General features: G+C 47.6%; 1 protein-coding gene across 2 annotated transcripts; it reads right to left on the reverse strand.

Moving 5' to 3' along the window:
* Positions 1–25,500: 25,500 nt before the first annotated feature.
* On the reverse strand, positions 25,501–113,071 carry LOC138580160 (early activation antigen CD69-like). Of its 2 annotated transcripts, XR_011304188.1 has the most exons (6): positions 112,708–113,071; positions 104,997–105,104; positions 80,338–80,567; positions 51,407–51,510; positions 27,559–27,657; positions 26,010–26,139 (listed from the first exon to the last, which is right to left on the reverse strand). XR_011304188.1 is itself a non-coding variant. In XM_069650490.1 (5 exons), exons 1-5 carry the CDS (start codon positions 112,946–112,948, stop codon positions 26,019–26,021), a joined length of 804 nt encoding a protein of 267 aa, XP_069506591.1. In that variant the 5' UTR covers positions 112,949–113,071; the 3' UTR covers positions 25,501–26,018. The 2 variants fall into 2 exon arrangements, 1 of the variants encoding a protein (XP_069506591.1); XM_069650490.1 differs by lacking the exon at positions 27,559–27,657 and having other exon boundaries at positions 25,501–26,139.
* Between the last annotated feature and the right edge of the window lie 31,108 nt (positions 113,072–144,179).

The following is a 144,179-nucleotide window of genomic DNA, read 5'->3' on the forward strand; positions in this document are numbered from 1 at the left end:
CTTCTCTTGGCCCCACTCTGGCTGTCTCTCCCTCTCCTTCTCCTTCCTCCTCTTTCTCTCTAACACCACCAGACAATGTTTCTAGACAAGTCCAATCTATGAAAGTGTCATCCAAATAGGTGCTCCCTGCTCCTCCAGAACCATCAAGAACTATATTGACACCCTCGCTTCAGCCTTGGCTGATTTCTGTAATCACCCTTTCGCCACTGGATCTTTCCCCTCTCTCCTCAAGCACTCCCTTGTGCACTCTCTACTTAAAAAGCTGTCTGCCGATCCTACCTGTCCGTCAAACTATCACCCAATCTCTATCACTCCTTTCCTGGGCAAACTCTTGGAAAAGCTGACCATCTCCCAGCTTACTTTCCTCACTGAACCTGTTGGTTATCTCCATGACCATCAGTCTGGCTTCTGAGCAGCTGGAGGCATGGAAACTGCTCTCCTGAACACCCGTGAAGATCTGCTCTCTAATCTCGACTCCAGCCTTCCTTCTGTCCTCATCTTCCTAGACCTTTCCTCTGCTTTCGACACGGTCAATCAAACCGTCCTGATCAATCGACTCTGTGAGAACCTGGGCATCCCGGATCTGTCCCTGGAGTGGTTGAAATCCTTCCTCATGGACCGACCCTCCCAGGTCCAACTTGTGTCCTTTCTCTCTGCCACCTCTCTCTCCACTTGTGGTATTCCCCAGGGCTCTATCCTCTCACCCTGTCTCTTCAATGTCTACTTGGCCCCTCTGGCCAAACTGATCTCTACCTTCTCCTCTAACTTTGTGTTATGCGGATGACACTCAGCTCCCCTTCAGGCTCCCCTCAGCCTTCTCTGCTCTCTCGCTCATTCCTGACTGCCTATCCGCGATTCAGGATTGGTGCACCTCCAACGATCTCATCCTTAATGCCATTAAGACAGAGATCCGTCTCATTGGGACCCCTGCTCCCGCTTTCCCTCTCTCACTCTGGCCACCCTCCTTGGGTCCTCTTCTTTTGCCTTCCTGCGAGGCAAAAAACCTTGGTGTTATCTTCGACTCCACCCTCTCCTTCTCGCCTCACCTCACAGACCTTGCCAAGAAGGCCCACTACCAGCTGCACCTCCTCAGAGGTATTCTACCTTTTCTCACCTTCAGCCAGATGCTCACTGTGTCCAGAGCCCTGGTTCTCTCTAGGCTGGACTACTGCAACAGCCTCATTCTCAATCTGCCTTCCTCTACTGTCCACCCTCTGCAACTAATCCAGAACAGGACTGCAAGACTTATCCTTGGCCTCAGGCCCAGGGACTGTATCTCTACAGCCCTGAAATCTCTTCACTGGCTCCCGGTGTCTGCAAGGATCAAGTTCAAGACCCTCTGCATCATCCACAATGCTTTATGGGGCCGGGGCCCTCACTACATCCAACTCACGTTTCCAAAATACCTTCCTTCTCGAGCCCTTCAGTCAGCTACCTCCAACTCTCTAGGGGTTAGATGCTTCTCCAGACACAGTGGGGGATAGATCTCTCTCCTCTGCAGGTCCCTGCCCTGAATGGCCTCCCTGACCCTCTCAAAATTCAGCCGGACCACCTGACGTTATGGAAGCAGATCAAGACCTTTCTCTTCTCCTTTGCTTTCTCTCTCCCTCCCCTGCTGACCTACCTGTCTGCTGCGTCGACTGGTTGCTTGGCTACCCTCAGAGTGTCACAGGGTAGCAGGCTCCTCCATGATCAGTCATCCCTGCACTGCGTCCGGGACTACCGCGCACTTAGGGGCTATAACTGTAACTTATACAGTCTCCTGCCTCCTTGCACTTACCCTGAGCCACGCTGCCCTGGCTGTCTCCATGGATCTTCTCCCTCTCCCTTCCCCTTGCACTTTGCACTGTCACACTTGCACGATCTGAATGACACAAGGCCTAGTAAGATTGTTAGTCTTGTCCTCCCTCGGTCTTCCCTCCCTTGTCACGCCTTGAAACACTTGTGTACAGGCACGTTAAAAATGACATATATCATTTGCACAAATTTGTAAAACTAAACTTCGAGCCTTTTAACGCAGGAAAATCGAAATTGCTCAGCATTGCATACGTAATGGTTTTCTTTTTGTTTATTGATCAGTTTAATTATTTCTTGAAGTGAAATTTGTGGAAAGAAAGGTCTTGCAATTTGTGTTCTTCCTAACCCATTGGTGTGATTCACTTGTGTAACAAGAAGTTAATTGTGAGGCACAAAGAAGGTGATGTGTTAGTTTAGTGGGATTTCTATTAACTTTAAATCCAATAAATACAAATATATACCCTATACCCGGACTGGTTCTCGGCTCACTGTGGGCACAGGGGTGGGTGGTTTGGGTTATTCTATATGCGTCTTCAGTAAGGCCAGCGCTAAAAAGAAACTTAAGCGAGTATTGCAGGGCTCCTTGATTGGGGATGGGAAGAGAAGAACTCCCCAGGTTAAGGGTGGTTTAAATATAACGCAACAGTGGCATGGTGGGGGTAGCCAGGTGTTGCTTCCCATTATGGCTCCGGGCCCAGCATCACCTGGCTTGTGACGGTACCCTGTCCCATTGGCAATCCCACCATCTACTAGTAATATCAGACATGGTACTTGGGTCACAGAGGTTTCTGGGATTTTTGGTGAGCTGATGTCGACTAGTCCTGTCTGGCCCCCTTTGGAAGAAGTGTGCCCCTCCAGCCTCCAAGAATATCCAGACGCTGGGGACACATACACAATAACGGAGCATCGGCTCCGTGGTAAAATGGCCGCTGCCACATTAAAGATGAAAGAAAGGCCTTGCCGGCCCATTGTCCCACCCTGCCTTCAAGCCGATTGGCCACATCCATCATTGTTCCGGTGAACCAGCAGGTGATACTTGCCCCCCTCCAAGGACCCGCACTAAGGACCTCTTGCAGTGCTATATGGCCCTGTCAGGCCACTTGAAACAAGCTTCCAGCCCACTCTATACGGTATGTACCACATCATGACTTTAGTACCAAACGTTCGACCACTTTAAAAATGTTGCATGCCTTGCCTACATCTAATGTACTGCCAACATACTTCCTCCCTGATGCCTGGCCCCACCACACAAAGTTTGGAGCCACAATGCCCAATGGTGATACCCGGGCTACCAATCCATGCTCCAGTAAAGATAGGAACTTGCATCGTGCTTGTCCATGCACTACTCACACCCACCGGCTACTTCCCCACCGCCCTACATTAGGCATATGCGCTTGGCTCCAGAGCCACCGCCCCCTGTGTCGCACAAGCCCTGCGATGCTCCCGCTCAACATGGTATGTGGGTACCCGCGTCCCCTGCATTGCCTCCAAAGCAAATACAAACCATCGTATGCATGCACTGGCTGCCTGGTACCGGACCCCCAAGCTTCCTGCATACCGCTGAAAACCTCTGCCCCATATATTTGCCTATTCATCCCTATTGCCGCGAAGGGAGGCATGGGCACAGCTGAATTTGCCGTCCATGACGAGCACACCAATTTCACTATCACAGCCATGAAAAGTGTTGCCATCCATACTGCACCCACCCAAACAATGCTTAAAAATTAACTAGCTGCCTCCGCACTAACCATGGCCCCCAATGCCCAGACTAAGGCTAATATTGCCAAGGATGACACAGGCATTACTGTTGCCATACACAATTATGGACTGGCTGCCCCTGCAATTGTCAAGGCCTTGTGCAATTTGTAGCCTGCTGCCCATGTAATTACCAAGTCCACATGTATCTCGAAGCCTGTTGCCCCTGTAATGACCAATGCTGCGTGTACTCTGGAGCCTACTGCACCTGCAATTGCCAATGCCTCTTGTATATTAGAGCCTGCTGCCCTTGTGATTGCCAATGTCTCATGTATTTCAGAGGCTGATAACCCTGTGATTACTGATTCCTCATGTAATCTGAAGCCTGCTGCCCCTAGCATAATTGATGCTACATGTATCTTGGGGCCTGTTGTCCCAGTGACTATTGATGCCACATGTATTTGGAGCCTGCTACTGCTGTAATTGCCAATGCCTCATGTATCTTGGAGCTTGCTGCCCCTGTAATTATTGATGCCTCATGCATTCTGAAGCCTGCTGCCCCTAGGATTATTGATGCCACATGTATTCGGAGCCTGCTGCCCCTGTAATTTCTGATGCAGTTGCCAAATATGCCTCAGTCACCCCTGCTAATGACACCAGTATGTTTAAATCTCATGCATCTGGTAAGCCTACTCTTGCCGGAGGTAAGATCCCTGATGGCAATACAGACACGACGACGACGCATTTTAATAGAGTGCTTATCAATGCTAGATCCCTCTTGGCCCATGCCCTCAATATATCTGATCTCATCACCCCTAATTTTCTCGACCCAATAGCCATCACTGAAACATGGCTGCATGCAGCCACTGGACCACCTCTCCCTGGCCATCCCGGATAGCCACATTATCTTTAGAAAAGATAGATTGGTCAACAAAGGGGGAGGAGTGGCCATCATAGCCAAAAATCATCTATCCATCAGAGAAATCTCCAACCAAACATTCCAGTCGGGAACTGCTCTCTATAAAAATGTCCCTCTCTGACATTGCCACACTAACTATCTACCTAATCTACAGATCACCAGGCCCCCTGCTATCGTTTGAGTACAACAGTGTACATCTCCTCTCAAGCGATACCAAGCCAGCCTCCAGAATCATCCTTACGGGTGATGTCAATTTGGGCTTTAACAACTCTACCGATGACAATGCACTTGCCCTACCCAACTATATCAAAGCCTTGGGCTTCACCCAACGTATCACATGCCCCACTCATGAGAAAGGCCACACGCTAGACTGGGTGGCAGATGTTAACTCTAACACCAACATCATATCTAACGTTCCGTGTCCTTAGTCCAACCACAATGTTATCTTTTACTATCCCCAAGAATAATCAAACCTGTGCTCAACCTGCACCAACTTCCTACTCAAGAAATGCCTGTGATATCACTCCAGCTAACATGTTCCCGCTGCTGCAACCTATAAAAGGCTACTCACACTCAACCAGTGATCCTAACTCCATGGTAGAACTATATAACCAAACTCTCCTACTTTCTATTCACAAGGTGGCTCACATGAGCAAACGTAAACTCAAACCAATAGCTCACCTGAACCCCTGGTACACCCCAAAGAACCTCAAAGATTTACGCTCCACAAAGCGAGCAGCCAAGACTACATGGAGAAAGTCTTCACCTGCTACCAATAGACTCCAAAACCTACAAACAGGCCATTCCTCAAGCAAAAAGCTTGACTTACGACGAGCGTATAGAAAAGGCTAATTCAGGAGTGAGAGAGCTCTTGCCATCTTGCAGGAACTCGAATCACCAGTTTCGCCCCAAGATTGCTACCTTAAAGACATCACTTGGTGTTCCAACATCCAAAAGGCACTATTGGACAAAATCTCCCTACTCCAAATGAAAATTGAGGCTACAAAAACAAACTAATACCAACTGAGGCACCACCAGACCACCAGACCCCCAGCCCCCACCGCTCACTCTACTCACCTGTTTGAATTTACTCCGGTCTCTGTCTCGTAAGTTACAAAAATCATCAAAGGCCTGAAGCCAAACACCTGCCCAGCTGAAAAGAGCGTGCAGCAGAGTTTGCCCACTTCATCATATCGCTCATCAACACCTTCTCCTCTTGTATTATACCAGCTAATCTAAAAGATTAGGCCATTCTACACTGTCTACATCAACTCAAGCGAGCCTGGGCTGCGAGGGGAGAGATCTGGATGGATTACTGGACTATACCACTGCGCCCTCGATACTCTGGGACGCCCGGTTAAACACTGTTCCCAAGGCCCTAACCGGTAACATGGAACTGGCTGTGGAAAATCTGCTCAAGGACATTTTGGGGAACCCAAACCTCTCCCCCTTCTTCGCTATAGAGCACGCCCACTGAGCCCTGTCCCCCAAGCCAAATCCAGGTGACTTCCCCAAACCCATCCTCACAAAAGTACTGAGCTATCGTGACAGAGACCATCTTCTCTGTCTCGCCCGAGAAAAGAAAGAACTAAGACTGGGATCCCAAGCCATACGAACATTCCCCGACTTCTCAATCCCAGTGCAACAGGAGCGCCGCCAGTTTACTGGGGTGGAGAAAATGCACAGAGAGCGTGATATTCAATACGCTATGCTATTCCCGGCACATCTAAAGCTCCAGTTCTGGGACAAACTCTACTTTTTTACGGTCCCGAGTGAAGCTGTGAAATTCATAGAAGCACAGATCCCCTTTAACAATCCCCTTACAGAACCTGTGGAATAATACTTTACCTGTTTGACTGCTTCTTCAGTCCAGCCCTATGATAAATGATCGCTGAAAGATCATGTGCCGATATATTGTATGAATAGTACTTACCACCGTGTCATTCTTTATACATTGTACGCGATATTTCAAACACGTGGCGAAAGACCGTGCAGCAATGGGGCACCCCATTGCAGCTGCTTTTTGTGAAATCTAGGAACATGCCCCCTGGGCCAGTTTGGAATTGGGGGCCAGGCAGAGGGTGGAACGGGAGGGACAGTTACACTGCTGGGTTGAGGGAGGCAGTGGGGGACGGAGGAAGGGGACATATCCTGGGTCCTATAATGAGACCCGTAAGAGGTTTGAGTGCCAGTTGCGCTATACATGGGAACTTGAGGGCGAAAAATATTAAAAGATTGGCGATTGGGTGCTCAGAGGTTTTCCGTCTACATTACATAGTGAAAAATATTAGTTGCAGACATAAGCTACGTTATGTGATACTACAAGAGGTATGGCACAACAGCTGAAAATACTAAGCTGGAATATCAGAGGCCTTGGGAACTCTACTAAAACACGTAAAATAATATCCTATGTGCAAAGACATAGAACTAATGTTTTGTTCCCGCAGGAAATCCATGCTAAAGAAAGCATATGCTGCAACGTTGCCTCTGTGTGGTGCAAGAATATGTATTTTACCTGCTACTCCTCCCAATCTAGAGGAGTGATGATACCGATACATAAGTCCATCAAATTTGGGTTAGGCCAAAAAGACCGATAAAAAATGTCTGAATGCGTGATTTGGCCGATTTTCGGCAATTCCAAACGGCTGAAAAATGTGACCAAATCACGCATTCAGTGCTGGAGGCTGCAGGGTGGTTCACCAGACCGTTGCTCACTAGATTGTGAGCGGGGGCTGCGGGAGTGACTCCTGCAGCCGTCCTGAAGAAAAAGAAAAGGACCCTGCAGCGCCGGTGAATGGAAGGGAACAGGTGTCACAGGGACAGAAGGTAACTAGGTGGGTGCGGGGGCAAGTTTTACATGTTCGGGGAGAAAAGACTGAAGATTATTTTTTGGAAATAATCTTCAGTCTTTTCTCCCTCAACATTTGGATCGCAAGCTTTCAACCCTGATCTGAAATTTGTGGGCAAAAGCTGCACCGGTACGTGGCGGTTCATTGCACTCTGGAGGGGACTGAAGTGGTAAATACATATTGCCCCAATACTGACTCTTCAGAGTTTTTTGACCATTTTGGGGATATCATGTCCGGGTATTATGGAATGCCACGTATATGGGGTGGGGATTTGAACCTGATCCTACACCGCTCTCTGGGTAGAACAAATACTGCAGCTCGCCCCAAATCCAGAGCCGTCCGCTGCATGCTGTCCCTCATCCAGTCACTTGATCTCTGTGACGCATGGCATATAGCTCATCCCCAGGCAAGGGAGTACACTCTTTACTCCTCGGTTCACGACATGTCCTCTCAGATTGATTGGTTTCTCATTTATGGCTTATTAATGGGTAAAGTACTCGACGTGGACATTAAGCCCAGTACATTATCGGACCATTCCCTGGAGACAATACCACTTAGTTTAGGAGACAGGCATACTCAGGGCACCTGGAAGTTCAAGTCAGCTGCTTTGGAGGACATAGTAGAGAACCTAGAGAACTCTGAAACTATGCTTAAAAAGCTCAAAATAGAGTACTCCTGCTATCCTGACCCCCAGGTACTAGCACAAATACGCATGGAACTGGAAAAATGTGAAACCCATGACACTAGGGAAGTCTGTTACTTCTCCCGCCCACAGGCAGCCAGGAGATACAGTGGAGGGGACAGACCAGGCAAAACACTGGCGAAGGTGGTGCAGGCTGAGAGGGGACAGTCCCAGGTAGACTGCATAGTGGATGTGCAGGGGAACACTAAATCATCGGACTCAGAGGTGGTTGGGACATTCCAAGACTTTTACCCTACTTTATATACCACTGATCATCCATGGGGAGAACAGGCCATACATTCTCTGTTACAGAACACCCAGATATATCGCCTTGGTGCCCAAGACAGGGAGAAACTAGAGAGCCCCATCACGCTGGGGGAAATTACGTCGCTTATTACTCATTTACCTAAAGGGGAGACTCATGGCCCTGATGGCCTCACTCCAGTTTTACCAGGAATACGTAATAGTGGTAGCTCCCATTCTTCTGTCAGTATGGGAGGAGTCCCTTCAGGAGTCCTTGCTGCCCGAACCACTCTGGGAAGCCGTGATCACGGTACTACTCAAACCAGACAAACCTAGTAACGACTGCAGCTCTTACAGACCCTTATTCCTCATGAACTGCAACACCAAAATATATGCTAAGATCTTAGCCAACCGCCTCCTTTCCCTAATGCCTCATGTGGTCCATCCAGACCAAGCCGGATGTATCCCCGGAAGATATCATGGCCAGAATTGACCTTGGTGCTAAAGCGGTGGCTGTAACAATCGACGCCCAAAAGGCCTTTGATATGATGTCATGGGAATTTCTGCTAGTTGTATTGGAAAAGATGCAGGTCGGCCCAAACATGATTCGTTATATTAAATTATTGTACACACAGCCACTTACCAGTGTCCTCGTTAACTCATATACATCCGAACAATTCCAGCTGGGAAGAGGCACCCGCTTGAACTGTCCTCTCCCTCCAATCCTATTTGCCTTAGCCATTGAGCCCATGGCAGATTACATTAGGGAGCACCACGGTTATGTGACCATATCTCTATATGCGGGCGACGTAATGTTATACGTCAGAGACCCCCATACTAACCTGAACCCCATTCTACAGGATATTAAACGAATTGGCGAATTCTCTGGCTTTACAATTAACTTCTCCAAGTCTGAAATATTCCCACTCCTGACCACATAAAATATTTAGGGGTGGTGGTGTCCAGGACTCATCCCTCCTTACTTCGTGACAATTATGAGGCAATCAGGGCCTGGTGGAAAATAAGCTAAACAGATGGAAACTGCTACCCCTCTCCCCTGCTGCAAAAATGTCCTCGATTAAAATGACACTTTTACCCAGGATGCTTTATATGTTTGCCAACGTCCCGATTTGGCCAAGCAAATCCTATTTCGTTGGGGTGCATGGGCTCTACGCACAGTTCTTGTGGCATTCTGGAGGAGTCCGAATGAAATGGGTGGATATGACCTTTCGATATTAGAGGGAGGGGTTCACTGCATCACACCATACTGGATAGCTGCCCAAGCACAATTCACTACATTCTGGTACCCTATGGAGCCACCCCGACCCCATGTCAAGCTTGAAACACTAGCTGCAGGTTACTGGGACCTAAAGACATTACTACTATACCCACAATATAAAGACGACTGCTGTTATGACCTGGTCGCCTCCACACAGAGCATGGTGGTCAATATTTGCCCTTACCGGGACTGATCACCCATATTATCGATGGCTCAGTATGTGGAAGTTCCCCGAGTTACGGCCAACGTGGGATAGAGCAGTTCAGCGGACGTGGGAAGGACTGGGTTACAGAGCACTGGCAGATCCATTTCCTGAGGGGAAACTTATTACACCTTCTACATGGAAATCCGGGCATGGGCATTAGGAGGGGAACAACTCCGATATTACAGGATTCGGGCTGCTGTGACAGCTAAGTGGCCCGATTACCCTTGCCAACCCCCTGAGACTCCTATTGTGGCATACATCGCCCATTCAGGGGATTGCAGACACAGCCTCTCTATATATAAAATGGTGCTAGGCAATATGGCTCCTCACACGTCACGGGCACGTGACGGCTGGTCCAAAGAAAGGAGTACTGACCTCAATGATGACCAATAGAGATACATGTGCATACACACATGGAAAGTAACACTTACTTTAGATTTAAGTTCATGCAATTTAAACTATTAAACAGGCTATATTATACACCTGCAAGATTAACCAAGATGCCACAATCGAGCGAACATGGCTGCCACAGGTGCCAACACACCCCAGCGGATCACCTATGCATGTTCTGGGCCTGTGCAAAGCTGAGTGATTTATGGGATAAAATTCTTGGTACGTTGTCCACAGTGGTGGGCTCCCCGTTGGATGCCAACCCGCTCGGGGCATTATTTGGTATGTGGCCGGATACCCGGAGTAAGAACCACCAGTCTTTTGTAAATATGGGCTGCATGATCGCCAAAAGGGCCATCCTGTTGAAATTGAAAGGCAAGAATCCCCCAAGGGAGAAAGAATGGTTACTGGCATTGACATGGGCCCAGGAAAATGAAAATCTATATGTTCATACCCTACATCCCTCAGCCAGACCCCACGATATTTGGATGAATTCCGCTCTTACTTGACTATAATTGCAACCACAGATTAATACAAAACTAACAATACCGTATGACAGAACCCACATTAATGATGTTTGTCAACATAAGATTTTGTACATTTTACTGTTGGATACTGCGATATACCTTTGTATGAGCTTACTCTGTTTGACCTTATTGGACCGCTGTTGTACTCTAAATTGCCAATAAAAAATAAAAGTTAAAAGAAAAAGATTAGTGAATGATACCAAGAAGATTGTGGTGAAAGCCACAGTGAACCCGAAGGAGGGAGGCAACCCATCGAGTCAGATCTGTGCCCGAAAGAGAGGGATTCAAGTGCGAAAAGCCGACACCCACCTACCCTTGAATGCAACAAAGCCAAAGATAAAGAGAGAAAACCTGTGAATATATGTTAGGCTATGGTGAACCTGACAAAGAGAAGTTGATAGTCGAGAGGGGTCTGAGCCCAGACGAAGGGAACCCTGGGGTAAAAAAACTATCACCCGACAGAAGAGAAGATCTTTTTGTTGAACTTTTGTTTATATACTTTAAACCTCAGAGGCCCTTGAAAGCACGAGAACATAACTATTTGAGGTCCTGGTATCAATAAAAAACGTACAAAGGGTCTGCGCCCGGAAGAGGGGGATCCCGGGGTGAAAAGCATCACCCAATGTTTATGTGAAAAGGAATTTGAATTCTTTGTTCGATTATTTGAATACATCAGGACCACGGCGGCAAGAGACTTTTTGTAGAAAAGAGACTTCACCACTGAAGGCCCTGATTGCTGAAAGCGGAACTGTTAGCTCGTGCTGGGAAAGTTCAAGTGTGTGCTGTGCTCCAAAGTTCACCCTTGTCCCGTGCTGAAAACGAGGGGGAGGGGACCCAGACTACCGAATCCTGACTTATGATTTGTGAACACTACACACTAGGACTGCCTCATTATTATTTGATGGTCAAAGCTTGCTCCCATCTTTAGATTTAGATTTTTTGCAAACCTGTCTTTGCAGTTTAATAAACACCCTTGAACTGTGATCACTTGTGTCTGTCTTTTCTGTTGCCGCCCACTCGCTCCTTTGTTCCATCCCCAGATTCAAGTTGCAAAAGCAAGGGGTTGAGGCTTCCTAGTTGTGGCTGCGTAACACTGGGACACCCTCCCATTATCAATAAGATCAGGATCATCTTCTGGTCCTTCTGCAAAGGCCTCAAAACATGGCTATTCATGCAAGAATCTTAACCCTCTTAAGCTACCACGTTCTGCTATGTATGTAAAACCTTCAAGTAATAGTACTCCCCGTCTGTATCTTTGCTTTACTGTAACCAGTGCCCAGATGCCCTTGGGTTCGGTGTGCTTTACATATGTTAAAATAAATACATAAATAAATTAAGGCATTATGATTCCCAACCTTAGCGTCCAGCTTTGGTTTTGTGCTTTTACGCCATGTATGTTTAAAGAGTTCTCAAATGTTTCAGGGTTAATCATTTGAGTAATCTCTAGATGAAATGTTACTTTTCTTTGAAGATATTTCCATGCTTTGGGAATGGAGGCTGCAAGACTTTTTTCTGTTTCTTGGCTGTTTAGGGTGTTCCATTTCAATACTGTCTTCCCCTCTCCCTCACGTTAGCTACTCAGTCTTTCCTTTTCTTTGATACCACCGGTATTGTGCATTTGAATGTTCCCTAAATGTACTCCATCAGGGTAAATCTAACTTGTTTGAACAACTGATGGAAATGTTCACACATGGTTTGAACTTAGTTTTTTTTTTAGATAAAATACCAGTCTTCTTCTGTGGAGACTTTTATGACTGTTTTTGGATCCATTGCAGTCTTGCCCCCTGGTAACAGGGATGATAGTGTGAGTGCTGTCCCTGGTAGCCAGTGCAATTGGTGTCTCGCTTATTATTCTAGTTCCAGTTCAATATCCTATTTCAGGCTAGCTTCCTTTGTCTCGGGGACTGGCGTAGGTATTCATTTTATGGGGGTCTGTGTACTTTGGTATGATATATGATATGGTGTGACGTTTATAACACACCTGTACACAAGTGTTTCTAGGTGGGACAAGACAAGGAGGGGGAAACAAAGGGAGGACAAAATAACGAACTTACTAAGCCTTGTGTCATTCAGATCACACAAGTGCAGGGAAGAGGGAAGGGGTGAAGTGCAGTTAACTCCAAGTGCTGCCAGCGGGTGGCTCATAAGTGCAGAGAGAAGGGACTGTATGGTTGCAGATACAAACCCGCAAGTGCTGGGGAGCCCAGAGGCAATGCAAGGTCAACTGGACATGTAGGAGCCTGGGCCTGAGTTCAGAGGGTGACCAGAGCGCAGAGCAGTCCGGTGCATCAGCAGGGGAGAGGAAGAGAGACTGCAGAAGCGAAAAGGAAGGTCTCTAGTTGCTTCCAGAACTGGAGGTGGATCTGCTCAAGTTTGAGACAGGCATGGAGGCTGTTCCAGAGGGAGGCCCCAGCCGAGGAGATATATCTGCTGCCAGCTCTCTGCTTGGAGAAGCGTCTGACCCTCAGAAAGTTAGAGGTGATGAGCAGAGAGCTGGAGAAGGAAGATGTTTTGGAAGATAAAGTTGGAGGTAGAGCAGTCCCATGGCCCCAGAAATCCTTGTGTACGATGCATAGGGTCTTGAATGTGATCAGCCACTGGGAGCCAGTGAAGAGATTTCAGAGCTGGAGAGATACAATCCCTGGGCTTGAGGCCAAAGACAAGTCTTGCCGTCCTGTTCTGGATAAGTTGTAAAAGTTGAAGAGTAGAGGCAGGAAGATTTAGAAAGAGGCTGTTGCAATAGTCCAGCCTTGAGAGGATCAGAGCCCTGGAGAAAGTAAGCTTCTGGGGGGAAAGTGAGAAAAGGAAGAATACCTCTGAGGATGTTCAGCAGATAGTTTGATTTTAGAGACATCAGAGATGTGAGGAGAGAAGGAGAGGGTGGAGACGAAGATGACACCAAGGTTCTTAGCCTCATAGTAAGGAGCAGGAAGAGGTTGCAGTGTGGGCGGCCAGAGAGAGAGAGGAAAGGAGGGAGCGGGTGTCCCAATGAGGAGGATCTCAGTCTTACTGGCATTAAGGCAGAGATCATTGGTGGCACACCATTCCTGAATTGCGGCCAGACAGTCTGGTATGAGAGAAGAAGCAGAGATGGCTGAGGGGAGCCTGAAAGAGAGCCGAGTGTCATCCGCATAAAACTGAAAATTGGAGCAGAAAGTAGTGATGCGGTGGGGAAGAGGTGCCAGGTAGTGGTTAAAGAGCCAGGGAGAGAGGTTAGACCCCGCGGGAGCACTACAATTCAAGCGAGAGAGAAATAGAAGAGAGGAACGACCCCAGTTGGACCTAAGAGAAAAGAGGTCAACCAGGCCAGGGCCTGATCAGTAATACCAAGGTTGTCACAGAGGCTATTGAGCAGGATGGCATGGATGACTGTACCAAAAGCAGAGGATAGATTGAGGAGAATGAGGACAGAAGGGAGATTAGAGTCAAGATTGGAGAGCAAGTCTTCATGGGTTTTCAGGAGAGCAGTTTCCCTGCTTCTGGCAGTTCTGAAGCCAGACTGGTGGGAGATTAAGCTGGGAGACGGTCAGCTTTTCCAAGAGTTTGCCCAGGAAAGGGGTGATAGAGATCGGGCGATAGCTAGCCGGAGAGGAAGGATCAGCCGAGGACTTCTTTAGAGCTTAAGGGGGAGGGGAAAGTTCCAGTGGCAAAGGAGTGATTGCAGAAATCGACCAAGGCTGGAGCAAGGGTGTCGATGTAGTCCTTTATGGTTCTGGACGAGCAGGGGAGAACCTGCTTTGATGAGACTTTAACAGATCGGACCTGTCTAGAAACAATGTCAGGGGTGAACAGGGGAAATGAGGAGAAAGAAGGAGGAGAGACAGCCTCAGGCAGGCCAGGAGTGGTAAAGGAGAAGGAAGAGGAGGTAGAGGAAGAGAGGGTGGACAGGCTGTCCTGAGTTTTAATAGTGAAATGAGAGGCCAAGGCTATACAGAGGGCCTAGGAGGGAACAGGAGAGGTAGAGACTGCAGTAGGATTGGCCAGCTCCTTTCAGATTTTCAAATGTTCGGCTGAGTTGTTAAGATGCCACAGAGATGTGGGCTTGGATGTAGGCTCTGTTCTTAGAGAGGACAGATAGTCTGTACTGCGTTAGGAGCAGGCAGCAGGCCAGATTGTCAGGAGGTGCGCCCGATGCCTTCCACTTACTCTCCACCGCCCTGCACTTGTGTTGAAGGGCAGCGAGGTCGGAATCGTACCAACAGTTGCATTGGATTTGTGCTTCAAGCAGATCCTCAAGATATGGGCAAGGATATCCAGAGTGTTAGAGATAGAGAGATGAAGGTGAGAGAGGGCTGTGTCAGGGTGTGAGTCTGCCAAAGGTGCAGGAGGACGAGAGATAGTAGTGGCGAAAGACACAACTGACACACGCTTCATGGGTCGGATGACCAAGAAGGTAGGTGGCAGTGCTGGAGTCGGCATGACCTGCAGGCAAGAGAGAGGTGGGAAGAAAGGAGAATGTGATCACTCCAAAAGAGGAGTGGTGAGAAGGTTAGAGAAGGGGTGGTCTGAGGAGACCAGAACATCAAGGATGTGCCCTGCAGAGTAAGTCAGGCCAGAGGGAAGAATAGCGAGAGAGAAAGAGAAAGAGAGAGAGAGAGAATCTCAGAGGTTGCAAAAGAGTCCTGAAGAAGGGCTGGTAGCATCTAGCTGGATGTTCAAATCTCTGAGGAGGAGAAGTTGAGAGGTAGAGGCAAGGAGCGAGGAGGAGAGGTCCGCCCACTCAGAGAGGAAGAGGGTGCCTGTAGATAGTGGCCACAGTGAGAGAGAGAGACCAGGTGCGATGGAGAGCCTGCAGACCAGGCATTCAAAGGAATGTGCTGCATTGGAATGATAGAAGCACGGACCCACTCTCGGAAAATCAAGGCTACACCCCCATCAGGAAGGTTGGTTCTGGGTTCAGAGAGGATCTTGTAGCCATCGGGAAGGAGAATGTCGAAACTCATGACAGAGCTGGCTGTTAACTAGGTCTCGGTGAGACCGAGTACATCCAAATCAAGCTCTTCCAGGAGACGGCAGGTGCCGAAGGAGTGTTTGACAGCTGAACGAGAGTTGAGAGTAACAATGTGGAGCAGGTTGCCACATTTGAGGGACTCATTGAGAGGGGTACAGGCCAGAGGTACACCCTGCCTAAGTGTTGGAGGTGCCCGAGGATGGGCAGAGGCGGAAGGAAGAGACAGCAGGGTAGTCAGAGAGGGAGACGAGAGTGCCAGAGGGGTGGCAGAGAGGGAGGCAACAGGGTGGCCAGAGAAGCAGTAGGGTGTGCCAAAGATGTGGCAGAGGAAGGAGGCAGCAGAGGAGCCAAAGAGGGGTAATAAGGGATAGCAGGAGAGGAAAGGAAGTTGATAAGGCACGGGAAGCATCTATCAAAGAGGAGGAGATTGGCCTAAGGGCTCTGGACCAAGACAGTGCCATTTAAGTAGACAATAATGATGGTCTTAGAGGAGTGGAAGGGGGCCAGGAGGACCTCCCATTGGGTGCCACCATTAATGGGAGAAGAGGAAAATGGAGAGAGAACAAAGACCATATGGGGGTCCATAGGCCTGCAGAGGGAACGACAAAGAATATGTTGGTAAGGGCATGTCTGGTACAGGCATCAGCAATAGGGAGGCCTGAATTGGAGACCAGGATGTCCCTTTTGAGCTTCTTCTTGCCAGACTTAGTGAGAGGGTTAGGATAGTCGATAAAAAAAAGCAGTTAAAGGGGGTGCCTTGGTTGGCTGATTTAAAAGGCCCGTCAACCAATGGGAGGGATGGGGAGGGCCAACAAACAAGGAAGCATCCAGGACAAAGGGAGGGCGGAGCGGCACACGCACTGTGGCACGAGAATACAACCTTTACAAATGCACAAATTACTGTGCCAGAGCACTGGAGAAGTTGAGGTTGGCATTGCCTGATGATGGTGGGGATGGGCTATGGGGACAGAGGTAGAAAACACATGTTGGTTCATGCTTACTTGCTGCCTGTGCAGGGGTTTGGGCCCTGGGTCCTCCTGGTCCGAACGGGAATAGCCCTTTTCTTCATCTGCCCTTTGCTTCGAATGCCGGCAGGGCTTAGAAGATGGGTGGTGCTTAGGCCAGGTGACCTAGATCCACTTGCACCTGCTCCCCAACTGCAAAGGAAAAGAGGCTGGAGGGCTGCTTAAGTAGGGAAAAAGAGCCTCAAACCAGGAAGGCGCCAACAGTTTAAACTGATTGACAGGTGGGCGGGCCTTAGGCCAGGTCACCTAAATCCACTTGCACCTGCTCACCAACTATGTAACCAGAGGTGCCGAAAATGTACTTGTAAGGGGAAGAGTCTGTTTGGGTGGGTCTGGTTATGAAACAGATAGGTTTGGCAAGTCTTTCCTGCTTCCGTATTGAACTGCAATAGGTTTTTGATTTTTCACACCTTCGCAAAAGAAGATCCAGCCTTAATATGTTGCTGTGTACTATAGGTTCACATGGTGTGCGTGATAATCTAACTAAAAGGCATGTTTTCAGTAAAATGTTTGGCTATCTGTGAGACGAAAAATGCAGGAAAGTTAGGTAGAAATGTACATTTATGTTCAGTATGTACATGCAGGGTGATGGTCAAAGTCTTGGGGTGAATTCTAGGTTGGACGCTGTAATGCCAAGGCCACCCGCATATTTTATTTATTTTTTCGATTTTTTTTTGCTTGTCTGAGTTACTGTAAGGAGGAAAAATATGCACATATGGCTGACTTAAAACTTCAGTGAAAGAGTATTTTGACCCTTTAAGTGGTCTTGTGTTCATTATCAAAAGTCCGAGCCACAAACTGTGCTGGTGAGAGTTGCTAATGCCGACGGTCAATGTTGTTCGGAATTCTCCAAATACGCCTTACTACCCCCATCTAATAGCGAAAAAATAAAAAAGGGGTACACTCCCGAAGGCCTCGGTCCAAGATCAGCTCCATCCAAAAGCATACAACTCCTACATGAACGTGTAGGCTACACATCCCGCCCCCCCCTCCCCCCAAAGAAAAACAGGAGAGACGTTTACTAGAGTTCAATGTTTGGCCGCTAAGCCTTCGAAAGACAGGACCCCCATATATTGCCAAGGTTCTCATTGGAGATCTTACTTCAAACATCTTACATATCATCACCATTTTCCACGACAGGTGCTTATCAAAGAGTACATCATGTAGGAATATTCAGTTACAGTCTCTATTTGCTTTCCATCTACACTACAGTACAAATGCATTTGATTCTTTTTCCTTTAGCAAAAAATAAAAATTCAAAACATGAAGAAAGTCAATGAATTGCAAAGTGCTCGACTGAAATGTGTTCTTCTGAAATTGCTAACATTTTTCATTCGAGACACGAACATGGAGAACATGGAGAAAATGTTTCATAAAAAAAGAAAAAGGGCATAACGGCTGTTGTTTGAGAGTTTCTGTCATGAGCAGTCCGAGGTAACGGATTCTTTTCTCTAACAACATTACATCTCTGCTTGACTGGATAAGTGTTATCAGCAACAGCACAGCTCAGCAGCATCAGGGGGGCAGTGCGTGTAAACTACACGGTCATCAGTTGGCATCACGCACACCCTGAATGCAGGTGACACAATGCAGAGATGTAAGCAGGCCTTTAAATTGGCAGGCACTTGCCGGTCCTGCATTTATTTGTAAACCGTAGGGCCAGTATTATGAAGTGGATGGACCACCAGAATGACTCCCAGGACACGTTCAAGAAACGGTTGAAAGGTTTATTGAGACGTACAGGCAAGGCTGGACTCACCCCCTTTAGGGTGTGCTCTCAACTGTCTGGACATCTCAAGCCAGAGCAATTCCAACTCTGAGATCCAGATGCCAAAGGTTCTAAGAACGCTGTCAACTATGTACAAGAATAGAAAGTAATCTATTCCGCCGTCTTGGAAATCTGCCATCGTGGTGCCTATCTACAAAAAAGGAGAATCAGAATAACTACAGGCCGATTGCATCGGCAAAGAGTTTGGGTCTTTGCTGCTTCAGGAATTTAACATCTGGGCAAAAACAGCGCCGTGTAATGAGCATTTACAAACTGGCTTTAAGAAAAACATTGGCACAGCTGCAAATATTCTAATATTCAGTGCATTAAAGAGCAGAGTGCTGGAGGGAGGCCGAAGACTATTTATTACCTTCATTGACCTAACCCAGGCTTTCGATAGAGTTGACCGGTCACTGCTGTGGGTGAAACTTGAGGCATGGAAATGCCCGCCACCACTATTGGAACCAATTAAGGCTCTCTATACAGGAACCAGCATGAGAGTAAGACTAAACCTGCAAGGTCTACTTTCACAGGATATACCAACGGCTAGAGGAGTTAAGCAGGGGTGCCCTTTGGCCCCGGCGCTCTTTCTGGCATTCATTGGAGACCTGCAAGAAACGAGCACAATGGTGCGATGCTTTCCTCCTAAAATGGGTTCCACTCATGTGAATAGACTGCTGTATGCGGAGGACCTAATATTACTGGACCACACTCCTATAGGTTTGCAGCGCCAACTAAGCAACCTCCAGGAGTACATGGTAAACAACAACCTAGAGATAAATGAAAGAAAAACAAAATTCATGGTGATTTCTGCATCTATCAAAAGAAAAGGTCGTCCTGCATTTTTCTTCCCACCAACTAGAAAAAGTCAAGGAATTTAGATATCTTGGAGTGATCCTAGACAGCTCTAAAAATGAATTGGCCATGCAAGCCCACTTGAAATGAACAACTACAAAGTTGGCCGTGCAAGGCAGGGCAATCAACAGGAAATTCAGGCACTTTTCCTTGGTCCCCATTTTGGACTTTTACAAAACAAAAAAAAGTGATTCCCACGTACGGCGCAGATGCTATGCCAAATTTACCTGCCAAACTTTAGCCAAAGCTGGAAGCGGGGTTCTGGAGATCCATACTAGGCCTTCCCAACTCCACATCAGTGGTGGTTATAAGACAAGAACTCAGTTTGCTCTCACTGGAAGGAACAGTGAAAATCAACACTCTCATGCTATTTCGGAAATGTCGAATGTCCAATGAGCTGTCGATATATAACCTGATGCTTAGAGAGAGCCACAGCAATAACAACAAGATGTTAAACAACTGGACCACACACAAACTTAGAAATGCTAGCCTCGGTGGAATGTGACGAGGAGACCTTGTTCACAAATCCCAATAAAATCCAGAAAAAATTAAAAGAACTAGACATTGGAAAAAGACCAAAGAAGCTGCGTTAAGGAATAAATTGGTACAGCATCTTCCTCCCAACACCAGGAAACTAAATGATCTTCAGCCATACATTAAGAAGTTTCCATCAAGGCCAGCACGAGACCTTCTAATGAGAGCGTGACTTAATCTCTTGACAACTAATGAAATATTGGCAATTTGAGGCATATCAACATCAAAGGAGTGCCGCTTTTGTACCCAACCGACGGTGACAGAGTCAATTCGGCACTTGCTTCTCTCCTGCTCGAGCACTCGAGGAATAAGACTTACGTACTTGAAAGATACTTTTTCAGACTTCGCCTTAAGTGACCAAGATAATTCCTGGGCCAGGCTGATAGGGGGTGACAGAACTCAATGGCAGTTGGCCACTTTTAACATTTTAAAATACGTGAACACTTTTACTTCAACCATATTCAGCCACATCAATATAAATAACAGCAATGTAGGGTTAATGACTGGATGGCTTCCTCTTCTTTTTGTAAAAATCTAATGATTAAATACAAATAAAAAGAAAGTAACTATGTACAATGAATGTGAAATAAAACACATATGATAAACCTGGAAAAGATACTAAATGAACAGTGATTAACATCACAACAGTCAGCACTTCTCAGCAGGAAGCCAATACATTAAATGGACGAGTACTGGCCCTTAATAGTAAGTAGGCACTCTAGCATAGTAAGTACCTGCACTTCATTTCAAGCACTGGATGATGTAAGAGTTTGAGTGAAACAGAACAGTTTATTCAGCCCAGTTTGTTAACGCTGCTGCCATCTGTGGATGTTATACCAACCTGCGGTATTTTTGGCAGTGGAAGCTTTCTAGAATGCTACTTCTTCCCAGGGCAGTCTCCTAAATGAATGCGTTGTGTGCACTGTGCGTAGTTTGGCGAGTTGCAATGTGGCGAGGGTAGGAGGAATGCTGGCTCTTTGTAGCCAGATGCAGTTTTGTGGGAGAGGTGTGGTGGTGAGGAAATAACCCACTGGCTGGGCCATATGGTAGCCTGTTCTTATAGAAAAACAAATAGATTGCAAATCCGCACACACTGCTTGGAAAGAAAAGGAAGTGTCTGGACTTTTTGGGAACATTTGCGGGACCTGATGTACTTACTTGTTTGTTTGTTTATTCATTTGTTATGCACACCTGACCCGTAAGTAAAAAGGCGCAGCAGTATGAAGATGCAAAGCTTACATAGTTACAAAATATACAAAAGGTAAAGAACTTACATAAATACAGAATGTGCTAATGTATACAGAAATAAGATGGCCTATATAGTTACAGAAATGAGCCATGAACAGTGTGCAGAAATACAAATTGCAGAGTAATACCCTCCGTATATCACCAGGGTTCGCAAGTAAGCTAGATTAACGGACATATCCCAAAGGGTAGGAGGCTGATGTAAGAGTTAAAGAACTGTGGGACAGCATGGTAGGCGAGTCCAAGCCTGTGCCACCCCAAGACAGGACCAACTAAGGCCAACAATCGCACAGTGTCTGCTCGCAAAAGCCAACAACTTGCCGACTTTAAATTCAAAGCACGGGGGTCTTGCAATGAGGGGGAGATGCCAAACCGCCCTTGCACGGATGCATGAAATCTTAGTACACGCTGCGATCGGTAGTGGCTTGAATTAGGCCCAAGACCCGTAATGGGTACTGAGGCGCAAAGGTAGGCTTATTCAGCTCGTGCAGCCCCTCACCATCCCAGGGCCTGCTCTGTGTCCTCCACCATTGCCGGTTGGCCAGTGTTTAATGGTTCCTGGGAGGGCATCTAGCACACAGATAGCCCGAGCACCACCAAGGGTTTGAGCCCAGTTTCAATGTCAACTGCATTTTTGGTAACGTTGGCAAACTCACGAAACACCCAAGACATACATAAAGCAGAACACTAAGTAAATGCCAACACCAACACCTATATCAAAGATACTAGCCACTTTTTACAGAACATCAAAGATATTGATATGACTGAAACTGATCTCATCCTATTCACAATGGATGTGACTAGTTTATATACCTCAATTCCACACAACCAAGGCATTGATGCACTAGAATGGTTCCTCCTGAAACATCATGAAATCCAAATACAGAAAACCTTTGCCATTGAATTAATCAATATCATCTTGTTCAATAATTACTTCAGGTTCAACGGACAATACTTTTTACAAACTTCGGGTACATCGATGGGTTCCACAGTGGCACCCTCCTATGCTAACATCTTTATGTACTTCTTTGAACACACCTATGTCTTGGAAAATCCAACGTGGAAAGGAAAAATCAAAAAGTGGTACAGATACATTGATGACATCTTTGGCATTTTCAAGGGAACGGAATCTGAACTACTGCACTTCTGGGAGTTCTTGAACCAATGCAATGACAGAATTCAACTAACAATTGAAATTGGAAAGCCTTCCATCAACTTTTTGGATGTTACTATAGAAATCTCAAACTCAGCACTTAAGACACAAATTTACAGAAAACCTACAGATGTCAATAGCACTCTTCATTTTCACAGTTTTCATCCAAAACATCTAAAAGAAAATCTACCGTATAGTCAACTCCTTCGCCTGAAAAGAATTACCTCAGAGGCGGATAAACTCCAAGAAGAATACTTGATTATGAAATCCCGTTTTGAAGATCGACATTTTCCAACTGTCCTCCTAAACAAAGCTATACTCAGAACAGAAGCACAGACTAGAACGGAATTGCTGACCATTAAACCCAAGGAAACCAAATCTAACTTGATACACTCACTGAAATACTCTAGCCAGAGCTTTCAGATAAAAAGGATAATTTACAAAAACTGGGATATCATTAAATCAGACCCACAGCTTAATCAACTGTTCCCAGAACCACCGATGCTTGCCTACAAAAGAGGCAGAAACTTTCGAGACAAATTAATTAAAGCCGAAAGAAGGAAAAAGTCCAATCAGTCATTTTTTAACAAACCAAAAAACGGCACTTTCCCGTGTCTGAATTGTCAGCATTGTTCGAATGTAATAAAGGGAGATCACATTAGACATGCCAACACAGGTAAAAAAATACTATTAAAACAATATGCCACCTGTGACTCAAAAAATGTCATTTATGCTCTACGCTGTCCTTGTGGACTGTACTATGTGGGTAAAACAGCCAGAAAAGCGAAAGAACGTTGGACGGAGCACAAATCTAACATCCGTACCAAAAACACAAAATCCCCAGTATACAGACATTTTAGAGACCACAAACATACTGTGGCCCAAATGAGAGTTGTGATTCTCGAAATTGTGCAGCCGCTTCCAAGAGGTGGTGATCTACAAAAAATCTTGTCACAAAGAGAATTATATTGGATACACTGCCTTGATTCACTTACCCCGTTAGGGATGAACGAAGAATACTACCTAGGCCCTTACCTATAATGTAGCATTTGTTGATACATCGTTGTTAGATTCCCGTTCTATTTCTATATAAAAAATGTTATGCCAATATTTTTCTAAAAAAGACTCGGATACCATGCTACAGTTTCCAGAAATAGAATGTGCATCCATGAGGAGCAGATATAAATGAAATTTGATAACAAACTGTCTGCAGAGGTTGCTCAGACTAATTAACTTGTATAGTAATTTGGAATCGTTTAATGGTTGAATTTATGTTTATGTTTTTGTTGATACATATCCTTACGTATCCAATACATATGTTTCCTTATGTTTACATGTACCTGAACCATCTTGTTTCGACATTCCACCTCCCATGCGGCCGTTGTATAGAATACCATACCTTCTTTAGTAAATACTTCAATTCCCGAGATTACACCTTTTTAAGATTAGGTATACTAAATTTCACATTTAGTCTTTGCTGAGCATTCTTTGACTCGCCTCCCTAAGGTTCATCATTTTGGTTTCTTTTACTTGAAAGACGCGGATGATACGTCACACGGTTGACGTACACCACGCAACCACTTGATCTTGGATACGTCAGTAAACATGATGAGATCTGTCCTACACATGCGCAACTCTTTCTTTTCCTAAATACGTCAGTGGACATGACAAGCTTTATCTACACATGCGCACTTAGGCTACTCACCGCGCATGTCACTTTGCTAACAAAGAGCATCACAGTCAGTATATAAAGAGACGCTGCACAGGGTGGACGCATCTCCAATCCGGCAGATGCGACCATCCTTGTAGCGCCTCCCTCCAAAATATTTCATGTAAGTACTTGTAGCCATCAGGTTTTCTCTAGATTAGATGCAGTCTATTTATCTTCGTCTCTCTCTTTTCAGTTAAAAAATAGTAGTCGACAGACTTTGAACCTTTTTGCCGCAAACCTTCCGTGTTGGATGACAACCACTAGATGCACTTTGCAATCACCTTACTTTTACCGATCATTTTTTCTTAAGATACGTAAGTCTTCAATCCACCTACTTTCATTTAGAAAGTGCCAATTAGATAACCTTGTTTTCATTCATTTTTTAAAAAAACGCTTTTGTTGTTTAAAAAAAGTTCCATGTACAAATATAACTACGTAAACTCTTGTTCAAGAATGGAGGATGGGATCATAAGCAGATTTACCGAGCTGAATATAAACAGCATTTGGTCTTCTTTATCTTTGTGTAAAACAAGCACACTACTATATGGTTTCCAAGTGTGTTTTTTTGTAGTAATGAATATTTTTCTTAAATTACGATCACCTGTTTAAATGTGTTACTTTATGTTCAACGGATGACTTGTTGACGCTATTTTTGAGTTAAACTGAGATAAAAACAGAGATAAACTATATGTATGGGCTAATATAATTTGACTTATATTATCTCTTCACTTTGTAGAAAAATGAAACAATTGTGCCATTGCCCCTGAAGAAGAGTTGTACTCGAAACGCGTTGGGCACCACCATATGCTTTGTACAATAAAGAAAAAGATAATCTTACGAAAATCTCTGGTCTCCAGAAAATATTTGCATATTTGCTTACTTGTTTAAGGAAAATTATTTATGTATCATGAAACGTGTTTCTGTCATAATTCTCGTTTTTCCAAAAATTCTACCTAAAAGATTATATGTGAACGAAATCCAGAAACTCTCTTGAGTTATTGTTCTGATTTTTTCAGATATTCGATAGTGTGCAGGGGACGGGAGTTCCCAAAGTGTTTTGGGAACAACCACACTTTTGTCTATTTTTGTCCAACCTAGATGCCAAGGTTGAGCTTTTCTCCCCCTGCACCTCAAATTTATCTTTAACCCCATTTATCTAACTTAGTTTGATGAGATAAAAATTTCATAAACAGGTGTGCCTCCTGGTTCTCTATATATTTTTCCACCCCAAGACAGGACCAACTAAGGCCAACAATCGCACAGTGTCTGCTCGCAAAAGCCAACAACTTGCCGACTTTAAATTCAAAGCACGGGGGTCTTGCAATGAGGGGGAGATGCCAAACCGCCCTTGCACGGATGCATGAAATCTTAGTACACGCTGCGATCGGTAGTGGCTTGAATTAGGCCCAAGACCCGTAATGGGTACTGAGGCGCAAAGGTAGGCTTATTCAGCTCGTGCAGCCCCTCACCATCCCAGGGCCTGCTCTGTGTCCTCCACCATTGCCGGTTGGCCAGTGTTTAATGGTTCCTGGGAGGGCATCTAGCACACAGATAGCCCGAGCACCACCAAGGGTTTGAGCCCAGTTTCAATGTCAACTGCATTTTTGGTAACGTTGGCAAACTCACGAAACACCCAAGACATACATAAAGCAGAACACTAAGTAAATGAAGGCAGGGTTCACATATTCATTATGCTTGTTTTTCAATAAGTGAAAGCTTTTCTGTATGTCAAACACTAATAAAATAATACAAAAATATAAATATTTAAACCTTCTTGGGTTTCGTCCGTACAGTGTAACGTGTCGGCCCACCAATTTGGCTGTCGCCCCCACCCAGCGGGAAGTGTTGTGCAGGATGGATATCCCTGCCTTTTACTGAGGTGCTTGGGAAAGGGCAGGATAAGTGGGCGCATTTGCAAGTAACTGAGCTAAAAGAAAAGCGTGCACAAATGTCGACCTTTGAGTCTCTGCAGTACAGGGTAATTACCCGTCCACCCACCAGTCTGGCCGTCCCATTCTATGAGAGCAGGAAGCGTTGTGCCCATGGAGAAACCTGCGTTCTACGTAGGTGCTCTACAACGGGCGGGCCCAAATGGATGCTTGTGGCAAGTAGCTGTAGATGTGTGTCCCTCGCACTGTCCAAATGCCCTCAGCGCAAATGTGGCGGTCTCAGTTCTCGTTGTTTTCGCTTTCATGCATCAGATTGTGCTTTGGTCGTGGTGGTGCAGATCCAGTGGTGCTTGCTGTCGCAGTCGCTGCTTCTGACATTACTGTTCAGGAAGGCGCACTCTGAGTAATCGCGTATCGTGAACCTGCACAAACAAAACAAGGAAATAAATGCACAAGTTCTGGGCATTGCTTCAAGTTCACAGTGGGTACTGATAAGGCGGGCATGGCTTTTAATACGGGGGGACACGGGAGACGCGCGCGCACACGGGCGGAGAGCAACTGGATTGGTAGATGCAGCGCCTCGTGATATGTGATACTAATGAGACGCCTACACAAGATCTGCAAATCCACAGATGACGTAAGAGTACTCTACGGATGGATCATACAGCACTCTTCCCCTCCTCCCCCTTCGTGGTCTTGATGCGCCTTGAAATACCTAGTGCTCTATAGGCGCATTATACAAAACCAACACAATGCATAAACTCCGATATGCCAAATTAGAAAAGCTGCGGTTATCACAACCAACGACTAGTAAAGGGGGCTTCAAATGTAAAACTGCTCAAACGCACACCCCTCCCTCCCTCACTCGCTCACTCACTCTCCTTTTCTCGCTCTCCGTTCAGAGGGAGAGAGGTATAACTAAAATAACAAGGATTGTGAGAGACAATCATTTCATCTTCAGTTTGGAGAACTTTTTCTGCATTTCCAGATATTGCCACTATAAATCACTGTACTCATGCCCGTTTCCATTCAAATGCTCAGCAAATAACATGTTGAAACAAAAGGGGTGGCATCCTACCACATTCAGTCAATTCTTTACTAATATTTATGTAAAAATGCGTATTTCTTCATGTTTTTAGTTTCACAGGGACTGTTTCCTTTTATCAGTTTGAAAGGTAGAAGAACAAGGAAACTGATCGAGTTCACGCAGCTTTTATTTAGCTAGTGAGTCAATATTTTCTAAAAACATTTTTTTTGTTTTTTCTCTGTTGTGTGGAGTATTTTTACATTATACCTTTTATGTAAAAAAAAATAAAAGTTTGCCAGTGTATAAACAAATGGAAAAACATGAATGTACACAGTCACAAATAAGGTGAAACAGCTTAAAGAAACACTGTTTTTAAACAGAAAACAAATACATTATTTCATTCAGTACATAAAAGCTCACACCTTTTTTGGTTAATTTCAAAAAGTGCTATAATTTTATGCTTTTTCTTGTTGGCCAGTATATGGTCCAGATTGCCAGGCAAAAGGGTGACCTAGTCGTCGGTCTACGGCTAGAGTTGAATCAACTACAATTGGTATTAACAAGGGACTACTGAAACACTCGGGTGTAGCGTCCCATGACGTTTTGGCGAGTTGGTCAATTAGCCTTCATCTTGGGCCAAGACCGGGTCTCCCTGAAAGGGGAACATACAAATGAGCTCACTTAGTCCAGTACTCCTCTACAGTGCAACTATGTGTCAATATAAAAACATGAATACACACACAAGTTAAAACCGTAAACTGAAAAATAAAGAAGGGGGTTCTATTTCTCAGAAGCATGCCAACCCAACACTGACCTGTGCTGAATCGCTCTATGAAAGTCTTTCTGAAAGAGGCTGAAGATCTCTAGTGTTGTCTTCCTCTTGGCTCCCGGCTAAAAGTGCTAGCATTAGATGCTGTAAAAGAGGGAGAATGATTGTACACCACTTCATACTGAGTTGCCACTATGGCTACTAGTGAGGTCATAACTGTAAGAGTCAGAAGCTGTTACCTGATCTTCATATGTATTTGATTTCTTGTAGGTGCAAATTGAGGACCTCTACCATACAGAATAATTATGAAAGGCGGCTTTCTGCAGAAGCAAAATATGAGGGTAGTTGTCATTTATCCAACATTCTGTTGCTTGGGCATGTTCTTATACCATGCAAAGTGCTGCTCGTGTTGGACAAGTCTGGGAATATCTTTACCTGGTGGTCTTATGGGTTCCGGTCTACATATGTTGGAGGAACTGGGGCGAGAACGTCTAGAATCCAAGTTCGTTATCTATGGCGTCTCCCTACTGGAGGGAAAAGACATCTGTCCACTGGCGTAACAGGGGCCCACGCAGCGCGGGGGCCCCGCGACCACATGTCCTCAGAGGGGGGGCCCCACTTGGAGTAAAAAAATAAAAAATAAAAAGAAAAGTAAAACAATTTCGATTTTTCTTTTTTTTAACATTTGTTTTTGAATTCACTCTATAATAATCTCTTTATGAAGGCAGAGTGAATAAAAAAAGAAACTTTCTTTTTGAAGTCCGGGGGCTACTCCCACCCCATGACATGACGACCCTAGGCTGGAGGCCTCCATGTCATGGGGTGGGGGAAGCCCTATGACTTCAAAAATAAATACTCTGTCTTCATAAAGAAATTATTTCTGTTATGGTTCAGTCCTTAACGGAAATAATTTCTTTATGAAGTCAGAGTGACTTCAAAAAGAAACAATTTTGGAAGTATTATACCCCCCCTCAACCCCATGACGTGTGGCTGTGTGAGTGTATGGTGAAAGAGTGCACAAAAATGTATGGGTGGCTGGGTATGCGTGTGTGCGTGTACAGTGAAAGGATGCACACTTAAATGTATGGGTGGTTGCTTGGGTGTGCCTGTATGGTGAAAGGGTGAACACTTAAATGTATGGATGGCTGGGTGTGCATGTGTATATATGGTGAATGGTGTGTGTGCTTGTGTTCAGGGGTGCAACAAAACGTACATTTCAGGGGGGCTAACCCTTCAAATGTTGGGAGAGGTGCTAACTTACGTGTGGTGGGGAGGAGCAAACCTATTTGTGTGGGGGCATCTAACCTCTTTATGCATTTTAATGAGACTATTCTAGTGCAGCTTCAATGTTACAAGCAGTTAACTCTCTCATTTAAGTCTGAAAGCACCCACTTATGGACTGCTGTGAGAACGACTGGTCTCCTGTTCCCTCTCTACCCTTCTCCTGGCATGCAAGTACTAAACCCACATCACAATTTCAATTGCTTAAAAAATGTGGCATTTGAATGCAGGTACTTACAGTGAAATGCTGTACATTAATAATTGCTGGGCCGGGCCCTTGTTAACAGTGAAACCCAGGTGCTGTTTAACATTTGTGTCCTTTTCTGTCCGGCAACTGCTCTTTAGGACGGTCAGCCGGGCCAAGTCAACGTAGCCCACAATTTCATGGGGGTGGGGGGGAGTGCTGAAGCCTGAAGCCCAGTCAGCTCAATGGTGCTGCACCACTACTTGTGTTTAATGCCTTGATTACTTATTGGTAATCTTTATTACTCCTAGCCCTATTCTTCATCATCCCAGTACTTGTGCATGAGGCAGTACTTTTGTATGAGGCACTATGCCTCATACACAAGTACTGAGATGAGGTAGAGGTACATGAAGGTAATGCCTGACTTAGCTATCTGTAATCTTCATTAGTCCTAGTCCCACTCATCCTCATCCCAGTACTTACCTATGAGGCATGTGCCCTCATACATAAGCACTGGGACAAGGAAGAGGGATGTGGAGGTAATTCTGGGCCAATGAGCTGATTTTGGAGGTTGGGGTAGTGAATGGGAGGGAGAGGGGATGTGTGGGGGGGCTGGGGTGGGGATTGTGCAATAAATCATAATGGTCGTCTAAGTCCATGCTAAGCAGGCATATGTGATATAAGTGGCTAGAGAGGCATTTTGGTGCAGCCAGTCTTGTTATTCCTCAGTTTGGTATGAATTTTTTTAACTGGGCATTTCTGATAAAGCAGTCCTGCTAAGTGTAATTACCTGGCTAGATTGGCATTTGGGTTCTGCCAGTCTAGCTGCTTCTTACTGCAGCACTGTATATTTTTCTGGGCATCTGTGATAAAATGATATGATAAATCATATATAACGCACCTGTACACAAGTGTTTTTAGGCACGACCAGACAAGGGAAGGAAAATAGAGGGAGGGCAAGACAAACTATCTTACTAAGCCTTGTGTCATTCAGATCGTGCAAGTGCGAGAACAAGAAGTGCAAGGGGAAAGGGGGGTGGGGGGGGGAGTGCAAGAGAAAGAGGAGGGGAAAACAGTGCAGCAATGCTCAGAGTAAGTGCAGCCAGGGCAGCACGGCTCAGGGTAGTGCAAGGAGAACAAGGGACTCTAGGGTAACAGTTACAGCCCCTCACTGCGTGGTAGGCCCGGAGGCAGTGCAAGGGGTGACTGATCAAGAAAGAGCCTGGACTCAGTGAGACTGAGGGTAACCAAGCATCCAGTTGGTACAGCAGACAGGTAGGTCAGCAGGGGCGGGAGAGAAAGAAAGCAGAGGAACGTTTTGAGCTGCTTCCCGAACTTCAGGTGGTCTGGCTCAAGTTTGAGAGAGGCAGGGAGGCCATTCCAGAGGGAGACACCTGCAGGGGAGAGGTATCAACCACCCCGCCGCCCCCAACACTCTCTGCCTGGAGAAGCATCTAACCCTTAGTGCTTGAGAAGGAAAGTATTTTTGAAGAGAGCACTGGATGTAGTGTGGATCCCAGCCCCAGAAATAATGCAAAGGGTCTTGAACTTGATCCTTGCAGCCACCAGGAGCCAGTGGAGAGATTTAATGGCTGGAGAGATACGGTCCTTGGGCTTGAGGCCAAGGATAAGTCTCACAGTCCTGTTCTGGATTAGTTGCAGAGAGTAGAGGACGGCAGATTGAGAAAGTGGCTGTTGCAGTAGTCCAGCCTAGAGAGAACTAGAGCTCTGGAGACAGTGAGCTTCTGGGGGAACGTGGGAAAGGGAAGAGCTGGTAGTGGGACTTCTTGGTGACATCCGAGATGTGAAGAGAGAAAGAGAGTGGCGTTGAAGATGACACCAGGAATGAGCGAGAGAGGGGAGTAGGCTGAGGGGAGCCTGAATGAAAGCTGAGTGTCATCCGCATAACACTGAAAGTTAGAGCAGAAGGTAGAGATCAGGTGGGCCAAAGCGGCCAAGTAGAGGTTGAAAAACAAGGGTGAGAGGTTAGTGCCCTGGGGAACGGCACAGGTAGAGAGAGTTGGCAGAGTGAAAAGGGACCAAGTTGGAACTCGGAGGGGCAGTCCAAGAGGAAGGTCAGCCACTCCAGGGCCTGATCCATGATGCCCAGGTTCTCACAGAGTCGATTGATCAGAATGGTGTGGTTGACCGTGTCGAAAGCAGAGGAAAGTTCAAGGAGGATGAGGACAGTAGGAATGCTGGAATCATGGTTAGAGAACAGATCTTCACAGGTGTTCAGGAGAGCAGTTTCCGTGCCTCCGGAAGCTCTTAAGCCAGATTGATGGGCATGGAGAGACAACCAACAGATTCAGTGTGGAGAGTAAGCTGGCAGTTGGCCATCTTTTCCAAGAGTTTGGGCGAGGGGAAAGTTCCAGTGGCAAAAGAATGGTTACAGAAATCGCCCAAGGCTAGATCAAGGGTGTCAATGTGGTCCTTGATGGTTCTGCGTTACCCTACAAAACAATAGCAAACACTGTGGCTTTTTAACAAATTGTTCTCAGAAAGTGTGCTGCTTTTTGCATTAAAACACATTTATATCTTTCTCCTAGTGCAGTGTGTGGCATACCCCTTCGGCAGCACGTTAGTGCGAATTACGCAAGCGTGGTAATCTACGCTGGCCCAGAGTGTGGCACGTCCCATGATTTGTTGCCGAGCTGGGGGCAGGGGGGGCCCTCAGCATAGCTCGCAGGGGGGCCCCCATATCTTATGTTACGCCACTCCATCCGTCCTGATTGAAATGACAATGCATTACTTACCGTAAAAGCATTTCTGATGGTTGTATCTGCTTAGATTCACATGCTGTGCATAGGTCCGACATCCAGTGGTCACTGCGGAGTATTGCATTTTGTTTTTCGTAGTCGAAAAAGGGGACGTCGACAAGGCGTGTCTGTAACACTATCCCTATAGTGACGTGCCTTGTACCCACAATCCCTCAGGCGTCGAGGTCCCTCTGTTTGTATTTTTCTGCCCTGAGGGAGCCTTTCAGCCGTGAGTGAGTACAGAAAAGAGAGAAATATATAGAAAAGGATGTCTATGTTCCTTCCATCCGAGCGGGGAGGAAGGGTGGGCGCATGTGAATCTAAGCAGATACAACCATCAGAAATGCTTTTACGGTAAGTAATGCATTGTCTTCTGATGTTTGTTAATCTGCTTAGAATCACATGCTGTGCCTAGACTAGCGAGCAGTACCCGGAGTTGGCGGTGGGTTATGAGAAGGAACAGTAGAGAAAAGATGTCTTAATACTGCCTGTCCCACCTGGGAGTCAGATCTAGAGTGTGCATCTAGACAGTAGTGTTTTCTAAAGGTGTGCACAGAACTCCAGGTTGCCGCTTTGCAGATGGACTCAAGGGGAACATTTGCAATGAATGCTATGGAAGCCCCCGTGCCTCGAGTGGAATGTGCTCTTGGCTTGAAGGGTAGTTCTCTCTTAGCAAGAGTGTAACAGAGAGTGATGCATTGAACAATCCACCTAGATATAGTGGATTTTGAGACCGCATCTCCTTCTCTTCCTGCTGCCACCGATACGAAGAACTGATTAGTCTTCCTCAGTGGTCTGGTTCTTTCCATGTAGAACATGACAGCTCTGCGTACATCTAGTGTATGCAGACTTTTTTCTCCCAAGCTGGAAGGGTTTTGAAAGAACGTTGGTAGTTCTATTGATTGGTTTACATGAAATTTCGAGATGAATTTTGGTGCAAACCTTGGGTGTGTGCGTAGAACCACCTTATCCTTGTGAACTGTTACGAAGGGGTCTAGTACAGAAAGAGCCTGTAGTTCACTTACTCTCCTAATGGAGGTGATAGCTATTAGGAAAGCCGTCTTAAGAGTGAGATCTTTAAGAGTTGCCTTGTGCATGGGTTCGAAAGGAGGGCCCATGAGTCTGGAAAGTACCACATTTAAGTCCCATCCGGGAGCTGGGTTAGCTATCGGAGGGTGTATCCTCTTTACCCCCTCCATGAATGCTTTGATAACTGGTATCTTCCACCACGACACTTTAAGTTGGGAAGTGGTGTATGCAGAAAGTGCCGCTAGGTGGACTTTAATGGAATTGAACACTAAACCTGAATCCAGTAAATGGGTCAAGTATAGAATAATGTCAGTAGGAGAGCAGTCAACTGGGTTGATGCTTTTTCCTCTACACCAGATAACAAATCTTTTCCATTTGCTAGAATAGCAGTGTCGAGTATTAGGTTTTCTGGCTTCCCTGAGGATGTCCATACATCTCTGTGGGAGTTGTAAATGACCAAATTCTACGACCTCAGGAGCCAGGCTGCTAAGTTCATGTTCTGAGGGCATGGATGCAGTGTTCTGCCCTTGTCCTGTGACAGCATGTTGTAAGGGCAGGGAAGTTTCACTGGGGGAGATAGGGACATCTCCATCAAGTGAGCGAACCATGGTTGCCGGGCCCACATTGGGGCCACTAGTATCATGGTAACCTGCTCCTGATGCATCTTGTGCACCACTTTGTTGAGAAGGGGAGTCGGGGGAAAGGCGTAAACAAATTTCCCTGACCATTGAATCGACAGACCGTTCCCCTTGGACTGGTTCGGGGGGTACCTGGAGGCGTAACTTTGGCATTGTGAGTTCTCCAGAGTTGCGAACAGGTCTATTTCCGGGAATCCCCATTGCGTGAAGACGTCTAAGACGATGTCTCCGTGCAATTGCCATTCGTACTCTACGGGCAGGGGGAAGTCTCTGCTGAGTTTGTCTGCTAGCAGATTGAGTTCCCCTGGTACATGTTGTGATAGTAGGAACATGTTGTGTTTGAGAGCCCACTTCCATATATTCTGGGACAGCTTGGACAGTCCTGGAGAGTGAGTGCCCCCTTGTTTGTTGAGGTAGTACATGGCTGTGGTGCTGTCTGTGAGGACCATCACTGTCTTTCCTTGTAGGTGTTCCTGAAAGGCTTTCAGAGCTTTGAACACCGCTAGTAGTTCCAGCAGGTTTATATGCTTGGATGCTAAGCTCGGAGTCCACACTCCGTGAGCAGTCTGATGGGATAGGTGAGCCCCCCAACCTGTAAGGGATGCGTCTGTGGTTAGAGTGGCTTCCACTGCGGGTGTGGCAAAAGACTTCCCTAATAGCAGGTTTTCTTTTGTCCACCACCGTAGCGAGAGAACCAAGGCCTGCGAGACCACCACTAGATCGTCCCATTGTCCGCTGGCCTGACACCACTGGCTGTAGAGCCACTCTTGCATTGGGCGCATGCGCAGGCGCGCGTGAGGTACCAAATAAATACATGACGCCATCATTCCTAGCAAGCGCATTGCTTTGCGTACCGTCACCTCTCGACCTGCCACATAGTGGGGAATTTGAAACAGCATGTTTTGGACCCTCTCGTTGGAGGGGAATACGAGGCCGTCCTTTGTTCGAATTAGAGCCCCTAGGAATTGTTTGATTTGGCTGGGGTCTAAGCTGGACTTCTTTTCGTTGATGGAGAAGCCCAGTTGGGACAAAAGGTCTACGGTCTTTTGGGTATTGGAGAAGCATGTTTCGTAAGAATCCCCTGTTATGAGCCAGTCGTCGAGGTAAGGCTATACCGGGATGGATAATCTGCGCAGGTGGGCCGCTGCCACTGCCAGTACTTTCGTGAATACCCTTGGAGCAGATGCTATCCCGAAGGGTAGTACTCTGAACTGGTAGTGTCTGTCCTCTATCTTGAACCTGAGGTATTTTCTGTGCGCTGGCAACATTAAAATATGAAAGTATGCATCTTTCATGTCTAGTGTTGTCATGTAATCCCCTTGTGATAACAGTGGGATTACCTCCTGTAATGTCACCATACGAAACGTTTGGGGTTTGACAAATTTGTTCGCTGGGCGCAGATCTAATACAGGGCGCATGGTTAAGTCCTTTTTGGGTACAAGGAAGTACACTGAATAAATACCTTCTGTTACCTGTGATAGGGGAACGGGCTCTATAGCTTCTTTCTTCAGTAGTTCTTCCACCTCTTGAAGAAGAATGGAGAGGTGTTGCGGTGTCATGCGTCGGTTCCGTGCGGGTTTGTACTTCGGGGAACCGTTGAACTCGATGCAGTATCCGTGGGCTATGGTGGATAATACCCAACAGTCTGACGTTATTCCCTCCCATGCTGAAAGGAACGAGGTTAGCCGGCCCCCGACCGGTGATGCATGGGAGGGGACCCGAATCTTCGGGTCATTTGCTGGTATTGGGCGTGGAACCTCTGGGGCTGGAGCCACGACCTTTACCTCTGCCCCGCCGTTGGCCTCTTTGACTGAACTGGGTGTTACCCTGGTTAGTGGGCCAGTTGGAGGCAGAGTAAGATTGTTGTTGTTGGTTCTGCTGCTGTCTTTGGCCACGAAAGGAGCGTTTATTACCATAGCCTCGCCTGTTAGGGGGCCTAGAAATTTGATCAAGAGTCTTGATGGTATCAAACTCTTTTTTAGCATGTTCTAGGGCCTCATCCACTGCTTTCCCAAACAGATGCGTCTGTTCTATGGGTTTATTTATGAGGGAGGCTTGGGTTTCGGGCTTAAAACCTGAATTGCGTAGCCAAACGTGGCGTTTGAGAAGTATTCCCTGCACTAGGGAGCGGCCAGCCGTCTCAGCGGCATCTAGGGAGTTCTTAACGATGCCCTGGTTTACAAGTGTGCCCTCTGATATTATAGCTAGCAGGCGTGAACGCAGGGGTTCAGGAGCTTCCTCTGCTTCGCTGCGCAGCTTGCTCCACTGTGCATCTGCGTAGCTAGCTAATAGAGAGTTGTTATTAGCAATTCTAGTAGAGAAGGCGGCGGAGGTCGTGATTCTCTTCCCCAGTGCGTAGAGTTTCTTGCCTTCTTTGTCTGGAGGTGCTTCACTAGTGGATAGTGGTACCCCTGCTCTTTTCCTTGTGTTGGTAACCACAAGGGAGTCCGGAATAGAGTGTCCTCTGATGTATAAAGGGTCAGAGGATGAAGGGCTGAAGAGCTTTTCTATTCTAGGGTTGACCCCTCTTACTAAGGCTGGGTTAGAAAGGGAAGGAGAAATTCTTCTCTTAATAGAAGCCAGGAGAGGAATAGACTGGTTAACAGGGGCTTTTTCTTTGATGACTTTTTCTACAAAGTCAATGTCTGGAAGAGTTTCCCCTGTATCAATCTCGAAATGCGCTGCCGCCTTGCGCAATAGTGCATTGAGGGAAGGTTGGTCATCTATGGGAGAGGAGTTCCCATGTGAATCCTTGAGAGGAGAAGGGTGAAAGGCATCAGGGTCTGAATGTACTGATGGGGATTGCCAAGGCTGCACTGACGGGGAATGCCATGGCTGCGAGGTAGCTGTATCCTCTTCAAAACCTGTTGCAGTAGTGTAAGGATCTTCTTCGAACCCCTCTTCCTCAAGTTCTACCTCTTCTTCTCCACCCAAACACTCCTCATCTTCCTGGAGGTATTGCTCCTCCTCAGTGAGGTCATATACATCTGTGGCAGGGGGAACCAGCCTAGGAATCTTGACTCTAGGGTCATCCTGTGGCCATTCTCTTTGTCTTTTGTGAGTGGGTGGGTCTTGGTTTCCTAGAAACCTTTCCATTTTCTCCATGCAAGAATGGAGTCTTTCAAGGGTCTCATGGGGTACCCCTGAATAGTCTAGAGGGGGGAAATTTGTGTTTTCACCTTCGAACCGTTTCGAACGCTCCCACAACGTCGACGAGAGGTTGCCGTCTCCTTCTGAAAAGCCCTCAGGTAGTTCGGAAGCGTCCTTCGGTGAAAGGGGCAGTTCCTGGCTACTTTTGTGCTTCTTCGACACGGTATTCGACGTTTGTTTCGTCGTCCGCGCACGTTTGTCTTCGGCGACAATTCTCGCTAGGCTCTCGACAACGAGTTTATCCGTCGAGGGCTCTGGTGTCGACGTTGTGTGTGTTGCGCGTTGTACCTCGATGGTCGCTCTATGGAGCGTTGCGTCGGATGTTTTTGGGGTAGCGCCCGTGTTAGATGGACGCCCAATCGCTGGTCGCGGCTGCGTTTGCGGGTGGGGCTTGGGACCTTTACGGTCTGCGGTAGACGCCGGAGTGCCCTGCGTCCCCTTCGGCGCTGATGGATCCTTCGTTCTCGACGAAGAAGAGCCGTGGGTTGTGTGTTTAGCCTTATGGGGTTTATGTGCGTCCTTGTCGCCGGGGTGTTCATCCCCATAAGCAGGGCGTGAGCCGAGCCCGTCGGGGCCGGGGACGGACGTCGAGGAGCGGGAGCGCTCCTTCTGGGGGTTCATGACTTCCGTAACGGACGTTGAGTTATCGCACTCCTCGTCACTTTCAGTAACGGCGGCAGCGGGTGAGGAAGCTGACTTCGACATCGCGTAGTCCGCCCACCTCTTAACCCTACGTTCTTTAAGAGTTCTGGGTTTTAAGAGCTTGCAGGCTGCGCAGCTGTCCTCTATGTGATCGAGGGGCAAGCAACGATTACAGAGCTTGTGCTTATCCTTCCAAGTATATTTGCCCCTGCAGCGTGGGCAAAACTTAAAGGGTGTCCTCTCCATAGCTGAGGCAATAATAGCTGGCGATAACAACCCCAAGGGAAAGAAAGGGGAGAAAGAAAGACATTCTCAAAGAGAAGATACAAAGTTCGAACCCCCACTCTCCCTACTGTAAGTTGGCCGTCGAGGCCAGGCCACGTGTTCGGCAGCGCCGAAGGATCTCCTCCGCTCTTCCTCTCCGTCGAAAATCTGTTCGGCGGAGAAACAGCTTAACAGCTAACGTCGAGGGGAGGGATCGTTAACAGTATATTAAGTATAACAAAAGGACCGAGGTCCGTGGCAAGTATAGCAATGTCTCTCTAGGAGCTCCGCGAAAGGCGACCAGAAACTGGGCGGAAAAAAACAATCTGAGGGACCTCGACGCATGAGGGATTGTGGGTACAACGCACGTCACTATAGGGATAGTGTTACAGACACGCCTTGTCGACGTCCCCTTTTTCGACTACGAAAAATAAAATGCAATACTCCGCAGTGACCACTGGATGTCGGACCTATGCACAGCATGTGATTCTAAGCAGATTAACAAACATCAGAAGTCCTATTTCTGAATACGTGTTTTTGAATATAACAGGGAGCGGTTTCAAAGAAAACCGTAGGGTTATACTGGAAAAGTGCGGGGAAAGTGGAGCCTACCTGCTCAGGATACCAATCCTGCTGCCTCTATGCTGCGTGTCCGGGCAGCGTTTTGTGGTTAGAGCAAGCCGCAGCGTTGTCTAAGGCTCAAGGAGCCCAAGCTGTGTATTTGGGCTTTGTGCGCAAGCGTAGGGGACCAGAGTCTGCTTGTCATGCGCGTGCATCAAGATCAAGGCGCTTCGTTGCCAGTGGCAACCTGCGTTCTGCCTGGTCTCATCTAAAGGCATTCAGGATATGGTGTTCCAGCGTTACGTACCCACAAGATGGTTTATGAGTGGAAGGCAAGAACATGTGGCAGCCTTTGCCATCATATGTCCAAGCACTGCCATCCTTTCACTACCATCATTTGACAGGGATTGCTGATATGCCTGCACACTGCCATCAAATGTTGAGGCACTCCTGTCATTTGGCAGGCAACATCTTGCCCTATTTATTCCCAGGTGCTCCAATAAAATGCCACACAATGCCATCATACGCTCTGATGTGCGCATCATGTGGCATGTATTGCTGTCATATACCAGGTATAATGGCCAGCAAATGCCCAGGTACTCTCACAATCAACAGGTACTGCCTTCATAAGTCCAGTTACTCAAACCACTGCCAATACCATCATCAAATGCAGCTGCTCGCACCATATGCTTACGGAATGGCTGGAGCGAGAAGAACCAGGTAAGCGCCACAGCTCCCTGTTCTGCACAGCCAGAACCAAGCACCACTGCCCCCTGTTCTGCACAGCCAGAGCCACCAGCGTCCATAGCTCCTCTGCTTTTGCACAGGGGCACAGGCACCACCTGTGGCTGCGTGGGAGAGGGAACAGGGGAATGACAGGCAGGTGGTGCAAGTGGACAGCTGGAGTGCATGGTCCTTACGCTCTTCCAGATTTGCGCATCTCCCCTGACCCCAGTGTTCAAGGCAGGAATAATAGGAAATAAGAAGGGTGAGTGGGGCCGCATAGACTCCACACCTCCCTCCCACTTCTCTCTTGCGGAAGCTGCAAGATGGCATGGCATCCATGCTTTCGCCTTACCCTGATGCATGTTGACAGATTCCATATGAATTTTTTAAAAATCAAAGCTGCATCAATAGATTGAGCTAGCAAACAGTATTACTTTGTCTAGTTGGTGGGAAAAACACTGCCAGACAAAACTAAAAAGGGATTTTCTTTTCTAATGTACAAGTCAGAGTCACTAGTGGCTAGTGAACTTTTAAACGTGGCCATAAAAAATGCCAGAGGTCGCACAAAGTGGGCGGCAAAGCTGGTGAGTCACCTCTCAATCCCTCTACCCAGGGCCATTTTAAGGAATGTTGGGGCCCGGGGCACAGATGCCTTTGGGGCCTCAATACAAAGACATGAAGAGATCTAGAATCTCTGGTCATGCCCCCTCACCCCCATGTGATCAGAACCCATAGCTATGCTTCCCACCACAATCAAAATATATATTTATATAATGTTTTTTTTATAACACGCTTAACACCCGAATTCGGTTTCTAAGCGCAGATATGGGATTCAAACCACTGTTGCTCTGTGTGGTCTTGCTTCCAAGACCAGCACCTTGCCCCTGTGCTATCCTCTCCCTTCCAGTCCCCCTTCCTCTCTTATGCCGTGCTGGAATCAAAATAATCAACAAGTGGCAATTCAAGGGCAACAATAGCAGTCTATGACGAGGGTACAGGACACATTAACTTTAACACGCATCAGCAAATGCACGCATTGTGCATCACCATCCAGCACAGCGACCATCGTGCCCATGAAGGCTTGGAGCAGGTAAGCCCTTGCTAGGCTCAGACCTGCATTACTGTTCCTGATTTGACTGTACATCATGGCTGCGGCGTCAAGCAGAAGGCTCCCTATTCCTTGTTAGCAGAAAGCACACCTCTGCCGTCGGTGGATTGGCTGTGGCTTTTGCTAAATGGAAGCAGCCCCATGGGAGCCGGCAGGCGATGCCGGCCCCTCAAAGGGCCTCCTAGTGTTGCATGTCACCCCACCTGGTGCCCGCATGATGGAGCAGCCCTGAAGAAATCACATGCCCCGCCGGGGGAGTGGGGCGGTGAGCCGTGCTGCCCGACCGGGATAACGAGCGACATCTGCCGCGAGAGGAGAGCCCTGCCTGCGACCCTATCTGGCCGCGGCCCTCTGCAAGGAGGGTGCTCGTGCGGCCAGGGAGGAAGTCAGCTGGCAATTCCCTGTGGCTTTGTCTGCAGTGGGGGAAGAAAATGCTGCGGCCGTGAGCCAGCATGCGGCCATGAGGAGGAAGAGGAGACATTGCAGACCGCCGTGGGAGGCAGACAGCCTGCGGCACCCCCTACAGCATCTGCCGCCGTGGGGGGGGGGGGAGATGGAATGGAGCGGCCCCGGCCTCGCAGACGACAGCACACACTGGTCGGGAGCAAATCACAGGTGGGCCCCGGCGGGCGGCGGCATGACTTGCTGTTGTGCCGCCGTCAGAGCCCCCACAGTGGCCGGGCCCGTGGCAGTGAAAAACAAGAAAAAAAGGGCTCTGATGACTATCAAAACAAGAAAAAAAAATAAATAAAAAAAATAAATAAATAAACATTTTGGAATTGTGAAGGAGGGCCCGTGGCGGCCGCCAAAAGAACAAAAGGAGGGGGTGTGGCCTCCTAACGTCAGGGCTCACAGTGGCAAGAAAGGAAAGCAGTTCGCCTGCAACGAATAATGAAAAGGGCTGCGGTGGTGCACCAGGAAGTCTGATGCATCCCAACCACAGGGAGTTGGCCGTGGCCCAAGAATAACCCAGGCCTGCCAGGGTGAAGAAAAAAGAAAACAGGGGAAAAGACGAAATATGCTTCGGACCGGAGCACTCACAAAAGAGAATGAAAGGAGCCGAGATGAAACAAGGGGCGCGCGGGAAACGGGTACACATGCTGGGTCCCGTCCCCTGCCTCTGGGCCCACTCTACAGGCAGCCATGCCCGTGTTTGTTTTTTTTTTTTTAATTAAATGCATTTATTTATAAGATTTACACAAAGATAAACAAATAAATCAATTAATACAATTAAAACAAAGCAATTAAATACACGCAGAATATAATATACAAATAGCCATCAAAGAACTAGTACAAACTCATCCCAAATCTTTTCATGTAATCTCAACTTCCCTTGTCGCTTATAAATCACCTTCTCCATGGTTGCAAGCCTAGACGTTCCCTCAATCCAGTCTTCCACAATAGGTGCAATCCGTGTTTTCCAACCCCTCAGAACCAGTTTCTTGCCCAAACTAGCACCACGGAGCAGAAACTTTTTCCGTGAAACAGAGATCTAGCAACTCACCTCCCCCCAAAATCATTGTCATTAAATCCAACTCAACATCCAAATTCAAAACATGCAAACAAATACAACAAACATCATGCCAAAATCCCGGCACACGCACACATTCCCAAAGCAGTGTTTGGACTGCATGCATCCCATCCCCTGGAAGCCCATCATACCCCTTGGAAGCATATCATACAAGGGCAGCTGAGCTCGGCCCAGTCAGTGAAGATCTGATCCGGTGCCCCGAGCAGGCCACACAGCACAAGCTACAGGTACCCACCCCCATCACAACAAGAATAGAGGGGGCCAGGGGACTGGCGCGGTCCATCAGCCCATGTGCCCATCAGCTCACTACTTGCAGAGGTTCTCGTTGTGAGGGTTGCACCTCTTACAAGTGCTTGTGCGCCCTTCTAGGACACAGACTCCTGGTTTAGAAGTGAAAGAGGTGCACTGGCCCAGACACCCAGTCAGCAGTGCCTCCCTGCCAGCAGCACCGGAAAAGGAGGGGAAATTAAAGGAGAAATTTGGCATTCAGCTACTAGCATCCTGCAGCAGTGAGTTTACTCCATCGTTGGATGTGGCCCCTGGTGCTTCCAGACACACAGTTGCCCACCCTGAACTGTGTGCTCGCCTGTCATCCGGCTGCCGCTTTGCCAAGGACTGGGTCGATGTGGCCCCTGGTGACCCCAAGGGTGGCTTTACCGGCCCCTAAACTTGTGACGGCCCTGGAGACACCTCAGCGGAGGTCGGACTGGTACCCTGTGATCGCGCACACAATGGTTGGGAGTCTGCAGACCGAAATTGGCCCAGCCCAAGAATGGAGTGGAATTGTGTTCATGCGTTTGTGGGTTGTGGTAGAATGGGGTACCAGAGGCGAAACGTCGTGTTGAGTTAGTGGAGCAACGCCCACTCACCCAGGTTAATAAAGGGTGTGAAATTAGTAGGGTTTTTGATACTAGTATTAGATTGTGTATTGTGCTGTGGTTTTGGGAGTTTGTTTTATTGTTATGAAAAAGGAGGAGTGTTGCACGTCACCCCTTCTGGGGGAACATGGTATCTCCCAGTGTCAGTGTCACATGGGGTAACCATGTGACTGAGAAAATAACCATGAGACAGAGAAAATAAAAGGGACAAGCCGCTTCCAGCTCATCAGTCGATCCTGCGCTGACTCTGGTGTCGTTCTTGCCAAGCACCATGCTGGTGCTACACCGCACGCAGGAGGCCCAAGGACGAGTCCCTACACGAGGTCGGGTCCCCCGTTGTGCAACGCCGTCCTTCTTCAATGTTCTGTGACCATGGCTGAAGGTGCAACCCCGGCCTTGGTGCCCCACTACGGTGATCGGGGCTAGCAGGGTGATCCCTGCTCATTGTTTGCTGTGTGATCGCAGCCCAACTGGTCATTGTCGGGTGATCCCGACAACAGCTGTGGCCTGCTCCGGTGGTCCGGGAGCAGGCCACAACACCTATAAGGGCTTTCATGTACCCTGTCGGGCGCTATAGACCATACCTGCACCACTAATATCTACTCTGTCCATCCCATCTATTTCTGGACTTTTACTGAACTCACTGTAGCCAAACTTAGCACAAGTTTCCCCCATCGCCGATTCGATCGCCGTGGTGATAGGTTCCTGAAAAGTTTTTCGTAACTATTCTGTAACCATATTCCCTGCCTGCTTTGTTTGCACTACCGTCACAGCCTCAGCCACGCCGACACGACTGTTTATGCATGCTGCATGTGCTGGCTGTTCACTTCTTTCTCCTGTTGCAACCGTACCCTTTGTCTAGCCCTTCGGCCCCCTCCACCCACTGTCGCTCATCTCTCTTCGCGAACAACTCTGGAGCAGCCCCAGATCCATCCATCTGCGGCCCACTGGCTCTCTTCCCTTTACTCACCACCCAGCCAATAAAGGCCTGCCCTAAATCCCACTCGAAACCCTTACACACAATCTGTTCCTGATCCCTTATGCTCCCCCTAGCCCGCTTCAAACTCACTATTCTCTCAGAGTATCCCACAACGCCCGACTACATCCGGCTATACTATGTACAGAGTCTACCCAGCACTTTTCTTGCCCACAAGCATTACAGCAATAGTCACCAACCAAGCCTCTGCTTATTGTACACCCTTTCTACTCTGTCATAACACCACGTGAACCATGAGGGGAGAGATTACACCCACCGCTTCCTGCCCCTGGTTGCCTGCATTTCTGCTGCAACCCCTGTTCCATGAGATGGGGCCTTACTTATGTTCACCACTGACCTTTTCCTTTTGTCTGCTTGCACCTCCAATGCCAGCTCCTTACTAAGAGGAGTGATCCCATCCAGACTGTGCACATGCTTAAGTGTGAAACCAGGTATGTAGTTGTCCTGGTGGCCTTCCAAATGTCTTGGGTTGATTAAGATTATAAAGTAGCACTGCACTATTAGACAAAGACAATTACCTGGAGAAAAAGGTTTGCATTTGAGCCAATTTGCATACCCACAATGCCTTGCTGTTGTGGCTGAAAGCTGGAGGTGAACTTCCAGCAATGGCTTCTAGAAGGCGTTGTGGAAGTTTTGACTTGGTTTAAATGGCCTTTGCTAATTATATTATATATATATATTAATTCAATGTTGCAGGGAATTCATTGCCTCCTTTAATTGTTTAGATACCAGTGCTGCTTTACAAGCACAGGCTACTGATGGAATGATGGCAGGATTGCAATGGGTTTTTTTATGAGGTTTTATTTTGACTTGATAAACAGCATGCAGAGAGTGTGCTGCCCATTACCAGTGGGCAGCACACTCCTGCCTTCCTTTTGAGCCTGAAAAGGTCTTTCAAATGGGGCAATATGGACCCCAGGATGCTTTTTTGTAATTTTTTTTTTAAACTTTGTTTATTTTAAATCAAGGCATGATGACAATTATATAACAACTTACGCCATCATTTAAGCATGTTAACCCCCAGACACTTTCTTACTCTCTTCCCCTCCTCCCCACAGCTCCCAGGCCCGGATTCCTTCTTCTAGAGCCGTCTGCCTCGCGCCCCGCCATCTATGTGTCTCTTTCGGAGTTTTCTTGGTCCCTCAGCGCCCAGCGTGCGTTAATGGGTTTATAGGTCAGGGCCGGGAATCGCTGGTCGTATTCCAAAACTGGGGCCCAAATGTTCTGTAATCTGTGGAGCGCACCTGCCTTTGCCGCCGTTACCTTTTCTGCAATCAGTATGTCCCAGAGTTTCGTCCACCACTGAGCCATGAGGGGGACTTCTGGGGATTTCCAGGCGCGGGCCAGCACCGTTTTCCCGGCTAATAGGCATTGGGTCAGCAGTTTTGCTCCATTTCCGGCATGTGGGTAGATCGTGGGGATTGGTGCTCCCAACAGGACAGGCTCTGGTTCTAGCGGGATCGCTGACCCGGTGATTTGTGTGATGGTCCCCAGGCATGCCTTCCAGAATTGCTGGATCTTTGGACAAGTCCACCACATGTGGAAAAAGGAGCCTGGGTGGCCGCACCCTCTCCAGCAGAAGTAGTCCACTTGGGGGGTTCATGTTGAAGTCTCAGAGGCGGGTAATACCACCGTAGCATGATTTTGTATGCACTTTCCCTGTTGGTGGTGCAGGTGGATGAGATGTGCGTCCGGGTCCAGATGTCTACCCAGGTCTGGTCTTCTATCGGGTGACCCAGATCCGCTTCCCATTGGGCCATGCAGCGCGTTCTCGTGCTCAGGAAGTCGCCCAAGAATCGCCTGTAGAGGGTGGATACCCTCCCACGGGCTAGGAGGTCTGAGTGTTAATTCCAGGGCGGTGGGAGGACGTGTTGCTGCCTGCCGAGTTTGGGGGTGAGCACACCAGTGACGCAGTTGGATATAGGTGTACCTGTCCCTTTCCTAGAGTTGGAACTTTTCTTTACATTGCTCAAATGTGAGGGGTGCCTCTCCTCCGTACAGCTTGTCTATGGTTTCAAGGCCGCCGTTTATCCAATTTTGGAACTTGCAGGGGTTCGCTCCGGGTCAAAAAGCCGGGTTATGAAAGATCGGGGATTGTGGGCTCAGTCCTCTCGGAACCCCCTTTCGTTTCAGTGCCCAATCCCAGGAATTTAGAGTGTGTCTGGTTGCCAGGAGAAGGTCTCCCCAGTGCATTCTAAGGGGTGGGGGGGGTGGGATGTGTGGCAAGAATCGTAGGGGTAGGGGCATTCGTGACTGCTCCAGCTCCACCCATCTGGGGCGGTTTGTAATTGTTTGCCACGGGTGGACCTGTGCTAATTGGGCTGCCACCCTGTAGGCCTGCAGGTCCGGGACTCCCAGTTTGGAGCCCCCCAGTAGCGTCTTCAGGGGGATTCTCACCTTCTTACCTCTCCAGATAAATTTCAGCATCTTCCTCTGTAGGTCTCGAAGGGCTGCAGTGGGGATCGCCACCGGGAGGGAAGCGCAGGCATAAAGAAACCTCGGGAGGAGGTTCATCTTGCACGCTGTTATGCGTCGCAGCAGCAAAATCTCTTGGGTCGCCCAGCGTTTCAGGTCTCCTTCCAGTTCTCTGAATAACCGGGGAAAGTTTGCTTTGTATGGGTCTTTCGGGTCTGCTGGGATATAGACCCAAGTTGGGGATCGCCCTTTTTTCCCACGTGATTGGGCACATCTTAGCCAGTGGTTCCCGATCTCCTGGGGTGAGGCCGATGCTTAGGGCCACTGATTTGGCGAAGTTTACTGAAAAGCCGGATACCTCTCCATAGCTGGTCATTTCGTCTAGCGTGTGTCACAGGGAGGAGCTAGCTTCTGAGAGCATGAGTAGGACGTCATCGGCATATAGAGCGATTTTATGTTGCGAAGGGTCGATCTGCGGGCCTTTGATCTGCTTGTTTTGCCTAATTATTTGGGCGAAGGGCTCCATGGTCAGAGCGAAGAGCAGTGGCGACAGCGGACAGCCCCGTCTAGTCCCGCAAGTTAGGGGGATTAGGGCCGAGTTGTGTCAGTTGATCCTCAGGAGTGTCGTTGGGCCTGTATAGTTAGCCAGGAGCATTGTTTGGAATGCTGTCCCAAAGCTGAAGGCCCCCAAGGTAAGTTTCATAAATGTCCAATCCACCCTGTCGAATGCCTTGGCCGCATCTAGGGCCATTAGGATCAGTTTCTGGGAGTTCCGGGTAGCAAGGTCCACTAGGTTTAGGGTTCTCTGGATGTTATCTCCTGCTGCCCGGTGGAGAATGAAACCTGCCTGTCTGGTTGAATGATCTCTGGTAAGACGCGACCAAGGGAGTTCGCCAGAATTTTAGAGTATAGATTTGCGTCAATGTTCAATAGTGCAATCGGCCAGTATGAGGCCAGGTCCCTCGGGTCTTTCCCAGGTTTGGGCAGGAGGATGGTGATCGATTCCTGCATCGAGGGGATTACCGACCCTGTTTCCCTGAAGGAGTTGAAAAGTGTCACCATGGGGGGGCATCAGCTGTGGTCTAAATAATTGATAGAACCTGGCCGAGAATCCGTCTGGGCCCGGGGCTCGTGTTTCGAGTGATTTAACGGCATCCCCAATCTCTTCCTCTGTGCTGGGCGCCTCCAGTTCCTCTTTCGTTGTGTCGGGAAGTCGAGGCAATGCAGCTTTGCGCAAGTATTCCATTTGTTGCGGTTGGTTCCGTGGGGTGGCGACCTTGGTGAGGTGGTCCACCGCTAGTTGTTTTTTGGGATCAGAGTATTGGACCACTCCTTTGGGGTCGCGCAGACCTGCTATCATATTGGTTCGCCTTAGTTTGGCCAATTTGGCCACCAGGATTTTATTGGCCTTATTGTTCTTCGCGTAGTATGATTGTTTGGCCTTGGCCATGAGTAGGGCGGTTTGTTCCGTATAGTGGGCTTCCAATTTCTTCCTGGCTGTACGCATAGCTCTCCGTGTCCTAGGGGACCAGCCTTTTTTCTTATGGGCTTCCTCTGCGGTCCCTAGTTCTTCCTCCAAGGCTATCCGGGTCTGTCGCCTGCTCCTATGGTAGGCCGCTCCTTGGGCGATCAAGGTGCCTCTGATTACTGCTTTCATAGCATCCCAGTTGTTCGCCACAGAGGTGTCGGAAGCTGGGTTTTCTTCAAAGAAGTTTTTGATAGATTTCGCGATCTTGTCCCTTGTTGCCATATCATTGAGGATAGGGTCGTATAAAGTCCATCTGCCTAGGCTGTCGGATTTAGGGTTCTGTGCCCGGATCTCCAGGATCACTGGGGCATGGTCAGATAGGGCTCTCGTGCTGATGGATACCTCCTTGACGAAAGCCAGAGTTTGGGGGGGGGGGAGGTTAGAAGGAGGTCGATTCTCGAGAAGGTCCGGTGGACGTATGAATAAAAGGAGAAGTTCGGTGGGGTGGAGCACCCGCCATGCCTCCATCACCTCTAAAGATCGGAACAACTGGAGAAGGCTCAGCGCCTGGGTGAAGTCACTCGGAGTCGCGGGGTGCGATTTGTGTCTTGTGGGGGTCCGGAACGCCGTTGAAGTCACCTCCGATTATCGTTTGGCATTCTATAAAGCGTGAGAGGGAGGAACCCAATGAGTCGTAAAAATGTGATTGTCCGACGTTGGGGGCGTACATCGAGATGAAAGTGTATAGATCTCCCAGCAGAAGGCGTTTCACCGCTACAAGTCGGCCTTCCGAACTCGTTTTTGTTTCCAATATCTGTGGGTTTAGGTCCTTCCTGAAGAGGATCGCGGTGCCCCCTTTTTTAGTTCCTCCTGAGGCGAAGAATTGGAGGGCATACCATTGGGAGCGGAGCCGGCCAACATCTGTCTGTAGCAGGTGCGTCTCTTGGAGCATGGCTACTGCCGCCTCATCCCGAAGTTTTAGTAGGATTACTTTTCGCTTAGCAGGAGAGTTCAGCCCATTCACTTTTAGGGAGAGGAGCCTCAGGGTTTGGTGGTCTGCCATCAGGTCACTCTCTTTGAGTTGGGTTGGGCGAGCGGGGGTGGATCAACCGCCATTACTGTTGAGGGTTAAGAGTGCCTCATCCTGCACTTGGGGTTTTAACACGCCCCCAACGGGGGGGAGGGGGTGTGGGGGAGGGGGCATAACCTTAACCAGCGGGTGGACAGACATTGTGTTTGCGGACGCACACTTGGCCAACTGGGCCAATGAATGAATCAAGGTGTAGAGTACCGTGGGTTTCCAAGGATTCAACGTTGGAACTTTCCTTGGAATGGGTATGAACCATGGGTGTGGCCCGCCACCACCGTCGAAGAGATCTATTTATTTGGAAGTGAGCTGGTGGTTCCATAGTAGGCGAGGGCTGTCGAGCTGAGGTCGGTGTCGCCCAGATCCATGAGGCGTGCTCCGCCCCAGATTACCTCCTCCTGTGGTTTCGCTGTATCTTCGACCACGATGACCGCCTGGGCTTTGGGGAGGGGGGTGGTTCAGGTTCCCCAGCCCCCTCCAGATTCGGTGAGGGGGTCTCCTCGGGTGAGGTTGGATGCATGATTTTGTTTGCGTCTTCCAAGTGGTTGGTTCGTCGGACAGTGCCTTTATATGAGAACTGTAGCGCCGTTGGGAATAACCATCTGTACCGCACCCGTTGGTCTTGGAGAAAGAGTGCCAAGGGGCGGAGTGCTCTTCTTTTCTGTAGAGTGAGTAATGAGAGATCCTGATAAATCTGCAGTGATGTGCCCTGGAACGAGAGGTTGTCTCCCGTTCGGCTAATCGCTGAGATGGCCTCTTTAGTCGTAAAGAAGTGAACCCTGGTGATCACATCTGGTGGAGGGTCTGAGTCCACTCCCCGGCGTGGGTGCAGTCTGTGGGTTCGGTCTAGCAGCAGTTGGGATTTGTCCAGATCTGGGAGCAGGGCCTGGAAGAAGTCCCCTATGTATTCTGCTAGCTTGTTGTCGGGGACGGAGGATGGAACACCTCGGATCCGGAGGTTATTGCGACACGCCCTGTTTTCAAGGTCCTCTTGTTTAAACTCCAGGATCTCATATTTATCTTGTAGGGCATTGATGGATAGCTGGATTTCCCCCAGGGAGGTAGTGTGGACTTGTGAGCGGTCCTCGATTTCTCCCAGCCTCTGCTCAACCTCTGTTACCCCTCTGGTCAGTCTGCTCTACTTTGGAAGTGAGTTCTGATAGGCAGGAGCGGAATTAGGACTCGATGTCTGCCATGAAGGCCACTAGGTCCCTCTAGTAGCGAGAGCATCATTTTCCTCTGGATGTTTCTGTGGGGTCAGTTTGGGAGGGTCATGCTTTTTGCCTTTGTCCACTACTGCAAACATAGTGGTTATGTCTGCGGCTTTAGCGGCCTTCGTTTGTTTAGTCATGGTAGCTAGGTGGGGGGGGCACTAAGAATGTGAAGGAGGCCTTGTAGGGGAACTCTCCAAGTGGGCACCCCAATGGATCAGGTCCTGCGGAATCTTGCGTGTTGTGAACTGGTTGGTTGCGTGTGTCCAGTAATAGCTGTCGTGGGGCTTTTGCGTAGCGGGAAGCCGGAGGTTTGTTGCGTTGTTCTGGGCTGGGTCAGCGCGCTGGGTGAGTGTGTGGGCCGGGGCGCCCCAGGAAGGATGTGGGGGGTGAGAGTCCGTATTAAACTGGGCCTTAGCTGTAAGAACTTCCGTGTGCCGCGTGTTGTGTTGGGCTGGGCTGGGCTGGCGTGGGCTTGCTCCTGGCGTGCTTCGTTTCTCTGGAGGGGGCGGGGGGAGACCTTTGGTCCTTAGCGTTCGGCCCAGGGTCGGTTTAGGCCCGCAGCTGGCAGACTTCAATGCTGGGAAGGGTCTTATGGGGATATTGGTGGTCTGCGGCGGTAGGGCCGCGTCCTCAGTTGTTGATGACCAATTCCGGGGGGGGGTGGTGGGAAGGCCAGCAGGCGTCCCGAGGGGTCTGTGGTGGAGAAGATCGACTTTGGGCCCCTGGTCAGGGAGCCCGCTGGTGTAGCGAGGCCCTGGGCTGATGTCGGTGGCCTCTGTTAACGAGGCAGGTTGGATCTGCTGTGGGGCCTCTGGTTATTACGCTGGGGTTGGCGTTGCCTCTGAAGCTTCTTGGGGCTCAGGTCTGCTTGCACGTGGGGGGGGGGGGAGCTCCCATACGACGCCTCACCTCCCCGATCCTGCTGTACCTGGCGTGGCAGCTGATGTGTCCGTTGGACGAAGGCGCCTGGGTCTCTCCTGGGAGCAGGATATCACTGCAGCTCCCCGTAGCGCAGGCTCCCCACCAATGCCCCGACCAAGTCCGGCTCACGGCGCCCCCATCCTCGGGGCCCGGATCAGTGCGGAGGAATGAGGGCAGGGAGCAGTCCCTCTCTCGCCCCTGCCGGAACTCCGGGAATGAGAAGGCCCTCGGTAGATGCTCCGCCACGGTTACAGCCGCAGCTGCCGTGGGACCCGAGAGAATCGCGGCAGGCTCTTGCCCTGGGCAGGCTTCTACAGCTGGGTCTGCGGCTGCTTGTGCTGTCGGGTGTCAGTGCGCCCTTCCTCTCCGCTTTCTTAGGTCTCCACTCGCCCCTCACATCAAGGTTTGTTTCCTTCTCTGGGTTTTGCAGGCGCCCGCCATCTTGATTTTCGTGAAGGGTGCAGAGTTTGGCGGCCAAAATCGGGTATAACGCACACTCATTAGTCGGTCATCTTCGATCTCGTTGTGCCCCAATGGTTCCGATCACCTTGAGTGGTATTGGTGATCGCGTACCTTCAATGGAACCGCATGAAATTTGCGTCAGCGGCGGGTCACTCTTTTAAATGCATAACAGAGTCCTACTCTGGAGGGACTTTTAGGCTGCATCATTACATTGATTACATTGAGCAGAGGATGGAATGGTTTGCATCATCCCTCCATACTCTCATGCTATTGGCTGGGAGGATAGCTCAGGGGCAATGCGTTTGTCTTGGAACCAAGAGAACGCATAGCAACACAGGTTCGAATCCCATGTCTCACGCTTCGAAACCGGTGTCCAGTATTAAGCGAGCTATAAAAGAACAATTCTAATTATTATTATCATCCAAACATTTTGGAGCTGGGGTTGACTGGTGCCCCTCTCACAATACTAGAACATGCTCGATGCAGCACCCTTTTAAATTGTTGAGTGCCAGCAGCGAGTAGCTTCTCAATAGGATGCAAGCGCAATGCATTTAAACTGCTGGACTTGAAGGACTTACCAGTTGATGAATTCAGTGCCATTGACCAATTTCCAGGCCTGACCAGATTCCCTCCTCAGGCCAATCCAGTGATCAATCTCCCCTTTATAACGCATCATGAAATCCTGCAAAAAGGAAGAAAAAGAACAGGCTGAAATCTACTGAGTAGAGCTTTACTGGGGAAGGGGGGTAGGGGGGCTCTATTAATGTGACGAGTGCAGAATATATATGGAATTAAGAATGCAATTTGCAGACATGAACACATCACAAACACAATATCCAGAGACTCCCCTGGGATCGCCACTTTTTTGACCTAATGGATTTCTTGATAAAGGTTTATGAGGAACTCTAAACAGTGTATGGATGTTGTCCAGTTAAAGTATCGAATGCAAAAGGTTCGAATACAAAAAGGTGAGAGTACATTTTCTCGAAAATCAATAGGGTCGATTGGTCAAAGGGTAGAAATATATTCGAAACTTTCAAATTTTTCTTTACATTTTAATAATGACATACACTATGTTTGCGTTAAATGTATTTATTTCATATAGTTTAATGTTTATCAACTGTAGTATAACATTTTCTTTAACACATATATATATATATATATATAGTCATTGTAACATTTAGTTTGATTTTTAAATATATATATATATATTTGCTGTTTTTCAACATTTCAATAAATAAATATCTTTAATGCCTTGCAACTTGCAAACAAACATATTATTTTTTTAACAGTAGGTGGTGCTGTTGGTTTACTTTTTGTACTTGAAAGTTATGTATATTTGTTTTGATTTGTCTCTAACGTGTGACGTCTTACGTTGCGTAAGCTAACGTAGTCGGCATTTGTTTTTCAACAGATTTCTTTTTCTTGGTTTTTTTTCTGCAAGGATGATTTTTCTAATGGATTGAAGCATTTTTGCATGATTTTATGTGCATTTCATTATGGTTTCACGACTGGGATTATGATATGTTCCTTCTTTGGATGGGTTTTTTTTATCACCGTTTCCTGCATTTGGTGACTCCATCCGATGTCCAGAAGAGCCGTTTCTCGGCGAGTTTGTTTTTAAGTTTTATTAGCATTTCAAGTTATATGCTATAGCGTCTAGGAATTGCATTGGTTCAATAGTGTCAAAACTGTTCACAATGCGGTTTATGCGTTCTTCATAGTCTCTGTATTTTTTTGTTGCTTTTAGGCTTGTTTTCTATTGATATTGGTTGCGCCAGTTTTATTTCTTCAGCAGTTTGTTCTGATTTTAGGTTGTTTATAAAGTGCCACAAGTTTGGATTGTTGGTGTTGAATTCTCTATTGATTTTACTGTGCCATCCCTCTTGAATGTTATTGGTTCTTGGCCAGTTTTCTTTAACGGATTTATGGCAATTCCATATTTTTATTTCGTATTTTGCTTTTCTTCTTGTTCCATGTCGCATCAGTTGGCCATTCCAAGTGCACTCTATATAGAGTCCATTAAATTGCTTAATTCCTCTTCATGATTATTAAAGTATTGTGATGAAATCAATGTGTCATAATATTTTCTTGATTTGGTGTTGGAATTCACTGTCCTCCACGTATTTTGTCCTTAATCCTAGTTTCTGAATTTGTTTCCACAATGATTGTCTGAAATGAAAAAAAACAGCCCTGAATGTGAGTGTCCGGATATATTTTAGAAAAATCTCTCATTTGTCCTTGCTCAAAATCCATGATTATTGTCTTTGGTGTTAATTCTCTAATGTATATATAAATATGTACAGTTCCTCTGATTTTCCCGGCATTAAAACATAAATTAACGGTATCACTGTCCCATTGATTGTTCCATGAATACTGTAAAATTGATGGAATGGTGCTGGACACGATTTAAAAGTAGCGTCCCCGTGCCATGTAGTCGAATCCCCCCCAAGTGTGATAAATTAGATAAAGTTGCAAAAATTTAAAAAAAATGTTAATATCTAATGTTTTCCACAAAAAATGTTCACCTTTCTCCGTTTTGTGTAAAATTTCCGGTATAGTTATATTTACATTTGTTTGAGGTGCCATTGGTAAATTCTCCTTGCACTGTTTTTGCCTGTTCACACTTCTTTTCATTAATTTGGTATTTGGCATCTGTGTAGCGGTAATTTCTCGTAGGCTCCGTTTATTAGCGAGCTTGTCGCTTCATTTTTAATTTCTTCCACATTTTGTTTAAGCTCATTTATCGATTTTTGTATTAAGATCGTTGTAATGTCTGGCATATGATTTTGCTCTCCAGTTAACTTTATATTTTCATTTTTGGTTATAGCTCTTCCAGTGCATTTCAATTTTTCTATACTCTGTGCATTTCCAGTAACTTATTTCCTTTCTTGTACATTCCCTGCTGTAGATCTAGCCCTCATATACCAATTGTGAAGTTCCCATCTGTGATTTAATGAATTCCATATCCGTATGAAAAGGTATATGAAATAGTTAATTGTAAAGTGCTAACGATTTCCTAATTTCACATATTTTATGTGTTTTAGTTACCACTTTATTTCAGTCACAAATACGTTATTCTCTCGGTCGTATCTGTCAGCTGCTCTCTCCTTTTCACCTTCCCTCACGCACTGACAGTTTGTTTCCAACCGTCACCTGTGCATATGGTTTCTAAACAAGGTTTTTTACTCTTCATTTAGATGTCGTCCTTTAACCCTTTCTGAAGCTCATTTACCTTTATTATGGTTATCAATGTTCAAGCCTTTCGTTTCGAGCAAATGACCCTTTTACATTATGTGTACGGGATGTCGATCCTTTTGATTCAAACCTTTTGTCTTTTGATACTTTAACCTATAACCTGTATGGACTACCAGAGGCGTTGCTAGTGGGAAGGTCTTTTACTTGTAGCCCCGGATTGAATCTATGGGGCTACAGCCAAAAGGCTAGGTAGCCCAGAGCCCTGACAGTCCAGACATCTAGTGTAGCCCTGGATCTTTTCCAGACCTAGCAGCAGTCCTATGCACTACATTGGTTGCATTGTGTTTGAAACCCCTCCTGTAGTGTCTGTCTGCCCTCTACAAAAAAGTTGAGCAGATCACCTTGCATTAGGCTTGTGAGATGCGTCAGAGCAGATGGTGTATACCCAGCCTGAACCAAGTGACAGTCACAGGAGAGCACCACTTTCCCTTGAAACCGTAATGTAGTTTGTCAACATCCTTAAGATATTGTTCAATGGTTAATCTGATAAGTGGTTAACTTGTTTTCCTGCTTGGGAAATTAAAATTGCCTGATCTACCTGCTGACCGTGATCTCGACTCCATCTGCCAGGCCCTAGTTGTGATTCAGGTGCTGTGCAGTAGGTAAATAATGTATTTGGTGTACAAGACAATCATCCAACACCCCTATTGGCGCCCTCACTCATGGATCATTGCTCTCCGGCATCCTCCGTGCACTGACCACTCTCCTCATTTCCCCATATTAATCCATCCACCCACAGCACTGTGACCGACCACAGTGACTACATCAAAAGATTACCCTCTGGCAACATTAAAGGGCTTCTTCAGAAGGCACCTCGCCACCCACTTTGACTTCATGCACTTTCACACACGTGCGACAGTCACAGCATATCTCGTTCCTCCACTGTGACTCCAGCACCATCTCACGAATTTACCCCACATTCTCCTGTGCATCTTCCACTCCAGATAAACGTCCTAACCAGGTGACACCGCTCCCCCCCTCATCAATTCAAAAGGTGAAACCGGAGTCACAACGGTGGGGTGTGGTATGATACGACCAAAGCATATCCCCTCCCACCTCACATCTGGGCACGCCATTCACCAATACCCACTGAATCCACCCTTTGATGGTCCCATGGACCGGTTGTTCTGCTTAGAAGAGTGGACTACAGAGTAGCTCGTTGCTCTGTGGATTTATGTAATTGTTTGGGTGTCATTGCTTTAAACCATTGTCGTGATCTTACATATATGGTACCTCAAAGATGTGATCATTTTTGGCAGTGCTTTACAAATGAAAGCCAAAACGTGGACAGGTAGCACTGTAAACATTAGAATTGACAAAGCCAACAGTTTAGCCACTAGGTTGTTAGAGGAACACACCGACGCATACAGGCACCCACCGGGGCATGCCAGATACACTTTACACATCTGTAAATTTTTATTTTTTTTATAACCCCTCCCTGCAGCAATTAATATCAGAATATTTCAAACTACATACCCTAAACATGCCACACCTTTCAAGACGTTTAGAGCACGCCTTTTGCACATGTTGCTTCGCCCACAATGGTGGGGTGGTATGTTTTATAAGGCGCTGCAGAAACCCGCTTAGAGGGCACATCCATGGCACCCCCTGCTCGTGCAGCCCCAGTGGTGAAGGACACCAACTCCTGAAGTGGCAGTTCTAGACGGTGTTTGCCAGTGTTGGCCTGTGGTGCCTGCAGCCGTCAACCAGCAGCGTCCGACAAGGTAGGAGACCTGCACCTGCTGCTCTTCTGTGAAGTGTACAAACTCGTCAAAATTAATTGTAACCCCTCCTGTTGAGTCCTACTGCTGTTAGATTCGACCCCTAACCAAATACTGTCTTACGTAATTCGCCCCCAATAGCCATATTCTGCATCTAGTTAGCTGGTACCTCCTAGCCATATACTGCTCTAAGATATCTAAACCAGGGATATATTGTTCTCTTATGGCCCTAAGCCAATCATTGCTTTCAGTAGACTGTACCCCAGCCACATGCGTCACATAGCAGCCTCCCACATCTAGCCTGACTCTCCCAGACAACCGCATTGAGACACGCAGCCTCCCATCAAAATTGGCCTCAGGTGTGCCAGCTAGCACTATCCAGGAATTTAAATGTAGTCTTTCAGATTACTACCTGCCTTTGTGTACTGTCCCCCCGTGTTGGGCCCTTTCTCTCTCTACCCAGGTGTCCCAAATCTAGATGCTGCTATTACATCTAGGGTTATTGCACGTGTTAGGCCCTTTCTCCCTTTATCAAGGTGTCCCAAACCTAGGTGCTGCTATTGCATTTCTGTACTTGCATTTACTGTTATCCCCGGTATTAGGCCCCCTTTTCCCTCTATCCACGTGACTCAAATTCTAGGTGCTGCTGTTGCATTATCACTCAGTACACTCCCTGCCATCTTGTCTTTTGCCTCCCTGACCTCCCCTACCCCTCAGTCTCAACCACCCAGACTGATCCTACCACACCTCCCATCTCACACGGCACCAAAGTCCATCGAGCACTCCCAGCAACAAGCGTCAAGGAAAAAAATCACCTCCCATCATGAAGTCGCATGCCTCCTTTTCAATGCCCGCTCCTTGGCATGAAACAGAAGCATCTTTGACCTCCTATCCTCTGACAATCCCAACCTCATCACTGAATCCTGGTTCTCCAGCGATTTTGCGCCAGTCGTGCACGAGGTCCCCACCCCGGCTACTCGCTCATCTCCCACAACATACCTTCCAGAGGTGGCGGAGTGGCAATCCTCTACAAATCTCACTTCTGCATCTCACTCGTCGAAACCAAGACATACAATTCTACCTGTGAATCCCTTCTAATAAAACTCTTGCTACCATCAACACTCGCTCACAACTTCCTACTTATATATAGACCCCCTGGATATGACAGATATTCTGGCAACAATCTCTGACTCATTAGCTATCATCCAGGTAAATCACCCAACACTCACACTACTGGGAGATTTCAATATCTGGTTCAATATGCCCAACAACCCCATGACCAAACCACTGGTCGACAGTCTTGAGGCACTCAACCTCTCCCAACATACCACTGTTCCAACCCACTCTGGTGGTCACACCCTTGATGCGATCTTCAGCTCCTATGACATTGTCTCTATATCTAGTCCCAAACTGCTTATCTGGACAGACCACTCTGCCATCCCTTGGTCTATCCACACACCAGCCCCTCCACCCATGACTCCCCCTGCCTTCACTTATGATCACAAATGCTGGAACAAAGTCAAGGTACTCCCTGGCCTAGCCGAAGCCCTGCTACTCTGTCCCCCAGCAATGCTAACCTCTGATAGACCCAAACATCAACTCCTGGCTTAAAAGAAAATCACTAATTCTTCTCACCCCCTCCTGCCCCGCAGCCTCCCGCAAAGGACCGTCCCACAAATGGTTTGCATCCCACCTGAAGACTTACAAAAGTCAAAATAACTCGAGCGCAAGTGGCGAACATCTAAAACTGCTCTCAGCTGATCTATGTTCGCCCACCACCAACGAAATTACAAAACCAAAAGGGCAAAAAAGCCCATTACAATAAACAAATTCTGAACTGTCACAGCAGCAGCAAAAAAACTCCACAAGATCATCTCTGAATTTGTGAAACTCATTTGCACCTCTGGCCTTAATACCCTTAATACCAAACTCTCCACCCTCACCCCCTTCCCCACACCTACCCCTCACGATACCGTTGCCCCAATGACCGCAATGCCATCTTTCGACTATTTCCACCCCATCTCGAGAGACAAGTTTCTAGATCTACTATCCGGTAGCAGACCCTCCGGATCCCCCTTGACCCCTGTGCCCCCTTTCTTCTGAAAGAAATATTCTCCTCTACCTGCGCAGGCAAACAAGCAAGGTCCATACTAAACGACTCCCTCACCCCTGGAATCTTTCCAGAGGCCTTTAAAATAACGCACGTCAAACTGCTTCCAAAAAGGCATCCCTCGATCCCCCTTAACCCTAAGAATTACAGGCCGATCTCAACACTAGATTTCCTGTGAAACTCCTTGAGCGTGCTGCGTACTCTCAGCTTCATAGAATCCAACAAACTACTGGACCCCGCTCAATCAGGCTTCAGGCCATGCAATGGAACAGAAAGCACTCTGATCTTGACCCGGGATGACCTCAAAGTCACGTCAGACTCAGCAGGTTGTGCAGCGCTGATTCTCCTTGATCTGACAGTAGCCTTTGACACCGTTAACCATTCTACCCTAGTTGACCGTCTCCACTCCCTAGGAATCCGAGGCTCGGCACTCAAATGGATTGCCTCCTTCCTCAGCAACAGGAAACAATCAATTTCCTTCCCTTTTGGTCTCAACCACTCGCACTGTGAACACTGGAGTACCCCAAGGCACCTGCCTCTCTGCTCTCCTTTTCAACCTCTATCTGACGGTAGAGGAGTAGCTGAATGCCTCTGCAGGAAGTTCCGCCCCCTACTCCCTGTATGTTGGAAGCCTGAAACTGCACCATGCTCGACACCAGTAGTTATGACCATACCGCGACACGCGTTTGAGAAAAGGTATCCGTTAAGAAAGCCATACCAGATGTATGCTCGAAGAAATGACAATCTCTTGGAGGAAGTTCACTGGTGACGTCACAAGAAGTAAGAGTGACACACTGAGAAGAAGATGTAGACAGTGAGTCAACCCAAACAGTGGGGACCCCGGGGCGTTTCAGCAAACGCAGCAAATATGAACTATAATAATTAAAGCCACAGAAGGAGAGAAAGTAAAGAGAATGAATGAGAAACAAGAAAGTATATTGCGAATAAGGCCCCTATCAAGATATAAAATTGTATGGAATACAAATATGTAGGGAATACAAATAGAATGATGCATCAATGAGATCTACTATACCAAAAAGGCTATGCACAACTGTGGAAGTAAGAGTAACAAAGGGTAAATATAAGAAGTCCTGCCAGGAGAGTAAACCAGGCAGTTACAATTGTGTGTGAATACAAGAAGCCCTGGCAGGAGAGCATACACCAGGCATATAATAAATGTGAATGCAAGCAGTCCAGGCAGGTGAGTATACACAAAGCAGTTGAAAGTCTACAAGAAGTCATAAGAAGAAAATATAGAATTGGGTTTACCAAACAAAAGGAACTTTTTGAAAGAAGTGGAACTACACGGCTAAGCAGTTTTGTAAATAACAGTACTGTTGTGGGCCAAGAAAGATACAAAGAACTGAGGAGAATTCCATGGGAAGGAAGCCACCCCCAGGAGCCAAGACTTTTCACCCTTGGAGAACGTTTTTGTTGGAGCCGTTTATTCTTCTTTTACTAACTGCTTTGCAATCACCTAAGGTTAAAGACATTTCCCTTTTCACGTTATAGTTTAGTTTATAGTGCAAGGGTCAGAATAGAACTTTTGGACACAAGGACAGTGTTGATCTTGACTTCCTGACACAGACAGATCCTTAATTGTTTGTTTTAGGTAGGGACATTTCTCTTACTGCAGGGTCAGAGACCTTCTCCCAATCCTTTTGTTTTCACTACAACATGTTCATTTGGATTAATGCATCCATTAAACACAGAGTATTAACAATAACCATAACATCACACTCTAAAAACATAGCATTACAATTACGGCTTAATAATACCAATTTGCTTAAAACAATTTCTATTAAGGTAAAAAACTCTCAGGTACATAGATCTTTTCAGATAGGATAGAAGAGCCCAGGCTGTCGGCACGGATTCTGCCGTCAAAAGGAAAAGTAAAGCCGGCCTATATTGGCAGATATTGGTAGACTTGACCACCTGCAAAATGGTGGTCTGTCTAACATCCCCACAAGCTGTAAGCAGTCAAACCTTGCCCGTGTGATGAGCCATCTTTCCCTCATTTGCGGGCTCCACAGGAGATAAGCCTGAATCTCAAACACCCTGCTTATCAGCGCATGGTTTCCATCAGAGTAGGTGGCACGTTCCCGATGCTTGCCTATTGGCTCTCATTTGCCTGGTTGACAGCAACGCATCAGGAGGGAACAGGACCTGACTGTTACTGGTGCGCATGGATTCATTCACATAGGCCAGCCAAGGAATTTTGCGCCAGTTTGACTACCCATAATACTCCATGATAAAAAGGTTGCATGCTCATTTGCCCATAAGCAGAGCCATAAAAAAACTTGGAGCGGTAGCCCATTGATCCTCCCAAAACTCCATCCCCAGCTCCCTGTCGACAGACACAGGAGGTTAAGCCCGGGAGGCCGAGGAGCTGTCTAAAGAACTTATTTTCTTTCACCTGAAGTTCCGCCGACTTCGTGCAGCCCCCACAATGGAGCTCCATATAAGGTAGCCGTCTTCATCTGGGCGGTGTAAACCTTCAAAACTGGTTTCAAAGGCTGGCCCTGGCACCTGCTCAAGAAGCGGGAAATCCCAGCTGTATACTGGCTCATCTTCAGAGACTGTTTTTTGATGTGTGCATTGCCTGCGACTGCCTCTGAGAATCTAACCCCCAGGTAGTCAAATTCTTTGACCCTTGGGATAACGTCCCCATTGCAAACCATGGGGCGCATCTTGGCGGGCTTCTTCCTTCCTACGCACCCCATCACTGCTTGGGGTTCTGTCCATTAAGACTAATCAGCATATGCCAGAACTGGAAAGGCCCTCCCTCCCAGACTCAAATAGTCCACCCTGGTTCCTACCAGGGCCTTGAGGAGCCCAGTAATCTATAACGTGAAGTATTGGGGCCAACACACAACCCCGACGATCCCCAGACCAACATAAAAAAAAAAACTCTGTACCTCCTGACCCCCTGGTCCGGTGCGGACACAGGCCTTATTTTCCATATGAATTTCTCGTAACAGTCAGGATTTTATCTGGGCACCCCAGTCACCAAAGCATGGCCCACAGCTATCCACTTTATCAAAGGCCTTAGGTTCCGCCTCCCCCTTGCAGAGCACTGAACCCGCGATTAAAGATTCAGGTTTAGACCCTGTGCCATGGTTCCTAGCCACGGACAAAACCCAAACTGATTGTCAGAAAGAACTGACCCTTCCAAGAACCAGGACCCTATACACCCCAGCAAAGCCCTTCCAATGATTTGGAAGGCAGTGTCTAGAAGGGATATGGGTCGAGAAGACATCAGACTGGTGGGGCCTCCCTTTTTAAAGATCAGAAAAATAATGGCGGTTTTCCATGATGGCGGAAACTGACCAAACATTAAACATGCATTATACACTATGGTCAGCACCGGTGCCCATAGATCAATTTGGTCCAGACACATCAGCCGGTGTCGCATCCGGTCTGGGGGCCCGGTTACGGGCTTGAGCCCCAATGGCCAGAAAGACCTCTTCGAGTTTAAAGCATAGGGTTGAGCTGCTGTTCCTCACAACCTCTGATGGTCCTCCAACACCAGACAAGGAGGCAAAATGCGACACCCCAGCTTCCACTGTCACATGGGTGCCCATTAAGCCTTCTGATGGTTTCCAAGCTGGCCCTCTCGTCACAAATTCAGAAAACCTATTGTAGTCATTTGTCCTAGAGGCCTCTAAAAAAAATCTTCCCACGCCTCTTCCTTTTTCCTCTTCTCTACCACAGAACAATATGGGCTCTTGCCTGGATAATCGCCCCTCTTCAGGGGACCAGCGATTTTAGAACATTCAAGAGAGCAGTTGTACAAGGTAGATCAAACCATCCCCTCCTATTTGCCTTCCCTATTTGGCTGCACTCTACCAAAAAGCCCTCTGTAAAATCCCCTGATATGCCCTTGAAGCACTCTACCACTTGCACTGGGGTGGCTTCATTCTCTGAATGCTGTTACGTTCCGGGATCTTCCTCGCCATGATATTCGGGTGCAGACCGAAATCCTGAATTCCACCCCAGGTAACCCTTCTTTTTGACACGGCTTCTACTTCAACCAGACATGGAGCGCTGTCAGAAGGTCGTTCCCCTCCAACAATCCCACTCAGTTTCAAAATTAAGGGGTTATGGTCACTGTTAGTGCCCACCACCACTTCAAGGCTTACTATATTTCTCCACAAATGTAAGGATATGCAGAAATAAAGCGATAGAGGAGCCCAAATGATTGTGGAAAGTTAATTTCCCCGGGATATCGGGCACAAAGCGACCATTAACTAATCGCATTCCCCATTCTATCAGCCAGCCCTTCATACATACCCTGGGATCCTTCATTTGTGGTTCCTGAATATTCATGATCCGATCCTCCAAAGGGTCATAGAGATCTTTATATTTTCCGCATCGCATTCCGAGGTGAAAATGACCCCCAAACAAACCTGGTTCGGCTATTCACCCAGTACTCGTCCACAAAATCCATAGGTTTCCCCCCCAAGTGGTTCACCTCCACCTTGTGGGGACTATTATAGAAGTTTAAGACAGCAATCTTACCACCTCTGGCGGAGGTTAACATATGTAGGAAAACCAGCTCAGTCTCACCTTGACCCGACAATTCAATGATTCCTTAACCAAGATGGCCATTCCTCCATAACACCGACCCCTTTGGTTTTTCCTGGTGGTTATACCATAGGATACATAACCATCCAAGAGAGGAATATCAAGAGCCCAAGTTTCCTGTAGAAGAATTATTTCATGGGTTTTCAGAAATTCAGTAATGTCCACCCTTTCCAGCTTCCCCCTAACTCCAACTAGATTCCAGAACAAAATCCCCACCACCGTAAAGCCCTCCCCTTGCCCGACCAGGCCATCCCTGGACTACAGGCTATTTTGGCACCCCTCCCCCCCCCCCACCTCACCTCACACTCTTCCAGCAGCGGCATGGTGGCAAACTGTCAATCCAACTTGTCTATGGACGAGAGTGCATCAAAACGGTTGCATGACATAAGCCCCTGGGTGACAGCACCCCTACTTATTGGTAGCCTACTTTTGCTATTGAAAACCCTAGGGTTATCACTTAGGGATGTGTTCAAATTCGGAGCTCCCTGCTGCCTTGCCCCTATACCCTCTCCCCTCTTTCCAGCCATATCCCTTTGGCCATATACTGGGGCCAAATCCTTCCCTGTGGGAGGATAGAAAAAAAGTCCAATGCTACCATCCTACTATCCAGTCTGGAATCATTAGTGCTCTTGTGAGGTTCGGGGTTACCATATGCCTAGCAATTTGAGAAGGAAACTACAATGCAGTCCCCTTCCACCGATTTTCCATTAGGGCCCCACACACCCTACCCTTCTGTCCATTAAAACGAGACTGGGATCAATACTGTGGCCCATCAAGTCAGTGTTAATCCAATGGGTTGCTTCATTCAACAGTGATCTGGTAGATTCAAAACCACCCTTTGGCAAACCCATTACTCTAGTTATTACACCTACCAGTGGTGCAGCTGCAGGTGGGAGGTTTAGCACACTTCTCCATTTGTGCCTCATTATCCCCAAAAGCCTTCGCTACCCTGCTTACCCCAAAGATTGGCCCATTCCTCGCTCCTCCAGATGTCAAAGAAATACCTTCCCTTCCAGCCTTGCAATTCCATGCTTTACAAGTTAGGGTACCCGCAGTTCCCCATTAAACCCTCCTCCTCCCTCTCAGGGCCCTGTGCTGGACTACGCTCTGGGGCTTCCTTGCACAGCACCCTATCCCTTTCCAAACTGCCCTATCCCTTTCCAAACTGAAGTCCTCCACTTTCCTCTTTAGGCCTCTTACTGAGTCATCTAGGATGGGTAGGGTGCTCATAACCCCACTATTAAAGGATTGGAGTAAATCATGGATTGCCTCCATCGTTTTCTCCATGGGCTATATCCAGCTCCTTCTCTTTGGGGCACCTTTCTGGGTCGCAAGAAGTTGATATAATGGCCTAAGTTTCCCCATCTAGGAGTGATTCCAGCCAGGCCTTCTGCTCAGTCGTGGTTGACGTGATCAAGGCGTTCAATTCCGTGGATTACCCTAACATCCGCCAACCCCCGCCCCCACCCTTCTGGACCCTTTCCACCCACACTTCCTCTTCCCCTGTCCCTTCCACGTCCACCCCTCCCTGTGCCCCACACAACACCCACATCTGCTGGGTCAGTTAGGGGGTCAGATTGGGGGGGCGCAATCTGACCCCCTAACTGACCCAGCAGATGTGGTTGTTGTGTGGGGCACAGGGAGGGGTGGACGTGGAAGGGACAGGTGTAGTGGGGTTGTCAGGCTTTTATCAAGTTCTTCCGTCTCCAGGCCATGCAAATTACTATTCTCATCCAAGCCCACAATCAGACCCCCACTAGTGCCCCTCTCATTAAAGACCCCGATACACAAGGCAACTTCCCAACCTGCATCTTAACTTCAATATTCCCTGCCATATTTTTTAGGTATAGGTCCTGGGAAAGTGAGAGGTTGGCGGTTTACCCCTTGCAGTCCTTACAGCGGGTTTAAAGGATATGGATGGTTTAATTTTTTTGCACTAGTGGCCTTTTTCCCTGGGCCACCTTCATCCCTAGAGTTTTTCACCATGTTAGCTAGGCGCCGGGGTACAGTACCAAGGCAATAAAATAAGAAACTACAATAGCACTACCAGTGCTCTGGCTACTCTGAAGAGGCTTGCAGTACAGGACTTGGCAGAATTTTCCAAACCCTATTTGTACCAAAGTTGAGAGTTACACCTTAATCAATAAATTGAGGAAAGCTAAAACATTTTTAAAAGCAGTAATGCGGTCCAAGTCTTTAACCAAAAACATGAGTAACGTGTGTACGAGTTTCATTCTGGACTCTCACATATGGTGTCAGGAGTGGGAGTGGGCTCAGTTGACAAACTGAGGGACCCTCAGATTTGAGAAACTTAGCAACAGAGCTTCCGATCCGCCAGTGGCCACAGAACATTCCATTGGGTTTGACTTTTGCAGTAGCAGGGGAGAGTTGATCCCATCCGGAGACCGAGTTTTAATACCAACAGACTTGGTCCTTATTCCACCACCCAGAACTTACATTAGACTTACCTCCAAGTCAGGCTCTGGCCTAAACGTCTTAGCAGGAGTCATAGACACGGACTATAGAGGTGACAAACATCTTGATACAAAATAACGGGAAATATGCATATCAAGTGAAGACGGGAGAAATAGCCCAGGGGATTCTGGAAAGAGCTCCATTTCCTAGGACCAAGGACTAGGAGTACTCTAGTCACTACAGTGAGTAACTTTAATGTTTACTTTATGCCTACCTGCACCCCATATTGCTACAGTTGTTTCCTCTGTAGCTACGCTCTTGGTTAGCATTAGTTCCTTCTAAACTATGGACTTACTCTGATTTTTCAACTTATTTTGACCTGTACAACTACCGTAACTGTGTGCCGTGGCTCTGCCCGACTGCCTATTGATGTACATGAAACCCATCTTGTCTGCAACTACCTGTTTTGCACATACCTGTCTGCATGTCGGATGTAGCCCCCGTACCATGGAGGTGAGGCTTTGCCAGTCTACACAAACACACCTATTTCCTGACAGGAGTGGGCAAAGGTGGCACCGCGCCTGACATGGTTTACCTTTCGCACCCAATTTATTCCTCTCGGAACGACAACCTAAACGCACCTGGTGCTGACTTGAGTTAGGGGGATCCCGCTCTGCTTAGCTGGTGAATGCACATTGGCGTATCATGAATGCCCCAGGTTAGGTAAACTATAAATAGGTGTGGTGATTCTCGCACTGTAAGCTTCAATGCCATCTGTTGTGCCAAGCACGGCCGCTGTGATGGACTACTGTAGCACACCTCAACAAATGGTTTACCCCTGAACTAAAAATCCTCCGGAACACTAAAAGAGCAGCAGAATCCACATGGAGAAAAATCCCCCAACTCCACTAACAAGGTGTTATTCACTTCTGCTGCCTCCTCCTACAAATCTGCTATCCTCAACGCTAAAAAGGAAACATATGACAACAGAATCCTCAATGCCAATTCCAAAACTAAAGAGCTCTTCAGTATTCTCAGGGAACTTGTGTCCCCAGCACCTCCATCGTAAAACCTGTGTGAAAGATGCCGATTGGTGCGCCGAAATACAGAAAGCTCTTGCAGACAAAATTGCTATGCTCCAAACTAAAATTGAGCAAACAAAGAATAGCTTGGGCAAGAACACCAACACTACTACCCCTCCGCCTATCCATCCCATCCCCGACTGCCCCTCTCTTTCCTTCTCACCAGTCTCTGCCAAATAAGTGGAAAAGATCATAAAAAGCCTCAAACCCTCCAGATGCCAAGGAGATCTCTGCCCAGGGCAATCATTCAGGAAGGCGCTGAGGACTTGGCCACTTTCATCTCTGCATTAATTAACTCTTCCTTCGAGACTAGCACAGTACCTAACAACCTTAATGCAGCATGGGTCATGCCTCTCCTAGACCCAAATAACCCTACCAACTGTAGGCCCATCACCACTGCTCCCTACATCCTAAAGATTTTAGATAGAGTAGACCATCTGCAAATCCAGACACACCTGGAGGACGACAACCTACTGGGCCTCAGACAATCAGGCTTTAGGCCAAGACATGGAACGGAAACAGCCCTCTTTGACCCAAAAATCCAAATGGATGAGGCCAAGGAAAATGGTAAGCTTGCCATGCTCCTGCCGTTAGATTTATCGGCAGCATTCGATCTTGTCCATCAGATCCTCACTGATCATCTGTCTACAGCAGCTGCCGTCTCCAGCAACGCCTGTACCGGATACAATCATTCCTGTCCAATCGCACAACTAGAGTCTTCGCACCATCAGACTCAGCTGACCCAATTCCTATCCACTGCGGCGTACCGCAAGGCTCGTGCATCTCGCCAACGCTTTACTAAGCTCCTCTTTGACCGTCTTGACAACCTGGGTGTCACATACACAAATTACGCCGATGACACCCAGGTTCTCATTACGCTATCAGGGTGCTATGAAGATGATTCTAAAACGGATCAACAAGATATACTTGGAAAAACAAGCGTGGATGGCAGACCACAGCCTTTGCCTTAACGATGAAAAAACAGAGCTCCCGATTGTCGGCTCCCAAACTCGCCTGAACATATTAGACCCCTGCATCCATCAACATTGATGGAAACCCAAGCAAAGTGGCCAAATAAATCAAAACAATGGTGTATACTTAGACTCTACCCTCTCGCTCAAGAAGCAAGTGAATGCCACCGCTTCATCCACCGCCTACACTAACAAACTAATTAACGCCTGAAAGTCATTCCTCTCGCCTACCAGCTGCATCACCTTAGCCAGGGCACTTGTGTTGTCCAAAATAGACTACTGCAACACTCTCTTCCTAGGCACTTCTGAACAGAACCTCAACAAACTCTTGGTCCTTCAAAATAATGCCTCAAGATCGGCACTAAGCATCCCTAGATCTACTCACATCACTAGTTTGACAGGATGTTCACTGGCTACCTGTACGGGATAGAATCGCCCTCCGCACACTCGTCGACACCCACAAATGCCTATCAAACTCTGCCCCCAAGTACCTGGCAGATAAAGTCAACAACCAAGTAGAGCTGTGTATTCACACTGCCTCACTGTTCCTAGATTCCACCTAAAAAGAGCGGGGGGAGCGATCTTCCCTGCGTTAGCCGCCAAACAGTGCAATGCCTTACCCCTCAGCTTCAGAATGGAACCTTCTTTTTGGACCTTTAGAGCCAAAGTAAAGAGCTTGCTCTTCGGTAAAAATCATGAGTGACTGTCGATATCACTCTTCAAATTGCTCTGCCTGCTGAATCCCTTCTGTCCTGTGTAACACTTGCAGACTGGTATTGTAACTGATTCTTTTGTATTGTAGTGTAACTGTTTCTCACAACACCCTTGTAAGCATGGTCGACCTGCACCTACTGTTGTTGATGTTGTTGTTCTAAATTGTATGCAACACTAGCATACATTTTTGGCGACCAGTTACCTGAGGGTCCGGTGCGCGGTACAAATAAAGAAACTAAACTACTGTTCACTTCCCCTGAGAGCGCAATTTATAGTGGTGCGTGTCAAATACAGTGGTATGGATTCATTAATATTGGGTAAACAACTTCCCAGAAAATCTGGGCCACTGAGACTGGATTCAGTCACAAAAGCCAAATTGTTGGCATTGCCAATAAATAGGCCTGTGATAGGGCGTGGTTTTTATATGCACGTTTTGAAATTCAAAAAAGGTATATATACAAAGACTCAAAAGCACTACCTCCAACAAATGTTCATTTCAGCAACAGACATGTTATTGTGGAAAATACTTGAAATAAATATGGGCCGAAAAGAGTTTGTAATGTCATCAAAACAGCTTTCCATAACATCAGGAAATCCTCCTTGCAGTGTCTAGGGATTCAGCCAATGTTGCCTGGAAAGACTATGGTGGCCATCTTGCAGAGATCATCAGTGAAAAAAAAGGTGGCGTTAGGTAGCAATACCTCTTACTTTTGATGATGAAAAAAGTAGCTCTTAAATATCAAATATGAGCACCTGGGGCAGGTGCGGCAGATGGTCAGGTTGCTCCAAACCCTGCATGAATCACATGATCCAATGCCGGGTTCAGAGGAAGCTGTGTGCTACTCACACCACCCCCACTATCTTCCCCCCACCTCCTTTTCCCTCATTGGCACCCACTGTGGGATACATCTACCGCCCAGCAGAACTCCCCTACATCACTAACCACATCTCAGCAGTCACCAGCAGAATGGCTGCGCTGTTGAGCACGATCGCCTTGCCTTAAACTGTGTTTTTTAGTCACCGAAATAATGGCTGCGCTGTCTGACCAGCCACACATGGGGCGAGATGAGACACCAAATACCCCAAGAATTGCTGCCAGTACTTACTTCAGTGACACCAGAGAAAAGTTCATTTGCACCAAAAAGAAAAGAATTCAAAGGCAGCGCTGCTAGGCTGCCAGCCCAAAACCTCTCACTGAAAAAGAAATTATTCTGCCTTTTAAAATGACTGCACCCTGATGGTCTCATCTGCTCAACAATACACAGTTCTGATCCAGTGAGACCCAGCTATGTCCATCTATGTTCAGGTTGTGCTTCAGCAAAAGGGGGCATTTTTCACTGAACGATAGGCTGTGTCAGGCAAGATCAGTGAAATAAAGAACTTCACTCCAGGCCATACGCAAAAATGCATTACTTTGCAACAAAATATCACAGCTAAACTTCACAAAAAGCCCTCTCGCTCTACTAGCTCATGTCAGTTTTATTTGGACAGATGCCTGTGCATTAGAAATACGACTGGGGCTTTGGAAAGTTATAGAAAATGAATGTGAGAAGGCCGCATTGTAAAGGGACAGCCAAGGAAAATTAACCATTTGTAAAAATTGTGCTTTTACAAAACAAGGAAATGTCTGTTTAAAAGTAAATTGTAGAATTAAGGCCCTGTCCTTGCATAGAAAAGGTGAGGGGGGGGGGATTTGTTTTAAAACATAAGTAGGATATTTAAGTCCAACTGTTTGCTTTTTGGTTCAGGAAAGAATAAATAAATAAGCGGAGGCCACAGACCAGGTTTTTTCCTGGCCTGGCTTCAAAGGACTTTGTTTCCTGGGAACAGGATCTCCCCCCCCCCCCTTCAAGTGGACGAGCCCCCGGTGCATATGAATGAACCAAGGGGGAGAATGTAACACGCTCATCAGACTCTGTGGCAGTGCTCCTGCCTTGGATAAAGGATTTCTGGGATACATAGGTATGTCTTTTTAGCAGCACCCCCCCCTTCAGTCCAACTGGAGAGCTTCAAAGACAAACTCCATGGCAAAACTGGGCTGAACTGACATTTGGTTGTGGGTTGGAAAAAAAGGCCTTCTATGGAAGACAAAAGCCGGCCCATCTGGGGCAAAAAACTATTTTAATTAAACGTTAAGACTTTTATTTCTGCAACCAGACCATGCAGGAATGTAGCAGTTTAAAAGTTTAAATGTAATTTTGGTGTCATAAAAATGAGACATTGCAGCTTTCCCTAGTATGTAAGGGATGCAAACGTCAGGAAATTGTAAATCATGGGAAAAGTGTACATGGTTATTCATTTCATTCATTGGTGAAGATGTGGTGATGTTTGATAACTATCTGTATTAATACTCCTTTTTTGTTTATGTTGGATCATGCCACTGCTATAGACTGTACGTCCCAAGGGGGGCAGGAAATGTAAAATACTACTGTGCTTTCTGACATTCAAGACTTAAATTCCCATGGGAAACTTACAACTTCATTCTTCCTTATTTCTGATTATCTCATGTTTTAACCTTCCTTTCCCATTTCATATTGATTTTATCTATCCACATTGCCATTTGTCTTTTGGCTTGTCTTATTTTACATTAATTGTTATTATCTTTCTTCATATATTTATTAGCGTAGCGAACATTTCTTCAAACTCTCATTCACTTGTTCTATTCAAGGGGGCGATACCTTCTTATCTTGTTTACTATTTGTTTGACGCCATGATGCTTTTACGCATGTGGCGTCATAATGATGACGGTGCAGTCATTAATATAGATCTTCATTACTCTTCCACATATACGCGGGGAGGTTCCAGGTCTGACGCCACCTTACAGCTTCTTATTTACCTTTCTCTAATGCCTCCACGCATGCTCACGTATGGCGTCAGTGCTATGACGCTGTCCTTTCGATCTTCGGGCGCACGCGCATGCAACCGCTTGCGGCTGCGCATGCACCCAACTACGCCTTCGGGTATAAAGGAAGGACTCTCATAGGAGCAACACATACTCCACTGGCGAAATTTGCTCCTCCATGGCTCCTACATTTCCTGGTTTTTTGCCAATATTGTAAGTATTGGAGGATCCTTTTCTCTTTACTATTTGACTACTTTATGAGTATTCGTGTTAGAACTTATACCCTATGTCTATCTTTATTTTCAGCTTTGCGCTGTTAGGAAACCTTTTTTTTTTTTTAACAACGTTATTCCTCTCCAGTAGGACACCATTGATTGTTGATGTAAGTGCAGACTTACTTTCTTGTACCCAGGCTAAGCACTTTATTCTGATTGGATGTATTATTTCCTGCTGTAAATTAGGTATTTATTTACTACCGGACGGAACGTCCCAGTAATTATTTGTTTGATGGATATTGGAACTCTCAGACTTACATCTTAATTTCGACATCCACCCGTTTCGGTAAGTGATGTTCTCCTTCCTCTTACTGACTGGACTGACCGGGACTATTTAACAGTATCTCTCTCTAGACATTTTGGTTTGGTTGATGGTGGCGATTTCTTCAATTGATTATTAACCTCCTTTTGGTAGAGCCGTGCTATGCTCATTTATTATTCTGTTGAAAGAAGACCATTAGGCGTTTAATTGAGCAATTATCATATTTATCCTGATGATTCACTAAAGTAGGGGTGACCTCCTTATTTTGGAGAGGATCCTAGCTCATCTCCTCTAAAAAGAAGTGTGTTCATTTGTAATGAAATACCTGTATAAATTATGGAAATTAAGTTAGAAATGATATACTAATATATGTTCTTTTTCTATTTTTCACTCTTTAGAAATTAGAAGAATTGTTACATTGGCCCTGAAGAAGAGTGTGAAAGTCGAAACTCGTTGGGTTTTTCTTTTGTACAATAAAATACTATGTTTTGCTGAAAATTGGAAAATTGTTTTTCTTATAGTGCTCTCACATATCAAATTGTTGCGTATTTATGAAACTATACAAAATATTGTATATGAATTATTGACTACTGCTTTAAATGTTTGGTCTGATGTTCAGATATTAGATAGTGTGCAGGGGACAGGAGTTCCTAATTTACTTGTTAGGAACAACCACTTTCTGTTCTTAAAAGTGTACATGGTGACACGTTAAAATGTAATGCAAACATGCTCTGGGATAATAGGTACACCTAGATACAATAGAATTTTAGGTGAAATATTTCCCACTGAAAACAACGAAAGATTATTTGGAGGGCTAAACGACACCGTACAAACCTGGGAGTTGGACTTCCATGCTCTGCATGAAATATGTCATTTGTCTATGTGATTTGCAAAAGTGCCACAACTGTAAAAATGTGCAATTTAGGTCATATCCGATTTTGGCTAAAAGAACTGTGGGAGGGCCGTGGGCATTGTAAACCCACATATAAAACTGATGTCATGTCTCTGAAGTCCAACCGGTTAACAGGAAGGCGGCGACAGGCACCCCTGACCAATCCAGTTGTTAGAGGCATGTCAAGCCAAAGGTCTGCCCCATAGGAAATCCTGTGATGTCACCCGCCCTATAAAAGGTGGAGGCTCACATAGACAGAGGACACACCCTCCTGAATTTTCCAGCTCCTGCATATCCAGATATTCCATATTCATCGAGAATAGCTGACCCTATCCAGGCAGGACCATTGATCCAGAAAAAAGTCCCAATAACTCAGGGAGAAAGGGGAAAGGTGGCTGTATCCTCATTGGGATTATCCAGTGCTGCCCGCTGTTTTCTGCTAGGAGAGCCTGACGCTGTGACCAGTGACCAGATATTGCCTCACTGTCCAGAGACTCGGTCCGCTGTCCAAATACCCATTTTAAGTGCTTGTTGCGAGTATTTCGCTTCCCCAACCACCACAGACTGCATCCTTTGCTCTGTTACCTTGTATGAGCTCCAATCCCAGAGAAATCCCATAACTGCCTTAGCAGAAATGCTTACAATAATCAGAATCCTTTGTGCATCCTGTCCTTGTGTTAGCGCCATTCTTCCACTAATTTCTGGTCTTGTGTAAGTCCTTAATACTATTTTGATTAAATAAATGAATTCTCCATAAAAGAGGTACACAGCGTGAAGGGGTTACAACTGCAGCGTAACCTTTCTATTCACAGGTGGCATTTCTCTTTTCTAGCCACTAAAATCTGATTTAAGTGAAACTTGTCCTTTTCTTTCCAAACCGATTTTCTCTATCAGCTGCTTTTATTTTTAAAAGCAAATTTCCTTCCCCATTGAGATTCTCATCCGGTCATTAATTTAGAGTCATTCGTCCACTTGCATATTATCCCTGTAATGTGCATCTATCCTCTAGCCTAAACACTGTATTCCGATTCTTTCCATTTCACCCGTTTTGCAAACCGTTTTGACATTTAAACCCGTGTAATTTAGCAAATGAAATTCCTATGTGTGCGATTTGGCTGCACTGTGTTTTCACTTCAAAGTTGATTTTCTGAATTGTATGCGTGTTGTTGGTACATTGTCTTGTAGTTTGCTAGTGTTCTTCCATCCCTGATACTGTTATAACTCATATTTACCTCATACATTCAACTGCACCTTTAAATTCATATTTAGTAATCCAGAGTGCTATTTTATGCTATTGCAAATATTTTGAAATCCGGGTTCGGTGCCAGCTCAATCCGAATTCTAGGAAATTAATAAAAAAGTGTTTTAATTGTGTGCTGCATCCTAGGCTAGTGGCAAGAATCCTGGTCTGGTGTGCGACGCCCGATTAGAATCTTTAACACCACATCATCCCCCCACTTACCCGTTTACCAATTTGGCACCAGCGTGACGCTCCTGGATCCACCAGGCGGGCCCCACCTTACATTTTCATTGCAGCCATCTTCGAGTATTGGCCTGAACCAAGGGTCTCGGAAAGCATGCCATCTATTGATTCAAACAAATACATTGATAACATCACCACGGACGCTAATCCAGGATACTAATAGCAATAATAACCAGTTTCTCGGGCTGCACCTGGTGGCAGTGTCCTGGGGCATAACACACCACCAGTATAATGTCATCAAAGTCCTCCCCAGAGTCAGGACCTCACACTGAGTGTTTCAGGGGTGAGCCAAAAAATGGATCTTTACCTTGCGAGTGCGTCATGCAGGTAAAGGCGGCCCATCCCAGAAGCCACATTGGCCTCTAATAGAGTAGCCCAGGTGACGGTACAATTTCCAGCAAGTAGATGGTGTACCCCAACGGCGCCAAAGTCAATCACAAACCAATCCTTCCTTTGCCTGTATTCACCAAGAGGACCACATCCGTGGGAGGGATCAGTCAAATGTTGCTTCCCTCAGATGATACCGCCTCAGACCTTTCCACCTCCCTGTCCGCTTTGCCAGATTCGATAACCAATTGTCTCTGGTCTGCCCTGGTGAGTAATAACTCCGATTGTGGAACTGTGTGGTGACCCCGAGCTCCGACATTCTGCCCTCCTATGCCGTAGACAGCTGCTCCTTACATGTGAAAAGCACCGAAATCCCTCAAGGGTGCCCACACAAATGCCTGACAGTGAGATAGCAGATGCCGCAATCGTAGAAAGTGATATGGGAGGCGTTAAGTGTCTACACAAACGCAGGTCTGGATGTGACCAAAGTGTAGACAGCCGTTGCCTGCTATAGTGAGTGTGTGGTTGTCCCGAGACCTGATATGAGCCCTGGTCGGGAAAGTTACCCACATCTCAATCCCAACTACGTCCAACGCTGCAATTCACTGCACTATGACATGTGAGAGGCCCCTACCGGTGTACGTGGATGTCCCGAACCGCGATATGGAAGATTACTCACAACTCGATCCCGCATACCTCCCTTGCTATGAGTGACACACTGAGCCAGGCCCTGATGGATGTATTGCCCGATTACCCTCCGGACAGGACTACGTCTCATTCTACACCATAAAATGAAGTTGCCTCATAGGTGTGGGACTCGTAAAATCACCTCACTAACAAAAGTGATCACTATCACACTTCCCCTCCGGATCCCCTCACCAGTCTTGGGGTCTTCGACTTCCTTCACAGCCGTGAAACATTTTCATCCACACTTGTTGCCAGAAAAATGCTGTATCGGAAGGATGGCAGAGGAACAGTATAAAATAGTGGTGTATAAACAGATGAAAGAAGACCCCAACACAGCCGTGCAGAAGGGCAGCTTCCAACTGTCATATCAGAACGTTGGTGCACACACGAGGACACACCAAATGGAACACTGAGGTTGTCAATGTGCGCATGGCACATGGAATGAATGGATACGACAATGGTATTGACCAGGGTAGCACCCCGGGTGAAGTCAGCAAAGCAGGACGCTGGTACAGAAGAAGTTTAATTCCTGTGGCGAGTTTGCAAGAGCACTTTGGAGTTGGTGTAGTTCAGATAAATGCTGGGGCCAGGTGCCTGGAGCCTAGGATAGGCAACGCCTGTGCTCACAAGTAACATTATCACCCTGGAAAGGGGCTCTGGCCAATCAAGAAGCTTGGAATGCAGGCTGAATTCTATGGTAGAAGCCCACGTTCCAGCGTTGGGCTGACCCTGTCGGTAACGGCACTGCTGCCCACTTAAGGGACCCTCGCTTCACTCTGGTCTTTAACTTGGGAGGCGGGCTGTTACCAACAGGGTCGGCCTGCCACCTCGGGTCATATCACCTCATTAGACTGCTCAGGTGATGCCTTAGTGGAGTAGCCGACCACCAAATGCTAAGTCCAGGGTGACCTTGAAAGCTAGAAGTATGTGAAAGACACAGCAGGTGAGGTTGACTTGGACCTTTGGAGGATGAGGAGGATTTAGAGATGAATGAAGTGGAAGGAAACTCAGCAGAGGCAGGGTATTCGGTGGTGTCTTCCAAAGATTGCCAGGATTCAGTGGGTGTCTTAAATCATCACACCATGGTGCTAGAGGGTGATAATGAGATCAGGAGTTGTAGTCGGTGGAAGGGAGGACATTTTGTGCTAAGCCATGGAGAATGCTCACGAGTCATGAAAAAGGCTAATCTTTGAGCAACACTTGCATCAATGTTCTGGCATTCAATGTGAGGTGCCATAGGTCAGCTGTCATGCTTTCTCGGTGTGAGCAGTTCTAAGAATCTGCAATGATTGGATGACCTTTGTCCAGAGATCCTTCTTGCACATTTTGTGTTCAGCCCGGATGGGACAGGGAATGCCAGGACCGAGGCCACCCCCGGGCTCAACTGTTTTTGTTAGGTTGCTTAATGTATGAAGCATTTTCTGGTGAGATGCGGTTTGAATTATTTGAAGACTAATACTTCAAAGGCTGATGAACCCAGCACTATTAACTTGATATTGTCACCCTTGTAATGAACGGCCTTTTGCCGACAGGAGTTTTTTGATGGAATTTTTACTGAAAAAAAATGCAGTTGGAATTCATTGAAATATATATAGGGGTCTAAGGGGTTAAAAAGGGATGGGGTGAGGTTAAAAACATAGGGAAATGGGGGCTTGGGCAGCATCCCCCAAATTACAAAAAAAAAATAGCATTTCTGGAAAATTTCCATTGAAAATCTATTGTCGCCAAAACATAGAACCATTACTAACACCGTTGTCAAATAGCATCAGAAATTATAACACGTCATAATTAGGACATTGCCCACCAGTTACCAGGCAAAACAGTTCAAAACTTAGCAATAACCGATTAATATGCAAATTACATGTTTCTGATACCATATGTGTGTGCCTGTTCACCCCCCCCCTACATAGTTGTGCTGTGGCTATGAAATATACTCAGAGGTCACATGGTAGCAACCATGAAACAAATAGCAAACATAGAAGAAGGACTTGGGCAGAGCCGAGATCTTTCTTCTAAATGTTTGGAAATGGCAATAGTTGGAGTCCTTTTTGGGGACATTCGCCTTGAGTAAGGACTGATGAAGGAAGACTAGGAATGGGTGGAATGAAGATTGTAGATAGGTAGTTGAGTAATGTATTTATTTAAAGATGCCATTCTATCCGGCAGACTATACCCCCAAATACACAGTCTTCAAGGAACTGCACTGCCACTAAAAGAAAAGAATGGATGGATATTTATCAGATGGGGTGTTGGGGTGAAGCTAAAGTGGCCTGTGTGACGTGGATCTGAAAGGACCCAATGCTGAAGACGATGACTGGATTCTCCTTAGCTAAGTTGGAGGACAAGACGAGGCACTATGACCATGCCCTGGCCAATGACCAACTGGCTTTACATCCCAGTTATGTACAGTATTCACATCAAGGCCTGCCTGGGGATATGCCTTGTAGCTCCCTTACCAAGTACCGCTCACCCGGGTGGATTCATTTGATACTGTACTTAAGGTTTGGTATTCTACCGGTTTTGGCCTATACCGGGCTTGGGTTGGAATGCCTCGTGAGACGAGAACTTGCATCTCGAGCGCTTCTCCACATAACCTGCAAGACAGATTTTGACTCAATGCACCAAACTCCAATGTTTGTATGACAAGTACAGAAATGTAAAATCGGACCCATTTTGGAGCCTATTGTGTGGGGCTGAATTTCTTGTTCTCACGGCAGGGGCTTTTCAGATCTGGAAGATTGTGAAAATAAGATTGTGACAAGGTTTAAGCGGGATTGTTCCGTTTGATTTAAAAAAAATTATAATGGTATATAAAGGAATAGTATGATTAATAAGTATTTTAAATATGTTTTTATATGTAGTGTGAAAGGTTAACCATATGCACTTTTACTCACCGAGGTCTGATTGTGATCGATGGGGAAGGGGCCGGGGCCAGAAACACGAAGACTGCCCTCTTAACGAGGACAAGTAAAGTGGCAAAAGCCAGAACCCGTGCGTCACCCATCGAATGACCGCAGCATCGCCAGAGGCCTAGGTTTGGTTCAGAAGCCAGAGTTCAAATGGAAATGCCCTGAAGACCGGCTTCCTTCTTCCCCAATCAACTTCCAAACGAGACGGGATTCTATTTAATGCACGTTTCGTGTATTGTTTTATGATCCTGCTTTCATTACTGTGGAACGGAATGAACCCATCACAGGTACATTGTTGAGCTGCTGCCCAGTTTTCTCACAAAGCAAAATACTTCCTTTATTTAGTACATTAAATGTGCGCATAGAGAGCGTAGATTACAGGCAGTCTTTGCTCAGGCCCTCAACTCCTTTTGCCTGGGCAGTATCCAGAAACGTGCTTGTGCTCATCACCACCTTTCGCTTCTACTCCAGGTTTCGACTACATTAGCGCATTGCTGACTGGTCACTTAGGGTTTCATGTTCCCAATGGCAGACTTTCTTTGTTCTGCCATGCCAAGGCCAACAAACCTGTCCTGTGATAATCTGCAGCTACTCCATTGCAACTGAAGGAAGCTGCAAAGCGGAGTTGTTGGTAGGCACATATAGTGTTAGGCAGAATTATATGCAGTACCCTTTGGGAACACCACATACAATTAAGACTACAAATGACAGTACAAATTCCCCTTTGGTACAAACCTGTACTACACAGTAAAGTGGTAGCGATGACTTAGCAGCCAGACTTATCTCAAGAGTAAAGGGAGCAGTACCAATAGTTACACAAAGGACAGCAATTACTATGGTTCAAACAAACACTGACTCAAGGTTTCTGAGTAAAAGAATATACATTTATTTACACATCAGTTATGAAACATTTCAATATTATCAAGCAGTTGAAAAATCACTATCTTAATACACCACACCAAAGAGATTCTGGACAAGTGAAGCTCAAAATGAAGTGAGCAAAATGGCACTCCAGTAATTAAAGAGGGAGGGGAAAGACAAAGTTAGACAAAAGTTGAGCAGCACCAACAAGTAAGCAAGCAGGGCAATCTAGAAAAAGTAACTACAGTGAGGAAATCAAATCAAGAGGCCTGGGCCAAAGTCAATGGACCAAAGTCTTTGCGAGGATTACACAGTTCACAGTACTTCACGGTTAAGTCATTGCCAAGAGTTCAGAACGAAGTTGGTCTGGACGAAAAGTTATTTCAAAGAATAGGGAAGAACAAGCCCTCGGATTGGCAAAAGATTTCAAACACTTTTACCACGGTTGGACGGAACAAACGACCGGATTTGAACAGTACCTTAAATGGAGAAGAAGGCTGTAGATGAGGCAGACGTTCCTGGCAGGTCCTGCAGGCTAACGGTTCCTGAAGCGACTGTCAGACTGACACGAAGTAGGAAGACTGGAGGGTCCTGCACTGCCCAGGGAAGAAACCAGCAGCAGAGCAAAGCAACAAATAAAAGGTGCGCTCCTTAAAACCCAAGCAGGGTCCGTTCCTCCTGGCTATCCGGTTCACTGTAGCTGTGCCCAGCAAATTAGGCCAGAGGAGGGAGGCCTGGCTTGCAGTTTGGCGAACTGGTTGCTCACACCAGCTCAAGGGGAGAAGATTCCTTGCAGATATTCCCTGTCGTTGAAGTTTGGAAATTCAGACCCGCAGCAGGGCTTCACCGGGAGGTTCAACGTGGGAGAGGTCCTCTTCCATCAGCTTCTCTTCGGTTTTCTCGATCCAGTGGCAACTCTGCCTGCTCAGTCCCAGAGGCCTGCTTTTTTATGCAGTTTCCCCCCCCCCCCATTGACACAGCCTGGCTGTCAATCACACAGCAGGGTGGCTTCCTGCCGGGACAGTCACCACAGCCAATCATAACAGAGTGCGACATGGGTTGTCCAAGGAGACCCTGTGCAGGGAGTCTCAAACCCCTCCCTCACATCCTGTCCCCTTCAGACAATCAGGCGCCTAAGGAGGGCTTCTGTGCAGAAGCCCACCAAAGGTCGGCGACCTAAAGAATCAAACCTGGTTTGGCGCGCAGAGTAAAACACGAGAAAGACTTTTACAAAAAGAAATGGCAAATAAACCCAGCTGGAACCGTATAAAAGTAAACATGGTCCAGCGGGTATACGTTTCAGGCTACTAAGATAGCCTTGTTATTGTTTAAGACTATTGTTTAAGACTATTTAAAATAACTGGTAGGAAAAATAGGGTAGTTAGCACTGCCACCAGCCAAATCTTAATGAAAAGGGAACGAAACAATGTTCCATGAGAAACAGACAAAAAGGGATAACTATTAACCCTTCCAGAACTCTAAGTAAGATAGTTTCTACTGGGTCTGCGATTTTAAAAAGACTAATAAAGTCAATGGCAACTTTACATGTTCTGGGAGACAGTAGTCAGTCCCAGAAAATGGAGTTAAAAGTGGGAAGTCTGAAAAAGACAACCCTGTGTCACTGCACTGAAGGTGCTGTGTAACACACAGTAAAAAGATGATGCCTGTGGAGTAGGTGAGGCTCCACAGTCTATAACACAAACATGTTAAACACACACACAGCAAAACACATGTAAGAGTGGAAAAAAAGGCTCACACTCTTACCAGGTGAATAAAATAAATCCTAGAAATCCAGCAAAGCTGCTGAGGGACTCAGTAGGTAAGGGAAATTAGCCATTCTGGAGAATTCTCTCCAACATATACCCCAACATCATTTTGAAATGGACCCCCCACATGACCCCTCGCATTCAAGCTGCACTAGTCAGAACAGTAGATTTAAGAACAAGTTCATCTGAACACCCTTCTATGTAAATAAATGCAGATAAAAAAAAAAAAAAAGGTGGTGGGTGTGGCCTGAATGGCTGAAACCAGGTGTTGCGTTTGCCAGGTATGAGGACCTGATGTGCATATAGGATGGTAGTAGGACAGGGTGAGAGAGGTTCACTCATCTTACCATTTCACGCTGGTTGTCAATCGCGGCCAGCGAGGAGTTCCATGAAGCGCACGCATGTTTAGCATAGTCCCAGGTTGCCTCGACTTCAGAAAAGAAGTAACACTTGTTCCTGAACCAGATCCAGCCCTCGCCACAAGGTGGCAGCACTTCACCGTTCTTCACATTCTCCGCTCTGCTGGCCTCATCTGGAGCATGGACCTGTGGATCGGGGCACTGGCTGCTCTTTAGAACTGTAAAGCAGAATATAATGTAATAGTCAGGAGGGCAAATCTACAGTGCAATTATTTAGAAGAACATTTCCCCCACATTGACCACTGCTCAATAGCGTGTGACTCGTGTGAGGACTGGATATATGAGCCGTTGGGTACAAGGTGAGAACCCCTGGCACTGCTGACTGGCGGCTTTAATGGCCATAGACAGAAGAGCACAGGCGACTATCATTATAGATGGGCACTTAATCCGGGGTGCAGTAGGCAAGAAGGGGTAATAGTGAGAGGGGGTGTAACTCAAGACAGAAGCGCCCAGACCATGGAATGCACTGGTAAGAGAAGTGAGCGAGCTACCCACCCAATGGGGTTCAGGACATGGGGGCCGTGCAGACATTACCCAAGAATGTACATGAGCGACCGAGCGTAGAGAGGGAGCCAAACCAACCAGGGGTGTAGCAGGGTCTCCCTCAAAGAATAGGTTTTAAATGAAGATTAAAATTGAGCATTTTACAGCAAAATGGCTGTAAGATTGAGAAAAAAGCCCTGCAGTTTACATTCATTTTTGTAGGGTAACATGAACAATCCAATACATGCAAGTCAACAACAGTGCACAGTAGCATTTTCCAACCCATTTTCATGATGCCTTTGCCCACAGTATAGGTTAGTATTCCTCCCACAATATATGCCCGTATTCTGCCACTATAAAAAAAAAAGAGAAAAAAAAAAAAAAAAAAAAAAAACACACATTTTCGTGCTTGCTGTGTCCATACATGTCCATGGTGGCTGCACCAATATCTAAGCCAGCATTGCCATATAAGAACATATTCATGAGTTGCTAATAATGATACTATATCAAAACATGCTTACATAAGAACATGCTCCTTTTGGCTTGAGCCTAACACCACAAATAAAGAAAAGCATGCCACTGTAAGAAAGCATGTCCATACTGGCTGCACTAATGAGGCCAGTATGGCCATGTAAGAACTCAAGTTGGCTTTGCCTATGATACCAGTAAAACATGCCATGCCACCGATTACGCACTGGTTGCTCTGATGCGCCCCCAGCCTCCCAAACCGGCTTGAGTGTGCGCACAGACACAGCCAATTACAAACGCTGTCATGCACCGCAACCTGCAAACTGCTCTCATTCACAGGTTGAACCACAGAACATTCACACAGCACTCATTCAGATGCGCACACATACAAACACAAAAACATACTTTTTGTTCCAGCTGCCGACTTGGTGCTGCGTCCAGGCTGCACTCAGGCCCCCTGGCTCATGCACACCATGCAGACATGAACATGGTAGTGATGCTGCCTGGTTCCAAACATGCACCAGAATGCGACACCCAGGAGACTTCAATATGCAGGGAGGTGCAGGAGCACCCCCTACTCACGTTTGGGCCTGCAGTTCCCAGGATTGCTTGCCCACAGGTACCAATTCTGAAAATGGGGCAAATTTGGGAAAAGTGGTGTTATGTGGCAGAACAACACTTTTCTCAATAGCACCATATTCTGCAGCAATGTGAACGTGGCGGGCTGAAAGGGAACATGCCACTGTCTTTCCCTGCGCTATGTACTCGCGGCGTGATAAGGTGTCCAGTCATTTGGTCGAAAATAAAAGATCGAATGACCATTTGGTCGAATACCAATTGGTTGAAAAAAAAAAAAGGTCGAATTTTTTAATTTATTTATATATTTTTTTCGTCTTGGTTGAAGAAAAAAAACAAAAAAAAAAAAATGCAACCATTTTTTCGACCATTTGGCATTCGCCCAAATGGCATTCGATCATTTGGTTTTCGACCAAATGACTGGTAACCCGTGATAACTGTCCTGTGACCTCAAAACATGCAGAGATGTTGGCACAGCACCATTCCTGCATCATTAACACAAGAGGCGATACTACAGCACCCCGTAAGGTGTCGCTAGACCCGACGGTCATTTTCATTAACAAACCCCTCCTCTTCAGCAGGCTAAAACAGTCCCTGCAGAGTGAGGACACCATGAAGAAATGTGTTGCACTCCATGTTCTCTGAAGGATAGGGACCAAAGTTACAACAATTCACTGCACGTATAATACAGGGAAAACTCTACCCGGTAGCAAAATGTAATGTACCATGCAAGCCGCATTTCTACTTTACCGCAAGTGCTGCTGGGGATCTGAATGCTTGTATACCTTTCAGTGATTGGAATGTGTGTCTTAAGTTGGCACATGAGGCATTCTGTGCATGGTAACCCTGTAGCGCTTCGTCTGCACAATTCACATTCATTGTCTAGGCACAGGACATGACAACACTCCTCCCATCACCCTCAGAATGGAGGTGGGAGGATTTGGCAGGGGGTGGGGGCGAGTGGATGTCGTATTTCTACCGGGCATTTACCAGGTCTTCCAAAACAGGCCCTCAGTGTCTGCCCTGCCCCCCAAGGCTTTCGTCAGGCTGTAAATCAGGTGTACGCAAAACAAAAGAGGTGATGGCTGGAAGGTTTGAAATCAATCCTAAACTCCGGCATTGCTCTGGGCAACCCTCCAGACCATCGTTCTTCACCTGACAAGCCATTACAAAAGGAAATAAAAACATGTGCAAATCAGGCTTGGTCCCACCCCAAAAAGGGGCAGTTTAGCCCGAACTGATTGGGCACATCCCTTCTGCACGAGACCACAAGCATCCCCAGACATGTTTCAGCCTTGTTGGGCATCATCAGAGAGGTGTGGCTTGGGTCTCTAGGCCCAGCTACGTCTGGGCATACCCATCGAACTCTGGGTGACCAATGCAAAAAAGGTTCCATGTGATAGTCTTGCCGTGAAAAGTCACCACATATGACTTTATGCCTGACCCCAAAAATTCTTTCCCCAAATATTCTAGAAGCTGTATAATTATATATTATTCCCCCTGATTTACTGAGATGGATAGTCGCCCTTCATAGCCGTTCCATGATTTAGGTCAGCCTAACTAAGCAAGGTACATAGTCTCGCCTGATAAAAACCTATAGAGGCGTGAAGCAGGGGTGCACATTAGCCCCTTCCCCTACAATCTGTACATGGCAGATTTGGATCAATATCTTCAATCCTTGGCCTTGGCAATTCCCAAAATGTCCATTTTAAGGCCATTGTGGCTTGGCAATGCAGACGACTACCTAATCTTTGATAACACACCCATAGGTCTCCAATATGATAATGGTTTCTCTGCCTTTGTGAATGCCCACTAATAGTCTGTTATTCCAGCTAAGACAAAGGTAATGCAACCAGCGAATACTAGGAAGCCAGCTCCTTTTAAGTGGTATGTCCAGACGGAACCCGAGGAGAGCGTTTACTCTTTTCTTTATCTTGGCGTCATGATAAACTCCAAATCCTCTGTTCCATCTACTTGTTCTTGGTTGAATCCCAAGGCTATCAATTTAGAGAATCAACTAAGCCAGGTCGACTCCACTTCCTGCCTTGCGCATTTTTGGGGGCAAGATTCCGGGATCGAGATATCTGCCCTAATTAGAAGCCTTGATTTGGAGAAGAGTCCTCGTCTCCTAAATGCAACACCACATTCAATAATTGGCTATGAATTGGGCATTACTTCTCTGAAGGACAGAGCATTCTGGAGATATCCATCACTCTATGGAAAGATGTTGGCGCCAACAGTGAATTCGTGGGACTGGTAAATCCTGCGAGCTTGGAAATCTGCAAGCCCTGTCCGAACAAAAGGGGCTTGCCTTATTGCTGTTGGCTGAGCCAGGATGTACTTTTATGGGTAATCCAGACACGGTAAAGAGGGCTCTCTACACAGTGGATTGGGCAAATCCAGTGAAGGAATTCCATTCATACTCCACTGTAATTTATTTAAACGAAGATCACAAAAAACAAGGCAATTTAGCTCGATATTCATCGATTTATTCTAGTAAATCTGTTTGTTCCACTTTCCTAAGATTTCTTTTCACTTTCCTAAGATTTCTTTTGAACTTGAAGTATACTAAGGAGATTCTGTTGAAATAAAGCCTTGTGAAAGAGGACGCTGCATTTTGCAGATTCTGCATGGACGAGAAAGAGAGAAACGTCTAGACAGAGCTTTTCAGAAGTACACAAGGGACTATTTTTTTTAATCAACAGACCATATGTGGAATTATTGTTTGTCAGGATCAACTACTTCCATTGTAAATGCAGTTACCATTAGTTCAATATTTACAGAGAATGTAGTTTAATATTGTGTGTTTTTTCCTTTGAATAGCCTTCGACTTCTGTATGTAATGGTTTGAGTGTTTTAAGTTTTTCTTGCGATTCATTTGAGATTGAATTTATTTTTAACCAATAAAACAAAACATTAAAATAATTATGACATACATTACTTACAATCATCAGAAATGCTATTACGGTATCTGCTTAGATTCACATGCTGTGCATATGGTCCGACATCCAGTGGTAACTGCAGAGTATTGCATCCCGTCTTTCGGGGACCGAAAGGGGACGTCGGCATAGACGTGTCTGCAACACTATCCCCTATCGTGACGTGTAGTGTACCCAAAAACCCTCAAGCGCCGAGGTCCCACCGATTGTATTTTTTCTGCCATGAGGGAGCCCAAGGCTAATGTGAGTGAGTACATGAAGAGAGAAAGTAGTACGACGTCTATGTTTCTTCCACTCCGAGCAGGGAGGGCGCATGTGAATCTAAACAGATACAATCATCAGAAATGCTATTACGGTAAGTAATGCAGGTCTTCTGATGCTTGTTAATCTGCTTAGAATCACATGCTGTGCATAGACTACCGAGCAGTACCCGGAGTTGGAGGTGGGTTGTGAGAAGGAACAGTAGAGACAAGATATCTTAGTACTGCTTGTCCCACCTGAGAATCAGACCTAGAATGAGTGTCTTGGCAATAGTGTTTTGTAAAGGTGTGTACAGAACTCCAGTTTGCCACTTTGCAAATGGACTCCTGGGGAACATTTGCAACGAATGATACGATAGCCCCAGTGCCCAGAGTAGAATGTGCACTAGGGTTGAAGGGCAGTTCTCTCTGAGCAAGAGTGTAACATAGTGTGATGCATTCACCTTGAGATAGCTGATTTAGAGACAGGATCCACTTCTCTACCAGCTGCCACTGAAACGAAAAATTGGTTTGTTTCCCTCAGTGGTTTCGTTCTTTCCAAGTAGAACAGGACTGCCCTGTGCACATCTAGTGTGTGTAGGCTTCTTTCGGCCATGCTAGTGGGATTCTGGAAAAAGGTAGGTAGTTCAATCAATTGGTTCACATGGAACTTTGAGATGAATTTAGGAGCGAAACTGGGATGACTGCGCAGAACTACCTTATCCCTGTGGACTGTAACAAAGGGGTCTAGAACAGAAATGGCCTGTAGTTTGCTAACCCTTCTGATAGAAGTGATAGCCACTATAAAGGCCATTTTATAAAACCACATTTAGATCCCATCCAGGAGCCGGGTGAGAAATGGGAGGATAAATCCTCTTAACCCCTTCTATAAAGGCCTTAATCACCGGTATCTTCCACCACGACACCTTTTGTTGTAATGTGGTGTAGGCTGACAGAGCAGCCCGATGAACCTTTAGGGAATTAAAGACCAACCCTGTGTCCAACAAATGGGTTAGGTACAGCACAATGTGTGTGGGTGAGCAATTGATGGGATTGACTCCCTTGGTATTACACCAGATGACAAAATGTTTCCCATTTGCTGGAATAGCAATAACGGGTGTTAGGTTTTCTAACTTCCCTGAGTATGTCCATGCACCTCTGAGGGAGCTGTAGGTGTCCAAACTCTATGACCTCAGGAGCCAGGCTGCTAAGTTCAGAGTTTGTAGGCATGGGTGTAGGGTCTCCCCCCTGTCCCGAGACAAAATGTTGTACGGGCAGGGGAGTTTTACTGGTGGGGAGAGGGACATTTCCATTAGATGAGCGAACCAGGGTTGGCGGGCCCACCAGTATCATGGTAACTGGTTCCTGGTGCACTATCTTGTTGAGAAGGGTAGTCGGGGGGGGGGGGGGTGTAAGCATAGACAAATTTCCCTGACCATGTTATCCAGAGACCGTTTCCCTTGGAGCGGTTCTGGGGGTATCTGGAGGCGTAGTCTTGGCATTGGGCGTTGAGTCGCGAATAGGTCGATCTCTGGGAAGCCCCATTCTGCGAAGACGTTGGACACAATGTCTTCGTGCAGGCGCCATTTGTATTCTGTGGGAAGTGTGAAATCTCTGCTGAGCACGTCTGCCAGAAGATTGAGTTCCCCTGGAACATGTTGGGACAACAGAAACAGCTTGTGTTTGAGAGCCCACATCCAAATGTTTTGGGACAGTTTGGATAGCCCTGGGGAGAGAGTGCCACCCTGCTTGTTCGGGTAATACATGGCTGTAGTGCTGTCTGTTAGAATCAGCCCCGTCTCCCTTTCTAGTTGCGCCTGAAAGGCCTTCAAATGCCTTGAACACCGCTAATAGCTCCAATAAACGTATATGGTTGGACGCTATTTGTGGGGACCACACTCCATGCGGTGTCTGCTGAAGCAGGTGAGCCCCCCACCCCGTGAGAGATGCGTCTGTCGTGAGAGTGGCTTCCACTGCAGGGGTGGTGAAGGTTTTCCCCTTCAAGAGGTTTTTCCTTGACCACCACTGCAGAGAGAGAATGAAGGCTGGCGAGACGACTACCAGATCTTCCCATTGTCCGCTGCCACCACTGGCTGTTGCGCCACTTTGCATGGGACGCATGCACAGCCGTGCCTGCAGAACCAAGTATATGCCTGACGCCATTATTCCTAGCAAATGCACCGGCGTACCGTCACCTCCCGACTGGCTATATATTGAGGGATCTGAAAAAGCATGTTCTGAACCCTCTCGTTGGAGGGGAAGACAAGGCCGTCTTTCGTCCTTATTAAAGCTCCCAGAAACTGTTTAATTTGACTGGGGACTAAACTGGATTTTTTCTCGTTGATCGAGAAACCCAGACTGAACAGGAGATCTACTGTCTTTTGGGTGTTCAAAAAACATGTGTTGTACGAGTCCCCTTTTATGAGCCAGTCGTTGAGGTGTGTTGCTGCTACTGCCAGGACCTTTGTAAACACCCTTGGCGCTGAGGCACTTTGAATTGGTAATGCCCGTCCTCTATCATGAACCTTAGATATTTCCTGTGCGCTGGCAACATTGAAATATGAAAGTATGCATCTTTCATATCCAATGTTGCCATGTAGTCCCCCTGTTTCAACAGTGGGATTACCTCCTGTAGCGTTACCATGCGAAGCTTTTGAGGTTTTATGAACATGTTCGCTGGGCGCAGGTCTAGAACAGGGCGCATGGTGAGGTCCTTTTTGGGGTACAAGGATGTACACCAAATAAATACCCTTGTTTACCTGAAGAATAGGGATGGCTTCTATGGCGTCCTTTCCCAGCAGCGCTTCCATCTCTTGATTCAGGATCTGCAGATGTTCTGGTGAGAGGCGCGGTGGTCTGAACTGTGGAGGTCGGGCGAATTACACGCAGTACCTGTGGGTGACCGTTTGACCCACTGGTCTGAAGTTACCCCCTCCCATGCCGTGAGGAAAGATGTTACGTGCCCCCCGACTGGGGTGACATGGGAGGGGACCTGGATCTGATGGTCATTTTGACCAGAGGCTGCGGCTCCTCTAGGATTGGGGCCTCTACCTGTTTTTGCTGTGTTGCTGACCCCTTGGTGGGTAGTATGCTGGGCTTCCTGATGTTTGTCCAGCATTAAAGTTTCCCGTGCTATAGTTGTTTTGACTTGCACAGGACTGCCCTCGAAAGGACTGACGAGAATTACCTCCCCTTGGGGGGAGGTTTTGAGTAATCTGTTGCAGGGACTTAAGAGTATCATGCTCTATCTTGGCCGTTTCCAGGGCCTCATTGACTGCCTTTCCGAAGAGGTTAGTTTCTTCAATGGGTTTGTTGATGAGAGCGGCCTGTGTCTCAGGCTTGAATCCTGAGTTACGCAGCCAAGCATGCCGGTTAAGTAAAGTGCCCTGGGCCAGAGACCTGCCTGCTGTCTCAGTAGTCTCCAGAGTGTTCTTTATTACATTCTGGTTTACCTGTCTGCCTTCAGCCACGATGGTGAGAAGCCTGGACCTGACGGGTTCTGGAACTTCCTGGAGCCCTTCCTGTACTAGGTTCCATTGAGCGTCTGCATAACTCACCAGCAGCGTAGTGTTACTCGCTATGCGTCTGGTATATGCAGCAGCCGAGGTAACCCGCTTACCTAAGGCATACAACTCCGGAGGCGCCTCCCCCGTAGCAAGGGGTACTCCTGCCCGTTTCAGGGTGGTAGTCACTACCAAGGAGTCAGGGGTGGCGTGTCCTTTAATGTATTGAGCGTCCAAAGGAGCTGGTCGAAATAGCTTTTCCACTCTTGGGTTCACTGCCCGGGTCTGAGCTGGCGACACCAGGGAGGGGGCCAATCTTCTTTTAACAGAATTAAGGAGGGGAATGGCTTGGCTTGAGGGGGGTTTCCTTGAGAATGTCCTCCACAAAGTCCTGCTCGGGTACCGCCTCTTGAGTAGTGATTTGGAAGTGATCTGCTGCCTGCCTTAAAATGGCATTGACGGCCATTTGGTTGGCTACAGGGGAGGCCTGGCGAGCTGGGGTGGACGGAGGGGCATGTAGGCATAACATCGGTGTCCTTATCTTGTTGGGGGAGCGTCCATGGGTCAGTCTCCACTTGCTGGGTTTCTTCCCAATTTTCTGTGCCATCCGCCTGGTCCTCGTTGTAGTCCTGCAAGAAGGAAGGGTCTTTGTCTTCACTGTAAATGTCCCAATAGGGGTCCATCTGGTCGATGTCTTCATGATGGATAGGGACCGAAGGCTCCTCTTTTTGAAATGTGAAGCTGAATCAAGATTAGGTTCTCCATGACATCTTTGAGGGAGGATTTTCAGAAAAAAAATTTCAAGACGATTCATGCACCCTTCAAGTTTCTCCCTTGTCCACTTAGAGGAACCAGAAGGGCCTACGGATGGGAAAATGTAGTCTTCCGCCCTTTGGCATCGAAATTTGTCACTCAGGGTGATGGAAAGAGGCTCCTGACTGTCCTCGTAGTTTTCGTGAGAATCGGGGCACCATGGCGGGTCTATAGATGTGCCTGCGGCCTGCCCCATGTTTTTCGACAGAGTAGGTTTTTCGACGGAGTAGGTATCGGCCCAACCGCCGAAGTAATTCTAATGATACTGTGTTCAATCACTGCTGAATCGGCGTAAGTTAGTGGGTCCGAAGGCCTATCAGTAGATTTACCGCCTACCGCTGCGTTAGAGGGCCTAGCAGTAGGTTTCTTGCCTTGAGGCCTAGTCATAGATTTTGAAAGTCTGCGCTTCGATGTTTAAACCTAATTTAGGGGTAGCGCCCTGGTTTGTTTTGGACTGCCCAGTCGCAAGACGCTGCTGTGGATGCGGGGAAGGCTGCTGAGCTGAACGATCACAGGAATTCGCCAAAATTTTCGCCGGCCCTGCTGGCACTTTCACCTTTTTCGACGTACCGGTCGAAATAGGTGGAGGAGTGGGTTTAGTGTGATGCGTTCTTTGTACACCCCTGTCACCGGGTGTTGTCCCTGAAGTGAGACTAGCGTCAGGCCTTGAAGGGTCGGGGACGGGCGTGGCGGTCCTAGAAACAAACACTAGATTCCATCATTGTGAATATCTCTTCTAAACTATTTACTACGGCACAAATGGACACCCTTAATTTAGGGTCATCTTTAATCCCTACTACTTACACTTCAAACTTTGAAGAAGAAGTCAATCTGTTTAAATTGATACGTACAATGGAACTCCAAGTATTCTTTGATTCACTTCCAGAAACATCGGACCAACGGAAAACACATGAGTACTTAGAATTAAAGAATAAGGGCTCATTTCACCCACAGATAAGTCACCCCATCATCAATCTTTTCAACTTAAAGACATTCAAAGTATTAAAACGTCTCAAATATAGCTCCCCTAAGAACATCAACATTAGAAAACATCAATTGAAATTAATAAAAGAATTAGCGGATGACACAACTATCACTCTGAAACCAGCGGATAAGGGTGGAGCCCTACTCTTAATGGACACGGAGTTCTACAATGAAGGTTGATGCAACATTTTAAATGATCCTGGAACATTGCTTTAGATACAGACCTGATTTTTTCGATCAAGGAAACCATCAAATAGGCGATAGAAAAAGCCGCAGATATGGACTGGATATCGGACAAGACAAGCGATTTTCTCATCCAAAAATTTCCGGTCACTTCGGTTTTTTTATGCTTTGCCAAAAATACACAAAAACAAAAATAACCCTCCATTCAGACCCATTGTGGCGGGTACAGAAAGTGTTTTTCACCCCCTAGCAGTTTATTTAGACCAGGCTTTACAGCCACTGGTCCAACAAAATCTACTTATTTGAAGGATACATCCCATTTCTTGAAACACCTGGAGGAAATACAAGTTACTGATCCCTCTGTGATTCTATTCACATTGGACGTCAATAGTCTGTATACATCGATCCCTCACCAACAAGGAATTGACTCTCTAGAATGGTTTCTTCTTAAACACAGGGAGACTACAATCCACAAGACATTTGCCATTGAACTGATTACCATCATTCTATTTAATAATTATTTCCGATATAACAGCAAATATTTCTTACAAATAGCAGGAACATCAATGGGCTCACCAGTAGCCCCATCCTATGCGAACATATTCTTGTTCCACTTCGAAGAAACACATGTACTTCACAAAGACCCCTGGGGACAATAGTCTTTTGGAAAAGGTTTATAGACGATATTTTTGGGATATGGAATGGCACCATCGAAGAACTCCATCAATTTCTAAATAACTAATGAAAGAATTACCTTTACCCTTGAAATAGGACAACCTGACATACACTTCCTGGACATCAACATTCAAAAAACAGGACTCACTCTAAATACTAGTATTTACAGAAAACCTACAGATTGCAACAGCACCCTTCACTTTGGAAGCTTTCATCCCACTCATCTTATGGAAAACTTTCCCTTTAGCCAAATGTTAAGGCTCAAAAGGATAACATTCGACGCCACACGACTACAAGGAGAATATGATGAAATGAAGAAAAAAAGATTTTAAAAAATTTAAAAAGAGGATTCCCGGATGAAACCTTGAATAAAGCTGTGGTTCGGACAGACTCATTCACCAGAGTCCAATTACTTGAAGAAATACCTAAAAAAAATCCACAACCAAACTCATCCACACCATGAAGTTTTCAAGTCAGAGTTATCAGATCAAAAAGATTATCGCAAAAAATTGGGATCTCATAAAATCTGATTCAAATTTAAACAGACTCTTCCCAGAACCCCCGATGTTGGCCTACAAAAGAGGGAGGAACTACAGTCTCAAAGCAGAAAGGAGGAAAACCTCGAGTCAAACTACATTGACGAATCAAAAAACCGGGCACCTACCCATTTATGCAGTGCCAACATTGCCCCAATATCATCACAGGGATCACATTCGCCACCAGAGTAATGGCAAAAAAAAAAATCTTTCTTCATGACTTTGCCACATGTGATAGTAAAAACATATACGCCCTCAGATGTCCTTGTGGGAAATATTACGTTGGAAAAACCATTAGAAAGGCAAAAGAACGTTGGACTGAGCACAAGTCCAACATCAGAACCAAAAAACGAAAGATCTCCAGTATTCAGACATTTCAAGGAAAACGGTTATAACATCAACCAACTACGATGGGTAGTTTTAGAAACAGTTCACTCATTACCTAGAGGGGGAGACTTTGCTGAGAAACTAGCCCAAAGCGAATTATGGTGGATACACAAATTAGACGCAGTCCAACCGCATGGTCTCAATGAAGAATTTTACTTGGGCCCTTTCCTCTGAATAATGTTGTTGGTAAAATGGATAGATGTTGCAGGCAAAATGAATAAGTCTTATACCTAACTTGGTTACTGTAGAATTTGAATGTTAATTGGACAGATCTAACTAGATTGTACACTCATGTTTAAGAGGCAGAATCTACTTACATTATGTATATCATAAATCCAAAACTTGTGGTGATAGACTGGGTATGTTTAGCACTAATCAGATTGTGTACTCCATTTTGAGGAGACAGGGTCTGCCTGTGCTACACACTTCCAGCATTAGAATATATTATCCCCATAGGTGTATTTCATGCCTTATGTAATATGCTACACCCTTAAACATTGCATTTATTTTTCATATATCATAGTACACTAGCCCACATGCGGGTTTCCACCAATATGGGAATATGCCACTCTAATGTATTCGTTTTCCTTTATTTGGACTCTCCACTTAATCTTTCTCTATCTTGCTACAACTCTACTGATCTCGCAGTGAATGTGATCCATATTTCACTGATTCCATCCTATATCCGTGTGTTTTTTCCTCATGTCACCATCTTGAGATGCATAATATTTAGCCTCTGGATTCGAATTACATGCGCACGTACTTTACCGTTTTTTTCGCATTCCCAAAGTGTTCGTTTTTATAACGTGGAAAGAGCTGGGCACTTAGTGCCTAGTTCTTCTGTCCACTTACTGACACTACATTTATACTCGATTTTGCATTTTGTTAAAACCATGTGACTTCCTTGGTCACATAGCCGGTAACACTAGCTTGTTTGTTTATATTTGTGAAGTCATACACGTTAACAACGTGATGACGTCACGCGTGTGACGCATGTTTAAACCGCAATGTTTGCCATTTCTAAACATGGCGACTCCAAAACAGCACCTTACTGCTTCTGCACATTCGATTGTAAGTTCCTTGGGGCACTATCTCTTCTATGCTTAAGCAGCATGACATCTCGTTTAGTCAGTAATCGTATTTCCTTTCACTTCTTTGTTCCTTCGCTGTAGGCACACAGACTCTCCACGGTGCCATTTGTTGAATTACTTTCAGCCCACTCGTTCGTGCCGTATTTAATCAGCTGCTCTCCATGCTCACATCCTTATTCATCTTGAATTTTACGGGTTATCCACCATACTTAAGTAAGTGCTTCCACCTACTCGTTATAATAATATTTGTCCTATCCTAGGGACCCTTCTTTTTACACATACTACATTTGCATCTTTTCTAGGTTTGGTGGATTCCTACTTTACACCTTTGAAACCACATTGTGAGCACACGGTTCACTTCCTATCCATCTATCTACGTTCTTATATTGCGCCACTAACCCAAAGGCCTCAGGGCGCTCACAAAAGAAGGAGAGAGGAGACAACAGATGACAGTGACAAACAAGCAGAACAAAGACAGGAGAGAATGAGGAATCAGTCCTCACAGGCGCCAATCATGATGGAAAGGTATGGCGAAGAGCAGACATTATTACCAATAGTGTAGTGTCAGGAGGAGCTGGTATATTTTAACCTTTATCAAACAAGAAGGTCTACATCTTAGGAAGTTATAATGATCAGCACATGGTATGCTTCCATTTTCAAAATGTTTCTTTTGATCTATTTTACATTTATCTCTAGACTGCTTCCTCAGCCTATGAATTGTTGAGCCTATGAAATATTGAATTTATATATAAAAAAAACCATAATCTAGGATTGGCACCAATGAATTTATCCCTGATTCTTAATATATTACCTCATGTGAATATTAACCAGGTTGATTAGTGTACTACCACATAGCATTATTGAGCCAAATGATGATTGAGTTTTACATGTGCACACAAAAAAACCTGCTGATTTGCTTTTACTGATTTGCATATATGTTTGTTTGAATATTTTTAGATTTATGAAAAGTGAATGAATTTTCAGCCCCTGATGAAGAGAACTTTTCTCGAAACGCTTGGGCACATACATTTGGAATAAATTATCTTTAAGAAAATGACTCTTGAGAATTGTATACTTATGGTTTAATTGTCAACATAGACTTTCAGAGAAAAGGGTGACCTTAACTAAAAAACGTATCTCCATTACTCTAAAACTATTGGGCTTCTTCAGCCATTGACAGTGTGCAGGGGACGGGAGTTCCCTAACAAGGAACTTATTTTTGTTCTATTGTAATGACAACCCATATGCCAGGGTTGTTTCTTTTCTCCCCTGCACCTTAAATGAGTATCACACATCCTCAAATTGTATGGGCAACTAACTTTACCTAGTAAGACAATTGTTATATATATTTGGAGTGCATGGTGTTTAAAGTTGATAGGTCGCTTCCGAGGTCTACAACATCCGCAACAGATGTTTGGTCATCAGAGGGGCCCCCCCCGTCACTTTTGGCGGGTGAGGCGGTGGGGGGGGGGGAGGAAGGGTTCCGCCTGCGACATACCGTACGCGGCCCTTTGCCGCACAACGCTTCTCGGCGAGATCTAAGGGGAGACAAGAATTACACTTTCTGTGCTCATCTTTCCACGGGTATCTGACCCTACACTTAGGGCAGAACCTAAATGGAGTCCTTTCCATAGCGAAAGGTGAAAACAAAGATGACCAGACCTAGAGGGCAAAGAGGGGGAAAGAGGAAAGACATAACGAAGATATGGCCACCCCGACCCCACTCTCCCTACTGTGAAGGCCGGCCAGAGGGCCCAGCCACATGGATGCTTCAGCCGCCGGATCTTAGGTGCCAAAATCCACCGCCGTAGACCAATCCCCCGCAGTCTTCGTCAAAGTTGTTCCTGCCGTCGAAGTGACTAAAGGGGGAAATAACCGACAAGTCGGTTTAAGATAAACAACGTCTCTTATGGAGCTCCGCGACTAGTTATCTGGGCGGAAAAAAACAATCTGAGGGACCTTGGTGCATGAGGGATTTTGGGTACACTACACGTCACGATAGGGAACGCCTATGCCGACGTCCCCTTTCGGTCCCCGAAAGACAAGATGCAATACTCTGCGGATACCACTGGATGTCGGACCATATGCACAGCATGTGATTCTAAGCAGAAGCATCAGAAATATTTACTCCTACGTCCCGTCCCCTTTCCTCCATACTTATGGGACATCTCTCCGTCCTGTGGGACGGGAGCACTTTGTAAAAAGCGTCCAAAAAGGTTTCCACAAATGTGTCCTTCCTCTTTCTTGCGCGGGGCCCGGCACGCTGCCCTAACCCCGCCCACCTTGGCTCCACCCATCAGTTCTTTTCTCTGCTTGTTCGGGACTGGACGCACTTGCATCCGCGGAAGATTTTCTTCCCTTTTTCCTCTCTGGCTCTCGCTAGCGAACGTGTACTAGTCTGTCTATGTCGTTCAATTTAGACTTTCCTGATTGTTCATCGCGTCACTTGTGCTTCGCGAGGGCGGATCCCCATCCTCTTTGTTTAGAGTGTTTGGGTCCGGATCACTGTTGGGATGCCTGTTTTTACTGCGCCTCCCTTTCAGTCCGGGCACTTCAATGTCGGTTGGAGCGGTGGGAGGAGGTGTTCCGACGAACTCCTCCTTCGCATTTTCAGGCATTCATTGACGAAAAGAAGAAACGCCCAGTAAGTTCTTTACTTTTCAGAGCACCCCGGCTGGGGGATACCTTTCCGGGTTCCTCCCGGACCGGGAGGGGCGTTGATTGCTCTGTCACCGGGGATTGCCCTGAGGTGCCCGTTGGGCCCAATAATTGTACCAGAGTTTTCTCTGAGGGTCTCCGTAAGGGCCTGGGGATACCGGAGCACACTCAGAGGCCCCTCCTGTGGGGGCTGTTTGTAGACCCAGTTCTGCTGAGTCGTGGGGTACCAGAGCTCGCTCTGAGGCCTCTCTATCGGCTTCCCTCAAGAATAAGACCGGGGTGCGCCTCGAGGCCTGGGTTGGTCTTGGTGTCACCGAACGGATGTTCGAGGCCCGCGCGAATAAGGCTGTTACCGGACCTGGGTCCGAGGTCCCTCGTTCAGAGGCTAAAGCTACCAACATTTCTGAGAAGCCTGACAAGGCCTTTTGGTGAAGGTTGTTTCTCACCGTTCCCACTCTTGCGGCGACACCAGATCTGTTGAGGGGGCAACAAAGAAGGAAAGTTCTTCTTTGACCGGCAGTGCCGAGGTCCTTCCTGGGAAGGCTAATTTGGCGGTTGGTATGTCGCAGAAAAATTCCAGGCCTCCCAGTACCGGCTCTGCCGAGGTTCCTTATGTTAAGGCTAAAGTTAAGACCCCTGAACCATCGACGGGGACCCCTGCCTCACGTGCCCCAGTTCCCCTCAGGCGATGACAAAATGGCGCCCGTTCCCGCCACAACTGCGGCAGCCATTTTAAGTGCTACAACTACGCCATCGGCCTCAAGTGTAGGGCTTGGTTTCGTGGGCGAACAAAGTTCCTTGTGCGCATCCTTATCGGCCAGTTTATGATTGAACACCCGGATGCCCCTTTCGCACAATCTTTCATTGCCTGCGGGGTCGGCACCTTTGATTTATGTGGCCACGTCGGTGGAGGGGCCGGTGTGGCACCCTTCCCTGTTACGTCCCTGGAATTATCCTCCTCATGAGAGGCCTCTAGTTCCAAAACAGTCCCCGGAGGACGCCTTTTTCGGCAAATTTCAAACACTTATGCGTACCGACCCCATGAGGGAATATTCCAAAGGGCTTTTTAGGGAGATATGTCCGCCCGCGCCTCCGGCTCCACCTGTTCCTCCGGTGGTTCCGCCCGCGCCTCCCTTGTCTACAGTGCCTTCCCCGACTCTTCCGCCTTTGCCCCCATTGTCCCCCGTGGACAAGGCAGCGCCCGACACGGCTCAGCAGGATCCCGACCTGTCGGATGACGCGCAAGGCAATCAGGACAACGAGGACCTGCCCTGCTCTATTAGAGCTTTTCATGACCGGGTACTGGACATGATGTGCTTCTTGGATGTTCCGGTGCACGAGACACTCGCTCCGCAGGAGGGTGTGCTTTCTGGGGCGTTTACCCTGTCTCCTTTGGAGCGTACCGGCCAGTTCTTGCAGAAGGACGTTCTGGCCGAGGTCCGCAGGGTCTGGGAAAAGCCACACTCTGGACTTTTTGTCAATAAAAAAAATTGACATGCGATACAGGCTGCATTCTTTGGAAGAGGTGGCCCCGCCATCGTGTCCGCCCCCTTCCTCCACAGTGGTGGCTGCGGCACTTTACAATCCAGGCCTGCAGCATCCTCTTCTACGACGGCTACTCGACAAGCTCCTTGATTCCCTTGGGAGGAAGATTTGCGCCAACTCGGCCTTGCAGCTTCGGCAGGCCAATGCCGAACTGGCGTTAGCGGTGGTTAATATGCGCACGTGGAAAGGTCTGGCGGAGTTTGAGGAGTTCATCCCGGTCGAGAAGCCGGAAGACTTTAAAGCGGGATTATCCGATGTCAGGGTCTTGGCCCAGGATCTCCTGGAGGCTGCGGCTCACCACGTAGACACCTCGGCTCGGGGCCTGATGCTGGGGTTGATACCTCACAACAGGCATGGCTGCATGCCACCAAGTTTTCAAAGGAGGTGCAGGACAAGGTGCTGGACCTTCTGTTTGACAGTAAGGAGCTTTTTTCATTCTACAACAGATGTCGAGCTAACCAAGACGAAGGATAGCACCCAGACAGCTAAATCCTTGTCGGTCCTGGTAAAAACCCCTTTTAAAACCCAGAGGCCGCCGTCACAGTCGGCCCTCTTCTGGTTTCAGGGGCTTTCTTGACCCGAAACCTTGCAGAGTGGATACCCCTTTGGGGAAAACCCGCCGGAGGCAACAACGGACTGTTTTTCTCCCGCTCCTCAGGTGGCAACGCCACGGAAAAACCTGCAAAATGAGGGTTTTCCGTGCTCACGCGAGACCCCGGTGGGAGGACGAATTGTGTCTAATTGGGGGCGTGGCAGACCATCACAGAAGACAGATGGGGTCTCGTCAGTCGCTCGGGCGGGCTTCCGCCTACCTTTACCCCCTACCCCACCCTTCAACCCTCCTTTCCAGTTGTCGGGATCGCCCTGTCACAATCCCTGCCCTAAGCCTGGATAGCCAGGCCAGGTGGGCTACTTCTACCCCCATCAGGCCCTCAAGGGCCTTGACATTTGCCCCCGGACTCTCTTGGAGTCAGTCCTGGCGCCTTTGGCGCCAGGCTCATATGCCAGAGCAGTAATCAGGGCTCATAAGGGCATTGCGCAACAACATGGATGCCTCCACATGGCTCAGTTCCTAAACTGAACCATGCGGTCTACCATTTTGGGTGTGTCAGGCCCAGTGATACCTGGGATGCATGCAGGCTATATAAACCACACCCGAACTCTAGTACACGCTTCGCATTAGTTTGCAACCCTGCAACGTGACGCTCACCGTGTTCAACTTCAGCCACGAACCTCGGAAGAACAGAATCTGCAAAAGAGGAAAAAGACATTTTTAGAAAAGGTTGCAGCTTACCTGAATTTCATCATTAGCGGTGCTCGGCTCTTCCGACCGGTATCCTGGAACCAGCGCTCCTTCGGATCGACAGACCTGCAGAAAGGGAAAGACAAGCATTGGACATTAACACAATTAACGAATTCCGCCAAAAGGCTTACCTTGCCACTCGCACTTCATTCAGCAACACCTCTGGGATTCTACACTCCGGCGGAGCACCGCGACATGTGAACACAAATGATAACAGGTTAGCAAAGGCAAGACACCTTAGTGCTGCATAAAGCGCCTACTCGCCGCTTCCAGGCGCTCCAAAAACACCAATACTTACCAGCGAATCCCGAATTCACTCTTCGCCACGAATTGGACTTCCACGTACCTAAGGAAGAGAAAAAAAAAGACATTGTTAATTCCAGAAAGGCATGCTAGGACAGCAAAACACCATAGCAATAAGGCCTACCTGAAAGACTCACATCGGGCCGGCATCAGTGAAGTAACTCGACTGCCATTGCCCGCAAAGCACTACGCGCCCCTGCCGAGACAGCAGGACGGAGAACCCGCCAACATCAAGAGCAAGGTGAGAGGAAGCCCAGAGGGGCCGCAGACATACCGGGTGGTGGGAGGCTGTTAATCCCAGTTGCCTGGTCCTAAACATTGTTTACCTGTATTTCTGGCAGGATTCTTCCGCTGATCACTACTGGGCATACCTGGACCCCGATTGCTGGGTGGCGCCCCCGTGGAACCAGGTGAGCGTAACAGCCCTCCCTGAAAGCCGAGGTTCAGAAACTTCTGGACCTCAGCTGTAGAACCCGTTCCCCTTGGGGAGCGAGGGGAGGGCTTCTACTCCCGGCTGTTTATGGTGCCCAAACCCAACCAGGCTGGCCGGCGCACCATCCTAGAACTTTCCCAGTTCAATCTTTCCCTACCTCAAGAGAAATTCAAGATGATCAAGCCCGGCCAGAGTTCTGTCTTCCTTGCAGATGGCCGATTGGCTCAGCATGGTGGATCTACAGGTTGCGTAAATGCATATCCCGATATGGAATCCACACAGGAGATCTCCGTTTCTCTATGGGAGAGGAGCACTTCCAGTTGCAAGTGCTTCCTTTTGGCCTCAGCTCTGCGCCGCGTGACTTCACGAAGATGATGTTGGTGATTGTGGCCTATCTGCGTCTGCAGGGTATCCATGCGTATCCGTATTTGGACGACTGGCTCTTACGCAGCCCTTGACCGTTGAAAGCCGCGTGCAATCTTCAGTCTCTCCTTCATCTCCTGTTCCATCTTGGACTGTCGGTGACCTGGCGGAAATCTTCCATGACGGTCTCGCAGGACTTGATTTTCCTGGGTTTTCCGCTGGAACACGATAGACTGCAGAGTGTACCTGACCGGGGACAGAATGGCAGATCTGTTGGCCACGTGTCAGATGTTTGCACAGTCGGAGAGCATGGCGGCCTGGTGGTTCCAGAGACTTCTGGGCCTCATGCGTGTTGGCTCTTCCTCGTCTCAAGATGTGACGGACTCAGACGGCTCTTCGGAGTTCTTGGCGTCAGGCTGTGGATCCAGACTCCAAGTTGATAATGATTCCGGCTTCCATGAGAGTGGAACTGGAGTGGTGGTCATCTCTCAACAACCTGTTGGTGGGTGCGGGGGTCGCAGGACCCAGCCCCTACGGTGACTATCACGACGGACTCCTCCCTTCTGGGGTGGGGTGCGACGTTGGATCTTCTTCAGGTCTCGGATCTCTGGTCGCCTCAGGACAAGATCCTCCACATAAATCATCTAGAGCTCAGGGAGTTCAGACCGATCATTGCCAACAAAGTGATCCGCATACACACGGACAATGTGGTATTGATGTATGACATCAACAAACAAGGGGGAACCAAGTCTCCCCCTCTCGTGGACCTGTCCATCCAGATTTGGGAGTGGGTGTACTTCATGGTGTTTGGCTGCTTGCAGTGCACATCCCGTGCCAGCTGAATGTCACAGCGGATGGCCTCAGCCGGCGGACAGTGGTCAGCCATGAGTGGGAGTTGAAGGCGGAGGTCCTCTCATGGATTTTCCTGCGTTGGGGCGCACCGGAATTGGACCTCTTCGCTACAGCGGTAAACAAGAAGCTTCCTCAGTATGCCTCCAGAGGGGGGCTGGGAGCCTCCTCTCTGGGGGGATGCTCTCGAGATCCCATGGCACAACATGAGAGCTTACGCCTTCCCCCCTCTGCCTCTAGTTCACCGAGCAATTTGCAAGCTGAAGAACTCGGTGAACTGTTCCCTTCTACTCATAGCCCCGTGGTGGCCGGCCAGGTTTTGGTTCTCAGAACTTCAACACCTGTCGGTGTTTCCGCCGATCAGGTTGCCAGTGACTCCCGATCTTTTTCACCAGGGGGGGGTGGGGGGTGGGGGGGAGAACAGCAGCTGTGGCAACCCTCCCCACAATCGCTCAGCTTGGCAGCATGGTGCCCGAGTTCAAGTCTTTAGAACATCTTAACTTGTCTGCGGATAACATGCGTATTATCCAGGCAGCCAGGAAACCCTCGACTAGGTCCCAGTACAGAAGCAAATGGCTCAGGTTCTGTCATTGGTGTTTGGGAAAGCAGTTGGATCCAAGGGGGGCTACGATTGACACAGTGCTGTCCTTCGTATCCTTCTTAGCAGAGTCGGGTGTCCATGTTCTGTCATGCAGAACTTACCTTTCAGCGGTCTCGGCTTACCTTTCTACGGACCGATGCTCGTACTCTCTGTGTAACCCAGTGGTTAAGAAGCATTTTGCAGGCTTGACACGCCTCTATCCTCCAATTCGTAGTCCGCACCCGTCGTGGGATCTAAATGTAGTCCTGACGGCGTTGTGCCATAAGCCTTTCGAACCAATGGCCACGGTGGACCTCAAGTACCTATCCTGGAAAGTGTCCTTTTTGGTAGCCGTTACGTCAGCAAGGCAGGTGAGTGAGCTCCAGGACTTGTCGATGGAGCCCCCCTTTTTGGTCTTCCACAAGGATAAAGTAGTTCTACGGACAAATCCTGCTTTCCTGCCGAAGGTGGTATCTGAGTTCCATCTGAATCAGTCGATCACCCTGTCGGTCTTTTTTCCGAACCCTACCTCAGAGGCAGAAAGGGTTCTGCATTGTCCCGATGTCAGAAGGGCTCTTAAGTTCTATCTGGACAGAACATCTGAGCTTAGGAGTTCTTCTCAACTATTTGTGACCTTTGGTAACTCTCATGGTAAGCAGGCATCTAAGGCGACTATTTCCCGGTGGATCGCCACCTGCATTACAGAGTCTTTCACCGTCCAAGGGCTGAAGCCTCCTAAGGGTATTCATGCACACCTGGTGCGGGGCAAGGCAGCCGCGGTTGCTTTTCAGAAATATGTCCCCTGGGAGTCCATCGCTAGGGCAGCTACTTGGGCCTCCCCATCTGCTTTTTGTAAGCATTATTGTCTTGACATGAGCTCAAGAGCTGATGCTCAGTTTGGTCAGGCTGTGCTGAAGAACCTTTTTCAGTAAGGGGTATTTCCATCCACCTGTAGTTCCTGTTGGAGTGCTTGGGAATCTCCCATAAGTATGGAGGAAAGGGGACGGGACGTAGGAGTATAACCAGGTTACTCACCATAGTTACCACCTTGCTCCTAGTCCATAGCCCCCTTTCCTCCATACGCCTGCCCGCCGTCCCCTCTAATAAGGTTCCTCTGTTATTGCTAATAGGTCTCTGACCTGGCGATAGAAAAGGACTGATGGGCGATGTGCGGGGGTGGGGGGGGAGCCAAGGTGGGCGGGGTTACAGCCGCATGCTGGGCCCCGCGCAAGAAAGAGAGGAAGGACAAATTTTGGGAAAAATGTTGGATGCTTTTTACAAAGTGCTCCGGTCCCGTCCCACAGGACGGAGAGATGTCCCATAAGTATGGAGTAAAGGGGACTATGGACTAGGAGTAAGGTGGTCACTACGGTGAGTAACCTGGTTAATTACCTCCAATCCTAGAATATTTGGGGAAAGTGTTCGAGTGTCTGGAGGGTGCGTGTTAAAAGACATCACGCCATCTGGCGGCAATTTTCAGAGTGACATTATCACTGGATACCAAACAAAGAGGTGATGGCTGGACGGTTTGGAATTAATCCTAACCTCTGGCATTGCTCTGGGCAACCTTCTAGGTCATCGTTCTTTGCCAGAGGCATATGCCAGGGTCAAGGCTTTGATGTCAGGCCGCCAAATTCTCTCTTTCACAGAATATGATGTTTTTAGGCAAAGTGTTGAACAGCACATTTCTAATTGTACATAGACCTCAGAATTGCCCCCCGTCCCATCGCCCCTCTACCCACCGGGGACTCTGGGTGGCGCACTTCCCTCCATCAAATATAAACTAACCTAGAAAGTTGCATGCGGGTTGAAAGCTGTGCAAAAAAGGACTGTTGCTTCTGAGCTGTGATTTTGATATTACAACAAAAATCAGCCACCCTGAATATGCCTTGGAACCGTTCACAAACATTAATTATTCATGCCCCCTTGTGTAGTGTGTGGGGCAGTTTATTTAGACAATGTAGCACCCAAGACGAGGCACTAGAACGCATTCATCCTGTGCGTTATTTAAAACCACAAACCCAGCAGCAAGAGCACAATGTTAATAAAGCATGAGTATTGGATTCCAATGTCTTGAAAGGATGGTCTGAGTGTCCGGGACTAGAATGCCCGTAAAATGGGAGCACCGTGGCAAATGATTGCAGTACTTGGACATTTTTTAGAGTAGTTGGGCGCTTCATAGCGGAAGATGTCAACTGGCGCAGGGACCTGGCAATGATGTGACAGCCCTGCCAAATGATAACACATGGCATGCATCGCAAGGGCCTGGGCACTGCTGTAAAACTACTATGGTGGTGACTGGCACAGTACAAAATCTGATTAACATATGCCTGCAACACAAGCAAAAGCATGGTGTGAGCACCTAGACTTGGAATGTCAGTGCCTAGCAACAAAGAAAGCATTGCCACTGTACAAAAGCTCATAGAATAATGTTGCCTTTGCCAATGAGTGCTTCCTAACCGCGCACATACGTGTTTTCACCAATGAACTGCACACACGTGAAAAATTGCAACACCCCCCCCCCAACACCAAATTGAAATGTAGTGACACCCTCATAAGAGCCCCCCATTCATATCCATCCTCTGCTAGACCCCGATAGCCGCCATTTTTTAAACAAACCTACCCTCGTGACTAAAACAGCAGCAACACACGAAAAGGGGAAACTAATGCTTAATTATTTCACCCCTTTCTTCGGTTAATTCTCCCATCTCTCTACGCCTCATCCTGTCAGTTACCATCACTTTTGATTAAAGTCAGCATAAGGGAAACCATGGTTTATAATGACAATGAGCCGGTTTTTACAACACAGTTTAAATGGGGAAAATATCCTTTTATTCCAGTTTCTCACAGTTAATGAAACACAGAGACAGGGCTATTTTGCGTTTATGTATAAAGAGGTTCTTGCTCTATCGCCATGACACATGCCACCTACAATTCACTCTGAGGAGCGAAAATCACCCAATTCCTCCCTCTCAGACGCTACAATTATATTAGCACTAGTGTACAGGCCTGTCCGTGTACACGGGCCAAAATGCAGGTTTTGATTGACACAGAAGGGCCACTACATATCCTAAGCCTACAGCTCCCTCTAGCGGTGGCAACTGGCGAAGCTACTGCATTGGACATACATACATCTGGCCTTTTATTATATTGTTAGATAAGATATTAGGCCTGAAATCGATAATGTTTGTGTTTTTTTTGTTGTTGCTGGGGGTGCGCAAACATTGCTGTCATTTCACAGGTCGACATTTCGTGCCTCAAAAGTAGGCAAAATCTCCATCTGCCCGCAGCGAAACCACCAACAAGTTCACATTTTCATGACAAAATGCTCATGGGTGGCTTTTCAAATCTGCCACTTTGTCTGAAATTGAAATCCAAACATCGGCAGTTCACGCAACAAAAAATACACAGTACAATAATTTAAAGAGAAAAAGAAGAAATGCGGGTATTCGTCCCGTTCTGATCTCAGAAGTCAAGTCCGGACACTGGGCACTGCAGGGGAGGAGGGCGGCTGCTGGGAGGGCCAGAGCTCTAAAGCCCTCCAGCTCCGACCGCCGTCCGCTCCTCTGCTAAAAAGCCCCCTCCCTCGTCTACTGGTGCAACCTCTATCGCTCAGCGAGAGCCGCTTTTAGGGCGGATCACTAAGGACTTCTGTCCTGCAGACACACACACTCACCTGCAATGTAAACTCCCAGGGCAAGTACAACGAGCACCAGGCCTGCTAAATAAACAGCCAGAAATCGGGGTCCGGTCGCTCTTCTCAGGGAGCACGCGATTTCATGATCTGCAAAAGAAAACGCACTGTTCATGCAAGGTTGTTTTTCATCACGGAGCAACGACAGAAGTAATATTTTAAAAGACATGTACGTCAACCAACGTTTCACCCACTGGGTGGCGCTGTGACTCTTCCAAAGAGCAGCTCCACGCAAGCACTCACTAGACCAAGTCCGGGACTTCTTACCGCCTCTCCTTTATTCAATCTTTGTTTATCTTTGCTTTCTTTCGTATTTCTTTCCATCTTAAATTTCTTTCCCTCCTTATCTTCTTCAGTGCGAGTGGACAGTTCTCGAGTAATGTTCTGGTCTCTTACATGACAACTCCCTGCCTTGCAATTTCGAATCCCATAGCAAGTTCGACTTACCCTTTAATTCGCCAGAAGTCAATAAAGGAGCACCTGTTATTACAGACAGTAGAAAAGGGGGGAATCCGTAATGAAGCGCTATACAAGAACACAATGTTAGAATGTTCCTTTCTTCTAACATCCATTCTTTCTTTTGTTCCCGTCTTACTTTTGCCGCCCTTCTGTAGTCACTGTCTCCTTCCATGATATGATATTGCATTTATAACACACCTATGTTTCACGGCGCGACGAGGCAAGGGAGAGGGAACAGAGGGAGGACAGACGATTTTACTAGGCCAGGTGACATTGAGATTGCGCAAGTGCAGGGGAGATGTGCCAAGCGGAGGGGGCAGTGCTGTACATGGTATCAAAACAAAACGTGCGGGTGGCAGGTGCAAGGGTAAGTGCAGGCAGCAGGTATCCAAAATGCAGGTGGGGGCTGTGGGGTTACAGATCCAGACCCAAGTGCAAGGGTTGCCGGGAGGCACTGCGGGTTTGCAAATGGGCGGGCAGGGATCTGGGCCCGAAATCAGAGGGTAGCCAGGTGATCAGTGCAGTATTCACACAGGAAATCAGCAGGGGCGAGGACGAGAGAAGGCAGAAGCAAAGAGTAAGGTCTTGAGGTGCTTCCGGAACCGGAGATAGTTCTCCTCAAGTTTCAGAGAAGCAAGCAGGGAGACTGTTGCAGAGGGAGGCCCCAGACGAAGAAAGATCTACCACTAACTCGTTGCTTGGAGAAGCGATTTACTAAGAGAGAGTTGGAGGTATGGATGCCCCAGGCCCCAGAAGGCCTTGTGGACAATGCAGAGGGTTTTGAACTTAATCCTCGCAGCCACTGGGAGCCAATGCAGAGATTTCAGTGCTGGAGAGATACAATCCCTGGGCTTCAGGCCAAGGACAAGTCACAATGAGTTGCAGAGGGCGGAGAGTAGAAGCAGGCAGATTTAGAATGAGGCTGTTGCAGTAGTCTAGCCTAGAGAGAACCAGAGCTCTGGAGACAGTGAGCTTCTGGGGGAAGGAGAGCAAAGGAAGAATACCTCTGAGGAGGTGCAGTTGGTAGTTTGACTTCCTAGAAATGTTAGGAGAAAAGGAGCGTGTGGAGACAAACATGGCCCCGAGGTTCTTAGCCTCACAAGTGGAGGCAGGAAGAGGGCCAAGGGAGGCCCGCCAGAGAGTGACAGGAAAGGAAGGTGCAGGTGAGCCAATGAGGAGAAGCTCAGTCTTACTGACATTAAGGCAGGAATCGGTGGTGGCACACCACTCCTGGATAGCAGACAGACAGTCGGAGATGAGAGAAGGAGAAGAGGGGGCAGAGGGGAGCCTAAAAATGAGCTGAGTGTCATCCGCATAGCACTGAAAGTTGGAGCAGAGAGCGGCAATGCGGTGGCGAGAGGTGCCAGTTATTGTTGAGCCAGGGAGAGAGGTTCGACCCCTGTGGAACACCACAGGTAGAGAGTGAGATAGAGGAGAGGAAGGACCCAAGTTGGACCTGGGAGGGTCGATCACAGAGGAAAGAGGTCAGCCAGGCCACAGCCTGATCGGTGATACCCAGAGACGATTGAGCAGGATGGCATGGTTGACCGTGTCAAAGGCAGAAGAGAGATCAAGTAAAATAAGGACAGAGGGGAATATTAGAATCAAGGTTAGAGAGCAGGTCTTCATGGATGTTCAGGAGAGCAGTTTCTGTGCTTCTGGCTGATCTGAAACCAGGCTTATGGCTGTGGAGACAACCAACAGATTCAGTATGAAGATTAAGCTGAGAGATGGCCAGCTTTTTTAGGAGTTTGCCCAGGAAAGGAGTCATGGAGAGCGGGCATAGTTAGCCGGGCAGGAGGGGGGGGGCGGGGTCGGCTGAGGTTTTCTTTAGAAGAGGGTGCACAAGAGAGTGCTTGGGGGGAGGGGGGGAAGCTCCAGTGGCGAAGGAAAGGTTGCAGAAGTCAGCCAGAGAAGGGGCCAAGGTATCAATGTGGTCCTTGATGGTTTTGGAAGAACCTATTGACGAGACTTTACAGATAGGACTTGTCTAGAAACCTCATCAGGGGAGAACAGAGGAAAGGAAGAGAAAGAGGGAGGACAGGTGGTCACAGGGGGTGCCGGAGGAGACGACAGGGCGGACAGGATGTCCTGGGATTTAGAGATGAAATGAGAAGCCAGGGCTGGGCAGGGGGCCTGGGAGGGGACAGGAGAGGTAGAGACTGTAGCAGAATTGGCCAGCTCCTTGCAGATTTTAAAGAGTTTGGCCGAGTTGTTAGATGCCACAGAGACGCAGGCTTGGATGTTACCGCTGGGTTTGGGCTTTCCATAAACGTAACAGGAACTAAGGTTGCTCTTCCTTTACTGAAAAGGAAGTTAGATTTCAGTTCCATTTGTAAGATCTATAAATTCATCGTTCACTAGAAAAGTGCAAAGACAACAAGTGGAAGACATTTAACATGGTGCAGCTCGTGACGTTTATCAGTTAAAAGAAAATAATAATGAGACAGAAGGACAGATTAAATGTAGAAAGAAGTCAAGATGGAGGAAGGAGTTAAAAAGAAAGTGAACAAGAAAACGAGACACAAAAACAAGAAACAAGGTGGGGAGGAAGGTGAAACAAAAAAGATGGAATGAAGAAAAAAGGAGAGAAAGACAGAAAGCTGAAAGAAAATGATTGTAATAAAAAAATGGAAGGAAATAATTTTTTACATGAACGAAAGGGGAAAGAGGGAGGGAGAAAAAAGGAAGGAATGAACGAAGGGAAACAAGAAAGGGGAGATAGAAAAGAGCAGACAGTGAAAGAAAAATGAAAACAAAAACAAGATTAGAAAATAACAGACTGGCCTAGACGACCCACTGCTTGTGAATCTGTCTTCATTGCACTTCAGAGCTTAAAAATATTTGCTATTGCCAAATCCGCTATCGATACATTGTATCGCAGCCACTGCCCATCATGGTCGCAGAAAGTGTAATGCAGGGATCTGTTGAATTGATACTTTGTAACAGGAGACGTAGCACCGCGGGGGAGGGGGGCCATGGAAAAACGCCAGCCCTCCCCCCACCCCCTCCCCCGGAGCAGACTGCAGGGTTAGTTTTTGCGGCCATTTACATTTCTGTTCGTTTTCTCAAAAGTGCCACAGGTAATTACTTCAATGTTTACAAAAAAAGCATTCAAGGGGAACTGTATTGTAACAACAGTACTCGGAGGTGTGAGATTACCACTCAATGAGCGAGCCCGCAATCAATGAATTACACTGTGTGAAGGTGTGAGACTCACTCTGAGTGAGTGAGACGGATCCTAAGAGTAAGATTCACATCCCATGAGTGAGACAAGCTTTACATTTGGCATCAGCTCAATGAGACTGTGGGTTAAGGAATGCCACTCCCTGCCCCCTCACCACCCCCGAGGCGGTGCTCCCTGCTGTGAGGCTCGCACTGAGAGTGACTGGGCTCCACGCTGTGAAACTTGCAGCCAATGACAGACCCTGCTGGGAGAAACGAGAGCCACAATGATAGACATCGTGATCCATCGCAAGGGGTCCTCATTCAATTTGGGAGACATATTGCGAGACCAGGACCTCACACGTGAGACTCGCACACAATGAATGAGACTGTTCTCCAAGGTGTGCAGGTCACACAGAATTATTCACACAGTCCCGCCCCTACCGTGACTCACATTGAAGGGCTGAGATTGTTCTTCAAGTTGCAAGACAAGTGAGCACGGGAAAGCACGAGACATGTTCCTCCCTTTGCTGTGGCCCTCTAGTACTCACACTGCCCTCTCTATAATGCAGGTTCTGTTGCACTTGCACTGTCCCTGCCAGAGGACGAGGCCTATGTGCTCTTGAAAGCCAATAGAGAAGAACACGGAATTAGTCTAACAAAGGCCCCTTCTCTACACCTGATAAAAGGTCCCCTCTCCACAAGACCTCAGGTTATTCTTTTCCACTTTCCTTTAAAATAAACAGCCTGTGCTGTTCTGTGGCAAAGTACATGATAGACAAGTCCTCTTGGGCACAATACCTGGTGACCAGGTCTTCTGTGCATAGTAACCAGTGGGGGAAGTGTAATGTTCATAGTAGCTGAAGATTGTGGATTTTGTGGCAGCGTAACTAGTGGCCAGACATTCTGTGCATAGTAACCAGTGGGGGGCGTTATGTTCATAGTAGCTGAAGATGGTGCATTTTGTGACTCTAGTGGGCAGTGTATCTAGTGGGCAGGTGTTCTGTGCATATCAACTGGTGGTCATTCTGTGGTGGGTAACTGATGGCCGAGCCTTCTTTTGCACAGGACGCCATTCATTGGCAGAGCTACTGATGGGCAGGCATTTGGGGGTAAAGTCTGGATGGTGAACATTCTTTGGCGCATTGAAGAATGGGAAGGCACAGGAACTGGCAGTGGGTGCATTGTTGCTGATTGGACATATTTTGTGACACGGATGCACAGTTGTGGCTATTCGGTGATACTTAAGCACCACTTACAAGCCCAAACTATTACACTGGAGGACATCTAGGAAGGAAAGGAACATCCGAGGAGGGACACACCTTGTGGGTGTTTGGCTATTTCATATTATCCATGTTTGCCGAATGACGTAGTCGCAGCCAATTGTTTTGCTGCATTTTGTCAGTGAACCAGCGGGACATTCAATGCAAGCTTTACAGCTGTATTATTTCATTACCTTAAACTGTCCGGGGGCTACTGATTTGAGATTAAAATGGCTGGACAAATTGCTCAGTAAATTCTCAACAATGATCTTATTTTGCTTTGGAACCCCTACGTTATTTGGATCTGTTTGACTCCCCTGCTCCTCTTTGTCTTAATTCGAATATTTTTTTCTTGTTTAATACTTTTAAAAAAAGCTTAAGGTTTATTTTGTTTTACCAACTGCTAAATACAAAATAAATTTTAAAAAACTGCTGCATTTTGTACCCCTTTTTGTAGCAAAAATATGGACGGGAAGTTTAAAGTATATAGAAAGGGAGAGTATATGGATGGAAGGGGAGGAGACTTGTGGACTATCCCACCTTCTTTTTGCTGTAAGAAAAGTGGTAAAAATCAGCTCAAAAAGTTCACCGTCAAGCAGCAGCATCTAACTTTGTGCTGCATACAGCCCACCTGTGTTATTTCTAAGCTGTCTGCCGAGAGCTAATGGCTTAATGACTGCTTAAAATGGCCAAGGGTGTCTCACTTAATTTATCTATGTGCCCTGCGCTGAAGTCCTGTTAAAACAAGCATTGACAAAGCCAACAGTTTTGGCTTGTGTATAGGTATTAGACAGGGATTTGCAAGGCACTGCTATTGTATGTGCAGATAATCATATCATGTTTTAGCTGTTGCCGTCTAATGGCCAGGGAGTATTTATTCATAATGCACACTATACAGCAGAAATGGTGTTTCGAGGCGCATCAAGACAAGGGGGGGGTGGAACAAATAGGTAGACTGCATAAGCCTCACCTAATTGAATGACGGGCTACATCAGGCAAGCAGTCAGGCATTTAAGATTAATCAGGTAATTGACAGGAAAATGGGGCAGCATCGTTTCAGGCAAGAAGAGGAGAGTAAAAACAGGAAGGTGGGGGAAGAGAAGAGGGTAAGTGAAGAATCGAGAAAGGAGGTGCAAGCACATAGTAAACAAAGCAGCAGAGGCAAATGATAATGGAGTCCAGAGAATGCAGGAGGTAGGGATGCAGAAGCTACCAGGCACATTATCATGGGTGCAAAAGGGAAAGTCTCACCCACATCAATAGGGGGCTACATGAAATATGCAAAGGGAACAGAGCAAGATTAGACCCAATGCTGGGAGAACACGAGGAAAAGCAACAACATATGCCACTTTACTGTACTTATACGTAAACCACATAATAGAACGTTATAAAATAATTAAAAAACTATTTCCTACTGTACATTTTAAATTAAAATTTCCAATAAAAGTTTAGAACTTCCTAAATCGTAATTTCAATTAAAACTTTCGATAAAAGCAATTGGAATTGTCAGCAACAGACAGGTATACACATCAAGAAAGACAGAATAAAGGTAGGACTGCAGGCTATTGGCCATGCCTCAAGGAGCAGGATGCAGTTAGTGTCCCGGAAGAGAAGGCATCCAGGAACAGAAGGAACTGCATTTGCCAGGATAAATATAGTGCCATATGCTGTCAGGATAGAGCAGAAGCGCTGCGGCGGTGTCGCTGAATGATAACCAGAGAACCATTAAACACCACTAGCAGTTGTACAAGGATATGAACAGGCGGGAAGGAGCTTCATTTCCTTGGGTGAAGCGTGATGCAACAGCGAAGTGCCACATCAGGAAGCGTGCCAGGGAAACTGCAGGTGGAGCGGGGACATAGCGGTAGAAAGGAACATGGAGTCGCCCTCAGCAGCTGCGGATAGGCTCACACAGGCCATGGGCCTTGAATAGATGGACACCGGCCCAGCCTGCCGGCTAGGAGTCCAACGAGCATTTTGAAAGGATTCTTCCAATCTGAGGGTCAGGTGAGCCACTATAGACACAGATGGAAGAGCATCCATCTGGGAAGCAGGCTCTATGGTGATAGCCGTGCAGAGGCAGCCATCTTCTAGTGGAGCTCATGCTCATGTCGGCAACTGCCTCCTCCCGTCGTGCGGTGAGCTGCAGGAGACCAGTGCCTCACTCCTGATGTTAGGTTGTGGCAAGAAGTACCATTATGGCAGTGCCTGACAAATGCCTATCCCAAGTGTACCCACAAAACGATTGGCTTTGCCAGTGCTTGTTTGTTTTCATCGTGGGACATGAAATCCTGATTTTAAAGGTAGGAAAGGAACAAGAATAGAAACCGAACTGGGTGAGCTACTGACGCCTGCTGTGTAGAAAGTACAAGGCAATGAAAACCATATTTCTTGGCAGAGGTTATGATTCTTTCCCAAACAAGACACAAGTGCTTGATTTATGTGATATCTTTGTATCCTAGAGACATAACGAACTTGGGGACAGAAGTGCTGGAGCAATGTTCTGAATGGGGGTGCTGGCCAGTGGTTTTTCCAAACTCTAAATCAAGATGGGTTAAAAAATTCCCAGTGAGCCAGAAAGTGGATCAAATGCAATAACTCTTCAGCTTGACACATTTCAGAACATGCATTGGCAATGCCAATAGTTTTGGCATTTACTGCTGTTCTTTGCATTTATAGGCACCAGGGTGCAAAGAGGAGAGTGCAAAGTTTCAAAGGAAGATTCGAGATGGGGTGCAGGTTTCAATAGAGTGAGAAGGGTAAAAGATTTAGCATCCCACTTAATCCACTGACTCTGGTGCACCTACTTGTACGGGATGCCGGCATTTCCACTTCATCCCGTTCCGTCGGCGGCAGGAGCTCCTCCTTTGACAATGCGACCTCACCCCCAGGCAGGGGCCCCTTCTGTCTAGGGTCTGGGTCACCACCATTCTCCACAATATTCCCCGGTGGGCCGCTTCTGCTTGAAAGATCTTCACGCACTGTGGCTGGTTCCAGGAGGGCCTCCTGTGTGTCCACCACGCCCGTAGGCTCACCCCCAGTCCCCATGCTCGCAAGATCCCGCTGCACGTCTCTCCTGCTTGAAAGATCCGCCAGGACTGTGCCTGGTTGCGTTCTCCGAGCAGAGAAACACAGGAGAGCCTCGCGCCGCCATGGTGCAGTCCTGACTTAATCAGAAGTGCGTACTCAGCAAGACAAACCACAAGGAGGCGGAGCCTCGCACCGCCCTCATGAGTGCCGCGCGTTAACCCAAGCCTGCAATTGGCCCCGCGAACATGGGGGCGGAGTAATCCAGAATCCAGTGACGTAGATCTACGGGAGGGGACTGTCATTCCTGAATGTAGCCTGAAACCGGAAGAAGCAGCGCGCACTGGCCGAGAGGTGGCGCAGCCGAGTACCTCACAGGGCCCGGCTGGGCCAGTGTCCAAGGTCACCCTGGGGCGACAAGCACCGGCCTCACGTTCCCGGTGAGGGGGGATGCGTTTACTCCTCTCCCAGATTCCTTTACCCCCCTAAAAGAAAGCTGGAGGCGCCTAAACATGTCCGTGATTGTTCTGATTACTTACCGGTAATCTTCATTACTCCTAGTCCTACTCTTCCTCGTCACAGTACTTACCTCATGAGGCACCCGCCTCCGACACAGGACCTTCTTCTATTTCTTCTTATTTCTATAACTCCTCCCCCACACCCACGTCACTTAGTTTCATATTACCAAGCCGTAGCATGGGACCTTCCCCGCAGGGAGGGTGAGGAGGGTCGTCAGTACTGTGACGAGGAAGAGTAGGACTAGGAGTAATGAAGATTACCGGTAAGTAATCAGAACATTACCTCCACGTCCACTCTTCCTCGTCCCAGTACTTACCTCATGAGGTATACCAAAGCAACAAACGGGGAAAAAGGTCCCAATGAGACAAGAGTCAAAACAGTGCAGAAACACACACCTTTAATAACTCCAATATTACATCCCCACAGACAAAACTCCAACCCCGAAGGAACCAACCCCCGAGTGGGAGACATTCAACCTATAGTGGTTGATGAAGGTGCTCTGATCAGCCCAAGTGGCAGCTCTACATATCTCCTGTAGAGAAACCCCCCTAGCATCGGCCCATGAGGCCGCCAAACCTCTGGTGGACCGCCCCTGAACGTGCGCAGGCACAGGCAGGCCCGAAGCCACATAGGCCATGGAGACCACAAGACGGATCCATCGGCTAATGGACACTACAGATGCCTTACGCCCAGCCCCAGCCGGGCCAAAAGTAATCAGAAGACTGTCAGAGCGGCGGAAAGGGGCAGTTCTAGCCAAGTACTCCAACACCGCCCGCCGCACATCAATGCTATGCCAAGCCACTTCTTCTGGCGTTTGCGGATTTTGAAAAAAGGCAGGGAGAACCAGATCCTGAGAGGTGTGAAAACGAGAAACAACTTTAGGGAGAAACTTCGGATCACACCTCAGCACCACCGAGTCTGGCAGAACCCTCAAGAAAGGGGGGTGACATAACAGAGCCCCAATCTCCCCAAGCCTACGGGCAGAAGTTATGGCAATCAGAAAAGCAGTCTTCAGCGTCAGATGTTTCATATCAATTTCGGAAATGGGCTCAAAAGGAGGCCCTTGAAGAAACTTTAAGACAAGAGGGAGATCCCAAGGAGGAAGCCCCTTATAAGTACAAGGACGGGAAGAAGAAAAACCCCTGAGCAACTTCCCCACCAACACCTCCCCATCCAAGTGCCCATCAGAGTCCCCCAAAAGGAATTTTATGGAGGCCCACTGAGAGCGAAGCGTGGAAACCGCCAGGCCCTTGTCAAACCCATCCCGGAGGAATTGAAGGATAGCGGGGAGGCCAGAACGCAGGGGTGGAATCCCAGACCGCCCACACCAGTCCCGGAAATGGCTCCAATGTCTGCCGTAAGCCTTCAGAGTGGAAGGTCTAAGAGCATTCATTATGGAATCCACCACAGGACCAGAAAACCCCTGAGATATCAGCCTAGCCCGTGCAATATCCACACTGCCCATTGTATCTGGCGGACCCCCAACCGTAGCTCCCCCAGAAGGGGACAAGGCCACTTCGGAACCAGCCAAGGCTCCTGGCACCGAAGCTCCAACAGAGAGGGGAACCAACTCCGGCGGGGCCAGTACGGAGCGAACAACAATACAGTCACCCTGGATATTCTGATGCGCTGAACCACCCGAGGCAGAAGAGGAATAGGTGGAAAAGCATAAAGGAGACCCTGAGGCCACTGCACAGAGAGGGCGTCCACCCCCCACGCACCCTCTGTCTGAGAACGAGAGCAGAAGAGGGGAACTTTTGCTGAGGCTGGAGACGCAAACAGGTCCAGAATAGGGGTCCCGAACCTGACACAGATCTCTGCAAAAACCTGGGTCGAGAGGACCAGTTCCACCGAGGAGGGAAACCGGCGGCTGAGTAGATCCGCCCGAACATTGTCCACCCCCCTGATATGTGAAGCCACCAGGGACACCAGATGTGATTCCCCCCAAGCACCTATCTGAGCTGCCAGGGCATTCAAGGAGCGGCCGGAACCCCCTTGGCGGTTGACTTAAGCCAAAGCTGTCGTATTGTCCGTCCGGACCAAAACTGCCCGGCCCATCAGCAACCTCCCGAAGTACACCAGAGCCCGGAGAATGGCACACAACTCTCGCCAATTGGATGTCCGATGGCTCTCTTCCGGATCCCACAACCCCTGAGCAGAGAGAACTCCCAACGTAGCTCCCCAGCCCCTTCCACTGGCGTCGGTAGTAAGTGTGGTCACCGGAGGAATGATCAGGGACACCCCAGCCCGTAGTTTCGGAACCCTCAACCACCACTGCAGGGAGACCCGCAGCGCCAGAGACACCGGAATCAAAGCCTCGAAAGCTTGAGATGAAGTGAGCCAGTGGGAGAGAAGGTAGGACACCAGGGGGCGTAGATGAAGACGGGCCCAGGGAACTAGAAACACGCAAGAAGCCATGTGCCCCTGCAATTTCAGCAATAGGCGGGCCGGGACATACTGCCTCCCGAGAACCCTGCCCAGAACAGTCAGCAAGCGACGGACCCTCTCCAGGGACAGGAACACCTTCCCCATCCTGGTGCAAACCTGTGCACCAATGAAAACTAGATCCTGAGAAGCCTCCAGTTGGGATTTCTGCCAGTTGACCAGGAAACCCCAGTCCTGTAATGCCTGGCAGACCAATCGGAGATGAGAAATGACAGTCTGCCGGCAGGACGCTTTGACCAACCAATCGTCCAGGTAGGGAAATATCTGAATGCCCCGCAGATGTAAGTGCGCCACCAGGGGAGCCACCAGCTTGGTGAAAACTCTGGGGGCAGATCGCAGTCCGAACGGGAGCACCCTGAACTGAAAATGTCGGGATCCCACTGCAAAGCGGAAGAACTGCATGTGCCAGGGACGGAGAGCCACATGGTAATAAGCGTCCTGGAGATCCAGAGATGTCATCCAATCCCCCTTTATTAACATCGGAAGAATGTTCTGTAAAGTCTCCATCTTGAAGTGTTCCTTTTGGACGAAGCAGTTCAGGGCTTTGAGGTCCAGAATTAGACGGTACTTCCCCGAAGGTTTGGGGACCAGGAACACCCGTGAGTAGAACCCCTGACCCTGCACAGGGAGAGGAACGGGCATGATGGCCGCCTTCAACATTAATTCGGAGAGCGCGGCGTCCATGGCCAACCTCTTCAGCCGAGACCTGGGAACCACAGTCCGAACCATGCAATGCTGGATAGGAGGAGACAGGAAATGCACTCGATACCCCCATTGTACTGTGTCCAGAACCCATGAGTCGGAACACCACCTTTCCCATACTGGCAAAAACTGCCGGAGCCGCCCGCCCACCGGCAATTCCAAACCGTCAGGACTTAGGTGCCGGGCCAGGACGTGAAGAGCGTGGAGGACCCCGACCCCCCCTAGCCCTCCGAAAAGAATGTGATGAGGAGCCAGGAAAAGACCTGCTGGTCACTGGACCAGCCCCAGAGGAAGATTTCTTGGCCGTTGAAGGAGGCTTGCGTCGAAGCTTGTCAGCATGTTTGTCCGCCCTAAAAACTTTGTGCACCTTATCCTCAAGGCAATCACCAAAAAGCCTGGACCCAGTGAAAGGAAGTTTCAGGGCAGCCGCCTTCTGAGACCCATCAGTCTTCCAGTCCCTTAGGTGCAAATGCCTCCGGGCAGATATACCAGCCCCCATGGCCATGGCTGAACCACGCACCCCATCAAAAGCCAGATCAGCCAAAAACTCAACCTGTCTCTGCATGTCTGTAAGCAAAGGGGCACAATCAGAGCCTTCATTTACAGCCTTTTTCAACTCCCTGAAACCATTCAACACTGTTTCAGCTGTGTAGGAACCATAGATATTTGCTCGAAGGGCCAGATGCGCCCCAGCATGAACCTTCTTAAGGCCGGAATTAACTCGGCGGTCCACTGGATCCCGGACGGCCGCCTCCTCGGCCGACATAGAGGAGCGACCCACCAGGCTGGCGAGGATAACGTCGACCTCAACTGGATCAGACAGCAAAGTCTCGCCCTTCAAAGGGTAAAGTTTGGACATGAAGCGGGGCATTGCAATCTTCTCCGGGTCATGCCATTCCCGGCGGATTTTTTCCCGGATATCGGAAACCAAAGGCAACCCCTTCCTAGGTGTATGCCTATACTGGCGAATAGAAGGGTCGGCCGCCTCCACCGGCACCAGGGGCTCTGAAAATCCCATGCAATCTCCAACTTGAGCCAGCACCTCCTCCACTCCCTCTCTGTCCAGATACTTCCCTTCAGCATCAGCCAAAGAGGAACAAGAAGAGGCCGAAGACTCAGCGCCAGAAGAAGAGGAGGATGAGGAAGACAGACGCCTGCGCTTGTGTCCATGAGCGTGTGTGCGACTCCCTCTACGATGCTTAAGCAGCTTCTTCAAATCCTTTCTGGTCAGGGAAAAACGCTTAGCCTTCTTCTTTCTCTTTCTGTGTAAATCAGGAGAAGAGGAAGACGAAGAAGAAGAAGACAGGACCAGATGCCTGCTCTTTGCAGAATGTTTTCCCATGTTGAGTAAGCCCAAAAACAGTGACCAAGGAAGCCTGCTTCACCAAAGACCCCTGCACACTGAACCAAGGCTCCACATACAAACAATTGCTAACGTGCCTCTCCCACATTCAAATAGAGGCCAGAAAGAACAATAACCAATAGGAACAACATCAATTAATTCCTATGGCAACATGCCTGCAGCATCAGAGGAGGAGCCCACCCTCCTCCGGAGCACGTGGCTCAAACAAGAAAAAGGAGCCGCCAATCCGTGCACAGCCGCCCATGCAGCATGGCCATGCAACAGGAAAAACATGCCCCCCTTCTCCTTACCTGAACCCGGGTCCGTTCTCCCAGAACCCGGGCCACGAAGCCCTGCGCTGGCCAAAGCCCAGCAGAAACCAGGCAAGGCAGCCTGACTCAACCGGGTCCCAAGCCCCGCAGGGAACCCAGGAGTCTTGCCACACCTGAAGGAGCCGAAGGCCCCGCCACACAGCCCCACCAGGGGGCCAGCATTCGGAGCTCCCCAGCGCCCCGCGCCGGGAAGAAAAAACAAGCCCAACCTGCCGGAGGCAGGAAAAATTAAACTAAGTGACGTGGGTGTGGGGGAGGAGTTATAGAAATAAGAAGAAATAGAAGAAGGTCCTGTGTCGGAGGCGGGTGCCTCATGAGGTAAGTACTGGGACGAGGAAGAGTGGACGTGGAGGTAATGGTAGGGAGGCCAACTTTTTGAAAGTATTTCGCGGGACACTTGCCCACAAGGTGGCGATGACGTCACAACGCCATTCCCGTTTGGCCCGCCCCTTTTTAATGTGCATTTATTTAATGGCTCCTTTAGAGCCTGCAGGTCGAGCTGTAATGCTATGATGCCAGGCTTAATTGAAATGCAAATGGTTTGTCCTTGGGAGGTGATGGTGACGTTTTTTTTTACTGCAAACATGACCAGCATGACCCAGGAACCAACCATTAGCATTTGAATTAAGCCAGGTGTCGAGCCTTATGCAGGCTCTAAAGGAGCCGGGCTGCAGAGCCGCGGTGGAAAGACAGCAGCAGGCGGCAGCGCCCTGCAGTTTAACTGCACACTTCAATTCGCAGAGTGGCGGTGATGGATGCAGGTTGTCCTGACGAAAGTTGGGACAACCTGCGTCCCGCATAGCCACTCGGCAAACGGCTGGATGGACTCCCGCAAAATCCGGGACAGTTGGCCACCCTAGTGATTGGCCGCATAACCTACTGTACACGCCCTCCCCTCCCCCAACAACAACAATGTTAAGTGCTGTCCGTCCCAGATGGACCCGGACACACTGACTGCGCCCTTTTCCGTGTTACCCAATACCACGCTTCCGGTGTAACGTCGCATTCTGCTTATCGTGGAAAAATGCTTAGGGTGCTACTGCGCATGCGTGAATTTCAATAGCAAAGCAAAATCCGACAGTACTGTAAGGTCGGATTTTGCTTACCCGTCAGAAAATGCTTTCTGGTCTATGGGGCAGGGGCAGCAGGCCCAGGGGCAGGGACAGTGCTACATTAACCCTATGTTTCCACATGGCATATTATTTATTTACATGGCATATTATTTATTTTAACCCTATGTTGTGCAGGACAGTGCATGAGCAGCAGAATTCGACGTCACAATTAACCCGTCAGAAAATGCTTTCTGGTCTATGGGGCAGGGCCAGCGGAGGTAGGGGCGGCAGGGGCAGTGCTACATTAACCCTATGTTTCCACAGGGCATATTATTTATTTTAACTCTATGTTGTGAAGGGCAGTGCATTAACCCATCAGAAAATGCTTTCTGCTGTCGGAAAATGCTTTCTGGTCTATGGGGCAGAGGCAGTGGGGGCAGGGGCAGTGCTACATTAATCCTATTAACCCTATGTTTCCACAGGGCATGTTATCTATTTTAACCCTATGTTGTGCAGTGCAGCATAGCATTAACCCGTCAGAAAATGCTTTCTGATCTATGGGGCAGAGGCGGCAGGGGCAGTGCTACATTAATCCTATTAACCCTATGTTTCCACAGGGCATGTTATCTATTTTAACCCTATGTTGTGCAGTGCAGCATAGCATTAACCCGTCAGAAAATGCTTTCTGGTCTATGGGGCAGCGGGGGCAGGGGCTGTGCTACATTAATCCTATTAACCCTAGGTTTCCACAGGGCATATTATCTATTTTAACCCTATGTTGTGCAGGGCAGTGCAGCATAGCATTATCCCGTCAGAAAATTTCTTTCTGGTCTATGGGGCTGGGGCAGCGGGGGCAGGGGCAGTGCTACATTAATCCTATTAACCCTATGTTTCCACAGGGCATATTATCTATTTTAACCCTATGTTGTGCAGGGCAGTGCAGCATAGCATTAACCCGTCAGAAAATGCTTTTTGGTCTATGGGTCAGTGGCAGTGCTACATTAACCCTATGTTTCCACAGGGCATATTATCTATTTTAACCCTATGTTGTGCAGGGCAGTGCAGCATAGCATTAACCCGTCAGAAAATGCTTTCTGCCGTCAGAAAATGCTTTCTGGTCTATGGGGCAGCGGGGGCAGAGACAGGGGCAATGCTACATTAACCCTATTAACCCTATGTTTCCACAGGGCATATTATCTATTTTAACCCTATGTTGTGCAGGGCAGTGCAGCATTAACCCTATGGTGGCAATTTTGTATCCTATGTTACATCATTTATGGTGCGATTGCAAAATCAGACGGCAGCCCAAGCAAAGTCTGACGGCACGTAAAATGCCATTTTATGCTGCCCTGCAAAGCCGCCTTCCCGGGCAACTGGAGCTGTGCCTCAGCCTTTTTATCCGCTGTGGATTCGCGGGCATGGAGTCCTTTCATTTTTCTTTTATTCTTTTAGAGTATTAAGGCTGTTTTTGCTTAGTTTACACATGTTTACTAGTAATGTGATGATTGTTTTGTAAAGGTAAATTTAAACCAAACACAATAAAAAATGTTTTAAAAAAAAGTATTGAGTCCTTTCCTTTCCCCAGCTGTACAACCTGCAGGCTTGTCTGGGCCTATTTTCAACTCGAAGAGCCCCCCCCCCCCTGTGGTGTTATCTATTGTGGTGGTTGCCCTCCCCGGGCTTTCATTTTGCCTTAACAGTTAGCCTCCCTGGTGCTTTTATTCTGGTTCTGGGCCTCTCAGACCCCTCGAGCCTCATGGGGGGGCGGAAGAAACCCCTCTATGTAATGTCTTCGAGGTCCGATCTTATGGCGATGAGGTGCTGGTCGGTCCCCCTCCTCCTCCCCTGGGCCTCCTTTTGTGGGACCTCTATTCTGGAGCTACTTGGGGATTCTCTCCTCATGGAGGTCACCAGGGCTATACCTGGCTGGTTGTCTCTCTCTCCTGGACCAGGTCTGCGGGGCACCCAGTCCTTTACTTCCCCCGCTTTTATGGGGCAACGTCTCCCAGCGACCCCCCCGTCTGGGTTATCAGCTGTGCCCCTCTTGATATTGGAGGCTTAATCTCCTGTGGTTGCCACAGTTTGTCTGGTTAGGAGTTCCTTCCCCCCCTGGAAGCTCCACCTTAGCTCCTTTATCCTGCTCTGGGGAACTGGGGTGTCTGGGGTCACTCTTGTGGGCCCTTGATCGGATCTCGCCGGGGCCGACAAGGTGCGGTGCCTTGGCCCTTCCTGGCCTCAATGTTCTCCTGGATGAGTGGTGTGGTGGGGGTTGTGAGGTAGTCCTCTGGTTATAGCTGACTGGTCTGTTGCCCAGAGCCTCCTCCCTCCCTTGCTATGTCCTACGGTATCTTCCTCTGTGTGTTCACTTTAATGGAGGGGCCTCACCTGTTGCACTCGTCGGAGTTGCACTTGTCGGGGTCCTTATGAGGCTCCACGGGTGCTCCTGCTATCCCCCTTTTGCTCTCTTCTACGCTTGCCCCTTCAAGCGCCTGCTGTCCCCCTGTTCTCCTCTATGCTTGCCGCTTCAAGGCTCCTGCTGTCCCCCTGTTGCTCTCCTCTACACTTGCCCCTTCAGGGCTAATGCTGTCCCCCTGTTGCTCTCCTCTACGTTTGCCCCTTCAAGCCTCATGCTGTCCCCCTGTTGCTCTCCTCTATGCTTGCCCCTTCAAGGCTCCTGCTGTCCCCCTGTTGCTCTCCTGTACGCTTGCCCCTTCAAGGCTCCTGCTATCCCCCTGTTGCTCTCCTCTACACTTGTCCCTTCAAGGCTCAGGGCTGGCTCCGGCTGCTTTTCCACTCATAAGGCACTGGATGGAGGGAGAGGCTCTTTGCAAACAAAATTAGCTGCTTAGGTGCTGCAGATGAAAGTGCTTGAATTGCCTGGGCCTCCCTTTCAGGGCCCGTCAGAGAAGATGAGTAGTGCCTTTGAAGGGTTAGGCTTGCCCAACCTACTTAATGGGATGCTAATGAACCTGCTACTAAAACAACTACCCTTTTGTGAGGGTCCAATAAGTAATGATATTGAGCATTGATTTCTAATACTTTAAGGAATGTAGCAAGCAGACTGTGTTGTGATATGCACTTAGTTAGCAAGCCACACTATTTTTAAAATGTTCGTAGGTAGGCCACCCCCATCAGGTATTAGACCATGGACATCATGCAAGACACGCCCCCAAATGAGCCCCCACCCCCTTACTTTCTTACCCTACTCAACGCCCTGGGAGTACTTGAAGCAGGGTATGGGTAACATATAAAACATTCTTGCAGAGGGCTGGTTGTGGGTTCTCTGGATTCGTGCTCAAACACCGCCTGGGGACTGGATGGGAACCTGGTGCATAAAGTGTTGCTAAGTATCACACACCAGGTGAAGTGCAGCTTCCCTCTCGTGCAATTATCACACCATTGACGAGAAGTCCTGTCCCGCCTCCCCTCACTGAAACAATTACACTCATGCTGAAACCAACGCTACAACTGACTGCACACTACACATCTCATCTCACAAAACCGCAGCTATCTGGACAATTGGAGACACTCACTGCCATCCTTGCATCCCTCAAGGCCACATCGTATGTGCCTGACTGCCTCTGTACTAGAAACCTTTTCCGACTGAAGCACTCCTCCCTTTCCTGACAATCATTAGTTGCTCTCAGCAGAACACAACTGTATTAGTGCCCGAGGCAAGTGACCTTCATAGAATCATAGTTGGCTAGCCAACCCCTCCGATTGGGTTTATAGCTCTTTGGTGACTATTAGCCAATTAGGAGAACCGTTCTGTTTGGGATATGAGGCACACTATGACAAATCAACTTCTAGTGCACCAGTGGTGCAGGGATGAATATTGGTTTCTAAACCATCAAACAACCCCTAGTACACCATAAGGAATCTGAACAGATTGTAAACATAAGCAAATTATAAACCTTGTTCAATTTTGGTAACATGGACGGAGTTGCAGGCTTATCTGTGAATAGTTGTGGATCGTTGGTTAGTTGCAACACAGCGAAAATAAAATTATTACCCAATGTCTTTGCTTTGGGTAATAATCGCTTTGTGAAAGCGAGGTGAGTGAAAAGCATCTAAAAGCTCCTCCGAGCATGTTTTTTCCATTTAATTGTATTAATCTGTGCTCCGTGCGTCAGTGAATCCCTCCCTCCCCCCACCTGCTTCCTCCATGATTGGTCAGATCACTTGTCTTAACTGATATGAGTTTCTTGACCTACTATCCGCCAGTTGTCGCTGTGTACCCCTCCCCTTATTTCCCTCGTCGTCACTGTGTGCCCAGACCCCCTGGTTCCCATCTAGTAACTGCCCCTCCAACAACCTCTGGTCCAGTGTGATGCCCCCAGCTTCTCGCCTGGTCGCCGAAGATATCGCCGTCTACCCCATGCCCCTCTCGTGTCCCATGTTGTCGCTGTGTGCCCCCAGCCCCCTATGGTCACCCTTGATGTCGCTGTATACCCCCAGCCCTTCTGGTTCCGTGATGTCTCTCTGTACCCTCTGGCCCCATGCAGGCTGTTGCCGTTTGCCTCTATCCCCGGTCCTCTGCGATGCCGCTGTGTACCCAACCCCTTCGTCCTCGTTTACAGTTCCCAGGCATGCCCTCCTGTCTGTGCCCTAGCACCTGCACTGTCTAGGTGTCTCTAGACCGAGTGCAGTAGCTAATCTTCACATTTGTGCTGTTCATGCCCTGTGGGAGTGTATTTGCTTTCTCCCTCTTTCCCTCCCTTGTCATTGAACGCCTTTGAAGCGCATTGCGCTTAGGCGCCGTTTGCATGAAACATCATATCATATCAGTATGCTTACTCTCTACTCTACACCATCACACAATTAGAGTGCACCTATACCATTCGATCAATTCGGCCTAGCTGCTCACATACGACCACTACCCCACAAACACATCACTCTAATAAATCGCAGCTATATCCCATGACAAACCGGCCTAGCTGCACACATAAGCGTCCTACAGGCCTAACGCAGCCAGAACCCAGTCTGGGTGCCCACCCACCAGACTGCACACATTCAACTGATATCATCAACACCACACCTAATGCTAGGATGCAGCTACCATCAGGCAATTACATCAGCTCCACACATAACTGGTGCACCCATGCACCCTACGACACTTACTCTCTCAACTGACCTGGACTCTGGTCCCAGAAGGCGTTCAACCTACCAGCACTTGGAGGTCGCACCAATGATATAGAGCGCTAAATAAATGCCAGATAACATAACAAAAGGGGCCCAAGAGTGTCAGGCTGTTTGCCTAGACATACACTGTAACGCTCACCTGACTCCCACGGGGGTGCTGGCCTGGTTCGCGCTGCTGTGACCTCGTCTAAGGTGATGCGCAGGGTTCGGAAGACGGACTGGATCGGGCCCCAGATCTGGCTTGTCTGACTCGCAGAAGTATCCTTCTGTAGATGAGAATAGGGGGTTAACTGTCTGCGGGGCAATGCAATCAGCCTCCCACTTACCCTTCTCACCCTCCTCAAAACCCTTCTGTGCTTCCCCGTAGCGTCTCACCTTAGGGTCTGGAAGGACGAGCTCTCCATCCTGCTTCTGATGCAGGGGCGCGTTGGTATCCAGTTACGTCACTGGATTCGGATGGGTGAGAACCAAACTTGCTTGGCTTCCAGGTAAGTTTTTCTATAAGTGGTTCCCCTTGTGTCCATGCATTAATGTTCTAATGCTAGTGTCTTTTTCCCCATAGGGGCCGGGGTACGGAATGCCGGGGAACAGGCACCGACCCAAGGTGAGCGGTGAAATCCTTGTGGAAATCAGGTAAGTCTTTAATGAGTGTTTTGGTAATGTCTTTTCATTCACTCATTAACGCTGATGTCTTTTTCCCCTTAGGGGCCGGGGTCCAAAAATGCCTGGATGCGGCGCGGACCCGAAATGAAAAGGGAATGACCCAACAGGTAAGTCTTGACATGGAGTTTTAGCTTCCCTTTTCCCTTCTTTCTCTCACCTTTGTTCTTGTCTTTTTCTCCCTAGGCGCGGGGGCGCGACTGCGAATCCGGATGGTCGCTGCTGAACATGGAGGCCCCCTGTAAAGGTGAGTAGAATGCGGCACTGCAGCGATCAATGCGATGTGCTTTTAAAAATAAATGTCTTCCTTTTCAGGATTGTCGGCGAAATGTCTCTCGGATGTAGATTTAGCAGGTGAGGCCTTTTCCTTCTTCTGTTCTCTTGTTCCCTTCCTTTGCAGATGATTCAGGATGCTGGCAGGTGTGGCAGAAGTCAAGATGCAGGAGCGGACACGGCGAGCGTCCAGCTGCTAGATGCAGAACAACGCGAAGCACGTGTGGCTGATCGGGTGTGGTTTAAATAGCCTTGGAAGAAGTTCCTAGAATGTGTCCTTCCTCCAATCAGGTATGTATCCTTCCCCGACCACGCCCGGGTGGTAAATGAGTCCCACAGGTAAAGTAGTTTCTTTCAGGCCTCAAGGAGGCCGGGGTTCTGCAGCATGGTCTGCATCAGGTAAGTGCACCCAAACACTTTCATAATGAGCCTGGCGCCTATGGCGCCACGACTGACGTTTTCTATGAGCCTGGCGCCATAGGCGCCAGGACGCTGTCCAAAGGGCCCCTATAAGGTGTTGCTGGGACCTTCCCCGGGGACTTGATGTCCGCTTTCGGGGACGCAGGGCCTGAGCCGGCTCCCCGGGAGCGGGCATCGTGACAGCACTCCCCCCCCAAGGCCCCTCCCAAGGTTGTTCCCTCCGGGGGTTTTGGTTTGTTTGGGAAGAGTCGGTGGAATTTCCTGACTAATCGAGGTGCATGCACATGGTCACTGGGTTCCCACGACCTCTCCTGAGGTCCGTACCCCTTCCAATCAATTAGGTAGAAAAGCTTTGACCTAAACATTTTTGAATCTAAAATGTTCTTCACTTCGAATTCGGGTTCCCCATCTATTTGAATAGGTTCTGGAGGTTTGAGTAGTCGGGTTCCGGGGACCACTGGTTTCAGAAGTGACACATGAAAAACAGGGTGAATTCGCATATTAGCTGGTAAATCAAGTTTAACCGCTACTGGGTTAATTATTGCCGTAATAGAATAAGGTCCCAGATATTTTGGGTTAAAAGATCGAGGCCCTTTGAGCGGTAAATGTCTGGTAGCTAACCACACTTGATCCCCAATCTGATACGGAGGTGCTTCACTCCGAAGTAGGTCAGCATTCTCCTTGTATTTTCTCTTGGCTTGTTGTAAATGCGTGGTTGCCTCTTTGAAGGCTCAGGTAATGGTAGAATGCAGATGTTCTACTGCGGGCACTCCGAGGTTCTGAGGTGAGTCGAGGTTTGAGGTTCGAGGGTGATGTCCAAACAAGGTATAAAATGGACTATTGCCAGTTCCAGAGTGTACCGAATTATTATATGCGTATTCGGCTATCCAAAGAATGTCTTTCCAGTTGCTTTCAGATTGCTGTAACATACACTGTAAGTACTGCTCAAGGGTCTGATTTGTCCTCTCGGTCTGACCATCGGTCTGAGGGTGGTGACTGGTCGATAATCTTACGTCGATTTGTGCCATTTGACAACATTTGCGCCAGAAGTGGGAAATGAATTGGCTTTCCCGGTCAGAGATTAGTATAGATGGGAATCCATGTAGCCGAACAATATTTTCGAGGAATTCTCTGGCTAGGACAGAAGCTGAAGGTAAACCTTTCAAAGGAATGAAGTGGGCCATTTTGGAAAATAAATCCACAATTACCAGAATGGTATTGTATCCCGAACAAGGAGGCAAGTCTGTAATAAAATCCATTGATAGGGTGTGCCAGGGTGATGGCGGTATGTCTAGAGGTTGAAGGAGACCGGCTGGTCTTTTCTTTTGACCTTTATTTTGGGCGCAAACACCACAGGACATCACAAAAGATTTAACATCTTTTCGCCAAGAGGGCCACCAGAATTGTCGTTTCACCTTTTCCATTGTCTTGGCAATACCGGGGTGTCCCTCTATTAATGTATCATGATAACCTGAAATAACTAGTTCGTGTAAATCCTTGTGCGGCAGGAATAAGCGTCCTTGGTAATAAGGTTAACCATTATCTATGGTAAAGTCTGATCCCTTTTGTATCCAATCCTGTAGGACTGTAGGGTCCAGGAGTTGTTTCACTCTGACTTGAATGTCTTCAAGCGTCTGTAACGAAGTCATGCCTAGAATTCTCTGTTCGGGAATTATTGGTACTGGTTCTGAGTTTGTATCAGATTCTCCCATTCCAATTCGGGATAAGGCGTCTGCTTTGCCGTTCTTGCAGCCAGGTCGATAGGTAATCACGAAATCAAATTCAGCGAAAAACAAAGCCCATCGGAGCTGCCGTGATGACTGAGCCTTGGCGGTTTTCAAATACTGTAAATTCCGGTGATCAGTGATCACCGTGATGGTATGTCGAGCGCCAAGCAGGTAATGCCGCCAGGCTTTAAAAGCAGACTTTATGGCTAACAGTTCTTTGTCAGTGATTGCGTAATTAATCTCTGGTGCCGAGAATTTTCTGGACCAAAATGCTACGGGATGCAGTTGGTTGGTTTCAGGATCTCTTTGAGACAGAACTGCTCCCATGGCTAGGCTGGATGCGTCAGTTTCGACGACATACGGGAGATCTGGACGTGGGTGTTTCAATATAGGTGCGGAGGTAAACTTAGCTTTTAAATCCTGGAAGGCCTGCTCGGCTTCTTCTGACCATTCAAAACATTGATTTTTCCTCAAGAGTGCAGTAATGGGTTGTACTATGCGTGAAAATTCCGGGATAAACCTGCGATAGAAATTGGCAAAGCCGAGCATGCTTTGAACCCCTTTTACAGAGCTAGGTGATGGCCATTTGAGGATGGCATCCACTTTTCTTGAGTCCATTCGGACTCCTTTGGGTGTCAGGATGAAACCGAGAAACTCAACTTCTGTGGTATGGAAAACACATTTCTCCAGTTTAGCAAATAGTTTGAGTTGGCGCAGTTTTTCCAGAACTGCCCTAACGTGTTTTCTGTGATCAGATTCCGAAGAGGAGTACACTAGAATGTCATCGATATAGACGACAACACAAACATCGATGAGTTCCCGAAGGACATCATTCATGAAGAATTGGAAGGCAGCAGGCGCATTGCACAACCCGAAAGGCATTACCTGGTATTCGAATAATCCATATTTTGTACGGAAGGCTGTTTTCCATTCGTCGCCTTCTTTTACTCGCACCAGATGATATGCCCCCCGGAGATCTAACTTGGTGTATATGCAAGCGTCCTTCACCTGGTCAAGGAGTTCAGGAATCAGAGGCAGAGGATAACGGTTTTTAACCGTTATCTGGTTCAATGCGCGGTAATCGATACAAGTTCTAAGGTCGCCTTCTTTTTTAGGCACGAAGAACAAAGCCAAGGATGCCGGGGACTTTGACGGGCGAATAAAACCATTGGCGAGGTATTGATCCAAATATTGTCTCAAATGCAGGTTCTCAGGTTCGGTAAGGGCATAAATCCTGCTACAAGGGGGTTGTGCACTGGGCACCAGATCGATTTGGCAATCGTACGATCGGTGAGGAGGTAACGTGTTGGCCTGTTCCTTTTGGAAGACGTCCTGAAAGTCCTGGTATTCGGGAGGTAATTGCATGGAGGCAGAGGTTACAGATGCTAGATTAATCTTCAGGTTTTCTGGGTAGCATGTTTGTGCACAATCCGGGAAGGTTATTCTCTTAGCTCGCCAATCAATTCGAGGATTATGTGTCTCTAACCAAGGAATTCCAAGAATAACCTGAAACTGGGGAGCCTTGATTATATCAAACACAACTTCCTCCCGATGGCCGTCAGGACCAATAAGAGTCACCCCAGTAGTGGAATGTGTTACCGGTCCAGAGGCAATTTCAGTTCCATCGACTGTGGTGATGACATCTTTGCTGGTTTTAGGACGGAGAGGGAGGTTAATCCTAGAGGCCAATTCACGATCCACATAGTTTCCAATAGCCCCACTATCGATGTATGCCTTTATTACATGCAACCGCTTAGGCTTTTCTGGATCTACGAGAACCATGGGCACAATGAAATGCGAGGTCTGAGAGTTAGTTTTCAAGCTCGGCAAGCGGACCCCTACGCTTGTCGGGCTGAGTCGTTTCCCGAAACAGAGTCTTCATGGTTTTTATCAGTGGCTCCTACCGCTTTTCGGGGCGGTTTTGCCGGGCAATCTCGTAGAAAGTGTCCAGAGTTCCCACAATAAAGACATAATTTTAACTGCCGCCTCCTTTCACGTTCCTTTTGAGTTAAGGGTTCTTTAACCCCTCCAATTTGCATAGGCTCAGAGACATCAACTCCCTTGGGGTTAGCGTGGGTCTTGACCAACACCCGGGTCTCAAACCTGGACCGATCTGTTTTTCTGTTTTGAAGTCTGTGATCCATTTGGACCACTAAGTCTATATATTCTGTGCATTCTTGGGGCGGATTTACAACTTGGGCCAAGACATCTTTAAGTTCTCCGCGTAGACCTCGATAAAATAACGTGACTCTTTTATCCTCTGGCCATCCCGTTTCCACAATTAGTCTATTAAAGGTTCCAATATAGGATAAGAGGTCCTGATTGCCCTGTCGCAGGGATAGAAGTTCGTCATCCAGAGCCTGCCCCTGAGAGTGTCGAGCAAATAACCTTTCCATGCTTGCTTGAAATCCTTGAAAATCACGGAGAATCGGGTCATCTTGAGTAACCAGTGGAACTGACCAATCGGCAGCGCAGCCCTGAGATATGACAATACAAAGGCTACTTTGGTCTGATCATTAGGGAAGGCCCCAGGTCTGCATAGGAAGTGCAAACGACACTGATTCATGAATACGGCGAATCGTTTGGGGTCCCCAGCAAAGCGTTCAGGTGGGGCCAACGGCATGTGTCCAGGTAGATTAAGCTGCACAGGGTTACTGGGAACCACAGGAGCGGGGTTCCCTCCGGAACAGGGTAGAGGAATTTGTCCAGCTTGACCTTCCAAAAGCTGTCTGGCCAGGTCATCAGTTCTTTCCTTTGATATTATTAATTCCCTCTTGAGGGCATTAGTCTCTTGACGAGCGGAATGTACTTTGGCCCGTAATGCCCCCAGTAATTGGGCCAACTGATCAGTCTCAGAAGTTTCCATAGCGCCTGGGTGGGAATTTCTAGGAAGGCTTCGCGTTCTGTAACGCTCACCTGACTCCCACGGGGGCGCTGGCCTGGTTCGCGCTGCTGTGACCTCGTCTAAGGTGATGCGCAGGGTTCTGAAGACGGACTGGATCGGGCCCCAGATCTGGCTTGTCTGACTCGCAGAAGTATCCTTCTGTAGATGAGAATAGGGGGTTAACTGTCTGCGGGGTAATGCAATCGGCCTCCCACTTACCCCTCTCACCCTCCTCAAAACCCTTCTGTGCTTCCCCGTAGCGTCTCACCTTAGGGTCTGGAAGGACGAGCTCTCCATCCTGCTTCTGATGCAGGGGCACGTTGGTATCCAGTTACGTCACTGGATTCGGATGGGTGAGAACCAAACTTGCTTGGCTTCCAGGTAAGTTTTTCTATAAGTGGTTCCCCTTGTGTCCATGCATTAATGTTCTAATGCTAGTGTCTTTTTCCCCATAGGGGCCGGGGTACGGAATGCCGGGGAACAGGCACCGACCCGAGGTGAGCGGTGAAATCCTTGTGGAAATCAGGTAAGTCTTTAATGAGTGTTTTGGTAATGTCTTTTCATTCACTCATTAACGCTGATGTCTTTTTCCCCTTAGGGGCCGGGGTCCGAAAATGCCTGGATGCGGCGCGGACCCGAAATGAAAAGGGAATGACCCAACAGGTAAGTCTTGACATGGAGTTTTAGCTTCCCTTTTCCCTTCTTTCTCTCACCTTTGTTCTTGTCTTTTTCTCCCTAGGCGCGGGGGCGTGACTGCGAATCCGGATGGTCGCTGCTGAACATGGAGGCCCCCTGTAAAGGTGAGTAGAATGCGGCACTGCAGCGATCGATGCGATGTGCTTTTAAAAATAAATGTCTTCCTTTTCAGGATTGTCGGCGAAATGTCTCTCGGATGCAGATTTAGCAGGTGAGGCCTTTTCCTTCTTCTGTTCTCTTGTTCCCTTCCTTTGCAGATGATTCAGGATGCTGGCAGGTGTGGCAGAAGTCAAGATGCAGGAGCAGACACGGTGAGCGTCCAGAACAACGCGAAGCACGTGCAGCATGGTCTGCATCAGGTAAGTGCACCCAAACACTTTCATAATGAGCCTGGCGCCTATGGCGCCAGGACTGATGTTTTCTATGAGCCTGGCGCCATAGGCGCCAGGACGCTGTCCAAAGGGCCCCTATAAGGGGTTGCTGGGACCTTCCCCGGGGACTTGATGTCTGCTTTCGGGGACGCAGGGCCTGAGCCGGCTCCCCGGGAGCGGGCATCGTGACATACACCCCAGTCAAAAATGTTAAGTGTCATAAAACGGATTCAAATTATATATACTGTATAGCTTATGATTTATATCTTCTTTTAGTACTACCGAGGAGTTCTCCAGGATGAAGTTTCAAGGCACAGCAAAAGAGTTCATACTGAACAGTATGTGATGTTCCACCCCACCCTGATGCTCCTGTCAGCAAGCATAGATGTACAAGCCCCCATTTGCTTTATTGGCCCACATTCTGTATAGTTGAAGGCCATTTGAAGTTACGCTGATTTGCTCAATGTTAACACAAAGAAGCAAAGTAGTAGAGAAGCAATCAAGTTTTACGCTGATCATTTTATTCTTTACAATGAAATATGTATTAACAGAAAATAAATTGCAAAAGTCAGCAAGAACGTTTTATTTTTGGACAACTTCAAAACAATGGCACTCAGGAGGTTGGTGCGAAATTCAGGTCACCCACACAAGCCAACGCTGAATGCTCCAAAGAGGGTGACTTCTCTGTAAGTGTAAAGAGATGAAAAATTAAGGCTCAAAGATTGGGATGCATACAATAGCCACCAAAATGTAACGTATGACAGCATGAACATATTAATCAATAATTTATTGGGTATTTATAATGCCCCTATACAGCAAATGGTGCATCAAGGTACATATATGTATAATAGTAATGTGAAATTCAAAATTACAATGTACATGTCATCAGAGTGAACTGGACCATCCAGCCCTTTAAGATGAGATAGCAATACCATTGAGATAGATGGGGATGCAGAATTGTATTCAAACATCAATAATCGAAACAACTCAGGTAGTTGGCAAAAGGATAACTGTTTTAACGTACATCAGCAGACGTCTATCATCACTATCTCACAGCGTTTCATTGAAAAAAGGACACCTTTATAGTAAATATTCGTCATTGATGACGTTAACCTGTGTATCACTCATGTCATCCTACGTGGGAAAACTTAAATACCTAAGGGTGAATGAGATAGGGTCTAAACGAATCATCTAGGTATGCAATCCATACTCGTTTGGGCAGTGAAATAAAGTGATAGGCTTCTTATCAGGTGGGGCAACTAAGCCCTTCCCTAAAATATGTCACTATGAACGTCACTAAATACACAACGTCTAATTGGCTACACAATTATAGGACCCTTGATCATGCGGTCCTCTATCATCGGTAACTTTCCAACCTGTGTCAGTACCCTCCCAACCTACGTTAGCAGCTCGCAGGCTGAGCGTCCAGGTGCAGATAAGCTAGTCTTAACCACAGCTTCCCAACAATTAACATGATCATCCATCATCACCTCAGTGGTCTGCTGTCAATTAGGGAGTTGAACTTGTCCTTGGAAATGTTCCTTGCTACCACAAACAGTGAGGGAGCTGCAGCAGTTCCTGGGATTGTGCAACTACTGTAGAGCATGGGTTTTTGATTGCAGCTCATACATAGGACCCCTACTTGAAGCATTGAGAGAAGCACACAAAGGGGACAAAACATTGGGGTGGACAAGGGAAATGAAGGAAGCATTTGATGAGTTGAAAAACGCAATATCAACTGCTCCGGTACTGGCCACCCCAGATTATGAACGGCAGTTCTTTATCTTTTCACATTGCGACTCAGCAGTAATGAAAGCAGTATTGGCTCAGAAAACAAGCATGGGACACAAGCCAATAGCGTTCTACAGCGGTCACTTGGACCCTGTTATGTTAGGCCATTTCCCTTGTGAACAGAGTCTCGCCGGAGCTGCATTCGCGGTAGAGAAATCATGATCTATTACAATGGGGTGCCCAACCACAATATTTGTGGAGCATGCACTGTTTGCAATATTGAATAAGCCTAAGTCCACACTAACCACGCAGAGGGCATCAGGTTATAAGATCATTTTGTCTAGACCTGAACTGTCAATTGTCAGATGTAGTACAGTTAACCCCGCAAGGTTTATAGCGGAAGTTATTGAGGAAGGTGATTATGCTCACGATTGTACGCAGACTATCGAAATGTGTTCATGCACTAGGAAACTTGAAGAGGATGCACTCAATGGTGGTGAGATCTTGTTCATTGATTGGCCATCGACAATAGACCAAAGTGATGGGATAAGGAGAACTGGGGCAGCAGTTGTAAAGATGAAAGAAGATTTGATGTGTGTCCCGGTGAAATGTGTACAGTTACCACAGCATTATTTGGCTCAAGCAGCAGAATTGGTTGCACTGATCTTGGCGTTGAAGGAAAGCGTTGACAAAAGAGTTACTATATATTCTGATAGCGCATATGTCACGTCAACTGTCCACTCGGGGTTGATAAAATGGTAGAGAAGGGGGTTTAGGAGAGCTGATGGCACCCCAGTGCAACATGCTCTCTTGTTAGCTGAATTAATTGAAGTAATAAATGATTCCCAAGAAATAGCTTTGGTCAAATGTCCCGCACACACTAATGGAGAAGATCATATCTCAAAAGGCAATGAAACAGCAGACGCACATGCCAAACATGTGGCGTATTTTGGTGAAATATGGAACCCCCCAGAGTCAGAGAGAGGGAGAGGGAGGGGGATGGCTAAACAGATGTTGATGAAAGAAGGGTACACCCATCTCCCAGCCACACAGATAATGGAATTACAGGCGGCTGCACCAATGGCAGAAAAGGAACTATGGGTAAAAAGAGGATGTGCGATGTCCCCAACTGACGCACTGTGGCGTCAAAGTAACACTGGAAAGGTGGTCATGCCGTTGGCACTGTTGAACAATGCCCTGGCCCAGCTCCATCACCCAGCTCATACAGGAAAGGAAGTAATTGCAGCACGAATTAGGGAAGACTGGTTCTGCCCTGAGTTAAATTCTCATGTAACAAATTTTATCAGCAATTGCCTTACATGTCAACAGTTTACGGCCGGTCACACGCTGCAAGTGATAAAAGGTACTATACCCCGGCCAGAAGGACCCTTCCTGCACATTCACATTGACTACGTTGATATGATCAATGTATGTCAAGGAAATAGGTATATGATTGTAGTGGTATGCCCATTCTCCAGGTGGATCGAGGCCGGACCCTGCTCACATGCAGGTGCGTTCAGAGCAGCTACATTTTTAGTGAGAGAGGTTTTCCCCAGGTGGGGTGTGTGTGAAGTGTTGCGGTCAGATAACGGCCCACACTTTGCTAATGAAATGTTTCAGCACATCACGTCTTTGCTGGGCACTAAGCATAAATTTGTGTGTGCATATCACCCGCAGGCCAACGGCATATGTGAACGCCTGAATGGCCTATTGAAAGAAGAAATAGCAAAGATACAGCAAACAAACAAGAAGAGCTGGTTGTACTGTCTTCCGCTAGCTCTATTTGAGCTAAGGAATAGGCCAGGGTCTGATCACCACCTCACTCCTCACGAGGTGGTGACAGGACGTCAAATGCGCCTTCCTCTAACGCCTACATTAAGAGCATTCACAGACTATGAAAACGCTGCAACTGTTCTTGGTGGCGAAATGTATCCATATGTGTCTTCCTTGATTACTAGTGTAGCGTTTGTATCTCAACAGCTCGAGCGCACGCGGGGCGGGTCTAAGAGTTGTCAACAAGAAGCCACCGACAAAGAATTGGAAAAGGAAGGACTAAGCAAAATTGCTAAAGGTGACCATGTGCTACTCCGCAACTTCAATAGAAAGTGGAACGGCCCACGCTTTACTGGTCCTCATTTGGTAGAAGAGGTAGCTACCAGAGCAGTGAAGTTGCAGGATAAGCATGCTTGGAATCACCTACACGACGTGAAGATCTACAAACTCCGGACCCGCCCTAGCGTTACCGACAGGGCCATTGGAAGAACAACGACAGCATCGGCTACATAGAAGGAGACGTCGACCACAGCTGACGACATTAGTGTCACTACACCCGATCACCCCCAGAGTCCCCAGAGACAAGTACTGAAATAGACACTGGACACTTGCCCACAGCCCATCCCATGGTCACGAGATCGAAAAGTAAACAGACTTCCTCCAATTGAGCCCCAAACCCCCTGCCCGCTAAGGTCACCCCCAATTGAAGGACATTGTTTTGTGCACACACACACATGTAAACACTTGTATGTTTTCTCTTTTTCTTCTCTCGCACATGCAGGTACCATGTGTAATTGTATTGTCAAGAAAATAAGTAACTAACAGTGTACATTGCCCCGGAGTAGATGCTACCCACGGATGATAACAACCCTGAAGCCCTATCACACCAATTTGTATATCATATAAAAAGGCCAAAGTACCTAAAAAGAAGGAGGGTACGCGTATATTACACCACATTTGTTTTGGCCATAGAACAATCATTTCCCCATCTTCACCAGCACTTACCTGCTCTAAGAGATAGATCACTAAGGTTAGCGTGTGAACAGCTCTTCGCCTGGGCACTGAATGATTACTTGATAGGGAGAGATTGATAACAAAAACTAACAATAATAACAAGCGTATTGAGAATCTTCAGGCGAGCAACTTTAACGATGCAAGAATAAGCTGCCGGACTGCAGCAAGGTAAGAGCAAATGCCGGTGAGACTAGCTTTTGTAATAAAAATGATAGGAGTGTTGGTCATCACTGGTCTATTGGCTGCCTCTGTATGGCAGAAAAGTTACGCTATAAATATTATGGCTGCACCCAAACCTAACATACCCCCTCCCACGGCTGCAACAGGTGTTACGTCAGGTGGTACTAGCAACCCTCCGCATAAGGGAAGTAGAGTTAAACGCAGCACATACTCGGATAATAAGGGTATTGATAATTACATAACAGATTCAGCACACATCTCGAACAACATGTGGTACCAGCACATGACCCAAATAGGTAAGCAGACAACAGAAGACAGCTGTTATGTTTGCTCATTGATCCCATACGCCATGAGCGCTTCTCGAACATTCGTCGCCACAGAAATAGAAGAAAAGACGGCACGATGTATAGTATATCTGGCACTATTCCAAATGAGAGGGCGATTTCAAGGAACGGTGATGAGAATGGAGTGGAAAACGCGTGACACATACCCGTACGAAAACAATTTCCTCAAGTCATATTTGAGTTACCACAAGAGCAGTTTGCATGCTGAAGCGTACAGATACATGACAAGTGGCCCTGAAAAGGGAGAAACAAAGAAAGTAACACTACAATACCTACCATGTGATTGGTACGCCACTGAAGTTCCTGGTACACAAGGCTGTTGGGAAAGGCCACTGGTAACAATAACAGGGAAGGTATACATGAACAATGAATGGGACATAGGAGTGGTCGGTAGCAACATGGTAACAAGAGAAAATATTACCACCATAAAGGAACACAATGACAGATGTTGGACGACATGGGGCAAGTACGTACCCATGCTGACATGGATGGAGAAGGATGAAGACCCAATGAGCATACTACCGCTGACCCCGCCCAAGTTATGCTACCAACACAGAGGAGATGTGGAGGTGGGATACAACACCAACTGTGGAAGCGTGTTAGAATTACCAGAGGGGGGTGCTGGAACGGCAGTGATAATGGATCACTATTGGGCCTGCGGAAATAAGGTATATCACACCCTGCCCCCATTGTGGAATGGTATATGCACAATGGTACACATCAATGTACCATCGCTAGTGGTGCCCCAAAAACATGTGAATATGGCCAACTTCCCCAAGATGGATGAAGAGAACAAGAGGAAGAAGAGATCTGTACAATCACAGGAGAGAGAGAACAACAACAACAACAATAATGTCTTAAACAGGAAAAAGAGACAAGGAGAACCCCTAACAGGAAACTACCTGTGGGGAAGGTCGGAAACACCAGTCACTTCTATCCCACCAGAACACAGGTTATTTAGCAGAGCTGCTATGTTCTTCTTGTCAATAATACACCCTGGACTACAAGCTTATGCAAACGCTAAATGGCTCCAGATAACCCAATGGGAACTAATGATGACCATTCATTCAACAGTAAACGGATTCAATGCAATAAAAGAGGAACTGCGAGCGGTGAGAATGGTAGTACTACAGAACAGATATGTATTGGATCTCCTCACAGCGATGGAGGGAGGAGTTTGCGCAAAGATAGGACAATCATGCTGCACATTTATTCCTACTAACGATGCCGATAATGGTACACTTACCGAAGCATATCACAACTGGCCCAGATGCACTCCAAGATGATGGAAGAAAGTAAAGGAGTGAAGAAGGATGATAGCTGGTTTTCATTGTTATGGTCATGGATGCCATCATGGCTGTCGGACGGGCTGAAGATTATAGTTGGATGCATAATACTGGCTGGAGCCGCATTGATTATAATAAGGTTTTGGAAGGCCAGGAAGGCACGCACTACAGACAAAATGATCGAAATGGTTGGTATGCACCCCTTGATGCCAACTGATGATGACCAGCACACAGACACCATAATAAAGGAAAGAGGAAAAACTGCCCAGACAGATCATCGCCAACCACCTAGACCCACCATCCGTAAAGCTCGAAAACCCAAGAAACCCGAGGAGCTATATCGGAAGATGGGTATACTGCAAACCGGGAGGAAGTTGTGTATATATGTATTGGTTATTTGAGGACCATGTCAACCATTACGGACACCTGGGAGGAGTGACTAAAATATGGAGAGTAAGAGGAGATAAAGAAAAGGATATGTTTGTGGTCGACAAGTCGACCAGAGGGGGGACTGAAGTGGGAGAATGGGAGAAAAGACTCCCCCCAATCTCCTCGCGACCCTGGCCCAGAGGATAGCGGCCCAGACACCCGCCACGAGATGAATTCGTCTATCTACCAGACGACCAAATACCCTGGTTCAAGACCATACGGATGTGCCCACCAGCCTGCCCGCCAGCCTGCCCTACTCAAGCCGACACCTGCGGCATGGATGAACTCGACTAAGCCCTCAACAACAAGCACCTACATCGTTAGAGATGCCATGACGACCTAGCCAACTGTCAAGAACACACGTGCAACCATGCACACTGGACACTCCCACACCAATCCACACGAAGAATATACTCAGTGCTATGACGTAGGTGACGGTTACACCCACTGACGCGCATCTTTATTATTTTTCACATAGGTTTTCCGAAATGCAGAAACGCAATACGCACAAAGCACTCATTTACATGCTTGCTGACTCTTCTCCCGACCGTTGCAGCGTGATGAAAATACAACAAAGACATGATACTGCCTATGAAGCCATGTGACACCGCAACATAAGTGCCGTGCATTACACATCCCCACCTATGAACCAGGCCCAAGTAGGCCGCAAGCAAGAGCCGCCATGGACACTGAGCAAGCAAGAGTACAAGTGCTGACCATGCAGAACGAGCCCAGCGAGAGCTGACAGCCAAGGGAGCGATGTTGCAACTCGTATGCTACCAGCCGACGCCAAGGTCACACCTGTAAGCAAAACCAGGCACACAGAGGCAAATACAAATACAAGGTGCCAGACCCACGAGGGAGAAGTCGCCTGGGTCCCACGTCTGGGACACAGGCTGCAACAATGAAATGACCCAATGGACACCTACAGCGATGGGAATGGTCTGCTCTCAGGCCTATGAGCAAATCCACGCATTGTCTGCACGAACACATAGTTACATATTGTTGCAAATGACAGGTACACCATGAGCTGGGAACAACAATGGTCCCAGGCTGGGGGGCTCGCGAGTGGACCAATCAGAACATGGGGGCATTCATCACTGATGCCACTAACATTAGCCAATCATTAGGGGTCTTCGTGTAACAATTTTCAAGTATCTAATAGAAGGGACAACCCAAGTATACCACCTGACTGACCCTCAACCACTAACAATGTTCTCTCTATGTATGCTATACTAACCCTACCACTCGAGGAACCAATCCAGAGTGGCAATAGGTTTTTTGCTAACTTTCCCAGGTGACGCAAGTAGCGCGTCATACTGAGGCAAAAAGGGGCCTGCGAGCCCCACGAATGTTGAGAGTCTGGACGGACGCGTACGATCCTAGATCCATCCCTGCCGTTGTTCAAATAAACAGTAGAACCACCTTGCTTCTTGTGTGTGTCTCATACTCATTTTTGGGAAACACGGGAGGAGTTGGGGCCTCCCAGCCCAGAGGTCCGCGGAAGGCCCAGCCGACCCCGGGAGAAACTCCCCGACACCCTAAAGACCACAAAATTGAACTTTCAGAATTCAGATTTTCCAGACTAATGTCCAGGAAAGTCATAATTGTATAAAACATTTATATTTTATGCGGTTAGTAGTTTTGACCATTGTTCCTGAATACATATTATTAAATTTTACAATTTGCATCACATTGTATACAAAAACTCCCACTTGTGTACAGTTCAACCAGTCTGTTACAAAAGGAATTAATTGCCATTTGCAACTGTGGGTAATTTTTACATTGGTGCCTGAGACAATGTTATGCCCCAGGCCAACCTGGTGGCCAACCATGCTTGGATAGTGTCATACATTCTGTTCATGTAGCTGGAGTCTTGGTCATAAATCCCTGAGAGGGGAATGAGGATTTGGGTACCATCGGCATAGTTGGTATAAGATATGTCCAGAGCGTGGTTTTGTATAAATGTTGTAAAATGTTGGGGAGACGCATGAGCCTTGAGGGTCCCCGCAGGGAGCTTGAGTTGGATGGGCAGCAGTGCTTCCAGCATAGACACTGTCTGCCTGCAAGAAATTAGGCAATCCATTTGGTGGACTTGGGTGAAATGTTGTCAGCTAAAGTGAGGTGGTGGCAGAGTGTTTGGTGGTTGACCAGGTCAAAAGCTGCCGATAGGTCGAGAAGAAGGAGGAGGGCTAGGATGCCAGTGTCGTGGATATCGTTGAGTTGGTTTTTTAGGTCAAGGAGGGAGGATTCTGTGCCATGGACAGGTCTGAAGTCTGACTGGTGAGGGCTGAGGATGTTGTGTTGATTCAGGTAGGCTTGTATTTTAATGTATGATATGATATGACATGATATGGAATTTATAACGCGCCTGTACACAAGTGTTTCTAGGCCAGACAAGACAAGGTTGGGGAAACAGAGGGAGGAATGAAACAACGATCTTACAAGGCTTTGTCATTTAGATCACGCAAGTGCAGGGAAGGGGAAGGGGAGAAGTGCAAGGGGGGATGGAGAAGTGCATGTAACCAAAGGTGCAACCAGCGGGTGGCTCAGTGCAGGTAATCAAAAGTGCAGCCAACGGGTATCTCATAAGTGCAGAGCGAAGGGGATGTAGGGTTACAGATACAGACCCCAAGTGCTGGGGCAGCCAAAAGGCAGTGCAAGGTGCAACTAGACAGGCAGAGACCTGGGCCCAACTTCAGAGGGTGACCAGTGCGTGGACCAGACGGGTCATCAGCAGGGGAGAGGAAGAGAGAAAGCAGAAGCAAAGAGGAAGGTCTTGAGTTGCTTCCGGGACCAGAGGTGGTTCTGCTCAAGTTTGAGAGAGGCAGGGAGGCTGTTCCAGAGGGAGGCCCCAGCCGAAGAAAGAGATCCGACCCCAACTTTCTGCTTTGAAAAGCGACTGACCCTCAGAGAGTTGGAGGTGGATTAGCGGAGAGCTCGAGAAGGGACATGTTTAGGAAGAGAGAGTTGTAGGTAGTGCAGTCCCAAGCCCCATAAAGACTGGTGGACAATGCAGAGGGTCTTGAACTTGATCCTTGCCACCACTGTGGGCAATGTAGGCAGCAATTGTAGATGAGTGTTCAAAATGGCTGCGCATCGATGCCATGTTATTCTGGCTCACATTTTACACACTAGCATTACAAAGCCGTGTCTCCAGGTGTCACAGGTCCTCTGTTTGTTACGCAGGGGCAGCACAAACTTGTGCATCCCCATAGGGTTATGGCACCTGCACTATAGTAGTACACAGGACAATGTAACCCCTCAGGGATAGAGGGTTAGGGTCTGTTGGATTGGATAGGCACAGGGAGGTAGGGTAACCGGAGAGTTAGGTAGAGGGTGTGGAAAGCAAGGGGGAAAGTAGGGTAAGCATCAAGTTACTTACCTGTAACTGTTGTTCTCTAGCATGGGTCTGGCACGGAATCACATGCTCATGAATATTCCCTGTCGTCGGGCTGGGAATCCTCGGTATGAGAAAAAAAGTTTCACTTTTGTTCATAAACTCTTTCTCCTATAAACCAATGTCTGAGCTATGGGTCATACTGCCACCAGCCAATGACTGTCCTCTCCCTAAGCCCCTCCTCTGGCAGCCATCCTCAGACCAATAGTTTCCAGACAAGTTAAGCTCACAAAATGAAGTGGGAGCAAAATGGCACTCCGTTAATTAAAAGGGCAGGGAAACTCACAGTTGGGCAGAAATTGAGCAGCACCAACATGTAAGCATGCAAGGCAATCTAGAAAGAGGAGCTACAGTGATAGAATCAAATCAAATAGGCTTACGGCCAAAGTCAATAGGACAAAAGTCTTTTGCTCAAGATCACACAGTTCAGGGTAGTTCGCGGTTAAGTCTTTGCCAAGAGATCCGGATGAAGTTGGTTGGCAGAGAAGTTAGGTTAAAGTGTAGAGAAGGACAAGCCCTCGGAGTGGAGAAAGATTTCACACACTTTCACCGCAGCTGAACGAAACAAAAAACCGGATTTGAACAGTACCTTTCAATGGAGAAGAAGCTGTAGCTGAGGCGGACATTCCTGGTAGTTCCTGCAGGCTCACTGTTCCTGAAGCGACTGTCAGACTGACACGAAGTAGAAGGCTGGAGGGTCCTGCACTACCTAGGGAAGAAACCCGCATCAGAGCAAAACAACAAATAAAAGGTGCGCTCCTTAAAACCTAAGCAGGGTCCGACCTTCCTGGCTATCCGGCCAACTGTAGCTCTGTACAGCGAATTCGACCAGAGGAGGGAGTCCTGGCTTGCAGTTTGGGTGAACTGGTTGGTCCCACAAGCTCAGGGGAAGAAGATTCCTGGAGAATCTTCTCTGTTGTTGGAGTTCGAGGATTCAGACCTGCAGCAGGGCTTCACCGGGTGGTTCAGTCGTGGTAGGGGTCCTCCTCCGTCAGCTCCTCGTAGGTTCTTTCATTCCAGTGGCGACTGTGTCTTTCCAGCCCCAGAGACCTGCTTTTTATGCAGTTTTCCCCCATTCACACAGCCTGGCTGTCAATCACACAGCAGGGTGGCTGTCCCGCCGGGACAGTCACCACAGCCAATCATGTCAGAGTGCAACATGGGTCTCCAAGGAGACCCTGTGCAGGGAGTCCTAAACCCCTTCCTCGCATCCTGTTCCCCCTAGACATACAGGCGCCTAAGGAGGGCTTCTGTGTAGAAGCCCGCGAAAAGACGGTGAACAAAGGAACCAAACCTGGTTTGGCGCGCAGAGTAAAACATGAGAAAGACTTTTACAAAAAGAAATGGCGAATAAACCCAGCCGGAATCAAAATAAAACATATATGGTCTAGCGGGTTTAAGCTCGAGACTACCAAGATAGCCTAAAACAATACCAAGGTTATTTAAGATAACCGCGGTAGAAAAAATAGGCTAGTTAGCACTACCACCAGCCAAGTCTTGATGAAAAGGGAGCGAAACAAGGCTCCAAGAGAAACAGACAAAAAGGGATAAGTATTAACCCTTTCCAGTACTCCATGGAAGATGGTGTGTACTGGGTCTGTGGACTAATAAAGTCAATGGCAACTTTACATGTTCTGGGAGACAGTAGTCAGTCCCAGAAAATGGAGTCCCAGAAAATGGAGTCTGAGTTGGGAAGTCTAAAAGACAACCCTGTGTCACTGCACTGAAGGTGCTGTGTAACACACAAGAAAAACATGACACCTGTGGAGTAGGTGAGGCTCCACAGTCTATGAACACAAAAATGTTAAACACACTCATAAAGCACATGTAAGAGTGGGAAAAAATGCTCACACTCTTACCAGGTGAAAAAAAGAAATCCTAGAAATTGTTGAGGGACTCAGTAGGTAAGGGAAATTAGGGAATTCTCCCTAACACTTGTGCCCCCCCCAGACTAAGGGACAGGAGGATTTAATACACACCTGGATGAAGCTTTACCTCTAGTCGGTTAAAAACATCCTAGAGAGACCATCAGCATTTTGGTGGTGACATCCTGCTCTGTGCTCAATGGTGAAATCAAAACCTTGCAGGTAGATTGACCATCTCAGAAGTTTTCGGTTCTCCCTTTTATTTGCATTAACCATCTGGTGTTCTGTTTGAATCACAAAAGTAGATCCATACAAGTATGGTCTAAACTTCTTCAAAGACCACACAATGGCAAAACATTCACGCTCTATGGTTGCCCACCTTGTTTCTGGATCCTTCAGTTTCCTGCACCTATACCTGTATTGGAAGCATCTGTCTGCACAATGAAGGGTTGGTGATAATCAGGAGCTCTGAGGACTGGAGCCTGACAAAGGGCTTTCTTCAGGGTTTCAAAGGATTGAGTGCATTCCTCATTCCATCCAATATTTTTAGGGAATTTTGGACAGTAGATTACATTCAAGGGAGAAGCTATGGTCCCATAGTTCTCTATGAAATTCCTGTAGTACCTGGTGAGACCTAGGAAAGCTCTCACCTGGATTTGAGTAGT

Source organism: Ambystoma mexicanum, chromosome 3p (assembly GCF_040938575.1).
Source record: "Ambystoma mexicanum isolate Mex_15411 chromosome 3p, UKY_AmexF1_1, whole genome shotgun sequence".
NCBI lineage: Eukaryota > Metazoa > Chordata > Amphibia > Caudata > Ambystomatidae > Ambystoma > Ambystoma mexicanum.

Coding starts and splice junctions, on each gene's coding strand:
- LOC138580160 (XM_069650490.1), bottom strand. CDS start 112,948: ATGGGGACTGGGGGTGAGCCTACGGGCGTGGTGGACACACAGGAGGCC. Junction 51,511..80,337: donor TTGACAACCAGCGTGAAATG/GTAAGATGAGTG, acceptor TCCTTTTTGCAG/GATTTCATGATGCGTTATAA. Junction 26,140..51,406: donor GGCACTGAATTCATCAACTG/GTAAGTCCTTCA, acceptor TTGTTTGTGCAG/GTTCACGATACGCGATTACT.